Source organism: Nicotiana sylvestris, chromosome 3, assembly GCF_000393655.2.
Source record: "Nicotiana sylvestris chromosome 3, ASM39365v2, whole genome shotgun sequence".
Lineage (NCBI taxonomy): Eukaryota > Viridiplantae > Streptophyta > Magnoliopsida > Solanales > Solanaceae > Nicotiana > Nicotiana sylvestris.
The window spans coordinates 109,445,966-109,590,144 of NC_091059.1; the positions used below are offsets into that span (position 1 = coordinate 109,445,966).

The 144,179-nt window shown below is 39.9% G+C and overlaps 4 protein-coding genes and 1 non-coding gene across 7 annotated transcripts; 3 read left to right on the forward strand and 2 right to left on the reverse strand.

Annotated features, from left to right (window-relative positions):
- Nucleotides 1-47,633: 47,633 nt before the first annotated feature.
- On the forward strand, nucleotides 47,634-52,991 carry LOC104244707 (glycerol-3-phosphate dehydrogenase [NAD(+)] 2, chloroplastic). Of its 2 annotated transcripts, none has more exons than XM_009800181.2 (9): nucleotides 47,634-47,995; nucleotides 49,339-49,475; nucleotides 49,726-49,831; nucleotides 50,016-50,217; nucleotides 50,293-50,380; nucleotides 51,516-51,663; nucleotides 51,967-52,116; nucleotides 52,192-52,341; nucleotides 52,462-52,991. In XM_009800181.2, the coding sequence occupies exons 1-9, from the start codon at nucleotides 47,705-47,707 to the stop codon at nucleotides 52,474-52,476; spliced, it is 1,287 nt and encodes a 428-aa protein (XP_009798483.1). In that variant the 5' UTR covers nucleotides 47,634-47,704; the 3' UTR covers nucleotides 52,477-52,991. The 2 variants fall into 2 exon arrangements, with proteins under 2 accessions (XP_009798483.1, XP_009798484.1); XM_009800182.2 differs by having other exon boundaries at nucleotides 47,867-47,995; nucleotides 49,343-49,475.
- Nucleotides 52,992-53,802: 811 nt separating this feature from the next.
- Nucleotides 53,803-57,195, forward strand: LOC104244709 (pentatricopeptide repeat-containing protein At2g40720). Its single transcript, XM_009800183.2, has one exon. The coding sequence runs from the start codon at nucleotides 54,080-54,082 to the stop codon at nucleotides 56,636-56,638; it is 2,559 nt and encodes an 852-aa protein (XP_009798485.2). The 5' UTR covers nucleotides 53,803-54,079; the 3' UTR covers nucleotides 56,639-57,195.
- A 9,587-nt stretch (nucleotides 57,196-66,782) lies between these two features.
- LOC104244706 (uncharacterized) lies at nucleotides 66,783-92,784 on the reverse strand. Of its 2 annotated transcripts, none has more exons than XM_009800180.2 (21): nucleotides 92,481-92,784; nucleotides 88,960-89,058; nucleotides 88,689-88,840; nucleotides 86,886-86,958; nucleotides 86,219-86,341; nucleotides 85,554-85,662; nucleotides 85,060-85,139; nucleotides 84,879-84,960; nucleotides 83,504-83,643; nucleotides 83,305-83,415; nucleotides 83,061-83,177; nucleotides 82,839-82,928; nucleotides 81,610-81,663; nucleotides 81,435-81,509; nucleotides 81,147-81,222; nucleotides 80,862-80,961; nucleotides 69,407-69,476; nucleotides 68,718-68,785; nucleotides 68,241-68,347; nucleotides 67,837-68,043; nucleotides 66,783-67,445 (listed from the first exon to the last, which is right to left on the reverse strand). In XM_009800180.2, exons 1-21 carry the CDS (start codon nucleotides 92,604-92,606, stop codon nucleotides 67,090-67,092), a joined length of 2,415 nt encoding a protein of 804 aa, XP_009798482.1. In that variant the 5' UTR covers nucleotides 92,607-92,784; the 3' UTR covers nucleotides 66,783-67,089. The 2 variants fall into 2 exon arrangements, with proteins under 2 accessions (XP_009798482.1, XP_009798481.1); XM_009800179.2 differs by having other exon boundaries at nucleotides 67,837-68,085.
- A 35,910-nt stretch (nucleotides 92,785-128,694) lies between these two features.
- Nucleotides 128,695-128,801, reverse strand: LOC138888833 (small nucleolar RNA R71). Its single transcript, XR_011406412.1, has one exon. It is a non-coding gene; the product is annotated as a small nucleolar RNA R71 (small nucleolar RNA).
- A 1,376-nt stretch (nucleotides 128,802-130,177) lies between these two features.
- Nucleotides 130,178-133,408, forward strand: LOC138887824 (uncharacterized). The gene is made up of 9 exons (XM_070169612.1): nucleotides 130,178-130,375; nucleotides 130,482-130,589; nucleotides 130,685-130,785; nucleotides 130,844-131,087; nucleotides 131,394-131,507; nucleotides 131,616-131,746; nucleotides 131,846-132,402; nucleotides 132,506-132,747; nucleotides 132,830-133,408. Exons 1-9 carry the CDS (start codon nucleotides 130,178-130,180, stop codon nucleotides 133,406-133,408), a joined length of 2,274 nt encoding a protein of 757 aa, XP_070025713.1.
- The last annotated feature ends 10,771 nt before the right edge of the window (nucleotides 133,409-144,179 follow it).

A 144,179-nucleotide genomic window follows, 5' to 3' on the forward strand; every position in this document is an offset into this window, starting at 1 on the left:
TGGGACTACCATGGGACTGCAATGTTACTGCTGTTGCATGCTGCTTTTACTGCTTGCTGACCTCCTTATTACACCCTGCTTAAAGAAAACAAGAAGCTAGACTAGACCATGGTATATGAATTACAAAATCTTATCTAGATCATGCTCTTGTGTCTCTTGTTGCTTTGATGTCTTGGTGACTCCTTTGGTATCTTTTTACTTCTGATTTGTCTTGTATTCTCCTTTGACTGCCGATCTCGAACTGCTTATTTCCTTTTTCACATTATTTTTCATCGAGTCTTGGACTTCCTTCCTCTGCTGGGGATTCTTGTTGTTTCCCACTGGAGATTCCGGTTGGATTCCTCTGCTTTACTGACTCTAAATGTATTCCTCTATTATATGGGCGGGCTCCCAACTTCAACCAACAATGTCAAAAAATAAATCGTCATTCTGTTCTTCAGGGGGCTCCTGACCTCGACAACATCTTTTTTGAAAATAAATCGTCTTTCCTTTCTTCAGGCGGGCTCCTGACCTCATCAATAACTTTGAAAATAAATTGTCATTCCTCTCTTCAAGCGGGCTCCTGACCTCAACCATACATTTTTTCTTAAAAATAAATCGCCATTCCTTTCTTCAGGCGGGCTCCTGACCTCAACCACACATTTTTTTTAAATAAATCGCCATTCCTTTCTTCAGGCGGGCTCCTGACCTCTCAAAATTTGAATTGTATTCCCTATGTTCTCCAGGTGGATGCATGATTGCTGATATTTCCCCTATTCTTCCTTGTTCTCCAGGTGGACGCCTGATTGCTGATACTTCGACTGTTCTTCCCTGTTCTCCAGATGGACGCCTGATTGCTGATACTCCAACTCTTCTTATTATTATCCAGGTGGACGCCTGATTGCTGATACTTCGACTGTTCTTCCTTGTTCTCCAGGTGGACGCCTGATTGCTGATACTTCAACTGTTCTTCCTTGTTCTCCAGGTAGACGCCTGATTGCTGATACTTCGACTGTTCTTCCTTGTTCTCCAGGTGGACGCCTGATTGTTGATACTCCAACTGTTCTTCCTTGTTCTCCAGGTGGACGCCTGATTGCTGATACTTCGACTGTTCTTCCTTGTTCTTCAGGTAGACGCCTGATTGCTGATACTTTAACTGTTCTTCATTGTTCTCCAGGTGGACGCCTGATTGCTGATACTTCAACTATTCTTCCTTGTTCTCCAGGTGGACGCCTGATTGCTGATACTTCAACTGTTCTTCCTTGTTCTCCAGGTGGACGCCTGATTGCTGATACTTCGAATGTTCTTCCTTGTTCTCCAGGTGGACGCCTGATTGTTGATACTTCGACTGTTCTTCCTTGTTCTCCAGGTGGACACCTGATTGCTGATACTTCGACTGTTCTTCCTTGTTCTCCAGGTGGACGCCTGATTGCTGATACTTCAACTTTTCTTCCTTGTTCTCCAGGTGGACGCCTGATTTCAACAAAATAGACAAAAAGCAAAGAAAAATTTCTGCCCCAGTTTGGTAGTTGGGGACAGCCACGATTGCAAAACTAAATCATATTACCAAATATTACTAAAATTTGAAAGTTGCGTCCCATTTTCCAGGAGGTCCTGACAACTCTTTAACTAAACGACAATTTTAAATACGAGCTATATCTTTTAAAGGCATGACTTCTAATAAATCTTGTTATCTAAACCAATTTTAAACTATGTCCCATTATCCAGGAGGGTCTTGACAACTTTTACGCAAACTTTGACGCCAACCTACATTCCCTTTGGTGCTTATTTGTCCTACATTTATTACTTATGATTGTTTTAAGGTTTAACCTAGGTCCCATTTTCCAGGAGGGTCCTGAAAATTTATACGATCAAACCTGCATGGTACTTGTTTCCCTCACCGGGTGCTTCCTGAAACAAATGTTGTCTTTGCCCCTGTTTCAAATCAAAGAAAAATCTTGTCAGTTTAAAACGTGATGGTTAGTTGTGGCATTCTTGCTGGGGGTGGTTTTCTCTTCTCCATGCTTTGCTTCGTCCGACTGCCTTGAACTGGCCAAAAAGACTGTTTTGACCTTCAGCCCGATCCCTGACTGCGAGGTCCCCCAACTGTTATTTTTCACTTCTGACCCTTTTTTATTCGTAGTCATACATCTCTCATGACATTACTGAACCATTTCACCGATTTAACCTTTGCTTACACCCTAGGTCCCACTTTTCATCATACTATCTCCAGCATGTCCTGGCCGTATTTTGCTTTGTGCAATTTTGAATCTGGCAGTACACTTTGACATTCCTTCTTATTTGTTGGAACCAGGCTAACCTTGGAATAGCTTTAGAGGAGTAAAAATTAACAGCAACGAAATACGACGATTTTGAGAATTAAGAATAAAGAAGAAAATCCAAATTTGGATAACTGTTGGAGATAGGAACAAGGAACTTATCTGATTAGAGTCACTGGCACCAATGATCATGGTATGCATTTTGGATTAATCAGCCCAGTCTATTTAACCAATCTTCTTTCCAATTGTTTTACTTTGTTCTCCAAAATTTCCACAACCCAATTTTACTTTTTGTCAACTTACGGACCTTGTTCGACTTGTAGTGCCCTGAAGGGTTTTCACCGATAAACCTCTCTCATTTGTTTATTCCTCAATTCCTTATCGCCTTATGGTGCCCGCGAAGGTTTTCACCGATAAGACTCTCTCATTTTTACTTTCTCTCAGCTTTCGTCGCCTCATGGTGCCCGTGAGGGTTTTCACCCATAAGACTCTCATTTTCATTACTTTTCCTGCTTGGACCAGAGTGTTATCCTGATATGAATCACCTCTATTTGCTCAAATTGGCATCTCTCAAAGACTGATCAAAAGGTCTTTCTTTGGACCGTAATGTGGGCTTTTGGATGGGGTTAGAAATAAAAGGGTATCAAAGGCTCGAAACAATTTGATATGGGTTTAAAATTACAACTCTTGGAATCACATTTCTTATTACAAATACAACTTCTACCCCAATTTCATGCTTGGGGATCTTTTGATATTTTATTTTACTATGACCGAGCCGTGAGGCTGCCTACGTATCCTTAACAGGAATCAGGTCAAACGTAGTTCACACCTGAATTTCCTTGTTGTTATACTTTTTTCTTTTCTTTTTTTCTTTCTTTTCCTTTTCTTTTTGTTATTGATTCCAAAAGAGGGGTATGAAAGAAACAAATGTGGCTCAAAAAAAGGGGAACAAAGGGTACAGTGTTTAGATAGCAGAATAAATTGCCTTTGTCATTCCAATCTTCGAAACAATGCCAAATACAAACAATCAATAATTATATCAAAGAAAAAAATCATGCATAATATCTCTTTACTGCATCAGAATTGATAGCCATGTCTATGCATTTACCTTCAATATCTGTTAAACATAAGGCACCATTGGACAATACTCTGGTCACAATGAACGACCCTTGCCAATTCGGGGCAAACTTGCCCTTTGCTTCAACTTGATGTGGAAGAATACGTTTCAGCACTTGCTGACCCACTTCAAACTTTCGGGGACACACCCTTTTGTTGTATGTTCTTGCTATTCTTCTTTGATATAACTGGTCATGACATACTGCTGCCAATCGTTTTTCATCAGTCAAGCTTAACTGCTCCAAACGGGTTTTGACCCATTCATTATCATCAATCTTAGCTTCAGCGACAATCCGAAGGGAAGGGATTTCAACTTCTGCAGGTATTACCGCTTCAGTTCCATATACCAACAAATAAGGAGTTGCACCTACCGAAGTGCGAACAGTAGTGCGATATCCCAACAACGCAAATGGTAATTTTTCGTGCCATTGTCTTGAACCTTCTACCATTTTCCGCAGTATCTTCTTTATATTTTTGTTGGCTGCCTCGACTGCTCCATTCGCCTTGGGCCGATATGGGGTAGAATTGCGATGTGTAATCTTAAACTTTTGACATACCTCTTCCATTAATTTACTATTAAGATTAGCACCATTATCTGTGATGATCACCTTTGGGATTCTGAATCGACAGATGATATTTGAGTGAACAAAATCGACCACGGCTTTCTTGGTCATTGATTTGAATATTTTGGCCTCAACCCACTTGGTGAAATAATCAATGGCTACCAGAATGAACCTGTGCCCGTTAGATGTTGCCGGCTCAATTGGTCCAATAATATCCATGCCCCAAGCGACGAAGGGCCATGGTACCGACATTGTGTGCAATTCCGATGGTGGAGAATGAATCAAATCTCCGTGTATCTGGCACTGATGACATTTGCGCACAAAACTGATACAATCTCGCTCCATGGTAAGCCAATAGTAGCCCGCTAGGAGAATTTTCTTTGCCAACACATATCCGCTCATATGGGGTCCACAGAATCCCGAATGTACTTCAGACATGACAGTCGTAGCTTGTCTAGCATCTATGCATCTTAATAATCCAAGGTCTGGTGTTCTTTTATACAAAACTCCTCCACTTAAGAAGAATCCATTTGCCAACCATCTAATGGTTCTCTTTTGATCCCTTGTGGCTTGTACTGGATATATCCCCATTTTGATATACTCCTTGATGTCGTGGAACCATGGTTCACCATCAAGTTCTTCTTCAATCATGTTGCAGTAAGCGTGCTGATCGAGGACTTGAATATGCAGTGGATCCACATAAGCTTTGTCCGGATGGTGCAACATTGATGCCAGGGTAGCCAATGCATCGGCGACCTCATTATGGACCCTTGGAGTATGCCTGAATTCCACTGATCGAAACCGTTGACAAAGATCATGTAAACATTGTCGGTATGGTATGAGCTTCAAGTCTCGTGTTTCCCATTCTCCTTGAATTTGATGTACCAGAAGATCCGAGTCTCCCAAGACCAAGATTTCCTGGATATCCATGTCTGCAGCTAGCCTTAACCCCAAAATACAAGCTTCATACTCAGCCATATTGTTGGTGCAATAAAACCGAAGTTGAGCCGTAACAGGATAGTGATGCCCGGTTTCAGAAATAATCACAGCTCCTATCCCGACTCCTTTCATGTTGGCAGCCCCATCAAAGAAAAGTTTCCAGCCTGGTTTTTCAATTTGCTCTAGTTCACCGATATGCATCACTTCTTCATCGGTAAAATAAGTTCTCAATGGCTCGTAATCTTCGTCGACCGGGTTTCCGGCTAAATGATCGGCCAATGCTTGGGCTTTCATTGCAGTCCGAGTCACATAGATGATGTCAAATTCTATGAGCAATATCTGCCACTTTGCCAGTCTCCCTGTCGGCATAGGCTTTTGAAAAATATACTTCAACGGATCCAAACGCGAAATGAGGTAAGTAGTGTAGGATGACAAATAATGTTTCAATTTCTGAGCTACCCAAGTTAGGGCGCAACATGTCCTTTCCAGATGAGTGTACTTAACCTCATAAGCCGTGAACTTCTTGCTAAGATAATAGATGGCCTGTTCCTTTTTGCCGGTGATGTCATGTTGCCCCAGTACACAACCAAATGAATTTTCCAAGACTGTTAAGTAAAGAATCAAAGGTCTTCTTGATTCTGGCGGGACCAGCACGGGTGGGTTTGAAAAGTATCCTTTTATCTTTTCAAACGCTTCTTGACACTCATTAGTCCATTAGACCGCAACACCCTTCTTCAACAATTTAAAAATAGGCTCACAAGTTGTCGTGAGCTGAGCAATAAACCTGCTGAAGTAGTTCAACCTCCCTAACAGACTCATTACTTCAGTCTTGTTCCTCGAAAGTGGCAATTCTTGAATGGCCTTGATCTTTGATGGGTCCAACTCGATGCTCGCCGGCTGACTATAAATCCCAACAGCTTTCCGGATGGAACACCAAATGCGCACTTGGTAGGGTTAAGCTTGAGATTGTATCTGCGAAGTCTCAGGAAGAATTTCCTCAAATACCTAACATGGTCGGCCTGATGCTTTGACTTTATGATCACATCATCCACGTATACCTCAATCTCCTTATGTATCATATCATGAAACACCGCAGTCATTACTCTCAGGTAAGTTGCTCCGGCGTTCTTCAAACCAAATGGCATTACCCGGTAGTAATAAGTTTCCCATGGTGTGATGAATGTCGTCTTTTCTACATCTTCTTCATCCATTAGAATCTGATGATACCCGGCATAGCAATCCACAAAAGATCCTATCTCATGCTTGGCACAATTATCGATCAAAATATGGATATTGGGTAATGGGAAGTTATCCTTTGGACTTGCTTTGTTGAGATTGCGATAATCGACGCATACTCTGATCTTGCCGTCTTTCTTTGGCACCGGAACGACATTAGCCAACCAAACAGGGTATTGAGTGACCCGAATGACCTTTGCATCCAACTGTTTGGTGATTTCTTCTTTAATTTTCACACTCATATCAATTTTGAATTTTCTCAGCTTTTGCTTGACGGGAGGAACCATTGGATCAGTGGGCAATTTGTGGACCACTAAATCAGTGCTCAAACCCGGCGTGTCATCATATGACCATGTAAAAACATCTTTGAATTCAATAAGTATTTTAATTAACTCTTCCCGGATCTTTGGCTCGAGGTGGACACTTATTTTAGTCTCTCAGATATTATTCGTGTCTCCTAAATTGACGGCTTCTGTATCACTCAGGTTGGGTTTGGGTTTTTCTTCAAAGTGAATTAACTCTTTATTAATCTCTTCGAAGGCCTCATCCTCATCATATTCTGATTCGTAATCTCAATCTACTTCTTGAATTATTATTTCGGAATCCGATTGATTTTTAAGACTGGGCTGAGGATTCCTTATTCATGCCATATCACTAGAGCCAACGTAAAAAGGACTGTATAGAAAAAAGAAGAAAAACAAAAGAAAAACTATCAGGAATGATAATGAAAGGGAAACTGTATTTCATTGAATGATGAAAGATAACAAGGTTTGCACACTTCAAACAGACTGCAAGATAAAAATCTGGATTACAACCCTGGAATAACCCAAACAAACTGAAGGAAAATCAAAATAAACTACCAAGACTCCTTTCGAATGGGGAGAGGAGTGACTTTCCAATTATTAAGCTTTGTCTATGGCCCAACGAATTGAACTTCTACGTTGCTAGGACCTTCACCACTTTCCACCATGTTCACATCGTCAAACAATTTTTCAAATCTTTCAATTAACTCATCGTCAGGATTAATCATAGATTTAGGAATTGTTGTTATTGGGTGATTTCTGGTACCGGACTTGACAAAAGATTTTGAAAGATGTGGGACTGGCTTTGGGAGGGCCCATGCCTTCTGTTTTAGCTTTTTGGCCTTTCTCACGTCTGCGACAGTGGGTATGAATCCCAAACCAAATGTTCCCAAGTTCTCGGGAAGAGATACTGGTTGTATGATGCCTTGCAAAGATGAGCCCAAACCTTTACCGAGTACAAAACCATTCTTCAACATCTCATAGGCTACCATGACTGATGCGGCGGTTATTTTTGGATTTGGAATGTATTTCCCCTCCAGAATTTCGGCGGGGGAATTCGGGACCCAGAGTTCTGTTCTCCCCCGGTTGCAAGTCCATTTCAAATTCAAAAGCCCTAAGCCCATACTTTACTTTCCTGTCCAGAACTAGAACAGCTACCTCGGCCTCACACCGAACAACACTCGACTTGATCCTTCTTTCTTTTCTCCTTCCACTCTTGCCTTGCCGCTGTTGTTGGTGAGTGAATAGCTATTAGTGCCTTTCTTAGTGGATTTACTGCTTTACCGCTTGACTTGCCTATCAACTGTTAACCCTTTGCGCGAGCCTCCCCTTCATGTCTACGTGAGGACTGAAGAACGAGTGAATCTTGTTTTAGGGTTTATGCCCATTGCCGATCATGTGGTCAGTTTCCCCGCTTTCGATTCCGACCAAGATTTACTTATTATTCCTCCTCGTCCATTAGTTCAGTTCCTTAGTTCAATCAGTCCCTTCCTCAAAACCTATTTCCGCAAATGCCACTGCTCTTATTCCACAATATGGGATTGCTGGTTTCACTACCAACATTGTGTCAGAAACCTGGTAAACCCATGGTCCCTGGTCATTTTTTATTTCCATGACCGGTACAATGGCATTGTTGTGAGCACATAAGCTGTCTTCCCCATGCACAACTATTTCTTGTCTATCCCATTCAAACTTGACTACCTGGTGTAGTGTTGATGGGACTGCTTTAGCAGCATGGATCCATGGTCGACCCAATAGTAAATTATAGGAAACAGCTATATCCAACACCTGAAACTCCATTGTGAATTCAACTGGACCTATTGTTAGCTCCATCAGTATGTCCCCAACTGAATCTCTTCCTCCACCGTCAAATCCCCGCACGTAAATACTGTTCTTATGGATCCTCCCCTCTTCTATTTTCAACTTGCTTAGAGTGGAAAGAGGGCAGATGTTTGCGCTTGACCCGTTGTCAACCAATACCCGGGTCACCACGGAGTTTTCACATTTTAATGTGAGGTAAAGAGCTCTGTTGTGCTCAGTACCTTCTACAGGCAATTCATCATCAGAAAATGTGACACTGTTTGCATCAAAGATTTTGTTGGGTATTTTTTCCAAGTGATTCACGGAGATCTTATCGGGAACGTGTGCCTCATTCAAGATCTTCATTAAATCTTGACGGTGCTCGTCCGAATGGATCAGTAATGACAATAGTGAAATTTGAGCGGGCGTCTTTCTTAATTGTTCCACGATAGAATAGTCATGCAGCTTCATCTTCCTCAAGAATTCTTCTGCTTCTTCTTCAGTCACGGCTTTCTTCATTGGTGTTGGATTATTTTTAGCTCTTCTTAATTCCTCGGGAGTAAAACACCTTCCCGAGCGAGTCAAACCCTGTACTTCACATATTTCTTCCTTGACTTCTTTTCCTTTGTACATTACCGCTACCCGTTCGTAGTTCCATGGAATAGCCTTGCTGTTGATTACTGGTAACTGAGTTACTGGCTTGATAACAACCCGATCTGTGCGTGCTCCCTCCATGACTATGATGGGTTTGTTGGACACTCCTGGTACAATCACCTTTACCCCTTCCCGTTTCGTTGCAACTTTGATCAAAGATCCCTTCTAAATTGCCATAGATGGCTCAACACTGTTTTTGCTCTGCTTGAGCACCGACTTCTCATCTGCTAATTGTTCATCTGTCTTGGCTTCATTAGACCAAATCATCATGACGGTCTGTGATGGCTTCTTGGTTTCCCCCTCTGCATGCACTATTTCTATCATATTTGCCTCTTGATGGGCTGGCATCGGATTTCTGCTGATATTGGGTGCTTCGGGAGCTTGAACTTCAATTTTATTGGTATCAATCAGCTCCTGTATTGCATTTTTTAAGTGTTAGCACTTTTCTGTATCATGACCTGGGGTACCAGAACAATACCCACAGCTAACAGTGTAGTCCAGATTCTTTGGAGGAGGATTTGGCAGCTTGGATTGTATCGGCCTTAGCATATCTAGCTGTTTTAGCCTGTGGAACAGACTAGTGTAGGATTCTCCCAACGGAGTAAAGGTTTTCTTTTTCTGCAATCTTTCACCCTTGAGTGCTTGACTAGGCCTGAAACCTGGTCCGGGAGCATTTTGATAGGTTTGTGAATATGGATAAGTATTTGGTAAGACAGGAGCACGCCAATGAGCGTGGGCAGGTGGTTGGTTGTATGCTTGTGCATGGTGGACGGAAAAATGAGGCTCCGACGGGTGATAGTAGTGTTGGGGTAAATTGTGGTGATAAGTTGGTTGGTGGGATCGAGGTTGATTGTAGTAGTGAGGTGAACTTCTGGGTCCGGACCAAGTTCCCGAATCAACCATTGCCACTTCCTCTCTTTTCTTCTTTCCAATCCCTCCTACGCCGCCTTGAATAGCCTGAGTAGTCGTTTTGATAGCCGAATAGCTCATGATTTTATTCGACTTGAGGCCTTCCTCTACCATGCCCCCCATCTTTACTACTTCGTTGAATGATTTTCCCACAGCTGAGACGAAATGGCCATAGTAAGTAGGTTCCAAGGCCTGTAGGAAGTAATCTACCATCTCACTTTCCTTTATTGGGGGATCCACCCTTGCTGCTTGTTCCCTCCACCGGAACCCATATTCTCTAAATCTTTCACTATGTTTTTTCTCAAATTTAGTCAAGGATAGTCGATCTAGAATGATCTCAAGATTGTATTGGAAGTGACAAGCAAATGCCTGTGCCAGATCATCCCACGTGTACCATCTCCCATGGTCTTGGCGGGTATACCATTCCAATGCTGATCCGCTCAAACTCTGACTGAAGTAAGCCATTAATAATTCGTCTTTTCCTCTAGCTCCCCTCATCTTGCTGCAAAACCCCCTCAAGTGGGCTACTAGATCACCGTGCCCGTTGTATAGATCGAACTTGGGCATCTTGAAACCGACCGGTATTGCACATTTGGGAACAGACATAGGTCCTTGTAGGCCACACTGACCTGCCCTCCTAACCCGCGCATGTCTCGGAATGATTGTTCTAAGCTTTTAACTTTCCTGAACATCTCTTCTTGTTCGGTATTTTTGACTGGCTTATCAATTTCTGTCGGGAGGTCAAAGCGGGGAGTATATGAATGGATTTCTGAAGCTTTGAAAGTTGGCTCCGGGGGGTAGTATTGGTTGTCCTGGGCCTGGAATATAGGCTCACTAGGAGACTTGTGGAGTGTAGCTGGGGGAGGTGCTACGAAGACAGGAGTTACTGGTGGAGGAGGGTATGGAATTGGTTTAGGGGGTGGATATTGTGGTGTATGAGAAGTGGTGCCTCGGTAGTGCTGGTAAATGGGAAAACTCGGGGATAGATCAGTGGCAGGATGATCCTGAGTTTGATCCGGTGGTGGGGTGGAAGCAGGGTTAGCAGGGTAAGCTGGGGGTGATTGTCCTGTACACCAAGCCCGATACATCTCGGCCATCTGTTGCTTAAGTTTAAGCATCTCTTCTTTCATTTTATTGACGTTCAGCTCCTCTATCTCAACACCTGTGTCGACATCCGGGATAGACATGATTTCGGGTATTGGTCCTTTTGATCTGGTTTGATAATGATAATGTGCTAGTATACTCTAGATAAACTAACTACTTGAATTCTGGAAAACAACAAACTTGTTAGTTTTTAGAGTTTAACACATATGCAATTACACGTTGGGATGCAATGTACCTAGGCAATTAACCATTTTCTATCATGTATTTGCTCGGTTGCTTGTGTCATCCCAGCTTTTCTTGATCTTTCTTTTTATTGTCACTCACTCCTATCTTTATTTCCCTCCCTTTTCATTTTATTCTTTTCTTTTGGTTGTGGTCGAATCTTATAGAGATTTGCCTACGTATCATGTTCCCGCATGAATCAGACCGTGCGTAGTTCTGGCGAAAGCAATTATTAATACTCTTATTTATTCTTTAACCAACGAAACAGTACAAAGATGGAAATGGCATTACATTTGGACAACATTTTAAGAAAATGGTTTAAAAGACTTGACACAGACTCAAACTAAAACATGACTTATTATATAAAAAGCTCCAACAACTATGACTACGCTCCACTCCCCACTCTTTTGTTTTAAATCATTGGAACATCTGCTCACGGTGGGGCTTGACCCAGCTGACCTCCTAGTGTACGGTACATTCTTTCTAACTCCATTGCAAGATGACGGGAAAAAGTAGGTGCATCCTTTCATAATCCATCCCTTGGCAGTTCACATAACTTTGAGAGGTGTAAACAGCCAAATCATGGATTTGTGCTCTGAAATCTTGGAAACTTTGGTCTTGGTTTTGCAATTGTTGTTGGTGAGTGGTGGCTATATCTCTTATGCGGTCTTCGCGATCTAAAGCCGACTCCAATTGAGCTCGAAGTCTGGCCTGATCGAGTCTTGCCTGTGCACTTTCTCTATCAATATCTGCGTGCTGATATTCTCTATTGTACCTTCTCATTTCTTCCAATTGTGCATGGAGTTGAGCTTCTGAATGTATCCAAATGTCCTTCTCTTTCTTGAATTGAGCCATGTCTTCTTCGAATCTTATTACTTGGCGTTCCTTATTAGATTTGGCCTCCTCATTTAATTGTATGATTTTTCCCTTAGTTTTGCCTAACGCCTTTTCAGTCTTTGTCAAGATGGAGTCATAATCTTGCATTTTTTCCATCAGATTGGCAATGATTTTCTGATCTTTCCAACTTCTCACTGGCGCTTCAGAGGCTTTCTTCATCTGTTGAAACTGAGCGCGGAGAGTTTTATTCTCGCTAATCAGACTCTTCTTTTCACCTTCTGCTTCTTGTGCTTGTAAGTCTTTCTCCAAATTGAGGTTCCTCAGGCTTTCTTCTAAGGCATGAATAGTTGCTTTGTACCCCTTTTCCTTTTCACCCCAAGCCAACCGTTCTTGGATTTTGTCATCAAAGGCTTGAACATGCGGTCTTTTTATGGGCCTTCTAGGATCAGGTTCTGGTGCATCATCCACACGGGATCTTTTCTCAAACCACCTAGCATAACCCGGATTTATCTCACCTTTCGCAGGATCTGGAACTCGAGTATCATCTTTCAAGTATCGACAACCATTCCAAATTTGCTGGATTAAAGCCTCGGGGAGAGTGGCTTCGGGGTGTAGCTCGATCACTTGCATACTCAAATCTTCATCATCAGGCAACACTTGGTTTCTCCCTAGTTGTCTCAGAACTCTCTGTGGCGCATACGGCTGGACGCTTCTTAAACCCAACAGCAGCAAATAACTCTTCAAGGTTGACATATGTATCACTTCTCTTACCGGGAGCCATCCCAAGGTCCACTCAATTTGACTTGCCATTAAAGATCTTAAATATGATATCCAGGCTTCCACCCCTTCTGGAGATTTATAATCTTTTATTCTTTCTTCATAACTCTCGATGAAATTGTCCTTGCTTGGACCATACTGCATGAACTTGGGGTGATGTCGGAGATGTTCAGTCAACCACATTTGCAATAAAATATTGCACCCTTCGAAGACTTTTGCCCCTGATTTACATAAAGTCAACGCCCGATAAATGTCTGAGAGAATGATCGGGGCAAGGGTGTGACGTTCCTTGGTGGTGAGGACTTGTACGACTCTGGCTATGCGAACATCAATCGTTCGCTCTTTGTTTGGGAAGACCATGATTCCCAGAAAAGCCACCATGAAAGCGAAGCGACGGTGAATCTGCTAGGTGTCCTTGTTTTGTTTGTTAGTAAGGCCCTTTTCATGAATTTCAAATCCATCCGGCTTTCCGAATCTTTAATATAGGAAGTTGAAAGAACAACACCCTTTGACAACGTTGCTTTTTCTGATTTGATTACTGATGTTCAGAAGACCAAAGAATCGATGTACTGAAGGAGCCTTTGGGAATATAAGATTCCGGTTTCTCAAATCTCCGTCAAAACTGAAATATCCAGCTATCTCTTCTAATGTGGGAGTAAGCTCGAAATCAGAGAAGCAAAAGACATTGTGAACAGGGTCCCAAAAAGTCACTAGTGTCGTAATCAAATCGTCGCGTGGTTTAACTTTCATAATATCTGTGAGAGCTCTCAAATACTTAATGACCCATTTCTGACCATCTCTTCCTAACTCATGCCACCACATCTGAAGCCGAAATAGAAACTCATCTATATCTGTGAATGGTGGGTTTTGGATGGTGCTCATTTTGTATCTGCGATCGATTTTAACAAAAATCAAGACTCATTTTGAAAACAAACATTCAGATTTTTTTTACAGTTCGTAAAAACCATTTTTTTAAAAAAAAATAAATAAAATAAAAAACGACATTTCCTTTCCTTTTCAGAATTTTAAACTATTTTGGAAATTTTCTAAAGCAACCCATTTTCTTTCTCGGTTCTCACAATGATTTTCTATCCTTTCTCATAAGTTGGTCAACATGCAAATCCGAGGCAAATGAATGCACAAGTACCAAGTAAGATACATCAGGGTGGTCTTTTCATTTCGGGTGCACCTGTCCTAGATAGACCCAACCCCTGTGTTGAGTCTCCAAAGTCAAATGCACATGATGCAAACAAACGTTCCTACTAGGGATCCGGCATGAATCTGAGTTATTCTAAGTGAAAAACCTGAGGCATACTGTTCTAGACCTAACTTACCCAAGCGGACAGCTTGAGCCGAAGTGGGGGCAACGTACCGGGAGCACGAAAGTCTACCCGGCCTAGTTACTTGTCCCAACTTCGTTCTATTTGGTATGACTTCTAACAGAAAGGTGGGTCATGCGCACATGTGCACCATAAATTCAGAAGACTCAGAAAGAAGAAGGGTTTCGTAGCAGTTTTATATACACAATTCAGATAATATTAAAGCGGTAAAAAGCAATATTTAGCACATTAAGCATAAACATGTAAAAATCAGATAATAAATAAAGCCAACTACAACAGTTATTCTAAGCTCGAATTCTTGAACCCTGAACCAGAGATTCTGGGCTCTAAATCCCTAGCAGAGTCGCCAGAGCTATCACACCTCCTTTTTACCTTACACCCCCGGAGAAGGGCATATGTAAAGAGAGTTTTTCCAATCAAAGGACAATCGAAACGGGATTCTTTACTTATTTCAGAGTCGCCACTTGGGAGATTTATGGTGTCCCAAGTCACCGGTTTTAATCCCGAATCGAGGAAAATATGACTTTGTTTAACATTCTGCGAACCAGAAATTCGAGTAAGGAATTCTATTAATCCGGGAGAAGGTGTTAGGCACTCCCGAATTCCGTGGTTCTAGCACGGTCGCTTAACAATTTATATTTGGCCTAATTATCTGACTTACTATATATTTTTCGAACTTTTTGCATAGTTTTAACTTTTATTACCGCTTTTAGCTAGACTGTTTGTAATTATAGAATTGTCTTGAAACGAATCACGCGTACGTATATTAATTTTTTTATGTAAAGAGTCATGTCACGCGTACGTGTACACAATGAGGTTAATAACATTTTTTTTTAAAAAAAAAAATGAATTTGGCCGAAGTTGCGCGTGCTTAAAACAAAACTACGAACATTTGTCATTCTTGTATGATTAAATGGTGAGTTGTGCACCTCGGACTATATGAGATAAATTAATTTAATAACCTCCAAAAACCCCTTTTTATTAAGAAGATTTGCTCGAAGTTGCGCGAACGCATACTCCGAATTGTCTTTAGAAATATAATCATGTCACGCGAACGTGTCCACAACTACACTTATAATATTTTAAACGGTCCTAAGATTTTCTACGAATGTTTGTTATTTGTATGTCTATATTAAATATGAAAGCCGTGGGAATTTACTGAATGGTGTGCCTTGATTTTCAGAGAATCAGATTTATTAAGTGTTGGCCATAGGTTATAGGATTTAAATGTGTGAACGACATGCCTCAAAACTATTCTCCTAGAAACATTAATGAGATAATAAAAATATTAATTTGAAACTAAAATTACAACCTTACCGTGCACACAGTATCCGTAATTCACTTAGGTGCCTTAGAGCTTGATAACCATTCACAAGTTGTTTATTCCCTTCCTATGCTTGGGACCAAGTGTATGTGTTTTAAAGCTTGCCAAATGGTTTACGTGTAAAGTTAGGAGAAAATTAGCTGATAAGCAAACCATTTGTTTCATAAAATAACCATTACTCTACTTGGAGCAAACTCCACTTTGTATATCTTTTACTTAAAATACCGAAATCAGTATTCATAAGTCTCATTCTCTTGTACACAACTATTTTTAGTCCAAAGTCCTAATTATTCTGTTAATTCGCTTATGACGATTGAGTTTTAGACGGACAAAATCAAACCAATCATTATCTAGACTTATGCAAACTATTTATAAATACTAAATCTATACCTTGTAATGATATTGACATTATTTTTATATTATTTTTTATAAGAAATGGGCTAATTGCACTCCTAAAGTAAAATAGGTCATTTTTCGTTAAGAAAGAAAACTGATTTATAAATTGATTTAATAGATAAATATATACTACATATGCCGCAAATACACATCTGAATCTTTCGGAATGCTCCAATACCTTAAGCATATCGGATTATATCAATTTATCTCTCACTTATGGTTATCCCCATAGCTGTTATCATACCATATTACATACAAACAAGAACACTTATATCAACTAGAATTAAACAAAAATCTGATGCTTGACGAAATATACTAGTGTGGTTTCTTGATATTTCCATACTACCCTGCACTTAGCTAACAAGGTTTAAACACAAAATTTAATTAATGGTCAACTTTCTACCAAGTTCCCCATCTCGACAATTCGAAGATAAATATTACCACTGAGCTTCAGAAATAAATAAAATTACTGCAGAGCTTATACTAACTTCAAAAGAGGCCAGTTGGCTAATAGCTCACATGTCAAGTATAAGACTACATTAGCTTAACTAAAGAAACTGAAACTTAAACTAACAGATTTACATGGGTAGAGGACATATTTGGAATTCCGGATTTCATTTCCTTGCAATATCAAAACTTTGTATGATATAAGTCTAAAACATATACCTGGAAATGAAAGTCAAAAGGAGGTAAGATCAACAAGAATAACAACAGCTATCACCAGCAGCAACAAACAGCCCCAGTCAAACGATATCTCGCAAAACTTTAAACCAGATTTGAAGACCAATTCTAAACCTTTCTCCCTCAGGTGAGTTAAAATTATTTCAGAAGTTTAAAACAATTCTCAGTCAGTAAAACTTTAGTGGAACAGCAGAATTGTCTTCCTGTGTGGGTATATCCGTGTATGTCCTAGCCCTCAATTTTCAGAATCTTTTGGGCTTTAAATCTCTTTCTCCTAATAAATTTCTTCAACTCCCTCTTTCTTTTTCAGAATCTGTCCTCCCTTTTTTTTTCTTTTGTTCCCCTCAACTCCCCTTTTATACAAATTGGCTCCCCCATTTTCCCCTACTGCCCTACTGCCCGACCCCCCTATTTTATTTTAAAAACAGATTTTGCACTAAAATCTGATTTCTTTCAACTTTTAATCCCACTAAGGCCAACTTTCTAATTATCAGCACTCCCAATTCCTTTTGTTCCCATTAGTGCATTAATTAATACCCCCATTAACAAAGCACTAACAATAAAGTATTATCCTAACTATTTTATTCCCAAATCACCCCTGAAATTCCCTTAATATTACTGCCCTAAACCAATCTGTTCAAACTTAACAATTATCTTAAAACTAATCTGATTAACAGCTACAACCAACTCCTAAGTTTTTAAGGCAGAAAATACATTAGATACAAAGATTCCCATGATTCAGAACAATGTTTACAATCAAACAGAATTTTAACTAATCGGACAACTAACAATCATAAACTATAACCAAACAGAATGCCAAAAATGATTCAAACTTATACGAACAAACTAATCATTGAAACTTAATTAAACGATTACATATACACAATTTGGCAATACAAACAGAATCAATCATACCAACAGGGTAATTCATGGTTTTGTTCAACACAGGGGATTTATGAAGCTAACTATTCGACGACATTAATCAAATCGAATACGTAGTTTATAACATGTACAACTTAATCACAAAAGAGAAATCGACCAAACAAAAGGTCACTGGGGATGAGAAGATGAATTGAAAAAGCATGGAAAATTAATAAAACTAAACTAAACAAATACATAGATAAACAAAATCATAAATACAGAATAAAGGAAAAAGGAAAATACCTCAAACCTTTAGAACTATTCGGACCCAGGCTCGAACTAGGATTTGGACACTTTGAGGTCGAACAGACTTTAGTCGAAGTATTCTCAATTGAGAATACCTCGATTAAGGTCTATTAGACCCCAATCTTTCATTTAATTTTGACAGATTCCACGATTTGGAATTTTAGGGTTCCGTTTTTCTTCGGATTTAGAGTTCGAACATTTATGGGCAGATTCGAAGGGAACCAATGGTGGTTTAGGGGTAAGGGAGTCCTGGGGGTCACCTGGGATGAATTTGGAACGGATCTGGGTAAGTTCATGTTTGGCTCGAATCTTCAAATGAAGATTCGAGAATCTCTGAGATGATTCAAGCCAAACGGTTTGAGGATTTGTGTTGGGGGTGGCTGGAAGGTCACAGGGTGTTAGTTTGGTGATCGTCGGAGATGGTTGGGTTTTCAGGCCAACCTTCGATTTAAGATTTGAAGAGTTGGGGCCTGATTCGAGGGGAGTTATGGTGATGGTTGGAAAGAGGAGGTCGAGGTGATTCAGGGGTGTTAAGGTGGTGACCGGCGGCGTCGTTGCCTCCGGATTTCAGGCGAAAGGGAACTAAGGCGGCTAGGGTTTTGGGGGGGCATCGTCTTCAGAAACGATGATGAACAGGAAGACGGGGGGGTGTTTGGTTAGGGGGCTGGGTTATGAATTCAGTTTATATAGGGGAGGGGTGGTCTGATCTTGACCGTTAGATCAGGCAAGATCTATGGCCTGGATCAACTCATTTAACTGAACGGTGTCATTTGGTTTAGGTTGGGGAATGGGTTGGCCCGGGGGTGAAGTGGATCGGGTCGTGGGGGAAACTTGGGACCGTTGGATCAATGGAGATGAACGGTTTAGATTCACATGCCTGAAACGGCGTCGTTTTAACGATGCAGGGGCTGAACTGGATCGTTCGATCAAGTTTGATCAACGACTCAAATTTGAGACGCCAAGACGACGTCGTTTGGGATTATCTGAAACCAGGCAATGGGTTGGGCCATGCATTGGTATTGATTTGGGCCCAATTTTATTTCAAATTTTGTGGCCCAATCCGAGTTTATTTATTTTTGAACTCTTTGCCTTTTCTTTCTTTAATTCCTAATTTTAACACAATTCCTAATTAAATTGTAAAATATAAATACAACTACAAATATTAATTAACACTTACAACAATTAACACACAAATTAAAACATTTATTAAAAATAAAATCACACAATGGCATATTTAAATGACAAAATTACAACAATTACATATTTTTGTGATTTTCCTTCTTTTAAAACCCAATTATGGTTTAATTAATTCCTATTTGTAAGAAATAAGAATACTAAGTGCACATGCCACATATTTTTTATTATTTCAATTAATTATAACAGGATAACCATTTACTGACAAAACACAAATAATTATCAAAAATGCCACGCAAATCCTAAAAATTGTACACTAAGAAAATGGAGGTTTTATTTTTTGATTTCTTTTGGAGTAGTTTTTGTGAAGCAAAAATCACGTGCTCACATTACCCATCAAAATTATTTTGAACTTTTGATACCCCTTTTCCTTTTTAACCATACACAAAAAAACCCATATTGATGTCCAAAAAAGACCTCCCGATCAGTATCTGAGAAGTGCCAAGTCAATGCAAATGGAATTCGGGAATAACACTCTGATCCCCAACAAAGAAGAAGATCATAAGCCGGAAATGAATTGATAGCCGAAAGAATCCCCAGCAAAGAGAGTCATGTCGACAACACTCCAATCCCCAGCTGAAAAATAAAATAAAATGAGAGAGTCTCATCGGTGAAAATCTTCACAGGCACCATGAGGTGACGAGAGTTGAGAGAAATGAGAGAGTCTTATTAGTGAAAACCCCTCGAAGGGTACTATGAGGCGACAAGGCAAGATTGGCGGAAAGGGTCCACATTTGGCAAAGAGTTGAGTGTTTATTTATCCCCAGCAAGACAAGGCCATCTGAAAGATTGATTGATACGAATAGACTGGGTTGATCAATCTGGAATGCACTACATGATCGTTGGGATTGGTTATATCATTCAGATAAGTTCTTTTCTTTCCTTTTTCCCAGCATTTGTTCAGAAAGACTTCTTCTTTTTCTATCTTTTGAAAGTATCACTTTTTCATTTCTTGGTTTAAAAGACTTTACCTCCCCAGCAGTTTGTTTTTGAAAAGGATCTTCAGAGCTTACTACCAGTTGCCAAAATGGTACGAAGCAAAATGCGAATAGGACAGGACAAAGATAAGGCGACAAAGCAAAAAGAAGTTGGTCGCAAGACCAAATGATGAATGGGTCTAGATCCCAAGAGGACCAAATTTCTAGGGGAAGTTGGAGAAAAACGGAAAAGCAACAGTTAAAAGATTATGAGGATCCCCAGCAGATTTGCGAGATACAGGAACAACTCTGACAGATTCTCGACCAAGTTCCGCAATGGTTGGACAATACAGAGCGGGGAAGGAAGAGAAAAAAAAACCATCCCCAGTAGGTGTATCATCCCCAACAAATAATATCATCCCCAGCAAGTTTTGTAGCAAAGCAGAAAAAGGGAAAAGGGAAAAACCATCCCCAGCAGAAGTGGCACGACCACTCACCACGTTTTAAACTAACAAATTTTTTTTTGATTTGAAGCAGGGAAAGGAAATATTATTAACAGTATGAAGACATGGTCACAAGGAAGATTATCAAATTGGGGCAGAAAATTTTCTCTCATTACAAAATTTTTCTTGAAATCGGATAGCCATTTGGGAAATAGAGAAGATAACACAAGTTTTGAAGGAAGTAAAATCCCCAGCAGTATACAAAAAGGGAGATACAAGTTTTAAAAGAAAAGCAATCTTGGAAGAAGCAAGATAACCCAAAGTTTTAAAAGTAATGGCCTTTGAATCAATATCATCCCCACCATTGTTAAAGGGAGGAAGTTAATTCCCCAGCAGTGTTATTCCCGGCAGGTTTCAGGGAAGTGAAAGCACCAGTTTTGAAGGAAGCAGTTGAAGAAATCAGGAGCCCGCCTGGAGAATGAAGGTGTTACATTTAAAAAATTAGAGAAGTCAGGAGCCCGCCTGGAGAATGGAGGTGTTATTGTTCGAAGTTGTTGTTGAGGTCAGGAGCCCGCCTGGAGAATGGAGGCTGAATTATTTTTGAATTAATATTGAAGTCAGGAGCCCGCCTGGAGAATGGAGGCTGAATTATTTTTAAAGTTGTTGAAGTCAGGAGCCCGCCTGGAGAATGGAGGCCGAATTATTTTTAAGTTATTGTTGAAGTCAGGATCCCGCCAGGAGAATAGAGGCTGAATTATTTTGAAAACATTGATTGAAGTTAGGAGCCCGCCTGGAGAATGGAGGCTGAATTATTTTGAAGAAGTTATTGAAGTCAGAAGCCCGCCTGGAGAATGGAGGCCGAATTATTTTTAAGTTATTGTTGAAGTTAGGAGCCCGCCTAGAGAATGGAGGCCGAATTATTTTGAAAAAGTTGATTGAAGTCAGGAGCCCGCTTGGAGAATGGAGGCTGAATTATTTTGAAGAAGTTATTGAAGTCAAGAGCCCGCCTAGAGAATGGAGGCTGAAATGTTTAAGAAATTGTTGAAGTCAGGAGCCCGCCTGGAGAATGGAGGCTGAATTATTTTGAAGAAGTTATTGAAGTCAGAAGCCCGCCTGGAGAATGGAGGCTGAGTTATTTTGAAGAAGTTATTGAAGTCAGGAGTCCGCCTGGAGAACGGAGGCTAAAATTTTTGAGAAATTGTTGAAGTCAGGAGCCCGCCTGAGAATGGAGGTTGAATTATTTTGAAGAAGTTATTGAAGTCAGGAGCCCGCCTGGAGAACGGAGGCTGAAATTTTAAGAAGTTATTGAAGTCAGGAGCCCGCCTGGAGAATGGAAGCTGAATTATTTTGAAGAAGTTATTGAAGTCAGGAGCCCGCCTGGAGAACGGAGGCTGAAATTTTTAAGAAATTGTTGAAGACAGGAGACCGCCTGGAGAATGGAGGCTGAATTATTTTGAAAAGTTGTTGAAGTCTGGAGCCCGCCTGGAGAATGGAGGCTGATTTATTTTCAAAATTGTTGTGGAAGTCAGGAGCTCGCCTGGAGAACGGAGGCTGAAATTTTTAAGAAATTGTTGAAGTCAGGAGCCCGCCTGGAGAATGTTGGTTGAATTATTTTGAAAAGTTGTTGAAGTCAGGAGCCCGCCTGGAGAATGGAGGCTGATTTATTTTGAAAGTTGTTGTGGAAGTCAAGAGCCCGCCTGGAGAACGGAGGCTGAAATTTTTAAGAAATTGTTGAAGTCAGGAGCCCGCCTGGAGAACGGAGGCTGAAATTTTAAGAAATTGTTGAAGTCAGGAGCCCGCCTGGAGAACGGAGGTGTTACATTTAAGAAGTTGGTGAAGTCAGGAACCTGCCTGTAGAACGGAGGTTGTTTATTTTAAGTTGGAGAAATCAGGAGCCCGCCTGCAGAATGGAGGTTGTTAAAATTTTAAGCTTGGAGTCAGGAGCCCGCCTGCAAAACAGAGGAATACATTTCAAGATCAAATAAGAAGTCAGTAATGAGGAGGGTTACAACAAAAAAATCCCCAGCATAACAAGCTTTAATGTAGGAAGCAGCGTCCCCAGCAGACAGAGCAGAATGATAAAACTTGTGTTCAGAAAAGCAAAAGGTCTGTGTCATCCCCAGCAGTTTTCGAAAAAAAGCACCAAAGGAAACACAAGCCGACAAGAAAGCAAGGCAACCAGAGCAAGTGGAAGATAGATAAGATTTTGTAATTCTTAGTTTAGTCTAGCTTCTTGTTTTCTTTTGGCACGGTGTAATAAGGAGATCGAAAAGCAGTAGCAACAGCATGCAGCAGCAATAACGGCAAAATTGTAGTTCCATGGTAGTTCCAGCTACCAAAACTTCCCGAACTACATTAACCTGATTCCCTTTTAGCCAGGGATATGTAGGAAACCTTTGAAGCAAAGGTTCGGTTAAATCTTTTTCAAAAAAATGCTTCACACGGAGTATTCCAACGGGCAAAAATCGCTCGTATCCGCTCACTTTATCTTTGCACGATAAACCTTCGTGTTTTCGGACAAAGAGGGGCAGCTGTGAGCGCGTGATTTTTGCTTCACGAAAACTACTCCAAAAGAAATCAAAAATAAAACAAAATTCTCTTGGTGTACAATTTTTGGGATTTGGGTGACATTTTTGGATAATTATTTGTGTTTTTGTCCGTAAATGTTTACCTTGTTGTAGTTAATTGAAAAATACAAAAAAATACATATTGCATGCATATTTAGTATTTAATTATGCATTTAGGAATTAATTAAACCATCATTTGACTCTAAAAAGAAAATCACAAAAATATGCGTTTTATTCTATTTGTTGTCATTGTGTGATTTTATTTTAAGGTTTTAATTTGTGTGTTAATTGTTGTAAGTGTTAATTAATATTTGTGTAGTTTTATTTTTGATTTTACAATTTAATTAGGAATTGTGTGTAAATTAGAAATTAAAGAAGGAAAAGGAAAAGAGTTCAAAAAATGAAGAAAACTCGGATTGGGCCGAAAGTTTAAATTGAAATTGGGCCCAAATCAATACCAATTTTGACCCAGTCTGGTTAGCTGGTCTCTCAGACGAAGGAAACGACGTCGTATTGGCATGTTCCATCTGGACCGTTGATCAAACAGATCTAACGGTTCAGTGCAGTTCTTTCATTAAACCAAACGACGCCGTATGGTTGTATTTGATCGGGACCGTTCATTGCTTTTGATCTAATGGCTCCCAGGCTTTCCCTCATGACCCGACCCACTCCCATCTGAGACCGACCCAATCCCCACTCAATCAAAATGGCACCGTTCCTTTAAGTGGAGAAATCCTGGCCATCAATCTCACTTGATCCAACGGCCAGGATCCATCCCTCCCCTCCGTATATAAGGCCAATTCTCACCCCACGCCCCCATAACCAAACACCCCCTCTCATCCCTGTTCATCTTCTCTTTCAGAGATGAACCCCAAACCCTAGCCGCCCTGAAATCCCTCCGTTTGAAAGCCGGCGGCAACAACGCCGGTGACCACTACCTTAACACCCTAAGACCATCTGACCATCCCCGTTCCAAATATATTACTCGTGTAGTTCGAATATTCCCCCACCTACACCAACCAACCCCAAACTCACCCCAAGGCACCCCCTAACCACCCTTGTTACGGATCTGTTGGTTGTTCACCTCGACTTCTCGAATCTTCAATCGAAGATTCGAGCAGGACTTAGATCTACCCCATTCACTCCAAATTCATACCAGGAAACCCCCGGACCTCCCTCATACCCTAAATAACTTTGGTTCCGTTCAAATCTGTCTAGAAACAGTCGAACCCTAAATCGAAAACCAGGAACCCTAGAAATTCAAATCATGGAATCCGTCCAAATTAAGTGAGGATTTGGGGTCTAATCGACCTTAATCGAAGTGTTCTCAGTTGAGAACACTTCGACTAAGGTCTGTTCGACCTCAAAGTGTCCGAATCCGAAATCGAGCCTAGGTCCGTGTAGTTCTGGTATTTTGAGGTATCTTCCTTTTTCACTTGTTCTGTGTTCATTTTTTTATCTATGTATCTGTTTAGTTTAGTTTGATTGGTTTTTCCATTCTTTATCAATTCATTTTCTCATCCCCAGTGACCTTTTTATTTGGTCGATTTTTCTTTTGTTGATTAAATTGTACCTGTTATAAACTACACATTCGATTTGATTAATGTCGTCGAATGATTAGTTTCATAAGTCCCCTGTGTTGTACAAAGCCATGAATCATCTTATTTCTATGATTGATTCTGTTTGTTGTTACCAATTGTGTATGAATAATCGATTAATAAGTTGCGTCGATTAATTAGTTTCCTGTTAGTCCCTGTTTCTATCAATACCACTGAAATTACCCGTGAATTGCCTGATTTTCTGTGCCTGATTGTTTAGTGTCAATTGTTGTAGGCAATCGGTTAATTAGTTTTTGTCAATTAATTCGTTCTTATTTGTAGACCAGTAAGTTCGTCAAATGGTTGTTGTGTGTGCTGATTTGTGGACACTTAGTTTCAGGGCATTGTCAATAGGCTGACAATGATCCTGCATTCATGTTGATTCTGATTTTATTATTCAGTTTCAGCTTTGAGGATTCTGTTGAGTTCTATGTTGTGTTAAGTCTGGTTTTGATTTAATTTCAGTTCACTTGTTCCAATTGAATTCTAACCTCAGTCATTCGGTTATCAGAAATAAGTTTGGTTATAGTTGTTAGTCAGGTTTAATTTTCAAATCTTTGTTAGTTGAAAACAGATTTGAGAATTAAAAGTTTTAATACAGTTGAATAATTGTATTAGGGGGCAGTAATATTAAGGGATTTCAGGGGTGATTTGGGAATGAAACAGTTAGGATAATATTTTAATGTTAGTGTGTTGTTAGTGGGATATTAATGTCTTTAAATTAATACACTAATGGGGAACAAATGGGAATGGGGGGCTGAAAATAAGGAAAAATTTTCCTTAGTGGGATTTAAAGTGGAATGATTCAGATTTTAGTGGGTAAGGGGGTAAGGCAGTAAGAAAAGGGTCGGGCAGTAGGTTTAAGAGGGCAGACTTGTATAAAAGGGTGTGGAGGCTGGATTTTGAAGGGAGAGAGAATTTAAGTTAAAAATTGACTGACTTTTAATCTTGGAGAGTCAGAATTTGAGAGAAAAAGGACTAGATTTTAACGTTAAGAATTCAGTTTTTTTTAGAGTCAGTAGTTTGAGTGTGTTCTATTTTGAGTGTTGAAAGAACAAAAAATCAGAACGGTTCCATTGCATCTTTTGCTTCTGGTTCACTATGCATTCTGCCTATGATTGTTTGGTATTGCTGGGTTCCGAGTTGGGTTTTTATGGGTTGCTCTTTGGTTATTTGCTACTGTTTCATTGGGTGTTGCTGGATTTATGCTCGATTTTAAAAATCTGTTGCTGGGTGTTGTTGTTGTTGCATGCTACTTCTGCTGATCCTCCTCTTCTTTTGCTTTCCAATATCAGGTACACAACTGATATACTGATTATTGTAAGCTGAAAATATGAAAGCATGTACATTATGAAAGAATGGAAGTTTGAAGTCCTGATATAGCTTTTTCTTTTCTTTTCATTAATTGTAATTAGAACATGCTATATACTATTCTTATGTAATTTGATGTCCCTTGGTATAACTGAGCAGTTTTGTAGTAATGTAGTCAATGATATTCTGTTCATTTTAGTTTGGTTATCATTTACTATATGTTCAAATGCATGTCAAATGAAATCAGGTCCAGTAAACCATTTTAATTACCGTGGCAGTCTAGTTTCAACATTCAACGGTTTGAAGTTAGAATTAAAATTAGACCTCTAAGTTACCTCACTCCAACTGATTGATTCTTTAAAACTTGGGTAATTTGTTTAATTAGATATCATCATTTTTACCTTTTCAGCATTACAAATTTTGAATATATGTAGAATAGTTTAACTAGGCCTCAATATTGGAACAAAATGGCCCAGGTCCAGTTTAATACTACCTACGTTGGACCTGGGCCCATGCTTGGCAAACGGACTGCCCATATGCACCTTTATATTCCGCTTTAACAAACTGTGTCTGGAACTCGGCTATAACATGTAATTTAATTAGGATCTTTTCTTCTTTCATTTTAGAGACGAACGAAAAATAGAAGAATGCAGTCACTTTAGGACGATCCTTTTAAAATAAACGAGATGAGCCTCGTCGAATAGAATGCACAAGCTGCGGGGCCCTCTGTACGTGTTTATAAAGTTACTTAGATTTCGAGAAGGGCCGTTTAGCAAATTTCACGGCCTTGCCCAAAATAATGATATGCTAGTCGCTTTAGGCGCATTTTTTTAATAAATTACTTTTTTAAATTCGGGTGTACATTTATGTGACCCAAATCCAAATCTCAACGGAGTTGAAATGTGTCGATAACCACGGGTACATTGATTGTGACATGGTTAGAAATACGTTTTCACGACGTTGCAATTCTCTTTAAAAATAATGATAATAATAAAAGTGGTTAAAAGTTAAAAAGTACATTAGTTACAATATGTATAAAATCAGATAATCAAGCCGAATATAACAGTTGAGCGACCGTGCTAGAACCATGGAACTCGGGAATGCCTAACACCTTCTCCCGGGTTAACAGAATTCCTTACTCGGATTTCTGGTTCGCAGACTGTTAAACAAAGTCATTCTTTTCTTCGATTCGGGATAAAAACCGGTGACTTGGGACACCATAAATCTCCCAAGTGGTGAATCTGATTCTTTAATAATAATCCCGTTTCGATTGTCCTTTAATTGGAAAAACTCCCTCTGCGTCCCTTTGCGCTGGCGCGGGTAAAAAGGAGGTGTGACAGCTCCGGCGACTCTGCTGGGAACCGAACCCAGAATCTCTAGTTCAGGGTTCAGAATTCGAGCTTAGATGAATTGTTATATTTGGCTTTATTTATTATTTGATCTTATTACATGTTTTGGCCTAAATGTGCAAAATGATATTTTTTTATCGCTTTGATATTATTTGAACTGTACATATAAATTGTGCCGAAACCTTCTCTTCTCACCTCCGGGGATGTGCTTACTGGTTGAGACTCCCTATTCTGTTAGTGTCATACCCTGAAATAAAAGAGGCTCGGAAAGTTTCTAAGCCGATTGGCCTTTTGGTTCCCGGAAAGGAGCTCCTTCCTCAACTCGAGTTGTCCGCTCGGGTACACTGTCTAGAACATATACCCAGGTTGAACCTAGAATAAATTGACTTCATGCCGGATCCCTAGTAGGAACGTTTATTTGCATCATGTTACATTTGACTTTGGGGACTCAACACAGGGGTTGGGTCCGTCTAGGACAAGCAACCTGAAATGAAAAAAGACCATCCTGCTGCATCTTGTTTGTTTTGCACGTTTATCTGCGTGCTGACCGGCTTCTAAAATCGGAAATTTTTGAAAAAATTGTGAAAAAAAAAAGAAAAAATATAGCAGTGTGAGGAGATAACTACTTATTTTTTAGAAAAATAAAACCAATGTCCAAGTAGTGTCAAAACCCTACCAAAATTTTGAAAAAAAAAATTAGTTTGATTTATTGGAAAAGAAAGGAGTCTTGTTTACAAAGTTTAGTTTATGTTGGGCGAACTACGCCGGTTTGATTCTCACAGGGCGTGAGATACGTAGGCAACCCTCGTCGGGTCCAACCTCCCATTTTGCAAAAATAGACAAAAAATGTCAAAAATTTTAATTTTTCGTCGTAGAGTTGGGTGATGCTGTTTTTGACAAAAATAGCCAAATGTTCCCAAAAGGGACGCCGGAAGGTTGACTTTGCATAAACGACCACTTCTGTCATTTTTTTTTATTTTTGATCAATTGACTCACACAACCTTAAAATCTTCGTCCCTGAAGTGCTGAAAGGTCGTGTTCGGAAAATCGGGTCTTTCTTTTATGAAAAATAATCAAATCATTTTGAGTCAAATAAATTTTCTTTTGTTTAATCACATTAATAAATGTGCAGAATGAGCACGACTCAAAATGAACCTTTTTTCAATCGTGAATAAAATCCCCCTCCAGTTGTGACTATGGTGGAATGATTTAGGCAAAGAAGGGCGAGACGAAGTCAACAAACATCTGAAAGGTCTCACGGGTTTGTTGGGTATCAGGCCTCGAGGGGATATTATAAGGGCACTGGTCACTTACTGGGACCCGGCACACAATGTCTTCCACTTCTCGACTTTGAACTCACCCCGACTTTAGAGGAAATAGCAGGGTACATCGGCAGTGCTGAGGTTCCGTTGAGGCATAAATACCTGGTTGCTCCAAGAGCCGTAGCGGTGCACCGATTTTTGGACTCGTTAAAGATAGTCAAAACGATCCATAACCCAAACTTGGCGAAAGGTTTTTGCACTCTGAGCTTCATATACCAAAGATATGGCCACATAGGAGGATTCAACAAGCCAGAAAACAAGTTGTGCAGCAAAAGTAACCGTCGAAAGTGGGATGAACATAGACGGGTTGCTTTCATGATAACCTTCTTAGGGCTTTTAGTGTTCCCAAGAAAAGACGGGAATATTGACATAAAGATAGCTGGGGTAGTCAGTACTTTTCTCACTCAAGATGACAGCACGCTTGCGCCCATGATTGTATCTGATATCTTTCGAGCTCTCACGGCCTGCAAAGCCGGAGGAACTTTTTCGAAGGGTGTAACTTGTTATTGCAAATGTGGATGACCGAACACCTATGTCACCGAGCCCAGTTCCTGAGCCATGGATCTTCTGATAAAAACTGCATAGAGGAGTTCTACACCAGAATTAATGAGGTCCGCTTACCTGAAGGAGTCTCGGCATGGACCTCATACTTCCGGACCCTCAACGCTAGTCAAATACAGTGGACACTGGGATGGTTACCGATCAATGAAGTCATATATATGCCAGCAGCTAGGCCCCATTTTCTCTTGATGGGACTTAAGAGCATTCAACCTTATGCGTCGTATCGGGTTTTGAGGCAACTTGAGAGGTGTCAGATAGTGCCGAAAGATGAGGACCTGAGCACCCAAGTGATTGAGATCAGTTCCGATGGCCAATTTCCTGAAGCAAGGGTCCGCCAGATTTGGAGCCAATGTCAATACTTGGAGGCAAATACTTGTGTACTGAATCGGGCAAGAGGGGAAGTTTCACCCGGATATCAGGCTTGGTACAAAGGGGAAGTGTCGTCTGGAAGGCCGTCTAAAAGACCTCACCTTCAAGAATTTACCAAGTCCTCACAAGAGCATTGAGACTGGTTGGCAAAGGAAAAAGAATACAGGGCCACAATAGGCAAGTTAAAGCAGCAGGTCACAGATCTTCAGTTTGAAAGAGAAATTCAGACCGCAGCCGATGAAGGGGATAAAAAGAAATCAGCCCAAGAAAATGACTCCCTTAGAGCTCAAAACCGACAAGTCATAATGGATGCCGACAACCAACGGAGAAGCCGGTCCGATAAAAGGCTGATAGCAGGGTTAAGGAATCAGGTCATTGAAAGCCGAAAAGACTTGGAAAGATCCGAGGCTAGCATAGCAAGAATGCGGGCCAGATGGGCAAAAGGCGTTGCAGCGCGGAAAAAGCACCTATGGAAAGTGAGAAGGGATTATGAATGGAGCATTGCAATATTAAGAGAAACAAATTCCACTCTCAGAGATCGGGTCTTTAAACAAGCCCGAGATGCTAGAACGGATAGGGAGCGCTGCTATGATTCAATAGCCCTAATGGAAGAACAAATGGAGAGATTCCAAGATCAGCTCATTGACAACACTCAAGTATTGGGATTAAAGAATCAACGAATAGAACAACTGTGTATGGAAAGGGATAAAATCAGGGGTAGGATCAATGAGATTGGGCGCTACATCACCACGAAGTGCCTAACATATGAGGAAATTCCCCGTGATACCCTTTTTGCCTCAGTCATGGGTTATGTCCACCGGATCATGGAGGAATTTAAAAGCTTGCAAAGAGGCCTGGCGCCAAAGCCTGCAGAAAGGTCGAACGATGCCTCGCGGGCACCAAAATTCAAGGCCTTAATGTATACCTAATTCGAGTCTGCACTTGTTTGTTTTTAAGAGTCTGTTGTCTACCCTTCTGTTCTCTTTTCATATCAAACAATGTTAATAGTGTGGAGTCTGTATTTTGTTTGTCTTTTTTTTTCAAATGGGTAGCTTGTAATAGCATATTTTGGTAATAAAAAGGAGAGAAAAATGAAAAATTGTGTCTTTATTTTTACTTGTGGCAGAACTACGCCCGGTCTGATTCATGCGGGGACATGATACGTAGGTAATCCACATAAGATTCGACCATCACTAAAAAGAAAAAAAGGGGAAAAGAATAGAGAAAGGACATAAGCCGGAATGACGCATGCAGTCAAAGCAAAAACATGTTAGAAATAGTTAAACTGCCAAGGAACATTGCATTCCCCAATATGAAATTGCAATATGTGTTAAATTCTAACGCTAACAAGTTTGTTGTTTATATCAGAGAAAGAGATTTCAAAACAGTTAGCTCGTTAGAACGTTCTGGCAGATTACCATTACCACACAAGATCAAAAGGGCCCATTCCGGAAAGTATGTCTGGTTCGGACAAAAGTGTTGAGGAGGAAAAGACGGAGATTCAAATGATGAAGGAGGAAGTAGACAGGTTGAGACAAGAGATAGCTGGGATGAACCTAGCCTGGGCTAAGGGACAAACACCACCAATACTTCCCCCTACTCCTACCCTTTCACCAGCTCGGACTCTGAAACACCCTTCCACTGGTCCATCAACGAGCTTCCCCATTGCCCAATACTATCAAGGGGAAACTTCCTATAATCCCCAAGCTTCACCACTTAAACAAAACCCTCCTCCACCAGTTGTTCCTATTTTTGTGGCACCTCTACCCGCCACATTGCAAAAATCATCTGATGAACCAGTGTTTCAGGTTCACGACAATCAATACTATCCTCCTGAACTCACCTTCAAAGCACCCGAGCCATACACTTACACCCCTCACCTTCAGCCCCCAACAGAAATTGAGAGGCCAGCTAAGAATCCGGAGCAGGACGAAGTGCTCCGTAAAGTGAAAAAACTGGAGCAATCCTTCAGGAATATGCATGGATTGGGCAGCCAAGTCAGTGTGTCCTATAAAGATCTGTGTCCCTTCCCCGATGTTCAATTGCCGGCAGGTTTTAAGATGCCAAAGTTTGATCTATATGAGGGACATGGTGATCCCATGGCACATCTACGAGGATTCTGTAGTAAGATGAGAGGGGCAGGTGGAAAGGATGAGCTGTTAATAGCCTATTTCGGTCAAAGTTTAAGCGGGTCCGCATTAGAGTGGTACACGAGGCAGGATCCTAGCAGGTGGTATACCTGGGACGATCTAGCACAAGCATTTGCAGGTCATTTTCTTTATAACCTTGAGATCGTCCCTGACCGTCTCACACTGTTAAAGCTTGAGAAAAAGCCTGGAGAGAGCTTCAGGGAATTCGGATTCCGTTGGAGAGAACAAGCAGCAAGAGTCGATCCACCAATGAGGGAAGGTGAAATGGTGGACTACTTCTTACAAACGTTGGAGCCAACTTACTTTGGTCACCTGGTGACATCAGTTGGTAAATCTTTCAATGAAGTAGTAAAAATGGGCGGTATGGTTGAAGAAGGACTCAGGTCCAACAAGATAATGAGTTATTCAGCAAGCAAGGCTACAACTCAGGCTATCCAAAGCGGCACAGGAGGTGCGCTCGGGAAAAAGAAGAGAGAGGAGGTCGCAACAGTCGAAGCAGGTACTTGGTCCAGATCAAGAGGACCTTCCCCTCGCTACCAACCCAGACCCCATTACCCAAACTATCCACACACTCCATACAACCCTCCATAACCCTATTATCCACCACAAGAGCCACATTTCTCCGTCCTTCACGCCCAAACTTACACCCAGCCTCCGGCTCGCCCGAAATGGCAAGTGCCGGCTCCCCAATATACAATACACCTCCACAAAACACATATCCACCACCAAGGGCCTACAGGAATCCTTCAAGGCCAAGCTTCCGCGGAAATCAGGCTTTCAGGAACGAAAGGATGCAAAAGCCGAGAACATTCACTCCGTTGGGAGAAACCTATACTACTTTGTTCCACAAGTTTAGGCAGATAGGCCTATTAAGTCCTGTTGAACCCAAATTGCCAAATCCCCTTCCCAAAAATCTGGACCACTCAGTAAGCTATGAATATTGTTCGGGGGCTCCCGGGCATGATACTGAGAAGTGTTGGAAGTTGAAGACGGCCATACAAGATCTTATTGACACAAATAAGATCGAGGTTTAGGCACCAGAGGCACCCAACATCAATGAAAACCCGTTACCAGTGCACCATGAGGCCCACATGATCGAACTAGTGCACGAAGGAGGGAAACTTAAAACACCCTCACAAATGGTAATGATGATTCGTGCCAGTCCAAACGAAAAGTCGACCAGTGGAAAGGCAGTGGTACAGTTGGGAAAGGTAGATGACAAGCCATTTGTGGTAGTGGGGAAAGGTTCATCTGTTGCTGCAAAAAAGCCAGAGTCAGTCAGGACAGTGCTGCAGGGAGTATCAAGCACACCATTGTTAGTGGTGAAGGGGGTCCACGTAGAACTAGTTGTTATCAGGCCAGTCATGCAATTGCTGATAACAAGTGAGAAAGCTGTGCCGTGGAGCTACAGTCAAGTGACAGTGATGCATAAGGGGAAGGAGGTTGTGGAAGAAGTATGCGAGGCTCAGGGGTTAACTCGTTCGGGAAGGTGTTTTGTTCCCGCAGAATTGAGAAGGGTCAATCCTGTAACAATAAAGAATCCAGTGACAGAGGAAGAAGCAGAGAATTTTTTGAAGAAGATGAAGGCACAGGACTACTCAATTATAGAGCGGTTGAGGAAGACCCCATCCCAGATTTCGTTGTTATCCTTGTTGATCCATTCAAGCGATCATTGTTAGGCCTTAATAAAGATTCTGAACGAAGCACATGTCTCGGACAAGCTCTTAGTGAGCCATTTGGAGAAAATAGTGCACAAGATCTTCGAGGTAAACCGAGTGACATTCTCTGATGATGAGTTACCGGTAGAGGGTACAAAACACAACAGAGCACTCTACCTGACAGTGAAATGCGAAGACTCGGTGGTCACTCGTGTACTAATTGATAATGGATCAAGTGCCAATATCTGTCTGTTGGCCACTCTGAACAAACTAAAGGTTGCTGATGATAGGATCCACAAGAACAGCGTCTGCGTCCAAGGTTTTGATGGGGGCGGTACTGACATAGTGGGTGATATCGTACTGGAATTAACCATTGGTCCAGTCGAGTTCACCATGGAATTTCAAGTAATAGATGTGGCGGTGTCGTATAATCTTTTGTTGGGACGACCCTGGATCCACACAGCCAAAGCAGTGCCTTCTACACTGCATCAGATGGTCAAATTTGAATGGGACATACAAGAGATTGTGGTACACGGGGATGACGGTACACATGCCGTTAGCGATGCCATTGTGCCCTTCATAGAAACCGACGAAGACAAGGGCCCATGGGTTTATCAGGTTTTTGATGTAGTCTCAGTAGACAAAATTCCTGAGGGTGGGGGCCTTCCACTTCCCAGAATCACAGCTGCAACTTTCATGATAGCCTCAGAGATGTTGAACAGCGGGTTTGTACCAGGAAAAGGACTGGGGATTGATCTGCAGGGAATGGTCCAGCCAGTTTCTTTGGCCAAGAACTTGGATACTTTTGGGTTGGGATTCAAGCCTACCGTAGCGGATGTAAAGCGGGCCTGCAAGTTGAAGAAAAGAGTCTGGGTCCTTCCTAAGACAATCCCACGCCTGTACAGATCATTTGTCAAAGCAGGGTGCAGAAAGTTGCCAGTCCCGGAAGTTCTCGGACCCCTGATCGGGCCAGATGGAGATTTGAATGAGGGCTTTGAAAGGATGTTCGCTGATGTCAACATAATAGAAGCTGGAGAGGGTTCCAGTAAGGCAGGCATACAGTTTGTGGGTCCTAAGGCCAAGGTCAACAATTGGACATCTACTCCTCTTCCTACCAAGAGGGAGTCCTGGTAGTTGGCTCTGATTTTCCTTCTTGTTTTCTGGATTATTCCAGGGTTGTAATCCAGATTCCTTTTATTTTTATTATTGCTCAACAAAGTGTGAAACCTTGTTATCCCATAATTCAATAAAATGAAAAGTTTCTTCTTCATTCCTTATTTTTATTTTTTATTTTTGTTTCTTTCTTTTCTTTTTCTGAACAGTTCTTTTCAGATTGGTCTTAACGACATGGCATGCACAATGGATCTTCAACCTAGTCTAAAAGATCAATCTGATTCCGAACTAACTATACAAGAGGTCGATTATGATAATGAATCGGAATACGATGAGGATGAAGCCTTCGAAGAAATAAACAGAGAGTTAAGCCAGTTTGAAGAAAAATCCAGGCCCAACTTAAATGACACAGAAGCCATCAATTTAGGGGATGCAGTCGATATCAGGGAAACTAAAATAAGCATCCACATTGCACCAAATATCAGGGAAGAATTAATCAAAACACTTATTGAGTTCAAAGATGTTTTTGCATGGTCGTATGATGACATGCTGGGGTTAAGCACGGATTTACTGGTTCACAAATTGCCCACTGACCCGGCATGCCCTCCTGTCAAGCAGAAATTGAGGAAGTTCAAGACGGATATGAGTATGAAGATTAAAGAGGAAGTAACCAAGCAGCTGCAAGCAAAGGTTATTCGTGTCACTCGATATCCTGATTGGTTGGCTAATGTGGTGCCGGTGCCGAAGAAAGATGGGAAGATCAGGGTGTGTGTTGATTACCGTAATCTGAACAGGGCAAGCCCAAAGGACAATTTTCCTTTACCCAACATCCATATCTTGATCGACAATTGTGCCGGACGTGAGATCAGATCTTTTGTAGATTGCTATGTTTGGTATCATCAGATTCTGATGGATGAAGAAGATGCGGAAAAGACGGCATTTATTACTTCGTGGGGGACTTATTGCTACCGGGTAATGCCATTTGGTTTGAAGAATGCTGGGGCAACGTATATGAGAGCAATGACCACTGTGTTTCATGACATGATCCACAAAGAAATTGAGGTGTACGTGGACGATGTGATCATAAAATCCAAGCATCAGGAAAACCACGCAGCAGACTTAAGGAAGTTTTTCCAAAGGCTTCGAAGGTACGATATTAAGCTCAACCCGGCCAAATGTGCATTTGGTGTTCCATCTGGGAAGTTGTTGGGATTCATCGTCAGTCGGCGAGGTATTGAACTAGACCCGTCAAAGATCAAATCTATCCAAGATTTGCCACCGCCGAAGAACAAGACAGAAGTAATGAGTCTGTTGGGAAGGTTGAATTACATCAGCAGGTTTATTGCACAACTCACAGCAACCTGTGAACCCATTTTTCGGCTACTGAATAAAGATGCTGCGATAGAATGGACGGCAGAATGTCAGGGGGCATTTGACCAGATCAAGGGATATTTATCAAATCCACCTGTGTTGGTTCCACCTGAGCCGGGGAGACCGTTAATTCTTTATCTAACGGTCCTGGAGAATTCGTTTGATTGCGTGTTGGGCAACACGACATTACAGGAAGGAAGGAGCAAGCCATCTATTATCTCAGCAAGAAGTTCACAGTATATGAGGTTAAGTACACTCAACTCGAGAAGACATGTTGCGCCCTAACTTGGGTGGCCCAGAAATTGAAGCATTATTTGTCCTCATATACTACTTATCTCATTTCTCGCTTGGATCCACTAAAGTATATTTTCCAGAAGCCTATGCCCACAGGGAGGTTGGCAAAATGGCAAATATTACTCACGGAGTTTGACAGCGTCTATGTGACGAGGACGGCCATGAAAGCCCAAGCACTGGCCGATCACTTGGCAGAGAATCCTGTTGATGAAGAATACGAGCCGTTAAGGACGTATTTTCATGACGAGGAAGTAATGCATATAGATGAGTTGGAATTACCTGAGGAACCAGGTTGGAAGCTTTTCTTTGATGGAGTCGCAAATGCGAAGGGAGTTGGAATAGGAGCGGTACTTATTTCTGAAACGGGTCGTCATTATCCTGTTACAGCTCAGCTGCGTTTCTATTGTACCAACAATATGGTTGAGTATGAGGCATGCATTTTGGGTTTGCGACTAGCTGCAGACATGGATGTCCAGGACGTTTTGGTCTTGGGAGACTCGGACCTCCTGGTGCATCAGATTTAGGGTGAATGGGAAACACGGGATTTGAAGCTCATACCATATCGACAATGTTTGCACGATCTGAGCAAGCGATTTCGATCAGTGGAGTTCAGACACATCCCAAGAGTTCACAATGAGGTTGCCGATGCATTGGCCACTTTAGCATCGATGTTGCACCACCCAGACAAAATTCATGTTGACCCATTGCAAATCCAGGTTCGTGATCAGCATGCTTATTGCAACATGATAGAGGAAGAAGTGGATGGCGAGCCATGGTTTTATGACGTCAAGGAGTACCTTAGTGGAGGAGTGTTGTACAAAAGAACCCCAGATTTCAGATTGCTGAGATGTATGGATGCCAGTCAAGCCACGACAGTTATGACAGAGGTACATGCTGGAGTTTGTGGGCCGCATATGAGCGGATATATATTGGCGAAGAAGATTCTTCGAGCAGGGTACTATTGGCTCACTATGGAGCGTGATTGTATCAATTTCGTGCAGAAGTGCCATCAATGTCAGATACACGGAGATTTGATTCATTCTCCACCGACAGAATTGCATACAATGTTAGCGCCATGGCCATTTGTTGTCTGGGGCATGGATGTCATTGGACCTATTGAGCCGGCAGCTACCAACGGTCATAGGTTCATTCTGGTAGCCATTGACTATTTCACTAAGTGGGTTGAAGCTAAAACTTTCAAGTCGGTAACCAAGAAGGCAGTGGTGGATTTTGTTCACTCCCATATCATCTATAGATTTGGGGTCCCAAAAGTGATAATCACGGATAATGGTGCTAATCTTAACAGCAATTTGATGAAAGAGGTATGTCAACAGTTTAAGATTACACACCGTAATTCCACCCCATATCGTCCCAAGGCGAATGGAGCAGTTGAGGCGACCAACAAAAACATAAAGAAGATACTGAGGAAGATGATAGAAGGGTCCATACAATGGCATGAGAAATTACCATTTGCATTATTGGGTTATCGCACTATCGTTCGGACTTCAGTAGGTGCAACTCCTTATTTGTTGGTATATGGAACTGAAGCAGTAATACCGGCGGAAGTTGAAATTTCATCCCTTCGGATTGTCGCTGAGGCTGAGATTGATGATGACGAGTGGGTCAAAACCCGTTTGGAGTAATTGAACTTGATTGATGAAAAGAGATTGACAGTTGTATGTCATGGCCAGTTATATCAAAAGAGAATGGCGAGAGCCTACAACAAGAGGGTGCGCCCCAGAAAATTTGAAGTGGGGCAGCAGGTGTTGAAACGAATCCTGCCACATCAGGCCGGAGCAAAGGGCAAGTTTGCCCCGAATTAGCAAGGACCGTTCATTATAACAAGAGTGTTGTCCAATGGCGCTTTATGTTTAACAGATATCGACGGGAAATGCGTCGACATGGCTATCAATTCTGACGCAGTTAAAAGATATTATGTATGATTTCTTTTGATTGTAATTGTTGTTTGTTTGTGGTTGGCATTTATCGGAGAATGAAATGACGGAGGCAATTCTTTCTTCTATCCAAACACTTCAACCTTTGCTTCCCCTTTTGAGCCTTATTTATTCTTTCATATCCCTCTTTTGGAATCAGTAATTAAAATGAAAGAAAAAAAAGAGAAAAATAATGATAATAAAGACAAAAGAAAAGTCACAAGAAAAATAAAGGACTTGGGAACTACGTTTGACCTGATTCCTCAAAGAAGGATACGTAGGCGCCTCACGGCTCGGTCATAGGGTAACATAGTGTGCATAATGTAACATAGTGTAACAAAATAAAAATCTCCAAGCAAGAAAAACTGGGGCAGAAGTTTGCGTTTGTAATTTTGGTAAGAAAGTTTGATTCTAAGAGTTGTACTGTTTTACCCATCAAAATTATTTTGAACTTTTGATACCCCTTTTCCTTTTTAACCATACACAAAAAAAACCCATATTGATGTCCAAAAAAGACCTCCCGATCAGTATCTGAGAAGTGCCAAGTCAATGCAAATGGAATTCGGGAATAACACTTTGATCCCCAACAAAGAAGAAGATCATAAGCCGGAAATGAATTGATAGCCGAAAGAATCCCCAGCAAAGAGAGTCATGTCGACAACACTCCAATCCCCAGCTGAAAAATAAAATAAAATGAGAGAGTCTCATCGGTGAAAACCTTCACAAGCACCATGAGGCGACGGGAGTTGAGAGAAATGAGAGAGTCTTATTAGTGAAAACCCCTCGAAGGGCACTATGAGGCGACAAGGCAAGATTGGCGGAAAGGGTCCACATTTGGCAAAGAGTTGAGTGTTTATTATCCCCAGGAAGACAAGGTCATCCGAAAGATTGATTGATACGAATAGACTAGGTTGATCAATCCGGAATGCACGACATGATCATTGGGATTGGTTATATCATTTAGATAAGTTCTTTTCTTTCCTTTTTTCCAGCATTTGTTCAGAAAGACTTCTTCTTTTTCTATCTTTTGAAAGTATCACTTTTTCATTTCTTGGTTTAAAAGACTTTACCTCCCCAACAGTTTGTTTTTGAAAAGGATCTTCAGAGCTTACTACCAGTTGCCAAAATGGTGCGAAGAAAAATGCGAATGGGATAGGACAAAGATAAGGCGACAAAGCAAAAAGAAGTTGGTCGCAAAACCAAATGATGAATGGGTCTAGATCCCAAGAGGACCAAATTTCCAGGGGAAGTTGGAGAAAAACGGAAAAGCAACAGTTAAAAGATTATGAGGATCCCCAGCAGATTTGCGAGATACAGGAACAACTCTGACAGATTCTCGACCAAGTTCCGCAATGGTTGGACAACACAGAGCGGGGAAGGAAGAGAAAAGAAAAACCATCCCCAGCAGGAGTATCATCCCCAGCAAATAATATCATCCTCAGCAAGTTTTGTAGCAAAGCAGGAAAAGGGAAAAGGGAAAAACCATCCCTAGCAGAAGTGGCACGACCACTCACCACGTTTTAAACTAACAAATTTTTCTTTGATTTGAAGCAGGGAAAGGAAATATTATTGACAGTAGAAATACATGGTCATAAGGAAGATTATCAAACTGGGGCAGAAAATTTTCTCTCATTACAAAAATTTTCTTGAAATCAGATAGCCATTTGGGAAATAGAGAAGATAACATAAGTTTTGAAGGAAGTAAAATCCCCAGCAGTATATGAAAAGGGAGATACAAGTTTTAAAAGAAAAGCAATCTTGGAAGAAGCAAGATAACCCAAAGTTTTAAAAGTAATGGCATTTGAATCAATATCTTCCCCGCCATTGTTAAAGGGAGGAAGTTAATTCCCCAGCAGTGTTATTCCCGGCAGGTTTCAGGGAAGTGAAAGCACCAGTTTTGAAGGAAGCAGTTGAAGAAGTCAGGAGCCCGCCTGGAGAATGGAGGTGTTACATTTAAAAAATTGGAGAAGTCAGGAGCCCGCCTGGAGAATGGGGGTGTTATTGTTCGAAGTTTTTGTTGAGGTCAGGAGCCCGCCTGGACAATGGAGGCTGAATTATTTTTGAATTAATATTGAAGTCAGGAGCACGCCTGGAGAATGGAGGCCGAATTATTTTTAAAGTTGTTGAAGTCAGGAGCCCGCCTGGAGAATGGAGGCCGAATTATTTTGAAAAAGTTAATTGAAGTCAGGAGCCCGCCTGGAGAATGGAGGCTGAATTATTTTGAAGAAGTTATTGAAGTCAGGAGCCCGCCTGGAGAATGGAGGCCGAATTATTTTTAAGTTATTGTTGAAGTTAGGAGCCCGCCTGGAGTCAGGAGCCCGCCTGGAGAATGGAGGCCAAATTATTTTGAAAAAGTTGATTGAAGTCAGGAGCCCGCCTGGAGAATGGAGGCTGAATTATTTTGAAGAAGTTATTGAAGTCAGGAGCCCGCCTAGAGAACGGAGGCTGAAATGTTTAAGAAATTGTTGAAGTCAGGAGCCCGCCTGGAGAATGAAGGCTGAATTATTTTGAAGAAGTTATTGAAGTCAGAAGCCCGCCTGTAGAATGGAGGCTGAATTATTTTGAAGAAGTTATTGAAGTCAGGAGCCCGCCTGGAGAACTGAGGCTGAAATTTTTAAGAAATTGTTGAAGTCAGGAGCCCGCCTGAGAATGGAGGATGAATTATTTTGAAGAAGTTATTGAAGTCAGGAGCCCACATGGAGAACGAAGGCTGAAATTTTTAAGAAGTTATTGAAGTCAGGATCCCGCCTAGAGAATGGAGGCTGAATTATTTTGAAGAAGTTATTGAAGTCAGGAGCCCGCCTGGAGAACGAAGGCTGAAATTTTTAAGAAATTGTTGAAGTCAGGAGTCTGCCTGGAGAATGGAGGCTGAATTATTTTGAAGAAGTTATTGAAGTCAGGAGCCCGCCTGGAGAACGGAGGCTGAAATTTTTAAGAAGTTATTGAAGTCAAGAGCCCGCCTGGAGAATGGAGGCTGAATTATTTTGAAAAGTAGTTGAAGTCAGGAGCCCGCCTGGAGAATGGAGGCTGATTTATTTTCAAAATTGCTGTGGTAGTCAGGAGCCCGCCTGGAGAACGGAGGCTGAAATTTTTAAGAAATTGTTGAAGTCAGGAACCTGCCTGGAGAATGGAGGCTGAATTATTTTGAAAAGTTGTTGAAGTCAGGAGCCCGCCTGGAGAATGGAGGCTGATTTATTTTCAAAGTTGCTGTGGAAGTCAGGAGCCCGCCTGGAGAACGGAGGCTGAAATTTTTAAGAAATTGTTGAAGTCAGGAGCCCGCCTGGAGAACGGAGGCTGAAATTTTAAGAAATTGTTGAAGTCAGGAGCCCGCCTGGAGAACGGAGGTGTTACATTTAAGAAGTTGGTGAAGTCAGGAAGCCGCCTGTAGAACGGAGGTTGTTTATTTTAAGTTGGAGAAATCAGGAGCCCGCCTGCAGAATGGAGGTTGTTAAAATTTTAAGCTTGGAGTCAGGAGCCCGCCTGCAAAACAGAGGAATACATTTCAAGATCAAATCAGAAGTCAGTAATGAGGAGGGTTTCAACAAAAAAATCCCCAGCATAACAAGCTTTAATGTAGGAAGCAGCGTCCCCAGCAGACAGAGCAGAATGATAAAACTTGTGTTCAGAAAAGCAAAAGGCCAGTGTCATCCCCAGCAGTTTTCGAAAAAAGCACCAAAGGAAACACAAGCCGACAAGAAAGCAAGGCAACCAGAGCAAGTGGAAGATAGATAAGATTTTGTAATTCTTAGTTTAGTCTAGCTTCTTGTTTTCTTTTGGCACGGTGTAATAAGGAGATCGAAAAGCAGTAGCAACAACATGCAGCAGCAATAACGGCAAAATTGTAATTCCATGGTAGTTCCAGCTACCAAAACTTCCCGAACTACATTAACCTGATTCCCTTTTAGCCAGGGATATGTAGGAAACCTTTGAAGCAAAGGTTCGGTTAAATCTTTTTCAAAAAAAAATGCTTCACACGGAGTATTCCAACAGGCAAAAATCGCTCGTATCCGCTCACTTGATCTTTGCACGAAAAACCTTCGTGTTTTCGGACAAAGAGGGGCAGCTGTGAACACGTGATTTTTGCTTCACGAAAACTACTCCAAAAGAAATTAAAAATAAAATAAAATTCTCTTGGTGTACAATTTTTAGGATTTGCGTGACATTTTTGGATAATTATTTGTGTTTTTGTCCGTAAATATTTACCTTGTTGTAGTTAATTGAAAAATACATAAAAATACATATTGCATGCATATTTAGGATTTAATTATGCATTTAGGAATTAATTAAACCATCATTTGGCTCTAAAAAGAAAATCACAAAAATATGCATTTTATTCTATTTGTTGTCATTGTGTGATTTTATTTTAAGGTTTTAATTTGTATGTTAATTGTTGTAAGTGTTAATTAATATTTGTGTAGTTTTATTTTTGATTTTACAATTTAATTAGGAATTGTGTGTAAATTAGAAGTTAAAGAAGGAAAAGGAAAAGAGTTCAAAAAATGAAGAAAACTCGGATTGGGCCGAAAGTTTAAATTGAAATTGGGCCCAAATCAATACCAATTTTGACCCAGTCCGGTTAGCTGGTCTCTCAGATGAAGGAAACGACGCCGTATTGGCATGTTCCATCTGAACTGTTGATCAAACAGATCTAACGGTCCAGTGCAGTTCTTTCATTAAACCAAACGATGCCGTATGGTTGTATTTGATCTGGACCGTTCATTGCTTTTGATCTAATGGCTCCCAGGCTTTCCCTCATGACCCGACCCACTCCCATCTGAGACCGACCCAATCCCCACTCAATCAAAACGGCACCGTTCCTTTAAGTGGAGAAATCCTGGCCATCAATCTCACTTGATCCAACGGCCAGGATCCATCCCTCCCCTCTGTATATAAGGCTAATTCTCACCCCACGCCCCCATAACCAAACACCCACCCCCCATCCATGTTCATCGTCTCTTTCAGAGATGGACCCCAAACCCTAGCCGCCCTAAAATCCCTCCGTTTGAAAGTCGGCGGCAACAACGCCGGTGACCACCACCTTAACACCCTAAGACCATCTGACCACCCCCGTTCCAAATATGTTACTCGTGTAGTTCGAATCTTCCCCCATATTCTCGAATCTTCATTTGAAGATTCGAGCCAAACGGAAACCTACACCAACCAACCCCAAACTCACCCCAAGGCACCCCCTAACCACCCTCGTTACGGATCTGTTGGTTGCTCACCTCGAATCAACTTCCAACTTCTCGAATCTTCAATCGAAGATTCGAGCAGGACTTAGATCTACCCCATTCACTCCAAATTCATACCAGGCAACCCCCAGACTCCCTCATACCCTAAATAACTTTGGTTCCGTTCAAATCTGTCTAGAAACGGTCGAACCCTAAATCGAAAACCAGGAACCCTAGAAATTCAAATCATGGAATCCGTCAAAATTAAGTGAGGATTTGGGGTCTAATCGACCTTAATCGAAGTGTTCTCAGTTGAGAACACTTCGACTAAGGTCTGTTCGACCTCAAAGTGTCCGAGTCCGAAGATCGAGCCTGGGTCCGTGTAGTTCTGGTATTTTGAGGTATCTTCCTTTTTCACTTGTTTTGTGTTCATTTTTTTTATCTATGTATCTGTTTAGTTTAGTTTGATTGGTTTTTCCATTCTTTAAACAATTCATTTTCTCATCCCCAGTGACCTTTTTATTTGGTCGATTTTTCTTTTGTTGATTAAATTGTACCTGTTATAAACTACACATTCGATTTGATTAATGTCGACGAATAATTAGTTTCATAAGTCCCCTGTGTTGTACAAAGCCATGAATCATCTTGTTTGTATGATTGATTTTGTTTGTTGTTACCAATTGTGTATGAATAATCGATTAATAAGTTGCATCGATTAATTAGTTTCCTATTAGTCCCTGTTTCTATCAATACCACTGAAATTACCCGTGAATTGCCTGATTTTCTGTGTCTGATTGTTTAGTGTCAATTGTTGTAGGCAATTGGTTAATTAGTTTTCGTCGATTAATTCGTTCTTATTTATAGACCAGTAAGTTCGTCAAATGGTTGTTGTGTGTGCTGATCTGTGGACACTTAGTTTTAGGGCATTGTCAATAGGCTGACAATGATCCTGCATTCATGTTGATTCTAATTTTATTATTCAGTTTCAGCTTTAAGGATTCTGTTGAGTTCTATGTTGTGTTAAGTCTGGTTTTGATTTAATTTCAGTTCACTTATTCCAATTGAATTCTAACCTCAGTCATTCGGTTATCAGAAATAAGTTTGGTTATAGTTGTTAGTCAGGTTTAATTTTCAAATCTTTGTTAGTTGAAAACAGATTTCAGAATTAAAAGTTTTAATACAGTTGAATAATTGTATTAGGGGGCAGTAATATTAAGGGGTTTCAGGGGTGATTTGGGAATGAAACAGTTAGGATAATATTTTAATGTTAGTGTGTTGTTAGTGGGATATTAATATCTTTAAATTAATACACTAATGGGGAACAAAAGGGAATGGGGGGCTGAAAATAAGGAAAAATTTTCCTTAGTGGGATTTAAAGTGGAATGATTCAGATTTTAGTGGGAAAGGGGGGTAAGGCAGTAAGAAAAGGGTCGGGCAGTAGGTTTAAGAGGGAAGACTTGTATAAAAGGGTGTGGAGGCTGGATTTTGAAGGGAGGGAGAATTTAAGTTAAAAATTGACTGACTTTTAATCTTGGAGAGTCAGAATTTGAGAGAAAAAGGACTAGATTTTAACGTTAAGAATTTAGTTTTTTTTAGAGTCAGTAGTTTGAGTGTGTTCTATTTTGAGTGTTGAAAGAACAAAAAAATCAGAACGGTTCCATTGCATCTTTTGCTTCTGGTTCACTCTGCATTCTGCCTATGATTGTTTGGTATTGCTGGGTTCCGAGTTGGGTTTTTCTGGGTTGCTCTTTGGTTATTTGCTACTGTTTCATTGGGTGTTGCTGGATTTCTGCTCGATTTTTAAAATCTGTTGTTGGGTGTTGTTGTTGTTGCATGCTACTTCTGCTGATCCTCCTCTTCTTTTGCTCTCCAATATCAGGTACACAACTGATACACTGATTATTGTAAGCTAAAAATATGGAAGCATGTACATTATGAAAGAATGGAAGTTTGAAGTCTTGATATAGCTTTTTCTTTTCTTTTCATTAATTATAATTAGAACATGCTATATACTATTCTTATGTAATTTGATGCCCCTTGGTATAACTGAGTAGTTTTGTAGTAATGTAGTCAATGATATTCTGTTCATTTTAGTTTGGTTATCATTTACTATATGTTCAAATGCATGTCAAATGAAATCAGGTCCAGTAAACCATTTTAATTACCGTGGCAGTCTAGTTTCAACATTCAATGGTTTGAAGTTAGAATTAAAATTAGACCTCTAAGTTACCTCACTCCAACTGATTGATTCTTTAAAACTTGGGTAATTTGTTTAATTAGATATCATCATTTTTACCTTTTTAGCATTACAAATTTTGAATATATGTAGAATAGTTTAACTAGGCCTCAATATTGGAACAAAATGGCCCAGGTCCAGTTTAATACTACCTACGTTGGACCTAGGCCCATGCTTGGCAAACGGACTGCCCATATGCACCTTTATATTCTGCTTTAACAAACTGCGTCTGGAACTCGGCTATAACATGTAATTTAATTAGGATCTTTTCTTCTTTCATTTTAGAGACGAACGAAAAATAGAAGAATGCAGTCACTTTAGGACGATCCTTTTAAAATAAACGAGATGAGCCTCGTCGAATAGAACGCACAAGCTGTGGGGCCCTCTGTACGTGTTTATAAAGTTACTTAGATTTCGAGAAGGGCCGTTTAGCAAATTTCACGGCCTTGCCCAAAATAATGATATGCTAGTCGCTTTAGGCGCATTTTTTTAATAAATTACTTTCTTAAATTCGGGTGCACATTTATGTGACCCAAATCCAAATCTCAACGGAGTTGAAATGTGTCGATAACCACGGGTACATTGATTGTGACATGGTTAGAAATACGTTTTCACGACGTTGCAATTCTCTTTAAAAATAATGATAATAATAAAAGCGGTTAAAAGTTAAAAAGTACATTAGTTACAATATGTATAAAATCAGATAATCAAACTGAATATAACAGTTGAGCGACCGTGCTAGAACCACGGAATTCGGGAATGCCTAACACCTTCTCCCGGGTTAACAGAATTCCTTACTCGGATTTCTGGTTCGCGGACTGTTAAAAAGAGTCATTCTTTTCTTCGATTCGGGATAAAAACCGGTGACTTAGGACACCATAAATCTCCCAAGTGGTGACTCTGATTCTTTAATAATAATCCTGTTTCGATTGTCCTTTAATTGGAAAAACTCCCTCTGCGTCCCTTTGCGATGGCGCGGGTAAAAAGGAGGTGTGACACCATGAGCTCCCATCCTTAATGTGAATATCTACTTAGGAAAGCCATAGTTATTACACATCAATCTTCTCTAAAGGAACCTTGAGTAATGTTCCTTTAACCTGTCATATAATTACTTTATAGAGAAATAGTTGAGTCATAACATCAGAGAATATACTTATAATTAATAAATATACAACAACAATCCAGTATAATCTCACAAGTGGGATCTACGAAAGATAGTGTGTACGCAGACCTTACCCCTATTATGAAGTAGAGAGACTGTTTCTGATATCCCCTCGGCACAAGAAGATGAAAAGCGACAATAGAACAATAACAACAACAAAACCAGAAAGATAATACTAGCGAGCTAGGAATTAGAAAATATACCTGGAAAAATAATATCAATAATCAGTGCAGTGACAAGGTCCTAGAAAATAGTACGAGCACAACATGTACCATTAGCATACTAAATTGTGACACTGACCAACTAGAGTTACATACAGAACGAAGCAGAAAAACGTTCACTACCTGCTAACCTACAACCCTAATGCTCTCCCTCCATATCTTCATATTAAGGGTCATGTCATCACTGAGCTGGAGTCGCATTATGTCTTGCCTGATCACCTCTCCCCAATACTTCTTTGGCTGCCCTCTACCTCTCCTCGTACCCGTCAGAGCCAACCGCTCGCACCTCCTAACCGGGGCATCTAGGCTTCTCTTCTGCACGTGCCGGAACCATCTAAGCCCCACTTCCCGCATTTTATCTTCGGGAGCCATGCCCACCCTCGCCCGAATATTTTCATTCTTAATCTTTTCCAACCTCGTGTGCCCGCACATCCATCTCAACATCCTCATTTCTATTACTTTCATCTTCTGGATATGGGAAATCTTGACTGGCCAACATTCTGCTCCATACAACATGGCCGGTCTAACCAGCGCTCTGTAGAACCTGCCTTTAAGTTTCGGGGCACTTTTTGTCGCACAAAACGCCAGATGTTAATTAACCTCCATTTCATCCAACCTGCCCCTATACGGTGCGTAACATCCTCGTCAATCTCCCTGATCCCCTGGATAATATACCCAAAGTACTTAAAACTTCCTTATCAAGCCTCACGTCGCTGTCCACTCCCCCATAAAATCGCTGAACTTGCACTCCAAGTATTCAGTCTTAGTTTCTCCTGTGTTCACCTTACGTTAAGTATTAGTCCTCAAGTTCAAGACTCATACACTACTAGTATACAATTATTTTACATTATAAGATTAAATTAACCTAAAATGGGAGGTATTAATAAAAAAAAAATGTAAGAGCATGCTATAAATTGTACTATTATAATTAATAGTGTAAATATATTTATTTTATGTGCCTATACAGATTTAAATGTTGTGACACCTAATTTGTGCAAGAGGACTGGACCAAAAAAAAAAAAGGACGCCACGTGAAAAGCAAAGATTGGATAGAACGCTGAAAAGGAAACTCTGTAAGACGGAAACACCAAATGCTGAAATAAGAAGCACATTGTGATGAGCAAAAGCAGCAGCAAAAATGACTTGGCTATTAGAGCCGCCTTTTGTTAATTCTTCAATCCCTTTTCACTCTCATCCCCACAATCTCTATATCCGAAACAACTCTTTTTTCAAACCCATTTCTGCCGCCCCCGGAGCTGTAGAGCCTCTCTCGCCGGAGCCGGAGCCGGAGCCGGAAAGCCTTGCATTATCGCTTGATGGCCCAAGAGAACGCCGGAGAGTTGTCCGGTTGGCTTGGGAAAAGCTGGTTCGTTGGTCTCGCTCTTTGCGTTCTAAGGCCAAAACTGACGTCATTGAACGTACTAATAAGGTACTTACCTCTTTTACTTTCCTAATTTCTCTGCATTTTTTACTCCAAGTGTATTGTATGAAACACGGTTTTCAAAATTTTCCATATTTTATGAATCTTCTAATTTTATTTTGTTGTAACTTTAAGATACTGGTGCATGATTATTTCTGTGTGAACTATGAACTTTTCTTGGTAGAAATCGGGGAAACCAGATTGACCTGGAACTTATTGCTTTTTAGGTTCTAGTCTATAACCTAGTATAATTTCTGAAGTTTGTGATTGTGAGGGATAATCATTTTTGCTGTTAATCATTTCGATTTTATTTTTCTGCTTCATTGCCTTTTATTATTATTTTCTTCAATGGGAAGATGAGAAGAGAAACTAGTTAGTTAGCAAATTTCCAGTAGTAAAAGATTTCCATATATCGGAAGTGAGAATGACAAAATGAGAGAGTAAGTATCTCTCTCCACTGCCTATGATGAGCAAGAAATAGAAATTCTTTTTCCTGGTAGTATTTCCTTGAGAATGATTTTCATTTTTACTTTCTTATCCATTTTCCTTCTTTTATTCTTTTCCCCTCTGAAAGCAGAAACAATTTATTAATCCTACAAAGAAAAGCAACATACAAACAAAGGTCTCCGGCTCTCCATTAAGAGCACTGCTGTCTCAGCATTGATATTAGAGCCACGAAAAGGTGGCAGTAAAATAGCTTAGACTGACTTCTAATCGACCTAAGAGAATCACCACAAGCTAAATTGTAAATACTTGTTTGGCTTAGTTCTCGTATCTTGTTACAGAAATTGTATTCATTCTAATACTGTGTGTTCTTGAAGCATTGGCATCTTTGCTTCTTATTGTGTTTAAACATGGCAGTGTTCCTCCCCCCCCCCTTTAAGTGCCCTATTACTGTTTGACTTCTTTATGTTATACTTCAGCATTGTACTAATTTCCTTTCCCATTTTATTAAAATGCTTAATCTAGAACACTAACGTTTTTCTACTTTTTTTCACTGGAGGGTAGAACTACTTTTGAATATTTTCTGCTTAGATATGAAAGAAAGTTTAAAAACCAGAAAGGTTCCCTCTAGCCGTTCACTTATGGTTTCTAATTCAATAATACCCCTGAGAATCCACGACGAAAAGGGGGTATCCTTCTTTCAACTTCAATTAATCCCTAGAACATCAAGTAATTAGAAATGAAATGCCTCCCACCCCTGCTGCAGAAAGAAAGAAGTTGAAAAACTGTGTTCTTATGTTTACTGGCTTCTTTCTTTTCTTCCATTTCCCCCTTGTTGCTGGTTCTTGGGTTGGGTGAATTTAATGTTAGTGCTGAATGATACAATTTTTAATATCCTTTGGTCCTAGATAGTGGTTCTTGGAGGTGGATCTTTTGGAACAGCAATGGCTGCTCATGTTGCAACAAGAAAGTCCCAGTTGGAAGTGAATATGCTTGTAAGAGATCCTCAAGTTTGTCGATCAATAAACGAGGAACACTATAACTGGTGAGCTTTTGACTTTAATTCTGGTTTTGTTTATACTTTAGGGTTTTAACATAACCAAAAGCATAGCCGTCACCTGGACCCAACCTCCGAGCCAATTCCACTCAGTCCATCCGATAAAAAAGGGTGGCGAGTGCAGATAGAGAGATTTTGATCTGCTGGGTTTTCATGTTAATAGGCAAAGCTTGCCAGTTTAGGTATTTCTTATCATTTTTTTTTGCTTCGTAACCTTTTCCTTTCTCTTTTGCTACAGTAAATATTTTCCACAGCACAAGCTACCAGAAAATGTCATTGCAACTACAGATGCAAAAGCTGCTCTGCTAGGTGCAGATTTTTGCTTCCATGCTGTACCTGTTCAGGTATATTTTATGTTTTCTTAATTCATCGTTTGTTTATTGTGCAATGAATTCTGCTGGAACCATGGAAGCAAAATTATTATCTCATGTACTAGTTCTTATTTCCTTGGATTTGCAGGTGAAGTTTGTCCATTTATTTTGCAACTAGTTTGACCGAGATGCATTTACCAATTATATCGTACTGCAGTTCAGCTCATCATTCCTTGAGGAAATTGCCAACCATGTTGATCCAGGCTTGCCGTTCATATCTCTCAGCAAGGGTTTGGAGCTAAACACATTAAGAACAATGTCTCAGATAATTCCCAAAGCACTGAAAAATCCTCGCCAACCCTATGTTGCTCTATCTGGTCCTTCCTTTGCACTAGAGCTGATGAATGAACTACCAACAGGTTGTTTGGACTGTTTTGAGAATCTATTTTGTCATTGCTTGAAGTTCAAAAATAACCCTTGCTTTGCTTGTGCAGCAATGGTAGTAGCTTCAAAAGACAAAAAGATGGCAAATTCCGTTCAGCAACTTATGGCTTGTAGAAACCTGAGAATCAACACATCAAGGTATTTCACTAAGTTGCTCGAACTCGGGTGCGGGTATCTGATACGGGGACGGATCCGAGTATCGGACTTGGCAAAATTTAAATTTTAAGATTCGGGGGTGCAGATCTGGATATGGATACGAGTGTAGGGATTCGGCTAATAAAAAATAGAGCTATAAAAATATTGTAAATTTTGAGAGATATTCTGAGAAAAACTTACATGAATATTGTAGAATTCGATCTTTCATTCTCCAAGATGGACATTATTTTTTCATTCTCCTAAATCTGTTTGATTTTTGATTTTGAGAAATCAAAATCTCAATTTTTCTCCCAAATTTGTCGATGGACTCCGGTCAAAGTGTCCGAAGTCAGTTGACTGAATCTGGGACGTATCCCGCTCCCGCTCCGGTCCCCGTCTCGTATCGGGACGGGGACGGCACCAAAATCGAAGAGTCCGCGCAACTTAGGTATTTCAATCAGTGGTCAGAGCTATAACATTTTGATTGCAAGTCTATCATAGAATTTTACCACTACAACTAGGGAACTTTCTGACACCCCCTTTCTGTCTTCTCATATCTTCAAGAGAAACACAACATTGTAGAGCTCTAATAGGATATGTTTGATGCTTATCCTACCTTGGATATTTTGGGTGGATTTCTTGAACCTTGAAGGATCATCAGCTGGAAATAAGAATTCTTTTGTTCTATAAGCAACATTATGAAATGTTATAAAATATTAAAGTTTGATTTTAAAAAAAAAAACAAGGAACTTGTCGAAGTTTTAATTTTTTTCTTATAAAGCTTTAAGTTGTAAAGCCCTGATGTCTTTTGTCTGATTTGATCTCATCTGTTTAGGAGGAGCATATATTTCAAACTATTATGGATTGTATTGAAGTTCTGCTGATAAATGAAAAAAAAAAGGAAGACTGCTTTCTTCAGCACACAATGGTTGTGCAGAGGGTTCTCCTCTGTACAGAATTAGATACACTGTAATTAATGCAATTTCTGCTGTTGGATTCCAGGGGGGATAAATGGTCTGGTTGCACCTAGTCCTGGTAACCTACTATGTGTAGAAGTGTCTGGAGTACGTTCGAACAAAGTTAACATTTGTAAAGGTTTTGCACTCCAAATGCTTGCTTGTAACTCCTGATGTTACAGTGATGTTACAGGGGTTGAAATTGCAGGTGCATTGAAAAATGTGTTGGCAATTGCAGCTGGCATTGTGGAAGGACTAAATCTTGGCAACAATTCCATGGCTGCTCTTGTTTCACAAGGTTGCTCTGAAATTCGATGGTTGGCAACAAAGGTTAGTTGGCTTTAATCACATCTTAGAAGTTTCTGCATTTTCCTTCTATTAATCTTCCACATGACTTTCAAGCAGCTATTTGACTGATTATTATAATTCAAGCATCAATTTCATGTATGAGATATTAGGCACTGCTATAAAGGTTTCATGTTCTGTTCCCAAGTATTTTTGCTGCTATCGATTCAAGCATCAAGTCGACGTGTTCATATTTTCTAAACAAGCTGTGATTTAGAACTATCAGCTTGAATGCTTGATTATCTTTATCCTAAAATACTGGTTGACACTGATCTCTTTCCATTAAAGATGGGTGCAAAGTCAACAACATTAACTGGTCTATCAGGAACTGGAGATATTATGCTCACATGCTTTGTGAGCCTTTCAAGAAACAGAACAGTTGGAGTTCGTCTGGGATCGGGCGAAAAACTTGACGATATACTTAGTTCAATGAATCAGGTATAAGAAATGGAGCTGCTGTGTCATTTTGTGGTTTTGTCTGTTCTCTCTCCTTTACAACTACTACATTTTTAGGTAGCTGAAGGGGTTACAACAGCTGGAGCTGTAATTGCTTTAGCGCAAAAGTACAAGGTTAAAATGCCAGTTTTAACAGCAGTTGCAAGGATTATCGACAACGAACTAACGCCCACAAAAGCTGTTTTTGAGTTGATGAATCTCCCTCAGGTTGCTCCCATGCTTAATAATCAATTTCTAAAAGGGACTTTTTCATGTCAATATGACTCTAGAAACACTTTTATACAACCTGTATTACTGACTGCCAATTGTTTTGATTCTAATATGCAGGTTGAAGAAGTTTAAACAAGGCAGTGGAGTTAGAAGATGTTAGCTGCTGGGTGAAACTTTAACACAAATACAACCCGTGAATGGCGTAGTTGCTCCCTGAGGCTCAAAATCAACATGTTATCATAAGGATCTTTGCCTGTTTAGTGGCTGCACAGTGAGGAGAGTCAGAGGCGGATATAGAGCGGGTTCCATGGGTTCAACTTAAGTCTGAATCCATTGCTTTCGGCTCGCCATATGTACCTATGCAAAAAATTTGAAGTTTGTGGGAGTATTAGATTCATTCTAAACCATCTGACTATAAATCTTAGATGCGTCTCGGCTGACAGTCTCCAAGTTTTATGGTGACCAAATCTGTCTTTGAGTTCTTTCACCACGTTATTAGTTATACATGCCCAAGTATGATTTATGAATTCGAGTCAAGCTGGAGCTTGTAATTAGTCATCAATAACACTGTTTGAATGAATATATTTGAAGGAACTTACAATTCTAGATTTGTAAACTCAAAATTCTTGCATAAGAATGTTCTGTCAGCTGATCTTTTTTTTTTCTTTTTGTAACCTGATAGTACGCTAATGTTAGTGTAAAACCTTAGGACAATGCTTTCACATATTGAAGGCAAATATAACTTGTATTCGTTTCCTTACCCAAATCATGTAGATTTACCTTTTGGTGGTTATGTTTTCTCCTTTGTAATAATCATTTTGAACATTAGTAGTTGTCATTCAAATTAGTTTAGTGAATCATTTTGAGTAGTAGCAGCTGTCATTTAAATGGGAGGCCATTATGTATCTTTTCTTATAATAAACCAACTCACTTTAGAATTATCTAGACATATTATTCTGTGTTAAGTAATTTAACAACTTCGTTCTCTTTGAAGGCTGTAATGCGTTGTATTCTTCAGAAAGGTTGAGTTCTCTCTATGCAATATATGATTTCCTGTCCGAAAGAAAGAGCATTTCTATCAAAATTTAATTGGCCAAAAGAAAAAGATTTTCTATATTTCCTGATCTATCTAACACTATACTACCAGATATAAAAGTGCTATAATGGTGGATTCTCTTAGTTTCCTTATTACATTAAAAAAAATTATCACAATATTTTATTTAATTATATTGGTTCATGAATTATTTTTAAAGTCATTGATGGAAATCTGAAATATAACAAACCTTTTTTTAAAAATGTTCAAATCACCTAGTGTTCTATCTGTAACAGAGATGTAAAAGTCGCTAAATTGAAAGTCTTACTTGATACATACTATTCTCACACTATATGTATAGTGAAAATAGCATGGATTAGCCAGTTTTCGGATTGGTAATTGAAAAATAGCCAGCTTTTGCAAAATCGTTAAAAAATAGCCACTATTTTAGCTTAAGTTCCTATGCTGGATTATGGAGCTCCTGCATATAAACTTCCAGCATATTATGTTAGAAACTCCAACATATTATGAAATTCCAGCAAATTACTGGAATCTCATAGGTAAAAAAACTCAAACGCATATTATGCTTTTTAGCATGTTTATTTCCTAGCGTCAATAATTTCAAAAAAAAAAATCATTTCACACAGGGGCACCGGTTTGTCAGTGACATTTGCTTTGCAGAACTTAGGAGGATGAGATGCTATGCGTTTCCTTTGCTTCAAATCCCGTGAATTTTCCACTCTAAATCCAGTCCAATCTCTTGTTTTGCTTAATTCCAAAATCAAAACATTTATCCAACAAGGAAACCATTTTGAAGCTCTCTTAGCCTACTCTAAAGAACCTCATTTTCCTCTCAACACCTCCAAATTCACTTTTCCTGCTCTCCTAAAAGCTTGCGCCTTTCTTCCAAATCTTCATACTGGGAAAACAATCCATGGCACAAGCATCAAAACGGGTCTTCAATATGACCCTTTTATCATCACTTCGCTCATCAACATGTACGCGAAATGCCGGTCACTTTGTAGTGCAGTCCAAGTGTTTGATTTTATTTCTGAATGTAAAGATTTGGTTCAAGATGTAACTATATGGAATGCTATGCTAGATGGGTATATCAGAAATGGGCTTACTGAGGAGTGTATGGGTTTGTTTAGAAGAATGCAAGAGCTTGATGTCAAGTCTGATGAGTACTCTCTTAGTATTCTTTTGGGGTTGTTTAATGGTCGTGTCGATTTTGTCAAAGCAAAGGAACTTCATGCTTATGTTGTTAGAAACGCTTTCGGTCATGATCCTTTTGTGGTTACTGCATTGATTGATATGTACTCTAATTGTGGTAGGCCAAGAGATGCTTGGTGCGTTTTTGAGAGTGTAGAAGACAAGGACAATATTGTCATGTGGAATGCATTAATTGGTGGGTTATGTGAGAATGGATTATGGGGAAAAAGCTTGGAACTATATACTTTAGCTAAGAACAGGGGCTGCAAACTTATGTCAACGACTTATTCTAGTACTTTGAAGGCTTGTTCTGAGGGTGAAGATATAGATTTCGGCAGGCAGGTTCATTCGGATGTTGTCAAGATGGGTTTTGAGGATGATCCTTATGTCTGTACATCGGTGTTGTCCATGTATGCAAGGGTTGGAATGTTGGAAGATGCAGACAAGGCTTTTGATTCTGTATTAAATAAAGAGGTTGAAGTGTGGAATTCTATGATTTCAGCTTATGTAGGCAATGTCAGAGGCGATGATGCTCTGCGTGTGTATAATGAGATGCGATCAAGAGGCATTCCTTCTGATTCTTTCACCCTGTCAAATATTCTTATATCATGCAGCACGAACGAATCTTATGATTTAGGTAGGGCAATTCATGGCGAACTGATAAAGAAACCAATACAGAATAACATCGCGTTGCAAAGTGCTCTAGTGACTATGTACTCAAAATGTGGAATGTTAAATGACGCTCTTGAAGTTTTCAGTAGAATGGAGGAGAAGGATGTGGTTGCATGGGGCTCAATGATCTCAGGTCTTTGTCAAAATAAGAAATTCAAGGAGGCATTGGAAATATATAAACAGATGGAGACTGATAATGTTAATCCAGATGCTGATATAATGGCAATGATGATAAATGCAAGTGCAGGACTAGAAAGCTTACAGTTAGGTTGCTCTATCCATGGAATCACAGTCAAGATTGGAGTAGAATTAGATTGTTCAGTAAGCAGTTCTCTTGTAGATATGTATTCTAATTGTGGTCAGCCGGAGATAGCTGGAAAGGTTTTCACTGGTGTTCCTAATAAGAGTTTGGTGCTTTGGAACTCTCTGATCACTTGCTATACGAAAAATGACTTACCTGAGCTCTCTTTAAATCTTCTTCCTCAACTTGTGCAGCAAGGATTGTATCCGGACTGTGTTACACTTACTAGTGCCCTTGCTGCTGTTTCATCTTTAGCGATACTGATTCAAGGAAAGGCAATTCATTGTTACCAAATAAGGCATCAAATTCTAGAAGACAATCAAGTGGAAAATGCACTAATTGATATGTATATAAAAAGTGGATGCTTAAGGTATGCAGAGCGTATATTCCAGTACGTATCCACAAGAAACTTAGTAACATGGAATACGATGATTGCAGGGTATGGATCTCACAGTGAGTGCAGTAAAGCTATTAACTTGTTCAATGAAACGAGGAAATACGGAGTCAAGCCTGATGGCATAACTTTCCTTTCCTTAATTTCCTCTTGCAACCATGCTGGTTTAGTGGATGAAGGCTTTAAACTATTTCACTTAATAGAAGAGTATGGAATAAAACCTCAAATGGACCACTACATAAATGTGGTGGACCTTCTAGGTCGTGCTGGACGCTTGAATGATGCATATAATTTCATACAAAATATTGTGGTGGAGCCTGACCGGGGCGTGTGGCTTTGCCTTTTGTCAGCCTCTCGAGTCCATAAAAACGTAGAGCTTGGAGAAATAGCTGCCAATAACCTTCTGAAGATGGAACCTAACAGAGGTAGCAATTACGTTCAACTTTTAAATCTCTATGTGGAAGCTGGGCGGAGGGAAGAAGCAGCAAGTTTGAGGGCTTTGATGAGGCAGAAAGGTTTGAAGAAGAACCCTGGATGTAGTTGGATTGAGGTGAAAAATAAACTTGATGTTTTCTTCTCAAGTGATTCATCATCGCCAAGGTCAATTGAGATCTATGAGACACTGCAAAGTCTCAGAAGTATCATGAAAAACGAAGGAGATTATGAGATTGAGGCAATATGAGATTTTGAAAATGCACAGGAAATAGTTTTCTTTACCTAGTTAACGGACATGTGCGTTAACTAGGTTGTAAGAGGGAAACCTGCATTTTCAAAATCGAGGTGGACTCGGGTGTCACCCTATTGGAGCATTGATTTGCCATGTTGAATGGTTAAGGCTGCTGATCAATCTTACATTTCGCGATACATTAATATTATTGACAGACGATGCACCCCGGGAAAGTGGAAGTCAGAACTTCCTAAGATCGGGTATTGCTGTGGTTTCTCCAGCTCTATTTCCATGGGCAATTCATTTAACAAGAGTCACTGTCACAGGCAGAGGCTGATTCAAGGGTGTGAATCCGGTTGGTTCAATCAGTTTTTGGCCAGTTCGATTCAGGTTACTAGATTTTTGGATCGTAGGGAGACAAACTTTTGCTGAACCGAAATACGTTCAATATAGTTTGATTTCTATCTCTTGGTTCATGTTGATACAAGGTAATAGGTATGAAACTGTCGAGCCGGGCACTGGCATTATTAAAAATAGGGAAAAGGTCCAAATTTACCCCTTTGCTTTCGAATATTGTCTACATTTAAATTCGGTTATACTATTCAATCAGACTTACCCCTACCGTTATACTATCTGGTCAAATTTACCCCTATCATCAGCAAGCTTTTAAAAGTTACCCCTCAGTCCGTCAAGTGACCTAGAATCTCCCAAATCATTTTAATTAAGTCATTTATTCTTCTTGATCCACATTTTCGAAATAGTTGGTATTTACCTGCTTTTTTAATTGGAAAAATAAATAAGAGAAATTAAAATAATACAACGGTTAGTAAATAAAGTATACTAAATTGAAGAATCTAAATTAGGTAGCTTGTCTAAATTCCTGAAGTACTTATAATACCCCAACTTTAATGAATTCGTTGTACCAAAGGTATGGAGACTTTGCAAGTAATAGTGATAAAAGTTGAAGTTCCTTGGAAACTTTACATTGTCAAATTCAACTTTGCTTCAAAATCATTTACCCACGCGTTGTGCACTCTTAAGTTAGTCGATTGAACTCTATTCTAATCAGACAATAACAAAACATATTCGAATATACATGTACATATTCGAATAGACCCACTGAATTCTACTGTGTGTATATGGTTGATAAATAAAATAGAGAAGTGAGTGCACTGGTAATTAAAAAAATCCACGAATAATTTGTATAGTCTAGTACCTTTAGCATTCACATCAATAGTAATTTCTGAAAATAGTGAAGCAAGAAGAACAACAAGTGATTTAAATAAAAGAAAATTGGGATTGGATTACCTAGAAGATCAAGCGGTAATTTTTAAAAGTTTACCGATGGCAGGGATACGTTAGGGATAAATTTTGCCGGATAATATAACAGATGTTAAATGTAGACAATATCCGAAAGTAAAAGGATATATTTGGCCATTTTCCCTTTAAAATATTAGAAGACAAATGATAAAGAAATGCTAACAACCCAGGAAACCATGCTTCTCAATCAGATAATTTGGTGGAAGAGTAACTTTATTTCGAATATATTCTTTGTTTACCGAAATTGTTATATTAAATTTCTTGAGATATTTTTCCATGTTAAATCTCAAAATTCTACGTAGATGCCGTTTGTTTTACTGAACTCTTTTTTTCTTCGGAAGATTGAGAAGCCCGCTAAAATAACAAAAAGGGGAAAACTACCCTATATACCTACTTAATCAAAAGTAATTACCCGTAATACCCATTTTAAAAGTAATTACATCAATATCTATTCTATTACAACTAATTACCCGCCCAACCCAATTCTCGCGTGCGATGGACATATCTAATTTAAGCAGCAAAAGTGTGAATCCAAAAAAGAAGCCAAAGAATATTTAGCTTTTCGCAATAGTGGGCAGTGTTGTTAGTATTGTACTTTTTTCTGCTATCATCACCCCTTTTTTTTGTGCTCCATAATTTATTTTATCTTTTAAAAGTTTTTTAAAAAAATGTACTATCTAACTAAAATTTGAATTTTCATGTGTGTTGAAGTATTTGGTGTTGGAATTTATTGGGTATTGTTCTTTGATTATGATGTTAATGCTATTTTTCAAAGATTTTATTGTGAGAAAATTAAATCCATCATTGAAGGATCTTGAAACTTGAAACTCATAACTTGGTTTGTTTGAGTTTTTAATTGTTTTGATCCGATCCTGCATGAGTTTGTTTGGAAAGTTGATTGAAGGTTGTAGCTAAAGTTTTAGTCAATTTGATGGAGATTTTGTAGTAGATTTTACAAAATTTGGGTTGAAATATAGTTGAACTAGAGAAGATGACGAATTTGTATTGTATACCCAAATAGTATACAAATATACCATTTTGGTATACAATTCATTCCAACTATATGCCCTATTAGTATAGTTATATACTATATTGGTATCATATGCTAGTTGAATTATTTTTTGGTTGTATTAGCTGCATTTAATTGATACAATATTTGATTTTCTTTTAATAATAGTAATATAGTACAATTTCTTGAAATACTTTATTATATTAATATGTGGTACACTATTTTTTTATTTTTCTCTTTATGCATGTGTGTTATGTAATAGTAGTATAGTCATATAGTTGTCGGGAATTAACCAGTAAAGATGTATACCATGCTGGTATAGTTATATGTCATATTGGTATCATATGGTAGTTTGTTTTGATTGTTTTAGCTGCATTTTAAGTGAATTCTATTATGAAATTGTTTATATGAACATGATTTGCAGTGCTGGAATTTTTATGACAATGGACATAAATTATGTGTATTATGTAATAGTTTTATAATTATCGGCAATTGTTGGAACGACCCCATACAACTATATACCATGTTAGTATATGGAGTGAGCAAGTTGTTTTGCGAATATTTAGCTTGCAACATGAGTATGTAATTTTCTCATACTTTTATTGCGTCCTTTAATGTTTTGGTACAGTAGTATAGTTGCAGGTAGTTGTAGCAATATTCTAGAGCAATCATATGCTCTGTTGGTATACATATATACTATACTGGTATCATATGTTAGTTAATATTTTTTTTGATTGTATTAGCTACATTTAATTGGTACACAATTTGATTTTTCTTTAGTAATAATATATAAAAAAAATAGTGAAAACAGTAAATGAAATTAGATTATGAAGAGAAAAAGAATATAAAAAAGAAGTTAAATGAAATTAGAAAAGGAAAAAAAAGGGAAAAAGAAAAAAATAAGAAGAAAACGAGAAAAAAGAAAAGGAGAAAAGAAAAAAAAAAAGAAAAAAGAAAAGAAAAGAAGCATAGAAATAAAAAAGAGTTGGAGAATAAAGAAAAAACTCTCCACAAAACCTACATGGGTAGGAAATATAATTAGTTTATGGGTAGGAAAACAAATGTGTAGACAAGGGTAAATAGTTTTATTTTTGTGGGTAACTGTGTCAAAACCCCTAATTTTTTGTCACATTAAAATAACAAAATTTACCCGCTAAAACTTAACCTTATAATAGTAGAATTAGCTTGATGGGTAGGTTTTATCGATATAATAAGTAAAATTTGTGATTTTATTGTTATAGTAAATAGAAGTTCAATTAGTTTAATGTGAAAATATTTTGTGAATTTACTATTATAGGGTAAAATTTAGTGACCTTACTATTATACTAGGTAAAATTTGCTTAATTGACCTTACTGGTATACTAGGTAAATTTTGTTACTTTAATTTGACAAATAATAATTTCGTGACTTTACTGTCACATTGACAAATTAGAAGCAAAATTCAAGTGTTGCAGCTAGGGGTGTTAATGGTCCGGTTTGGATCGGTTTTTCCCTAAAAAGAAATCAAATCAAATAAGTCAGCTTTTTAAATATTGGAACCAAACCAAACCAAACCAACTAAGTTGACTTTTATGGATTCAGTTTATGGCGGGTTTTGTTGGTTTTTCGATTTTTTCTTAAATATGAGACCTTCACTACCAAACACATATTCCGGCAACTACATTTTTAACGTAACACTATCAAACCAATTACTCTTTTAGAAATCTATCCTTTACCAAGATACGTTGATAATAATTGAATCAAATAGTGATGAATAATGAAAGCATTCAATTAAAAATAGATTATTTTTGTGGTCGACCAAGGGCAAAATTGACATTTTGCTCATTCATAAAAATGCTTTCCTCAATGCTCAGTCACGTGGCTTCTCTCATATTTTAGAATCAGCTTTTATCTCTTTTGTTTCAAGGATGGAGAAACATAGTCGCTCTTCCCCACTTCAGGAAAATGAGAGGGAAGAGTGGCAACGTGATCCTAAAAATAGACCTAGAGAAGGCCTTTGACAGGCTGGAATGGTCCTTTATTAGAGACACCCTAGCTGCTTTCAACTTCCCCCAGGTCCTATCCAAACTCATCATGTCATGCATCAGTACATCATCCATTTTCATTCTTGTCAATGGGGGAAAAACAGAGCCTTTCAAACCCTCAAGAGGCATTAGGCAGCGCGACCCCATGTCTCCTTACCTATTCATTATGTGTATGAAAATACTATCTAGATCTATTGATAAGGCTGTACTACATAACCAATGGCACCCCATAAGTATAAGTAGGTCTGGACCAAAAATATCCCACTTATTCTTTGCGGATGACCTCACCCTCTTTGCCAAAGCCAATGATAGGAACTGCAATACCATTCTTTCAATATTGCAGAATTTCAAGAGTCCTGTTTATTATTGATAACAACAATACCATTCTTTCATGCATCAGTCCTGTTTTCTTCAAATATCACCCAAGATGTCATACAGCATCTCACCAATTATTTGTCCATCAGGCACATAACATCCTTTGAAAAATACCTTGGATTCCCCATTCTCCACAAAAAAAAATCAGCTGCAGACTTTCAATTTATTATTGATAACATGCAAACCAAGATGGCTGGTTGGAAAACTAAATACCTCAACATGGCTGGGAGAACAGTCCTAGCCAAAACTTCTTTGAACAACATCTCAAGTCATGTTATGCAATACATAAATCTACCCACCAAAATCACCAATCAGATTGATAGAATTCAGAGAAACTTCCTTTGGGGCACCACCCTTAAAAGGAAGAAGCTACATCTGATCAAGTGGGAGGTAGTCACTAAGACCAAGGCTGAGGGCGGGCTAGGGCTCCAAAAGGCTAGTACCAAGAACAAAGCTTCACTCACAAATCTGGCATGGAGGACCTATAAGAATACCAATAGTCTATGGGCTAGAGTTCTCATTCACAAACATTGCAACATGTCTAGACTAGTTAGAGCATTTAGACACCCTAAACACCTAAAATCTCCAACATGGAAGGGCATTCTAAAGGGCTGGGAGATATGCAGCAAAGCAAGCAGATGGGTAGTCCACAAAGAAAATATGGTCAGTTTCTTGAATGACACTTGGATCGCTAATCAGCCAGCTATCAGACAGATGATTAGAGGCTCATTGACCCAAAATGACCTTGAGGCCAAGGTTAGCTCAATCCACAAACTGGACAATTGGGACATATCAGCCTTGTCCATTAACATCCCCCCAAGTATTCCGAACTTAGTGAACTCTGTGTTCACCCCCCACCCCCCTCCGTTACAACTAAGGATGATAATCTTATATGGGATTTGGCTCCTAATGGCTAGTTCTCAAATAGTTCTGCTTACTCCTTCCTAAGCAGGACTACAACCAGTCTCCATTCTGGGGAGGAAGACTCCTTCAAATGGATTTGGAAGCTTCAAGCCCCCAACAAAATCAAATACTTCATTTGGCTCCTAACCCATAACAGACTTCCAACTAGGAGCTTCCTCCACTCTATTGGAATCAACTGTGTCCCTCAATGCTACTACTGTAATAATAAACAGGAAAACATTGCCCATATTTTCTTTGAATTTCCTAATGTTGTCCATTTCTGGAATGACATACTATCCAAATCTACAGGAAATAGTTCAAATAATCACCCAGTCTTCAATAGGTGGTGGCAATCAACATGGAACACTCTAAAAAATGTCCTTTTCAATAACTACATCTGTTGGGACAACCTCATTCCTTTTTGTCTGTGGAACATCTGGTTAACCAGAAACATCAATGTATTCAATAACAAGAAAGAGCACATCAATGCCAATAACACAATCTCAAAAGCAACCGAGTACCTTATGCTTACAAAGAATGACTCAACAAAGGTAACTCACCAGATCATGTTAAAATGGGAACCTCCTTCCAGAGGTTCCTACAAACTGAATACAGATGGAGCAGCAAAGGGGAACCTAGGAATAGGAGGTTCAGGGAGAATATTCAGAAACCACAATGGGGACTGGATATTGGGATACATGGACAATATCCCCCAAACAACAAATACAAGGGCAGAAGTTAAGGCCCTCATACGGGGTCTACAATTGGCAGAGCAAAACCATTTAGTACCACTGGAAATAAACACTGATTCAGCTGAAACAATCAATATGCTTTTGAATGGAAGTCTGATTTTTGACCCTCTAATTTGCGAATGCAGGTCAATCATCCAAAGGATGGGCAGCGTGGTAGTGAGGCATACCTACCGGGAACAAAACAGAGTAGCTGATGCATTGGCCAAGGAAGCAGCAAAGGAGATGTTTTTGAACAAATCTATGACATTATCAGTTCCTCCGATGTTTGTCAATGATGTATTTTGGGCATACATCCTAGGAACTGAACTAGTTAGGTCTTTTGTGGATTGTAACCTAAATACAATTATGCTAAACCTTACAACTATGGGGTCTCTGCGATATTCCAGTAATGTCCCTAATGTGGTTCCTTTTGTTAACTAGTATATAAATACAACATCCCTTTTAACTAAAAAAAACTCTTCCGCTACTCTGAAGTGCTTTTTGTGAGTTCTATTCATTTCAGGTCAGGTTTATTCTCAATTTTTTCCCCAATTTCTTTTCTTCCCTAATTTCTTTCAGTGTTCTTCAGACTTCTGAATCCACGATTGAAAATTATGGATGATGTCTTTATTAATCTTTCTAATTCTCTCTCCAATTTCATGGTTGATGTGAAGGTTTTTCAATTTTCATCCTCACATAACTGCAATATTTTATTTATAGTTGCAGATTTATTCTTCAAAAAGGAAACAAATTTGTGCCCTTCTCTCGGTTAGCTTCGCCCTTGTAACCGGTGAGTTTTTCATTATTTTTTCCTCTTTGTTCATTTCATTGTTCCGGTATAATTTTTTTATAATTTTTAGTGACTATTTGTTATTATTATCTTAGATGGGTCATTTATGTGAAACAAGGTTGTTTTATGGCATCTCAAAGCTTTGAAAAGATTTATTCTCGACAAAAATTCTTCGTCTGTGTTTAATTTTCTTAAAAAATATATTTTTTTAATGAGCATTTGCTCTTGTAATTCTATGTAGCTCCACTTATGTTAAACAAAATTGTTTTGGCAGCTCAGAAATTGAGGAAATTCAGTTCTTGAAGAGTCAAAATTCCTTTTATTTTATTTTATATTTTGAATTATGAAAGTTATGTGGAATGATTTACGTGAAAGAAGAGTATTCTGGTAGCTCGGGTGGTGGGAAGATTCCGTTCTTTAAGAATAAAATGTTTATCTAGCTTGTGCTCTTAGTTGCCGCGTGCACATTGGCTACTATGTTCGATCGTATGCAATTTTACTATGTTTTGTAGTTGTGTGACTACATGCATAGAATCAAAGAGTTCTATGTTTTGTAGCTGTGTGACTACATGCAGTAGAATCAAAGAGTTTCTTTTCTTTAGCATTGGATGTTTTCAAATTCTAATTTCATGTCCAGATGAAAAAGAAAAAGAATTGTTGTTTCTGGTTTGACATTCAGAGCAGAATATCGAATAAATAAATGAAGTCGCAAATGACTTATGCTTGGTTTCACACACTAAATGATTATTATCTTGAATAATATATGTATATTACCGTGGTGTATTCGTAATTTTTAAATATGTTGTTGAAAAAATTGATGCGCTTTTTTCATGTTATTAATTTGTTTAGACCTAAAGTCTCAAATTCTATAGTTTAATGCTAAGATAGAGTTTTCGAATTTATAACTTTTAGGTTTCATCTATTTTATTACGTGTTGCTTTAAAAACGCTTGATTACTGATTTGCAACTTTAGTAAGTATTTCTGTAATTTCAGCTGATTTGAAATAAACTTTTTATTTCTCTAATAACACACATGTCCTTCTTCATGTTTTTCCATCTAGAATTCTCTATAGCTAAGTTCTCTACCTAGCTTTCTTTCACTACTATTTTGTTAATTGTCTACTGTTACAAATGAGTTCTAGCACCAATTATCTACAATTAGTATTTTACCTTTCTTGCTAATATTTCTTTATCCTTCATATTCTTCTTTAGGGATCTGCACTTCCCTTTATCTAATCAGAATCTATATTTCACAATTTGGGAGAAAACTGTGTGCTACTGCTTGCTGAATATCTGTGCTGATTAAAAAAATACTTCCATTGACTCATGCAGGATGGAACACATTGGAAAAGTAAGACTAGCATCACTATTTGTAGTTATAAGACATTTTAATAAGTCCTATAAATATGCTTTTTTGCCTATGCTTTTAATAAGCCTTCGATTCACCGAAGTGTAGATCGAAGAAGGAAGAGTAATGCGATACCTAGAAAGATACCACTTGGATATTTTTGTGTCTATTTTGTGAAGGATAGACTTTGGAACACATGCATCCAGGCCCCAAGCAGGACTGTGACACTATATTTTCAGAACAGTGTCAAAGAGCTTTTGGAGACGTCAAGCGCATAGTAAAAAAGAATGCACCTACTTGCCAGTTTTCAGATGTTGTAAGACTCAAAAGAAGTTCAAAAAATACATCCGCAAAAGATAATATCTGTAGGGAAGAACACTAATTAGCATTTTGAATCATTTTAGATAGTGAAGTTCCAAATAGTTTCATCTTCATCTAAGTTGAATTATTGCTTGAGCGTGGGTATCAATGTAATAAAGCTCTAATGAGGAATAGGTGCACCACAATTATAATTACTCTTTCACTGATCTCTAAGCATTGTCTTCAACAATTGTGTTGGAGTGAAAATTAGGTTGTGTAAAGGGAAAATTAACTAGCTCTGTATCATTAAAATCATAGTTCTACTTTCTAGCACTGAAATCGATGTTTTAGCATGAAGGATTGCAGAAATTTAGTTTTGTCCAGGTGTAATTTTCCTATACACCTGACGCAATCATTTTTATTCAATGGATGGCATATTCATGGTCAATGCTTTTTCTTTCTTTCAGAAAATTATTATTATAAGTTTTAGTCGTTTTCTCAAAGCACCTTTTAGGTGAGGTTTTTACTATTATCAAATTAGTTTGGAGGTGTAGTGTTTAGTTATCTTCACAAAATATCTACAAATCTGATCTGAATCACTTTAGCCAATTTAATTTGTCAGTTTATCTATAGCATGTGCAAACTAATAGCCCGAATGTATCTTTTTCAATTTCATTGCTTTGAAGCTAATATGTTAGTAAAAAACATATCGGATCACATATTGAGCCCGTGCTCAGCACGGGCAACCCATATCTAGTTTAACATGAAATGAATTCTTGTACTTACCAAGAGAAAGCTACCAATCAAACTAGAATGTAAAGGCAACGAGCTAGATTATTATAATAGCAAAGAACTAGACTAAAAATGCAAACGATTAACATATACCATTAAATTTTAGAAATTTGTATAAAAATATACATATATCGGTAAAATAATAAATTTTAAATAGCTAGGTTTCAATTTTTTTCGTTTATTTTTTGATTAAAACCAAAACTAAACTAAATTATCGGTTTTTAAAATTCAAATTCAAAATCAAACCAAACCCAAAAAGTATTGCTTTTTTTAGTTGGTTTGGTTCGATTTTCGGTTTGATTCAATTTTTTATGAACACCACTAGTCGGAGGAAAAATGTCCGCCATCAATTACAAATTGCCTTAACTTAGAAATTGGAAGTAATGTGTTCAACATTCCAACCAAGGGTCACCATAATGTGACTCTTTTGGAGCGACTGGTAAAATTGAAAAATAAAGCTTACAGGAAAAAGAACAGACAACAAAACAAACAACCCCCCCCCCCCACCCCCTCCCCAAAAAAAAAAAAAAAAGGAAGGGGGGAGAGAGGAACGATACTGCAGAGAAATGACGAACAAGCGATATAGATTTAGTCGCCATCGGCGAAAGAAAATCACCAATCTTTCAACATTAATGCCGAAAAGTAATGACATCTATCTACAAAGAATTGATTACTTCTCTTACAAGAAGAAATTCAGTGTTTTGACCAGGGGCAAATTAGTACTAATCCCGTTGTCCTTGAGGAATCTAATGATACAACACATCTATAGAACTTTCAATCATATATTTCAGTCAGAAATTTAGCCGCCTGGGGGCAAAAAAAATTTACAGGATTACCTCAAATATGCTGCTGAGCCTAGTTTTACTTTTGTAACTTACATTCCAGATGATGTTCGGTTTACTCTTTGCGCACCCAATCTAGGAGCCGCAGGTTTGGTACCTCGGCCTCGCCCAATTGAGGGTCTTGCTGTGGCAGTTGGTACAGGAGCTGCAATAGCAGCCCAGGGGTCATTGTCATCAAGTGCTCCACTTCTTTTCACATTCAAAGGTTTTGCCGAAGGAGCTGGGGCTGCTATGGCAGCCCAAGGGTCGTCATCATCAACTGTTCTGTTTGCCCTCGAGTTTGATGGCTGAGAAGTTGCTCTTGGAGCAGGAGCAGCTACAGAACCCCACAAATCTTCATCATCATCTTTACTCATCTTAGAAGTGGTTTTACCCCTCAAACCAGTAACTGAAACAAACATTAAAGAAACGAAATTAGTTGATCTGACGATCAAATGACATGCTTCCAATTTCTTGTCTTTTATTTCCTTTTCTAGTTCCATCATTGTGGTTCTCTTCCTCCCTTTCCTTTTTATTTGGCAGGGGGAGGGGGTGATGGGTTCCCAGAATCAGTCAAAATTAAGTTTCCTGCGAGCAATCAGACAGAACCTACAATTAAAAATTGCAGCAGTCAAAATCCTCCCAGTCATACCCCCAGGGATTTTCGATTCTCACTCTATGTGGATACGCATGCGATTGCCTTTAGTTATACACGAACCAAGGAATTGAATCTTTCTAGAGATGTATATATTAGATGTAAGCTTTTGTTTGCACTCAAATTTACCAGGCATTATTACTACCTTGTGGTTTTGGTTGAGAGACAGGACGTCTTTGAGCAGCTTGAATATTTGCCAGAGAAGGAGATGGCTTTGGCTCTTCTTGTGGCTCAATGTCATCCCAACCATCTTTGTCACTGCCATTACCCTCATGAATTCCATTTTCAAGTTCTCCCCATCCATCAGTTGACGTTGGGGATACAGGTACAGGATGATCTGCCACATCTGCTCCTGCTCTTATATGGACTGGTGTTATACTCGAACTATATGCAACTATGTGATTTGTAGAATCAATATCAATAGCAATTCCAGAGACAAAGGCATCATCATAAGCATAAAACTCATTTTTGAAATAAGCAATGTGACAATAATCTCGGTTATCCACTAAGGGCAGTAGCATTATTAAAAGAAATTGGCAAGAGGCATACTTGAGCTAGCATCGGAAACTGCAGAAGCAACAAGCACACTAGCTGGAGCATTGGAACTCTGTTCTGAGGTTTTGCCACCTTTATGGGTCAGAGAGCTCATAGCCCAACTGCAGCAAAGCAATGAAGGCATACTATTGAAGAAGACAGGAAAGAAAAATGCAAACTGCATAATGGAAAAGGAAAACTGTACAGCTTATGTAACCATCACATTGAAATTCCACAATATTTCATTACATCGTCATTTCTAGTAGTAATTCTCGCTAAAAATTCACCAATGCACAATCAATGGCCTTCAAATTGCCATAATCACACAAAACGCTGGAATTACAAGTTAACATATTCTTTTGCCATAATTATATCCAAATTCAGGTGAATAAGCTTTAACATTTGATTGTTTCAGCTTGTGTATCCAAATCAGAGCTATGGTGGTCAAATGTTGAAATAGCAGCAAAATAACACATAAGAACAGAAGCATACCCAAGCAAACCTGCATTTCCAGGAATTGATGAAGTTCCCATGCTTGTGCTGGTATCTCCGGTGCTTGTCTGTATATGCCCAAAACAAAAATATTATACATGGTCAGGGGAAGGGAGGAGAAAGAGATTCACATATAAGTGAAAATGCAACAAAGAATCAGTGATGGGGCACTGATGGGAGGAGATATTGACTCCCATGAAAAGAACGAAATTCATACATATAGAAAACTCATGCAAGCCAGTAATATAGTTCTGGAATAGTCATAATAGCAGAAACATATGTTGATTTTACCCAGAAAGCCCACCAATGTGGTAAAAGGTTAGAGTTCAAGAGAAATAAACAAACATGAGTAAGTTGAACGTAAAAAAATATTTCTGAACAAACGAGAAAATTTTCACGCAGCTGAAGGCAGCCTAATGTCAAGGTTTATCCAGGTAAACTGCGAAAAGCTCCCCCACAAAAGGCAGAACGACACAGCCCGCTGAGCAGTTTATGACCACATGGATTAACAAGAAGAAGAAACTGTTGTTCTTCTGGATAAGAACAAGGGCAGTCTATGCCTGCTGAACAGTTCATGACTTCAAAGGGGAAATCTCTCACCATAACTTCATAGAAAGAAAGCTTTTAAACACAAGACTATAGTTAGAAAACATTATGTCCACAAAACAAAAATCAAGAAGAATATATACCTTATCATGGTGCTGCTTGACTATTTGCAAAAATTGGTCAACCGCTTGGAATGCTTTTGATCGGACATCGCTGTTTCATCAAAAAGGGAGCAGTGAAACCAGGAGTGTATGTGACAGATACACAGAACGAGTTGCAGAAATATTCAGAATGAGTCATTCGCTCAAACACAATAAAGGTTCAGAAAGTAAGATCAAGCAAATAAACATCAAATAATCTTCAATGCCATCTGGGCAGGGGAAAATAAATATTCCACGCAAATACTCCCTCCTCCCAATTTCTAGACACTTTCCAGTTTGCGACATTCCAAAAATGTTTGACAGCATTCCATCGATATTATTTGATCCAACTTTTAAGAATTCACATTAATAAGTGCATTAAAATACAACCCAACGGTGAAGGAACAGAACAGTTCAAGAAAAGTAGAGACTAACAGAAACGATAACAGAGAAGAAGGAAAATACGAAGAAGGAGAAGAGAAAGAGAAAAGGGAAGAAGATAATGAAGAAGGAGAGTTCCAAATCATCCCTATGCAAGAGAACGTCAGTGCAGCTTCTACAGAGGAAGATAAGGAGGACAACATCTCAGAAGACAACAACAAAATAATTCTGCATGTAGCAGATAACATCGGAACCATGGATTGGGCGATAGAAGATGCTGAACCACTCAATCAACAGAGTTTAGAGGAAGAAACAGACCTGGACTTCGAGGTATCCATCTGGGTTCGTCAGAATATTATTAAATTGAGCAAGGAATTTGGGGTAGATTTCAGTGGGTGTGAACGAGAAGCAATGGAGCTATTTATGAAAATAGATAGCAGGAGACAGTCCAGTAGAGGGAAAACAGCAACACAGTCCTACCAGACACCAAAGAGAAAGGGAGTCAAGGAATTAAAGGCCTTGGAACTAGGGAGTAACTTCAAAAGTAATGGTACTAGAAGCAGAGGGGGGTCCATATAGATGTCTAATTAATGATTGTAAATATCTTGTCATGGAATGTGAGGGGGTTGAATAGGGTGAGAAAAAGGAGTTTGATTAAAAGTTTGTTACTTGATTGGAAGGCAGGAATAGTGTGTCTACAAGAATCAAAAATAGAGGGGCATATCAGGGAATTAGTGAGGGAGTTATGGAGCAATAGATGGGTGAGATATGCTCAATTAGAAGCTAGTGGGACAAGAGGGGGAATTATAGTTATGTAGGATGGTAGAGAGTGGGAGGGGGAGGTGGTAAGAATTGGAGCTCATTCCATCACTTGTAAACTGTCAGGAATAACTCAGGAGTATACATTCCACATATCAGGAGTGTATGCCCCAAATGATAGAATAAAGAGGGAGGAAATCTGGTGGGAGTTGGCAGGGGTTAGAGGTCTATTCGAGGGACCTTGGGTGGTTTGCGGGGATTTCAATACAGTGAGGTTCCCTTCAGGGAAGAGAAACTGTTCCAGAATATCGAGAGCAATGATGGACTTTTCTAGCTTTATTGAAGATATGGAGCTGGTGGATATCCAATTAGCAGGTGGAGAACACACATGGAGGAAGGGAGATAGACATGTAACAGCAGCCAGATTGGACAGGTTTCTATTCTCAGCTGACTGGAATGAAAACTTCACCAACATAAAGCAACAACTGATGCAGAGTGTGTGTTCAGATCACAATCCTATAATGCTTCAATCAGGCTCCTGGGAACCAGTCAAGGCATATTTCAAGTTCGAGAATTGGTGGCTTCAAACTGATGGGTTCATGTGCGAAGTTGAAGAGTGGTGGAAGTCTTTCTCCTGTCGAGGAAGACCAGACTTTATTTTGGCTTATAAACTCAAAGCTTTAAAAGCAAAACTCAAAGAGTGGAGCAAATCAGTTGAGGGCAACCTAGCTGGGCAGAAAGCAAACATTCTTACTCAATTGGCAGATTTGGAGAAGGTACATGAACAAAGAGGTCTGAATGATGAGGAAATTCTATCTAAAACAACACTGTCCATGGAACTTAAGGAGATTGCAAATCGAGAGGAAGTAGCTTGGAGGCAGAGATCCCGGGCCTTGTGGTTGAAAGAGGGAGATAGAAACACAAAATTCTTCCACATAACAGCAAATGCACACAGGAGATACAATCATATTGACAAGCTGATGGTGGAAGGGGAAACTATGCAAGATCCAGAAGATATTAAGAGGGAGATCATCAGATTCTATAAGAATTTATAATTTATAGACTGAAGAAGAACAATGGAGGCCTTCAATAACTAGCAGGAACCAGCCAATGATCTCAACAGAAGACAATTCAATGCTACAGAGCCCATCTGAAGAACAGAAAATCTAGGACAGTGTGAGGGCATGTGCTGGTGACAAAGCACCTGGACCTGATGGATTCTCTATGGCATTTTTCAACAAGTGCTGGGAGGTAGTCAAGGATGATGTGATAGCAGCAGTACAGAATTTTCATAGCCAAGGTGTTTTTGAAAAAAGCATGAATGCCACTTTTGTGGCATTAATTCCAAAGAAGGTGGGGGCCAAAGAACTAAGAGACTTCAGGCCTATCAGTTTGATAGCAAGTATTTACAAGATAATCTCAAAGCTGCTAACGGAGAGACTTAAAAAGGTGATAAACAAACTGGTGGATTCACAACAAATGGCATTCATCAGGGGCAGACAGATCATGGATGCAGTCCTAATAGCTAAGGAATGCATTGACACAAGGAAAACAACCAAAGAGCCGGGGATGATATGCAAGCTGGATATCGAGAAAGCATATGATCGTCTGAATTGGGAATACCTTCTTAATACTCCAGGAAGGATGGACTTTGGAGGAAGATGGATTGGTTGGATAAGATATTGTATTTCAACAGTAAGCTTTTCAATTCTGATCAATAGGGCCCCAGTTGGTTTTTTTCAATCTCAAAGGGGGCTAAGACAAGGGGATCCTCTCTCTCCCTTTCTGTTCATTATTGCTATTGAAGGTCTAAATGACCTTTTAAAGGTAGCTCAAACAAATGAATGGATTAGAGGATTTAAAGTGAGTAGCAGAGCTAATAGCAATATGAGGATTTCACACTTGCAGTATGCTGATGATACATTAGTGTTGTGTGAAGCTGATAGGGAACAGGTAAAGATTCTGAGGGTGATTTTCATTCTTTTTGAAGCAATCTCTGGGCTTCACATTAACTGGCAGAAGAGCTTCATATATTCAGTTAATGAGGTGTCAGAAATCCAAGACTTCGCCAACATTCTGGGAGGGGCAGTAAGGGAGCTCCCAACTATTTATCTGGGGATGCCTCTGGGTGCAAAAAGCAAGGCAAAAGGCATATGGAATAATGTACTAGAGAAATGTGAGAAGAAATTAGCAAATTGGAAAAATCAATACCTGTCCATTGGGGGAAGACTGACTCTGATCAATTTTGTACTCGATGCCATGCCTACTTACATGATGTCCTTATTCCCAGCTCCAGTTTATGTAGTAAACAGAATTGATGCTATGAGAAGAAAATTTATGTGGGAAGGCAACAGTGAAAACAAGAAGTTCCATCCGGTGAAGTGGGAAGATCTGATCTCCAACAAAAGGGCAAGGGGTTTAGGAATAAAGAATTTAAGAGTGCAGAACCAATGCTTAATGATGAAGTGGCTATGGAAACTGGCGGCAGAGGATCAAACTTTGTGGATAGAGGTCATTAGGGAGAAATATGGAAATGAAGGCAATTGGACAACCAAATCAGTCAGAAGCCCATATGGTGTCAGCTTGTGGAGATCAATTAGAAACCTTTGGCCAAAAGTGATTAACAAATCAAAGTTCAAAGTAGGAAGTGGAAGTAAAATGTCTTTATGGAATGACAACTGGTTAGGACAAGGAACCCTGAAGGGTCTCTTCCCTGACATTCATGAAATAAATCAGCAACAACAAGCAGTTTTAGCAGAGGTTTGGACTGCCCAGGGATGGAATCTCACTTTTAGGAGAATGCTAAACGACTGGGAGATTGACAGATTGACCGAGTTCTATAGGGTCTTGGAACAATTCTCTGGAATCAATACAAACCAAGACCTTATCATGTGGCAAGGGAATGGGCAAGGAAAGTTCTCAGTTAGGAGTGCGTACAAAGAATACAACCTTGCAAACAATCAAATCGGATGTTGGCCATGGAAGATGATATGGAAAGTCAAAACTCCATACAAGGTCGCTTGCTTCACATGGTTATTGGCGAAAGGTGCAGTCCTAACACAAGATAACTTACAAAAAGAGGATTTCAACTGTGCTCTAGGTGTTACTTATGTGGGGAGCAGGCAGAGACAATCAACCATCTTTTTTTGCATTGCAAGTTCACTATTCAGATATGGAGGATCTTCGTTAGTCTAAGGGGAATCCCATGGGCAATGCCAGGAAGAATCCTTGATATTCTAACTAGCTGGAATAAAGAGGGATTTCTTTCGAGAGATAAAGAGAGATGGAGAATTGTCTTGGTCAGTATGGGAAGAGAGAAATCAAAGATGCTTTGAAGGACAGTGCAACAGCATCCAAAAGATAAAGATGAAATGTGTAGTTCTGTTTTATTTTTGGTGTAAAGGAAAACTTTTGGAAGATCATGAATCCATCTTAGATGCCCTAGGTTCATTGTAAGAAGAACTAGGAGGAATAGTGTCATTTTTTGTGTGTAGTTTTGTATGGACACTCAACTCTGTAATTATGGGTGACTTCACATTTTCAGTGAAGTCTTTATATTAATATACAAATTGTTACCTTCTCAAAAAAAAAATTATCTATTTAACTAATTACCTTTATATGTGATGTTTTCTTTATCAAATTAACTTTTCAATCATTATCCTAATAGCCTTAAACTAAGGAGAACTTCATTTATAGCCTATCGGGCAAAACAAATAGCATCCGGTAGCCCAAAATTTCAATATGCATTTTATAGCCCAAAAATAATTCTAGTGGCTAGCCAACAAACTATATATCTGCACCACATGCCTTCAAAGCTCTTCATCAATGGCCCTAGGTTTGTCCCTAGCCTACAACTCCAATGGGAAACCCTTTTCTCCAACAAATTCCAGCTCCGGTTTGTCAGCTTACAGGAAGCAGCAATCAAATCTTTTCTTTCCTTTGAGAAAAGTAGCTTCCTTTTCACAGCTCCAATTCTTACTTTCTCAATTTTCAATTAATCATAATGTGGATTTTCCTCTCTTTTCTTGTAGAAATGTAGGTGGCAGAGTCGGGCCCTATTTATCGTTAGTGGGTTAGATTCCGGCAAAAGTAATATTCAAGGTATCCCATAATCTCCGGCATAACAAGTTCATAGTAACAACAGTACACAAACAAACACAGGTTCACTGGAGAAATAATTTCCGGCCTGAAATGGTTTAGCCGGAAAACTTCACGGTCGTTGAAAAAGTTATATACCGGCCAGATCTGCCGAAATTCAAATTAGCAAGCAAACCATCTTTCAGATCTAGATTTTTATAATATCAAAATCCCCAAAACAGTAACTAAAACGAGAAGAAAGAGTCGCCAGATTTAATGGAGGGTCGCCGGTGTTTGAGTTTCCGTCCAGATCTAAAGCCAACGAGATCGAGCACAATGGGTTAGATTGACTGGGTTTTGATTTCAATTTCACGATAAAGTTCGGTTCTTCCATCCAAGATAAAGCGTCCCTTTTTATGTTTTTACAAAGGTGCAAGTCGTTGGGTTTCTACTTGGGTTCAATCTGATGGCTTTCCTTCTCTCCTTCTTCCTATTTATTTACCTTTTTATGTTTTTGAATCCACTAATAGAAAATCATTCTCAATTGTGTTATTTTGTCCAATGTAGAGATAGACCATGTATTACATTTTTAGACTGGAGAGCAAATTTTTTTTTTTGAATATTGGAAAGAAAATCTGTCACTATAAAAATACATACAAAATCTGTCACTATACAAAATACAAAAAATATACAAAATAGACTATCACTATACAAAAAATATACAAAATAGACTGTCACTATACAAAAAATATACAAAATAGACTATCACTATATAAAAAATATACAAATAGACTGTCACTATACAAAAAATATACAAAATAGATTGTCACTATACAAAAAATATATAAAATAAACCGTCACTATACAAAAAATATACAAAACAAATGTAACTATACAAAATAGATGAAACTATACAAAACATATACAAAAAAGACTGTCACTATACAAAAATACATGATACACTCCAAATACACAGTGTGCACACATTACACATACAAAATTGTATATAATTTATATACACTATGTTTACATATTAGAAAATACACATTATATACAATTTTGATACATTGTTCAGACAGATTATACATTCACGATACAAAATACATTTGGGGTACACAATATATACACTCTAAATACACAAGCACACTCGAGATAGGCTCAATATACACCAAGGATACACTGTCATACTAGGATACAATATTTATACATTGCAAAATAAATATTTATATATTGCGCCAGGCAGGGGTCGAACCCACGACCTTCAGCTTAGGAAACAGGCGCTCTATCCACTAAGCTACAGGTGCTTATGTTGTCATACTCATTCCTTTCGGCTACTATATGCAATACTTTTGGGCCGAAGGGCCATTTTTTGTAAGTAGGACAAAACATGGGCTATTAAAATTTTGAGGGGCTATAGAGGGTAGTTTTCCCTAAACTACCAGAATAATACAAAAGTCAAACTAATGGAACAGACGGAGTAGAAGAAATGGAAGAAGTTTTGAAGTCCCATCTGTAGATTCAGTTTGGCTTTGGCACTAGCACAGTAGCACAAGCTAGAGGCTTCACAAGGTAAACACAAGCTAAACTTTATTTTTGATAACCAATAAATCCATATTGTTCCAGGCTTCCAGCTTCAGAACTTGGTGGATAGTAAAACGGTCCTCTACTGCAAATGTCTTGTTTTCTTAAAGTTTTACCAATACGGCAATGTCTATAAGCATCACGACAGCCAAAGAACACATAATTGTGTCACCAATTTAGATTGGAGAACTGACTCAACCAGTCTAAACATGAATGTATCCACAAAGGATACAAGCAAAAGCAGCAATCCAATACCAATAACCTAAACCAAGGACTCCCATGAGTAAACATCCAAACTGAATACAAACTACAGAAACACATCCATGGAGTTCAAGCATATAGGCGTTCAAAGTAGTTCCTGGCATCAAAATCACTAATTCATAGCAAGCAAGACCAACAGAGAAGACAGCCAGGGACCATTGACATTTTAAACTGCTAGCTCGCTTACATTCCTAAATTTTAAGCATTAACCAAATTATTCTTTAACAACATCACAGAGTAAAAGGTTAACTTTTTTACTGCTTTGGAATCTTTTTTGATTGCCTTTTTCTGGTTTATGATATTTCTGACTGCGTATGCAGATGATACATGAATATAGTGTATGTGTGTGTGTAGATATAGTGTATGTGTCTCCTTTCTTGGTACATTTTATATTGTTGGGGCTATACCAGTGGTAGCGGTGATAGCTCCTTCTGGTTTTTGGGTCGTGATATTTTCTGTGTTTTCAGGAATTCTCGGAGTATTGGAGACAAGTTGGGCGCACGAGCACTGGCAAAGGAGAGCAACCTGGGCGAGTGTCAGCAAGGGTGGTAGGAAGTGGTGCGTGAGCGTACAACTACATCGAGCACAACAAATCAGCCACAGGTTTTGTTATCGGGAGTTGGTACCTCCTGTTTTACTGTTTCCCTTTTGGTGTTAGCTAAATTACTGTTACTTTACTTCGCAATAGTTAAACCTTTCAACTAGGATACTAGTTACCACGTGTTTCCTTCTAGTTTGATTTGTGTACGTTGTGCACTAGCGAGTCTTCTCTAGATTGTTGTAGGTGTAGTGGCTGCAGTCTGGGATGATAGAATAAGGGCATGTCCTCGGGTGGGGCAGAGTGTGGGGCTGGGTTCAGGGGGTGGGTCGGGTAGCAGGGGAGGTAGAGGGGGCAAGGGAGCCTATAGGTTGAGAATCGGGTCATGGAACATAGGTTCACTAACGAGTAAATCCATAGAGTTGGCGAAAATCCTGCAGAAGAGGAAGATTAATATAGCGTGTGTCCAGGAGACTAGGTGGGTCGGATCGAGGGCGAAAAACGTGGATGGGTATAAGTTGTGGTACTCTGGTGTCTTGAGGGGTAAGAATGGAGTGGGTATCCTGGTAGATAGCCATCTTAGGGAGTCCGTGGTAGAGGTCAGGCGGGTGAATGATAGGCTAATGACTATTAAGTTGGTGGTGGGTGAGGGTACTTTAAATGTCGTTAGCGCGTACGCACCACAAGCAGGCTTGGATGAGGATATTAAAAGGCACTTTTGGGAGGGGTTGGATGAGATTGTTCGTAGTATACCGCCTTCTGAGAGGTTATTCATAGGAGGAGATTTCAATGGCCATATTGGGTTATCTGCAGGTGGGTACACTGAGGTGCATGGCGGATTTGGTTTCGGAGAGCGGAACGGAGGGGGCATTGCGCTGTTGGACTTTGCCAAGGCTTTCGATCTAGTCATTGCAAACTCGAGTTTTACGAAGCGGGATGAACATTTGGTTACTTACCAAAGTTCGGTGGCGAAGACTCAGATTGACTATCTCCTCCTCAGGAGATGCGACAGAAGGTTGTGCGAGGACTGCAAGGTTATCCCAGGTGAGACCCTCTCAACGCAGCATAGGCTTTTGGTGATGGACATTTGTATTAGGATAAGGAGGAAGAAGAGGTCAGTACAAGGACGCCCCAGGATTAGGTGGGGCGCCTTAACTAAGGATAAAGCTAAAGAGTTGGAAGGAAGGTTATCGGCAATGGGAGCTTGGAGAAGTAGTGGGGACGCAAACACAATGTGGTCGACGACGGCAGACTGTATAAGAAAGGCGGCGAGAGAGGTGTTAGGGATATCTACGGGCCACAATGGTGGCCACAAAGGAGATTGGTGGTGGAATGCAGTTGTCCAAGGTAAAGTGGAAGCAAAGAAGGCGGCTTACCTGCGGTTAGTAGGGAGCACTGACGAGGAGGAGAAGAGAGAGAACAGTCAAAGGTATAAGGTAGCTAGGAAGGAGGCGAAGATGGCAGTGACGGAGGCTAAGACGACAGCTTTTGCTCGTCTGTATGAGGAACTAAGGAACAAAGGTGGGGAGAAGAAGTTATTCCGACTCGCTAAGGCGAGAGAGAGGACAACTCGGGATCTGGACCAAGTGAGGTGCATAAAAGATGATGACGGCAAAGTTTTGATGGGAGATGACCAGATTAAGAGGAGGTGGCAGACCTACTTTCATAAACTTCTAAGTGAAAAAGGGGATCAGGATATTATACTTGGGGAATCGAGGAATGCCGACAGTCACCATGAATTAAGTAATTGTAGGGACATTGAGATCGATGAAGTCATGGAGGCAATGCGTAAGATGAGAAGGGGCAGAGCTACCGGGCCAGACGAAATTCCGGTTGAACTGTGGAGGTGTGTGGGTAGAGCAGGCTTGGAATGGCTTACTGCATTGTTTAGTGTTATATTCAAGACTAATAGAATGCCTGAAGAGTGGAGGTGGAGTACAATGGTCCCGTTGTATAAGAACAAAGGTGATGTCCAGAGCTGTAACAACTATAGGGGCATCAAATTACTAAGTCATACCATGAAAGTTTGGGAGAGAGTGGTAGAAATGAGAGTGCGAAGGACGGTGTCTATTTCAGACAACCAGTTCGGGTTCATGCCGGGACGATCTACCACAGAAGCTATCCACCTTATTAGGAGGATGGTGGAACAGTACAGAGATAAGAAGAAGGATCTCCACATGGTGTTTATTGATCTGGAGAAAGCGTACGATAAGGTTCCTAGGAAGGTCTTATGGAGCTGCTTAGAGGATAAAGGGGTCCCGAGTAACTATATTAGGGTGATTAAAGACATGTATGATGGAGCTAAGACTCGGGTTAGGACAGTAGGAGGCGACTCTGAACACTTTCCAGTTATTACGGGGTTGCACCAAGGGTCTGCGCTCAGCCCATTCCTATTTGCCCTGGTGATGGATGCACTGACTCATCATATTCAAGGGGAGGTTCCATGGTGCATGCTATTTGCTGATGACATTATTCTAATTGACGAGACAAGAGGCGGCGTCAACGAGAGGCTAGAGATTTGGAGACATGCTCTTGAGTCTAAAGGTTTCAAGTTGAGTAGGACGAAGACGGAATACCTCGAGTGCAAATTTGGAGTTGAGCCGACGGAAGCGGGAGTTGAAGTGAGGCTTGACTCTCAAGTCATTCCCAAGAGAGGTAGTTTCAAGTACCTTGGACCAGTTATTCAGGGGATCGGGGAGATTGACGAGGATGTCACACACCGTATAGGGGTGGGGTGGATGAAGTGGAGGTTAGCGTCGGGAGTCTTGTGTGACAAGAAAGTGCCACCGTTACTAAAAGGTAAGTTTTATAGAGCAGTGGTTAGGCCTGCCATGTTATATGGAACTGAATGTTGGCCGGTAAAGAACTCACACATCCAGAAGATGAAAGTAGCAGAGATGAGGATGTTGAGGTGGATGTGCGGGCATACAAGGATGGATAAGATTAGGAATGAAGATATTCGAGAGAAGGTGGGTGTGGCCCCCATGGAGGACAAGATGCGGGAAGTAAGACTCAGATGGTTCGGGCACATTCAGAGGAGGAGCACTGATGCACCGGTGAGGAGGTGTGAGCGACTGGCTGTAGTGGGCACGCGGAGAGGTAGAGGAAGACCTAAGAAGTATTGGGGAGAGGTGATCAGACAGGACATGGCGCGACTTAGGATTACTGAGGACATGGCCCTTGATAGGGAATTATGGAGGTCGAGCATTAAGGTTGTAGGTTAGGGGAGAGTGTGAATATTTCTACAGCACAATAGAGTGAGACTATCCAGTTAGGAGTTAGACTAGGAATGTCATTGGTCGTCTATTGATGCAGGGCTTTACCTTCTAGTTGTACTATACCAGCCATCTATTTCGTATTTCGTATTTCGTATTCTGTATTTCATATCTCTTATATATTGTTGTTATTTTTATTATGCATTTTTATGGTACTAATATATCATCTCCTATTGCTTTTTTTGAGCCGAGGGTCTCCTGGAAACAGCCTCTCTACCCTTCGGGGTAGGGGTAAGGTCTGCGTACATATTACCCTCCCCAGACCCCACTTGTGGGATTATACTGGGTCGTTGTTGTTGTTGTTGTATTTAACTACTTTTAAGCATAGTTACATTTTGATATATGAGAGCAATTTCTGACATCTTTTGATATATGAAAGCAACCTCTGACATCTCAAGAAAGTAAGAATAATTCATATTTAGACCCAGCAAAATAACTCCATTGTCAGGAAAAGGGAAGAGTTTCATAAATATTTTTCCTTAACAGTACGTGCTAAAATAATCTGGAAGAGAAGTGCTAAAGTAATGTAGTATAAACATAAGGATTAAGAAAACAGCAAATGTAAACTACTAATACAGAAGGATACCTGTCTGGATCAATGGTAAGTACGACAATATTAGGTAAAATTCTAGTTGCAATCTCAATCACGTCATAATAAGAACTAGTAGCACTCAACGCCATGACACCTGCCACAGAATATTTACATTCATTAATGTGAATAGAGGAAAGGAGGAATACAAATGGCAATCAAAGTTAAAGAAGTTCGTCGCAAGACCAACAAAAGTTCTCACTGAAAAATATCAACTCAAGAAGATTCATTCAGCTAATCAATATGAAGGCAAATGCAAAAAAAAAAAATGTATGTTCCTACCTGCTCCTCGAGCAGGTGAAAATGTATCACGCAAGGCACGAACGGTGAACGCATTTATTAGAACTCTTTTCCTCGTCTACACACAAAAGAACAATCAATTGCCATCACAACGGAAAAGAGGCCTTGGAAAAGTATTAAAATGGAACTGTAATAGAATCTGCCCATTAATGTTTTCTTTACACATAACAAGAATTATCAATACAAAGCAAACCCCTTAGACATTTGAAAAAATCTATTCACTTATATGAATTCTGCACTTGTATGAGAATCAAACAAGCAGCTTCTTACCCCCTCATTGAGGTAACTGGCTATGTTTCCAAGCAATATGGTAGTGTTTGTTCTAATTGCTGGTTCTTCATCAACCTAAATGAACAACAAATAGAAGAACAAGAAACTATGAGGCAAAGAAATTAAACTAGCACAAAAAAAAAATACGTAGTAGTTTTGCACCTAAGATGCATACCTGCAGCTTGGAAAGATACTTCAACAAAGACCCAGATATAGTGCGATGTGACAGCTGCAATGAAAATTGAAAGGAACAACATTAGTTTGAAAGATCCTAGGAAATAACACAAGATGCAGTTGCTTATAACTGGTAAAGCATGAAGATTTTAAAAACAACAACATATCCGTGTCAGATACCATCTGGTAGATCAAGTGTTGGACATGTGCTAGAAACACATTGACCAACTTCTGAGTTGTTTTTGTTGTAACTACAATTAACATGTTTTAAAAATGACCTTTTTCCTTCAATGCAAGGACGACATAACATATGATCATTTTAGGTTTGTAAAGGATGGATACAAATTTAGAGAAGAAAGAAGCATAGGTTAACAGATGGAAGAAGTGTGTCATGCAATATTGATTGTTTATTATGCAACATGCATGTTATATGCCGATATCACATCTTCTTTTACCCGAATTCACATTTTTTAATCCAGAACTAATTGTAGTACACAGTCCAATAACCATTCTAAAGATCATCAACATCTTACTTCTTTTGTGGCACTCCACAAAGGCGGATCTAGGATTTAAGTTATATCATGTATGGGTTCAACCTTTAAGATTTTTAGCATTGAACCCATTGTATAATTAAAGTTACGTGTCCATATTACTATTTAATGCATTATTAGTGAATTTTTATATATAAATATGCTCCGCCTCAAAAGTACTAGGTTCAGTTGAACTCGGTGCCGATATATTGCATCCCCCTCTGGCACTCCATATAGGTAGTGCTTTTCTTTCATTTTTCTTTATAATGGAGAGATCCCCGTAGCTAGTGGTGCAAGGTTCGAAACTCAGTGGATAATTGACCCCTGCCTCTACCTTCTCCACTATAATACCAGGTTTTTGTCTGTAGGTTCGAACCCGTGACAGGCGCCTACCCAGACATCACGCCCTGCGCTCTAGACCAAAGACCTGGGGCATAGGTAGTGCTGGTAGATGACCAATTACTGTATAGATATTTAGAGTGGCATGTGGATGCTTAGAATCAAGAAATACTGATTGCCCAGACGAAAACTACCTTGAGGAAAGTGTCAAGTTATCAAGCAAATAAATGCTTCAGTTCAGGTACCCAGTTATGTGTTAACATTTAGTTCTGACCCATTTGTAAAACTTATCCCAAAAGTTGAAAAGTTACCAGCAATTTGAAATAACAAAAAAAGGACATATATTAGAGAACACACATACCTTAGGAGCTAACACAAGCATAGATTTAAGCGTCAACTCCCGAAGAAATGAAGATGTGTCAGAGAACCCAGTAGCCACATGAGCATACACCTGATCAAAAGTATTATCAGCCATGCCCACGATGTAAGTGCAAGAGGTTTTTTGCCTCTTGGACATGTGCTTCAAAAAGGGTAATTGTGTGCTCGAAATGTATCAACAAAAATGCATTCACTAGTCCCATACCTGCTCATCAACGATTTGTGAAGATAATGACTCCCCGTACTGATCAATGTGCTGCAGTAGACTGACTCGGATAGCGCGATCATTGGCAGCAAAGAGTTTTACAATAGTTGGCAGCACCTATATTAGAGGCATAGCATTGATATGTAAGTCAAAAGAAAACCCGCGAGAGAAGATGTGATCATTTTGCTGGATGAAGAAAATACTTAATATCAGGAAGGAATGGGAGAGAAGGAAAGTGTTCAACCTTGATAGTAAACTCTTCATTCGAAAGCCAAGAACCCATTTTTAACAATGCCGTTAAAGCAGGTGCAGCAGCTGAACCAAATTCTAATGCAGAAGCTAGCAAAGGAAGCAACTGCAACAAGACATTGTTTGATTTGCTTTCATTTCACACACGTCACATTGAACCAAAATGTATCGTGCTAGAAAAAAATTGGGAATACCTTCTTCAGCACAATTTCACGCGGAAGTTGCTCTGCAAGATTCGGAAGCTTACGGAAGAAAGTGTCTTTTTCAACACTGTCTTTGAGATTAAGAATTTCCATGAACTGTATGGTCTCCAATAACTTATTTTGGAAATATTCTGCCGATGTATGATTAGCAACATTAGAAGAGATCCAGCATGTGAATGATACATTAGAGAGAGCAGAGTAATGATAAGACTTCCAGGAAGATACATATAAGAAAGAAACAAGACTTGGGATAAACCCAGAGGGATAACTACAAAAGCATACCAGATGAGCAAAAGCAAATTTTGTTCACATGCTGAATGAACAATTGTATTGAAAAACCAGCAAATTAAGAGGATCATAGGCATAGAAAATATTGTTCACATGATGAATGAATAGTGGAAGCACCAGCTGATTAAGAGGTATAACACAGGCATAAGAAGCTGAACTTCAGTAAAACAACTCAAATAAAACTAATCTGATTCAGCTAGACTAAAGTCCAAAAGAAAATACAATAGAGTTCAGAGACTTATCTAAAAAGAGGAAACAGAATAGGGTTCAGAGAAGAAATTAAAACTCGAGGAATAGACAAAACATGGAAGATAAGATACAACACACACAGACCAGGAGAGATATATACATTTAAGCAAATGTGTAAGCAGAAATTCCACGTTCATTTAGCTATCTCCACTGGCTATAAAGATTTACAACAAAAAGTCTCTGTCAGAAGGTCAGTAGGCTAAACCAAAATTGACGCGAAATTAAAAAGGAATAGGTGACATGATCAACTTTGTCAATGATAGATATTAATTAAAGGTTAAGACCATACCATGACTACCACGTAATAAAATCTCCACATTACTCTTTAAGCATGAAAACAACACAACAAATACAGCTGCTGTTTCATGTGAGCTATGCAGAATAAGTTGACCTTTTCTTCATACGTAGTGGAGGGTAGGGAGTTAGAAAAAATCACAACAGACTGCAAATACTACATTCTACCTCCTGACAACTTTGATTGACAGATTAACCAAAAGTGATCGCTAGCCATTTCCTGATTTCTAGAATGATAAACCCACTTCAATGTGAGTCTCTGATGGGAAGCATTAACTCAGAAGCAAGTCAAAGCAAAGTATCAGACGTATCTAGAGCTAACATCCGCAGTTAGAAAAACTTAACCCAGACCAGCACAGCAATTATATTGCATGTAACATATATTGATGCAAATAGAGCAATCATCACATCCATTGGTAAAAATAATAATTAACAATACAGCAAGTTAGAGTTAATAGTGATACCATGTAAGCAGTTCAGAGAGTTAAAGAAGGAAATTTAAACACCAAACTCAAATCAAAACAAGGATAATTACCACCATTCTCCAGAAGTTTTGATGAATTCAATCTGCGAGCAGGCATAGAACTTAAGAGACGTTGATAATCTGGAAGTAGAGACTGTGAGACAGGAACATAAGCCAATTGTGACCGGATACAAGAATATAACAAGAAGAGTTAAGAGAATACAAATGAAAACCAGAAACTTAGCAGCAATACCTTTGGAATGGACGCAGTATTCCGCAGCTCCTCTGTTTTGCTCAACTTTGTACAAGAGAAGAGTTCATAGATAAGACAGCCTAACAATACCCCCGGAGCAAAAGATTAGTTCATGGTGGAAGAAAAAAATTTAAGAACCTATGCAGCATTTCAAAAACTAGCCAAAAAGCTGACATCCATTTGCATCGAAAAATTGTGACCCCCCCCCCCCCCGAAAAATAAAAAGTAAACAAAAACTCAAAACGCATCGCAACAACGATCTGAAAAAGGGTATGGAATTTAGTCATTAACCAAGAAAAGGTTGATAGTCTGAGTGCTTTCTAGTTTTAAATGAAAAGGCCAGTAAAATGAACAGGCCACTGGCCACCACAACAATGTTTAAAATTTAAATGCCCATATGTGAAACCTAAGTGTAGAAATATAAACTAATGACTTGTCCAATTAAAGAAGATATCTAGCTTGCACGATCTGAAACCAAAGATACAGAGACTAACCCAAACCCCAAGAATCTATAGCCCAAGGAGGAGATTTTCTGATAGACGTCCAATCAGACTTGAGCATCTCCATGGGTTTGTACTGTGCATCAATAAGCCAATCATATTGCTGAAAACAAAAACAAAAGGTAAAAAAATAAATGAATAAATAAATAAAGGCCAATCACTGAGCTGCATTGGCAAAGAGGAGAGGAAATAGCAATAACTCATCAGGCACTGCAGAACAGATGATGCTGTGACAAATTGTATAAGATAGTCTAGTTCACCCAGCAAAAACGAAACAATAAAAGAAGAAGAAAGAACAACCCAGTTATATTTTAAGCACTAAATATAGCATAACACAAAATTTTCAACATAACAGCACAATTTTTTTTAAGTCATAAATGTTACAGCACAACTTGGTCAATAAGAATCAATGCAACTGAAGAAAACTGCAAAGTAAAATAAACTACTATTCTTCAGCTAAGAGGAAACTAGAAAAGGATATTCATATTTAAGGATAATTAGTTCATTATGTACTTCGCTTGAACAGAAGAAAGTAAGTAGCCAACAAGTAGCAGGGTCTAGAAAGAACACTTGTTATTCTGTTCAGAATTTAAATTGAGATAATATGATATGAAAACTTAAAAAGAACTCCACTAATTAAATCCTGAATCAGAGTTTACCAGCATTGGTCCAACAGAAGACTCATTATTCCCATCAAACTCAGAAAGAACGTCAAAGGCATGCAACTTCCAGTCTAGAGTTTGAGTAACGACGACACTAGCCACGCAAACATTGCCATGAACCTGCAAGAGTAAAGCACACGTTGAAACAATCCATCAAACACAAGAGTAATCAGGTAGAGTTTGCTTTTATTTGGGGGGGAGGGGTTGACAGGCTCTGGGAGACTGGGAGACACCAAGGACCAAGGGTGGAGATTGAGGCATGGCTTACCCCAGCTTTTCAATTTTTTTAACATTTGGTCTCTAAAAGTCTAAGTCTTTTGATAATATTCCTTGAGAAAATACCCTAGCACCAAAAAATAATTGAAAATTTTCCTGTAAAGTTTCCCTTCCTCCAATTACAGTACAAGCTGGCCCCTCTTCCAATATCCAGGTTCTGCCATGTCCAAGGACTAAATTATAAAGCTTAAGGATACATCTAAACATCTAATGTACAGAGCCTCTGCAGTTCACCCATTTCAATATTCAGATGCATCAATAAACAAACCTATGGAGCAATATCATATTCAGCCAAATAGTCAAAACTTCCAAATCACTTCCAGAGAACATTGGTACATGTGATCCTTCAACAGGGAAAGCAAATCAATTCCATTAGATATTGACTTACAAGTTTACAGTCATTATTCAAGAAGCTAACAGCTTTGGCTATTCGATGCAATCCCCATGCGTAATACTCATCTCTGTCACATCAAATGAGATGCATTAAACAGACGTCAAAAGTAAATAGCATGTTGAAGAGATATGGGGATTACAGTGGTATCCTAGACGCCAATGTATCTACAAGATCAAAATCTGAAGGCATAACAACACACAAGCACACAACTAAACAGCCAACCAATCAGCAGTCTGTCTCAGTTACAGCTAATCACAAAAAGTGCCGCAATACCATGGTAATTAATAATATCAATTGAGATGAACCCTTCAAAAGTTGATTTGTTTAACATCATTTGACCTCAATTCACCAAAATTAAAATAACTCAAACCAAAATCAGATTAAAAAGATAGTAACATGTCCAAAGATTTTTTTTTTCTTCTGATAACTGAGAAATCTCGAGCCAATCGCGCAAGGTTCTGGGCAGTGGATAATGGGCCTGCCCCTCCACCCTTCTCCACTTTAATATCAGGCTTTTTATCTATGGCAGGGTTTGAACCCGTGACGTGTGCCTAACCGACACATCACATGTTGCGCCCTTACCACTAGACTAAGCCCCCGTGGCAGATACCCCTTTTTTAGTCTGAATACCTAATTCACTTAAAATAATTTTTCAAGTTTAAAGAAAATGACAAACTACTTCTTCCCCTTTCCTTTTGGCTTTCCCATAAATGAGTAAAGTTTGTGGACCCCATAACTTCCCCAATCTAACAATAAAGAGTATGTATTTTTAAGTATTGACTCGATAATCTTAGCGCTAGATCTCTGATTTTAATATAAATACTATCTTACCAGTTCCAAAAATAAGATTAAAGAACGGATAGAGCAGGTAATATTTTTTGTAAATGTTAAAACAAATCTATTTTGCAAATACTATTGTAATTGTTAATACAAATCTCTTTTGTGACTCATTGGGTCTTGCATCTCTCGGTATAATTATTTTGCACGCCTCTTTTTTTTTGGAGGAAGTAATGTAACCACAAAAGAACAAAATACAAGAGTGCATTGTATGCCCCAATACAATGTCTCAATCTAGAACAAGAGAGCTAACAAATTCCAAAAAATGGTCGGTACTAATTACTGGGGATAACCTTGTTGCATGCTCAGGTTGAATCACCTCCTTCTATGCCATAGAGTTCACAACATTCATGAATCATGAGCAAAACGTACAACCAACATGCACAACCACAAAAACAAGAAGCCACTTCAACTTTTCATGATATTTTGATTTCCAGGGCCATAAGAAGAAGAATGATAAAACTATATAAAAACACATGGGTGAGCTAATATGATAACCGCAAGTTGCAAAAAAACTTCCACTCCCTAGCATCCTTGCATAAATCGAATAAAATCCAGTACAATATTTTAACCAAAACAAAGGGAACTTCACAACAACAAAAAAGGGAACTTTTAGCACTTCTTAAAACCGCCTGACAAACAATTTTGTGGGTCAACATCTCAACCATTCTTTTACATAGAAAATGTAACCTTGGTCAAAGAGGAGAAGCAACAACTTCTCAGAAAAATACCACTAGATACATGATTTTCAGTCTAAAACCACATTCATTCCTCATGAATCTGGGTTAGATGCCAAATAAAAGAATATAGATTCCAGTTATAGGCAATAAGCACATAACATCATATATTCTGATAAGTTGCTGTCACGGAACTACCATATTTCCCCATTATTAGAACACAGAGTCAGGCAATCAAGCATCGGAATCGTAGAGTGGAAAAGAGGCCAAAGTACATTCATACCTCTGGGTACCTTTTAATCCTAATTCCTTTAGCTTCTCCGAGAGTGGCATGACAGGTTCAGTAACAATATAGATGGTAACCTTGGTAGTAGAACCATCAAAATTTTCTGCTTCGGTGCTGTGAAGAAATGACAAAATATTTGGATGCCTAACCTGAAAAGAAGAACAACTGGCATTTAGAAGAACTCTGATGAAAGGGAAGAGAGTACTCCAAATACAAGAGAATGCAAAGTCTAATTGTACTCCCAATATACAACCAATAATTAGCTTACAGTGCGAAGTCGCTTGACTCCATTTCGGCCAGCAGCTAAATGTCCATCGTTTGCATTACTCCCCGTAAGTGCAAATATTGAGACAGGAGTGCCATCATCCTGTTATAAGAGCAAAGATCAACTTCCCTATTTGCATGCAGAAGAGGATGACATTCATTTTTTTCTTTTTTGGGATAAGCATAAAAGCATTTTATATGCTACCATTTCATTAAGGCATTTAGGCAGAAGGAATCTCACGGGTCACAATTCCATCACATAAGGATTTATCATTCATGGCCAAGCAACATGTATTGATCCATACAGACTTAGTCGAAATAGAACATATTGGAAGTAACTTTTCAAGAAAATAAAATAAAATAGAACACATTAGAAGCAAAAGATTCATATAGGCGATATCAACTAATTGAGATAAGGCTTAATCATGGTACACCTACTTTCGGTCCAGTTTTTGCTAGGAATTTTTAGTCTGTTTAGAGAAGGTATGCCAATAGAAATCTAAGAGAAACTCTTGAAATAGAGAAACCTAAACTATTGCAGATTGAAATGAAGCGGGTACAAATGGGAGTGGAATGGATAGTGAGGATTCGTATATCCAATTCCAACTAGCTTGGGGTTGAGGCACAGTTATTGTTGATGTTATAAAGCATCAAGGATTATGTTGCGTAAACACCCTTTCTTATGGAGCTCACTCACTAAGCTGTTATCCTTCGGCTCCTCCTCTCTTTCTTTTTTTACCTTTACTTCTGAATGGAACAGGGAAAGAGACTGACGTGTTTATTCCAGAGAATTTCATAAGAATAATCAAAATAATATCATCCAATCTTCCATTAAAAAATTGTAATATGGTAGAGAAGTATTGTTTATGATTAAAGTGAAAACCTTTTTTTTTATTGTTCCTCGATATGATCCATTTAACAAAGGATCATACACTTTAGGTACGTATTCTTTTTTAGTACCATCATTACACAATCTAGTTCCTGAGATATTATAAAATGAAATTGTGATCTGTTTCTAGTGGGGTACATGAAAGAAATAGATTAATTAGTAGATTGTGTCTCACGCATATATCTTTAATAATTCATATCATATTAAAAAAAAGGCCATAAACAAAAGAAAAAATTGAAAATTATTGTAGTAAGAAGTGATACCCACCCAGCATCAGCATAGATTCTTTCTAAAAACTATGAGAATTCACTTCTGAAAATTTCATTTCCAGATAAGAGGCTTTATTCGTGGACCATTTTGAGAGAAATAATTTTCCTGTGGATTATGTATCGTTGCAGTAATGAAACATCTATTAGCTGGATCCTAGTATTGGATAAAATCAAGAAAAAGAAAATACAGGCGGACCAAATGATTAAGAATTATTTTTCCCTGCACACCTTTGTTTCATGCATAAAACTGCAGAATGAACATATTTGGAGATTTTAAAGGCCACGTTATAAAGCCTCTCTTGTGTCGTCCTATAACTGTTAAAAAAAACTACACGCAAGAATATTTCAAGCCCATGATGACAGTAATTAGTAACTAAATCAGTAATCATCCAAAATTCACTTATGTCTCATTGAATTTATCAGAGCACCAAACTTCAAGAAAAGTTGGGGAGATGAGATTACCGAATAAGAAACAAAACGTCATCTTTTTAACTGTATGCGTGAGTTTCATGTAATTTGGAAGAAATGTTACTCTGAAAAGTAAGAAATGGATAAGGAACAGGTAATGTGCCATCTCACTAGATACAGACCCGATGCATCACTTTCCTTTGACCTCCAAGGACTTCAACAAACCATCTTAGAAGACATGTTCAGATCAAAATGGCAGCGAAATAATTTAATCATTGATGAGAAAGTTAAAATATCCCCAATGGTTAGGCATCAATACATCCACCAAAGGCTCCATAAAGAAAACGGCCAACATCGCAGCAACGACTAATGGACAGTGTACCAGTAAGAGTGTACAATCTAGCCTAATGTAGAAGAGAAGCTACTCATTTTGCCCTGTCTTAAGACATTTATCGTCACATCTCTCAAAATTTTCAGTTGAAGAACTTTAATGCCTTAACAATAAAAACGTTTCTTTCTCAAGATAGGCAGGCAAGGAAGGCCAATTCTCTCGTGGTCTCTGGTTGGTCCTAAGTGATCTAAAAGGAGTTCACCAACGGCCATGAAAGCTTCCTATCAAATATGCGCGAATGAGGAATATCGATCGAGATTTTTTTTTTAATGGCTTAGAAATCTATCTAGGGCCAACGCTTAGGACCAATCAGCAGCCTTCAAAACTCGAGGACAATGGGCCACCCCTCCTTTTCCACTTAAATACCAGGCTTAGTTCGCATTGCGCAGGGCTCGAATTTGACCTAAGTCACAAGTCCCTCAACCTTTGCCACTTGAACTATCGATCTAGATATTATCTTCAAATAGTTACTATATAATCAAGGTTAAACCAAAATTTTCTATATTTTCTTTTTTCTTAAGCCTGTGACATGAGATGACAGGGTGTGCCAAAAACATTATTCGTACCTAAATTTGGAAAAAAATATGAAAATTGACTAGAAATCTCAAATTCAATTCCAAGGCTGGAGTTCCCAAGTGGAGCCATTTTTCGTACAAATTCTTTATTTCAATTTTTTTGGGGGGGGATAAATAGGTTGAAGAAATTCTTATGCATTAGGAAGCTAAAAGGAACCCTCAACATTTCCTAGAGTACATACCATGCTAGCAGAGAAAACAGCAGAAGATCTAGAACTGAGTCAATTTCACAAGTCATAAGTGTACCATTTGGAATGGTAATCATTCCATCACTTGAGTTACATGGATGAATATGATCTTCAAAAAGAGCAAGCACCGGAAACTATCCCCAAAAACTGTCTACACAAATAGAATTGGGCATCTAATGATGCATGAGACCACATAAGTGGCTTGAAGATACTATCAAGTGCTTTGCAATATGATCATGTGTTTTTTCTTCATAAAACAGCTTAAAGAAGATCTCTCAGTCAGACTTGTTTATCACAAGTGTAAGACAGTTTTCAGCAATCAGATAATGCACTTGAGCAAAATGCAATTCAAGAGATGTCCAAGTGAAAACCAGAATAGATCTACCCAACTAGCTGTGCCACCCTGAGTATAGTGGGATAGTGCCTTTTTAATTTTTTATCATGAATCAATCCAGCAGCTAAGCTGTAACTCCTAAGAACTAGCAAAGTGACAGCAATAGATCATAAGTATACTCCTAAATTCTGCCTCAAAGATCTCCTACATTGCATAATTTAAAATTCCTATGCATTCGTAGTCTTCATCATACGATCCATTATGTAAAACAAAATTAATCTTTTCTTAAGCATGTTCAGAAGTAGACGTGATAAATTCCACAATTAAAACTCTAACACTTGCGGAAGGGCAACGCACTGATAATAGGAAACTGATAATAAAACATCAAACCAAAGCAATTTTCAGCTCGGATAAATGAAAATGAGATAAGATAACTGCATAATTGAGTAGAGGAAAACGGAGAGAACTAACCTTGGAGGTGCCACGGTAGTGAACCCAAGATCCCCAAGCAGAGGAATAAGGTTTGCCGATGTTGTAAGGCAGATCCTTGAGTCCCGTTCCAGATCCGCCGACGACGCCTTTCAAAAACTTGAACATCCTCTTAACTTCCGATGAAACGCACCGATCTCCGATCGAGGAAAGAGGGAGACGGGGCCGGTAAACAAGCGAGGATTGATATGCTGGTTTTTGGAGAGATTTTGTGCAGCGAAGGAACTGAAAAAGTGAAAATTGATATGCTTGATTCCGTGCTCCGTGGGTCTATGGCAGCCTGTGGTCGCTCGGATCCTGCACCGTTAACGTTGTCGAGGAAAAAAAATTACAATAAAGAAAATAAGAAAAACCAAATAAAATAAACTAAGTGAAATAAAACGATAAATAAAAGAAGAATATCGCAAAGAAAAATAAAGAGAATTATATTGATTTTGAGATCAATTACAATGGGATAAAATCCCTCTATTTATATGGGTAAAATGATTTAGCCACAAAGCAAATAAACATTCACCTAAAATACAATTCAATTTATGACACTCCCCCTTGAATGTCTACTCAACAAATAATATGATTCGTTAAAACTTTAACTAGAATAAAACTCATTGAAAAAAAAATTAGTGAAGGAAAAAGAGTACACATGTTTAGAAATACTCCTTTAAGTTGTCTCGTTAAAAACCTTGCAAGAAAAACCCACCGGGACAAAACCTTGTAAGGAAAAAAGAATACAACGCGTATTAACTCCCCCTGATGAGAGCATCAATTCACATCTTTGAGCTTTCGCATCCCAATCTTGTACAGTAGCTTCTTGAAGGCCGACATCGGTAGAGATTTGGTAAACAAATTAGTCATATTTTCACTTGAACGAATGTATTGCACATTGATATAACCATTTTTTGAAGATCGCGTGCGAAAAATAACTTTGATAAAGTGTACTTTGTCCTATTTCCTTTGATGAATCCTCCCTTCAGTTGGGCTATGCATGTTGTATTGTCTGCATACAAAAACGTGGATAGTTTGTCACACTTCAAACCATATTTTTCTCAAATAAGATGTATTATAGACCTCAACCACACACATTCTCGACTTGCTTCATGAATAGAAATTGTCTTAGTGTGATTAGATGAAGTAGCCACGATTGATTGCTTAGTCGATCGCCAAGATATGGCAGTACCTCCGCATGTAAACACATAGCCTATTTGAGATCGAGCCTTGTGTGGGTCAGATAAATACCCAGCATCGGTATAACCAACAAGATCGGAACTACCTTTATTTCCATAATATAAGCCCATATAGGTAGTCCCTTTTAGATACCGCAATATGTGTTTGATTCCATTCCAATGTCTCCTTGTAGGAGCAGAGCTATATCTTGCTAAGACAATAACTGAAAAAGTTATGTCATGCCTTGTAGTATTAGTAAGATACATTAGTGCATCAATTGCACTACGATATGGTACTTCAGGACCAAGAAGCTTTTCATTATTTTCTTGAGGTCAGAACGAATCCTTATTCACATCAAGTGATCCAACAACCATCGGAATGCTTAAGGGATGTGTTCCATCCATGTAAAACCGTTTTAATACCTTTTCTGTATAGGCAGATTGATGAACAAAAATCTCATTTGCCAAATGTTCAATTTGCAAACCGAGACTTAATTTTATCTTTCCGAGATCTTTCACCTTGAATTCCTTTTTTAAATAATCAATTGCCTTTTGGAGTTCCAATAAGGTTTATGTCATCAACATATACGGCAAGTACAATAAATTTCGATGTTGTTTTCTTTATAAAAATACATGGACAAGTGACATCATTTATATAACATTTCTTTAATATACTCACTAACGCGGTTATACTACATTTGTCCTGATTGTTTAGACCATACAAAAATCTTTGCAATTTGATTGAAAATATTTTTCGGGACTTTAAATTATGTACGTCAGGCAGTTTAAATCTTTTGGGAATTTTCATGTATATCTCATTATCAAGTGAGCCATAAAGGTAGGTTGTAACTACATCCATTAAATGCATGTCAAGCTTTTCATGAACAACAAACTAATGAGATAACAAAATGTTATTGCATCCATAACAGGAGAATATGTCTCTTCATAATCGACACCAGGCCTTTGCGAAAATCCTTGTGCAATAAGGCGTGCCTTATATATTTGTACCTCATTTTTCTCATTCCTTTTACGTACAAAGACACATTTATAGCCAACATGCTTAACACCACTAGGTGTTTGGACTACAGGCCCAGAAACTTCACGTTATGCAAGTGAATCCAACTCGGATTGGATTGTTTCTTGCCATTTTGGCCAATCACATCTTTGTCGACATTCTCCAACAGATTAAGGTTCAAGATCCTCACTATCTTATATAATGCTGGATGCAATATTATATGCAAAGACATAATCCACAATTATATCCAATCAATTCAAATTCGTCTCAATATCGATTGGATTTATTGATAATTCCTTATTTTCTTGAATCTCAGGCTCAGTAACAACAAGTAGATCTACGCCAGGAAAATTAGTAATGTGTTAGGAGAAATTAGTACAAGAAGCCATAGATACACTTCTTGATAATGGAATCTGGGGGATAACCAATGAGGGACGGTCATAATAAGGTTTACAAGTCATTTTCTGATGTAATTGAAGGCAAAGAGGGAAGATTTTGTGAGGCTCTGCTTGGCAAACGAGTCGATTATTCAGGACTTTCTGTCATTTGATTTCCACATGAATCTAAGAGTTGGTTAAATCATGGATTCTTTTGTGAGACTTTCGTAGTGTCATCTTGATCATTTATTTATTTTTTCTATGATTTCGATCCTTAAAACCCAATAGTCTGCGTTCATTTGACTCATTAACTAAGACACTAGAAGATTGTCCATGTGATGACCTTATCCTGTTTTTAAAATGAATTCTGCATTTCAAAGCCTTAAGAACCTCTTTCGGTATCACCTCGATTTGCATGCACAGTTCGGGCGCGTAGCCGGAAAGCTATTATGTGAAAATCTGTGAAAATATTGAATTTTTGACTTAAAATGCATTTAAGTTGACTTCGGTCAAAATTTTGGGTAAATGGACCCGGACCCGTGATTTGACAGTCTCGGAGGGTCCGTAAAAAAATATGGGACTTGGGCGTATGCCCGGAATCGAATTCCGAGGTCCCAAGCCCGAGAAATGAATTTTTAAAGAAAATTATTTTCTAAAAATTTCTCTGAGTTTTGGAAATGAAATGCATTTAGAATTTGATGGTATCGGGCCCGTATTCTTGTTCCAAAGCCCGGTACATGTCTTATATGTGAAACAAGATGAGCGTGTAAAATTTGGTAAGAAACGAAAGTCGTTTGAAGTGATTCGGACCCGTAGTTGTGAAAATTCATACTTTGAAGGTTTTGAGATTTTTCTTAGATTTCTATGCTAAATTCGTTGTTTAAGAGGTTATTTTGGCAATTTGATATCACGGATGAGTTCATATGATGTTTTTGAGTTAGTACATATGTTTGGTTTGGAGCCCTGAGGGATCGGGTGAGTTTCGGATGGGTTTCGGGAAGTTTTGAACTCATAAAAAGTTGCAGGTTTTTGGTTGTTCAGTGCCCAGGGATTTTGTTCTTCACGTCCGCGTGGTCCCACTCGCGAATGCGTAAGGCAAATCTCCCAGGTGCCAGATTTCTTCTTCGCGAGCGCGAAGCCTGAGACGCGAACGCGAGGCTGAGGGGTGAGTACCCTTCGCGAACGCGTCCAGGTACTAGCGAACGCGTAAGGCAATTGGCCTGGGAGGAGGGATTCTCACTTGTTCTACGCGAACGCGGCCACTGGCCCGCGAACGCGAAGGCAGTGGGTGAATGGGTGATCGGGTTTTGGTCTGAACCTCGTATTTTGACCAAGTGGGTCCGGGGTCAATTGTTGACTTTTTGGGAAGAATGATGGGAACACTATAATTAAGCATTGGAATTGGATTGTTTAGCGTTTATTGATGTTATTAAGTCGATTATGTCTAGATACAATTGATTTGAAGCTAAATTCAAAAGGAAAAGCGGTGTTTGAGACTTGAGTTGGCCGTGAAAGTTCGAGGTAAGTGTTTGGTCTAACCTTAGCTTGAGGGATTAGGAGTTGTGTCCTATTTGCTACTTGTTTCTTGTTGAGTACGACGTATTGGCATGGTGATGAGTATCTATACGTTGGTGTCGAGTATGACCATGAGTCTTAAATTGAAATTTATTGTGTTCTTAAATAATACTATGGATGTTTAAGTTGATGATTCTCTATATTGAGCAAGGATTATGATTATTCTCGTGGAAATTACTTATGATTGAGTATTGGTGTTAGTTGAGGTAGTTAGATGTTGGAACAAGTTTGGTTATAGCTGTTTCTCCCTTGCATGGATGTATTTACTTATATTGTCGATTCCATTGCCGGGATAGCGTTGTTTCTTTATTGATCCCTTGTCGGGACTCTATTTGTGAATTGGTATTGAACTATATATGTGGATCGGGTTGCACGCCGCAATAATAATATAATTGGATTGGGTTGCACACCGCAATAGTGATAAATGATATGGATTGGGTTGCACGCCGCAACAGTGATAAATGATATGGATCGGGTTGCACGTCACAACAGTGATAAATAATATGGATCGGGTTGTACGCCGCAATAGTGATAAATGATATGGATCGGGTTGCACGCCGCAACAGTGATAAATGACATGGATCGGGTTGCACGCCGCAACAGGGTTATTATATTTTGGATCGGGTTGCGCGCCGCAACAATAGAAAATACGAATTATTTATAGATTGGCTGCGAATTCTTCATTGATTTGTTGTAGATTCTAAATTGTTCCTTATGTTTTTTTCTTAATTTATTATTGGTATTGATATTCCCCCGCAACATGTACCCCTTCCCATCTTTACTTATTTATGCCTGTTTTATTTTCCGTTGTATATTATATAACCGCACAGGTTTATTTGGTAGTCTGGTCCTAGCCTCGTCACTACTTCGCCGAGGTTAGGCTAGGCACTTACCAGCACATGGGGTCGGTTGTGCTGATGCTACACTCTGCACTATGTGCAGATCCCGGAGCAACTTTTGGACAGTAGCATTTGGGGTGGCTGCCTTCAGTCAAGCTAGAGATCCCGAGGTAGTCCTGTTGGCATCCGCAGGCCCGACGTCCTCTTTTATCCTATTATGTATTATGTTTTCATTTGTTTCTGAGACAGATTGTACTTTCTTTTCAGACATTTGTTACAGTATTCATAGACAGTTCGTGATATTCTGACATCGAATTCTAGGTAGAGATGTATGTTGACGTAGTCGTATTGGTTATGGTTACTTATATCAGATTAAGTCTTCCGCTTGTTTTTACTTAACGTTAATATTTTATTGTTGATCACATGTTAGTTTAAGTTGTTAAAAAGGACTAATAAATGAGTTGGAAATTTTACAATACACGGCTTGCCTAGCTTCCATGAGTAGGCGTCATTACGACTCCCAAGGGTGGAAAATCTGGGTCGTGACAGTCCAATAGGGACATAAGCACGGATTGGAACATTCTCTGCAGGGATATGTGATTTTGTTATTCTTTTCAGATCTGTAAATGCGTCTGGCACTTGATTTGCTATTTTCTGCAAATAGATAATCTTTTGCACCTTTTTTAACAAATAAAGAAACGTGGATCAAATATGAGACAATGATTAATTTTTTCATAAAAATTTTCATTTGGTCTCACCATTTTCTCCCCCTAAATTTGGGGAAAAAATCTCATCGAATTGACAATCTACAAATCGAGCAGTGAATAAATCTGTCGTTAATGTTTTGAGGTAGCGCATAATGGAGGGCGATTCAAACCCAACATATGTGCTTAACCTTCTTTAGGCACCCATCTTGGTGCGATGTGGCTATGATACAGGCATTTATATCACTTGTGTTGCAACGAAATTCTATGTTTCGAGGCCTTAAAAACCTCCCTTAGCACCACCTCGATTTGTGTGCGCAATCCGGGCGCGTAGCCGGAAAACTTAAATGTGAAAATTTGTGAAAAATGATAAGTTTTGACTGTAAAATGAATAAATTTGACTTCGGTCAACGTTTTGGGTAAACGGACCCGGACCCATGATTTGACGGTCCTGAAGGATCCGTAGGAAAATATGGGACTTAGGCGTATGCCCGGAATCGAATTTCGAGGTCCCAAGCCCGAGAAATGAATTTGTAAAGGAAATTGTTTTCTGAAATTGTTTAAAGAAATTTGAAATGAAATTTGCTTAGAACATGATGGTATCGGGCCCGTATTTTTAGTTCCGGCGCCCGGTACGGGTCTTATATATGATTTAAGATGTTTCTATGGAATTTGGTGAAAAATGGATGTCATTTGACGTGATTCGGACTTAAATTGCAAAAATTGATGTTTAAAGAAGTTTTGAGAAATTTCATTGATCTCGAGGTTTAATTTGATGTTCATGATGTTATTTTGGTGATTTGATTACACGAATAAGTCCATAGGATATTTTTGAGGTTTTGTGTGCACTTGGTTTGGAGTTCTGAGGGCTCGGGTGAGTTTCGGGTAGGTTCGGAATGTTTTAGACTTAAAACCAGAAGTTGCAGGTCTCTGAACCCGCCAGTGTGGTCCGCACAAAAACGTATGCAACCGCGGAAGCGGGCCAGTGCGGTCCGTGGTCGGTTTCATGCGGTGTGCGGTGGAGGCTTGTGTGGCCGCAGTCCATTTTGTGCGGTCCGCACAGGGCACTGGACCGCAGTACCCTCAGGAAGGCATGTGCGGCCGCAGTCCATTTTGTGTGGTCCGTATAGGGGGTCTAAGAAGGGTATAAATAGACGGAATTTTCAGTCATTAATCATTTTTCAAAACCCCAAAAACATAAGAGGCGATTTTTTAAACAACCTTCCTTCTCTAAATCAATTGTGAGTCGTTTTTAACTAATTTTCTTCAATCATTAACATCTTTTAACATGATTTCAACTTCAAATCAATGATTTTCATGGGGGAAATTGGGTGTTTGGGTAGAACCTAGGTTTTTCAAAAATTAGGGATTTGGACCTCAATTTGAGGTCTGATTTCAAAACAAATTACATATTTGAGCTCGTGGGGTAATGGGTAATCGGGTTTTGGTTCGAACCTCGGGTTTTGACCATGTGGGACCGGGGGCGATTTTTGGCTTTTTGGTAAAGCTTTAGAAAACTCATTTTCATGCATTCAAATTGATTCATTTAGCGTTTATTGATGTAATTAAGTAATTTGTGACTAGATACGAGCGAATTGGCGGTGAAATTAAGGGGTAAAGCTATAATTGAAACTTGAGTTGTGTTCGAAGCATCGAGGTAAGTGTTCGATCTAACCTTAGCTTGAGGGATTAAGAGTTGAGTTTTATTTGCTAATTGCTTCTCTTTAAGTACGACGTATAGGCATGGTGACGAGTATCTATACGTTGATGTCGAGCATGACCGTGAGTCCTAAATTAATACTTGTTGTATTCTTAAATGATACAATGAATGCTATGGTGGGTGAATTCTTGATAATGAGTAAAAACTTAAGTTTGTTTTCGTGGGAGATATTTATGATTGAGAAATGGTGATAATTGAGATGAGTAGGAGTTGAGTTAAGATTGGTTATAGCTGATTCACCCTTGCCGGAACGTATACACTTGTACTGTTGAATTCCCTTGCCGGGATAGTGTAGTTTATTGTTAACCCCTTGTCGGGACTGTTGTTATGATCACTATTGACGGTATATTTGGGACGGGTTGCGCGCCGCAACACTTCTATTATATATGGATCGGGTTGCACGCCGCAATATTATTATATATATTATGGATCGGGTTGCACGCCGCAACAGATATTATATTAGATCGGGTTGCATGCCGCAACAGATATTATATTGGATCGGGTTGCACACCGCAACAGTTATATATGTGGATCGGGTTGCACACCGCAACAATGTTAAATGATAAGGGATCGGGTTGCGCGCCGCAACAATATTGTTATTGTATTGGCTGTAGACATCGAGTGTTCTTTCATACTTTATTAAGTTTCTGATAGAATTGATATGTTTCCCCGAAGCATGTTTCCCCCTCCCTTTTAAACTGTTATTACCTGTTTATATTTCCGATGTATATTATATAACTGCACAGGTTTATCTGGAGTCTGGTCTTAGCCTCGTCATTACCTCGCCGGGATTAGGCCAAACACTTACCAATACATGGGGTCGGTAATGTTGATGCTACACTCTGCACTTATGTGCAAATACAGAAGCAATGCTTGGTCAACAGCATTAGGGGAGCCAGCCTTCAGTCCGCCGAGATACCGAGGTAGCCTTGCAAGCGTCCACAGGCCCGGCGTCTCCTCTATCTTTTATTATGTTCTGTTATCTCTTGTATCCGAAACAGACAGTGCTTCTTTCTTTCAAACAGTTGTGTGTAGTGATCTTAGTAGTCCGTGGATATTGTTACACTAGTTTCTGGGTAGAGGCATGTGCTAACTTTCAAAACATTTTGGTTTTTATATTTATTTAAGACTTCCGCTTAAATCTCGTAATCCGCTGTCATTTAGATGTTTATCACTTGTTAATATAAGTTGTAAAAAGGATTAAAACAGAAGAGTTAAAGATTTCTAAGTTCGTGGCTTGCCCAGCTTCTAAGAGTAGGCGCCATCACGACTCCCGAGGGTGAGAATTCCCGGTCGTGACAAGTTGGTATTAGAGCTCTAGGTTACATAGGTCTTACAATTCACGGACAAGCTTAGTAGAGTCTGAGGGATCGGTATGAATACGTCTGTATTTATCTCTCAGAGGCTATAGAGTTAGGAAAAACTTCACATTTGTTCTTTCTCGTCGTGCGATTTTGTTTCTCAATGCTAATTGAACTTCTACTCTGTTCTTTCGCAGATGGTGAGAACACGCGCTTTCTCATCTACCGCTAAGCAGCCCGAGCCCCAGCAGTAGATCCCACGAGGGGCAGAGGGCGAGGCCGAGGCCGTGCTAGAGGCCGAGGTAGGGGTAGAGCTCAGCCCCGAGCAGCAGCCCCAGTAGCGGAGCCTCAAGTTGACTTTGATGATGAGGTTCCAGCCCCAGCAGCTCCGGTGGGCCCAACTCAGGTGCCAGAGGGGTTTATTGCTACCCCAGTCCTTCATGATGCTCTTGTCCGATTATTGGGCCTCATGGAGAGTGTCACCCGAGTAGGCTTGCTTCCTGTAGCACCAGCCTCCTCTAGGCCCAGACTCCTGCTACTTACACTCCGAAGCAGGTAGCTCCTCAAATTCAGACTCTAGCGGTTCAGCCAATTGGAGCAGTTCAGCCAGGTGTGGTAGCTCAGACCGGTGATAGAGCGGCTATGTCTGCCGATACTTTGTGGAGGCTGGATAGGTTCACCAAGCTCTTCACTTCCACTTTCAGCGGTGCATCTACTGAGGATCCCCAGGATTATCTAGACAACTGTCACTAGGTTCTCAGGAACATGGGTATTGTTGAGACCAATGGGATTGATTTTGCTACATTTCGCTTGTTTGGATCCGCCAAGACTTGGTGGAGAGATTATTGCTTAGCTAGACCAGTCAGATCGCCAGCCTTGACTTGGGAGCAGTTCACACAGCTATTTCTGGAGAAGTTTCTCCCCATTACTCAGCGAGAGGCTTATCGAAGGCAGTTTGAGCGCCTTCAATAGTGTTCCATGACGGTTACCTAGTATGAGACCAGGTTCATCGATTTAGCTCGCCATGCTCTTGTCATACTTCCTACAGAGAGAGAGAGGGTGAGGAGGTTTATTGATGGTCTTATTCAGCCGATTCGCCTTCAAATGGCTAGGGAGGCTGGGAGTGAGATCACTTTTAAAGATGCGGCCAATGTGGCCTGTAGAGTGGAGATGGTCCTGTCGCAGGGAGGTGGTCATGGGTCGGATAAGAGGCCCCGTCATTTAGGTAGATTCAATAGTGCCTCGTCTGGAGGCAGAAATTCATATGGTAGAGGCCATCCTCCTAGGCCCTTTCAGTCAGCTCTTCAGGTCTCTCACGACACTTCAGGTAGTCGTGGTCCGTAGATGCAGTATTTCGATCAGCAGTCCTACAGTGCACCACCAGCTCCTATCAGTGCACCGCCGCTCCAGAGTTTTCGGGGTGGTCATTCGGGTCACCAGGGTCAGTCTCAGTCTCAGTTTCCTCAGCCACAACACTCAGGTGGATGTTTTGAGTGTGGTGAGTATGGTCATATCAGGAGGACTTGTCCGGGGTTGGTAGGTACTCAGTCGCAGCAGCAAGGTTCCCGTGCTATGGTCCAGGCACCAGGTGTTCCACAGACTGCCCGGCCAGCTAGAGATGGGGGTAGAGGTGCTAGAGGTAGAGGTAGAGGATTTAGAGGTGGAGCTCAGGCCGCTAGAGGTGGAGGCCAGCCAGCTGCAGGCCGTCCTAGAGATGGAGCCCAGGGTGGTGGGGCCCAGCCCCTATGTTATGCTCTTCCAGCCAGGCCCGAGGCTGAGGCTTCAGATGCGGTTATCACAAGTACTATTCTGGTTTGTGATAGAGATTCTTCAGTGTTATTTGATCTAGGGTCCACCTACTCATACGTATCATCTTATTTTGCACCGTATCTGGTTATGCCTAGTGATTCATTGAGTGTTCCCGTTTATGTGTCTACACCGGTGGGTGATTCTATTATAGTTGATCGAGTCCATCGTTTTTGTATTGTGGTGATTGGGGGTCTTGAGACTCGTGTAGATTTGTTGCTTTTAAACATAGTCGATTTCAATATTATATTGGGGATGGACTGGTTATCGCCTTACCACGCTATCTTGGACTGTCATGCCAAGACTGTGACCTTAGATTTATCGGGTATGCCTCGTTTAGAGTGGATAGGGACTCCTAGTCATTCTACCCGTAGTGTTATCTCTTATGTGAAGGCTCGGCGCATGGTCGAGAAGGGGTGTTTGGCCTATTTGGCATATGTTCGTGATTCTAGTGCTGAGGTTCCCTCTATTGATTCTGTGCCCGTTGTTCGTGAGTTTCCTAAGGTATTCCCTTCAGACTTGCCGGGTATGCCACCCGATAGGGATATTGATTTTTGCATTGATTTGGCTCCGGGCACTCAGCCTATTTCTATCCCGCCGTATTATATGGCCCCGCCTGAGTTGAAAGAGTTGAAGGAATAGTTGTAAGACTTGCTTGAGAAGGGCTTTATTAGGCCCAGTGTTTTACCTTGGGGTGCGCCAGTATTGTTTGTTAAGAAGAAAGATGGGTCGATGAGAATGTGTATTGATTACCAGTAGTTGAACAAGGTTACAATCAAGAATAAATATCCATTGTCGAGGATTGATGATTTGTTTGATCAGCTTCAGGGTGCCAAGGTATTTTCAAAGATTGATTTGAGATCTGGCTACCATCAGTTGAGGATTAGGGCATCCGATGTCCCTAAGACAGCATTCCACACTCAGTACGAACATTATGAGTTCTTGGTTATGTCGTTCGGGTTGACAAATGCCCCAACAGCTTTTATGGATATGATGAACCGAGTGTTCAGGCCTTATTTGGACTCGTTCGTGATAGTCTTCATTGATGATATTTTGATATATTCCCACAGTCGGGACGAGCACGAGCTGCATCTTAGAGTGGTTCTTCAGACCTTGAGGGATAGTCAGTTATATGCTAAGTTCTCGAAGTATGAGTTCTAATTGAGTTTAGTTGCGTTTCTGGGTCATGTCGTATCAGCAGAGGGTATTCAGGTTGATCCGAAGAAAATTGAGGCAGTTAAGAACTGTCCTAGACCAGCATCAGCTATAGAAATTCGGAGTTTCTTGGGATTGGCAGGCTACTACCGTCGGTTCGTGGAGGGGTTCTCATCTATCGCAACCCCGATGAACAGGTTGACCCAGAAGGGTGCCTAGTTCAAATGGTCGGACGAGTGTGAGGCGAGCTTTCAGAAGCTCAAGACAGCTCTGACTACGGCACTGGTGTTGGTTTTGCCCACAGGTTTAGGGCCTTATACAGTTTATTGTGATGTTTCTCGTATTGGGCTTGGTGTAGTGTTGATGCAGGATGGCAAGGTCATTGCCTATGCTTCACGGCAGTTGAAGATTCATGAGAAGAACTATCCAGTTCATGATTTAGAATTGGCAGCCATAGTTCACGCATTGAAGATTTGGAGGCATTATCTGTATGGCGGGGCATGTGAGGTGTTCACGGATCACAAGAGTCTTCAGTATTTGTTCAAGCAAAAGGAGTTGAATTTGAGGCAGAGGAGGTGGTTGGAGTTGTTGAAAGATTATGATATCACCATCTTATATCATCCGGGAAAGGCCAATGTGGTGGCCGATGCGTTGAGTAGGAAGTAAGCCAGTATGCGCAGTCTTGCTTATATTCCGGTCGGTAAGAGACCGCTTGCTTTGGACGTTTAGGATTTGGCCAATCCATTTGTGAGGTTGGATATTTCTGAGCCTAGTCGTGTATTGGCCTGCACGGTCGCTCGTTCTTCTTTATTAGAGCGTATCCGTGATCGGCAGTATGATGATCCCCATTTGTGTATCCTTAGAGACACGGTGCAGCGTGGAGGTGTCAAACAGGTTACCTTAGATGATGATGGAGTTTTGAGATTGCAGGGTCAAGTTTGTGTGCCTCATGTGGATGGGCTCCGAGAGTTGATCTTAGAAGAGGCCTATAGTTCCCGGTACTCTATTTATCCGGGCGCCGCGAAGATGTATCAGGATTTGCAGCAGCATTATTGGTGGCGTAGAATGAAGAAGGACATCGTTGCATATGTGGCTCGGTGTTTGAATTGTCAACAGGTTAAGTATGAGCATCAGAGGCCTGGTGGTTTATTTCAGAGGATTGAGCTTCCCGAGTGGAAGTGGGAGCGGATCACTATGGACTTTGTTGTTGGACTCACGCAGACTCGGAGGAAGTTCGACGCAGTATGGGTCATTGTTGATAGGCTGACCAAGTCAGCGCATTTCATTCCTATGGTAGTCTCCTATTCATCCGAGATGTTAGCTGAGATCTATATCCGGGAGATTATTCATCTTCATGGTGTGCCTGTGTCTATCATTTCGGACCGAGGTACACAGTTTACCTCGCGTTTCTGGAGAGCAGTGCAACGAGAGTTGGGCACTCAGGTTGAGTTGAGTACATCATTTCATCCTCAAACAGACGGGCAGTCCGAGCGGGCTATTTAGATTTTGGAGGATATGCTTTGAGCCTATGTCATTGACTTTGGAGGCTTGTGGGATCAGTTCTTGCCTTTAGCAGAGTTTGCCTACAACAACAGCTACCAGTCGAGTATCCAGATGACTCCTTATGTGGCTTTATATGGTAGGCAGTGTCGATCTCCGGTTGGATGGTTTGAGCCGGGAGAGGCTCGGTTGTTGGGTATGGATCTGGTTCAGGAGGCCTTGGACAAGGTCAGGATTATTCAGGATAGGCTTCGTACAGCTCAGTCCAGGCAAAAGAGTTATACAGACCGCAAGGTTCGAGATGTGGCGGGTATTGCTTTGATTGTCGCCTATGAAGGGCGTGATGAGATTTGGGAAGAAGGGCAAGCTTAGCCCTAGGTTCATTGGCCCGTTTGAGATTCTTGATCGAGTGGGAGAGGTGGCTTATAGACTAGCTTTGTTGTCGAGTTTATCAGTCGTGCATCCAGTGTTTCATGTGTCCATGCTTCGCAAGTATCACAGCGATCCATCCCACGTGTTAGATTTCAGCACTGTCTAGTTGGACAAGGACTTATCTTATGAGGAGGAGCCGGTGGCTATTCTAGACCGACAGGTTCGTCAATTCAGATCGAAGAGATTTCCTTCTGTTCATGTTTAGTGGAGAGATCAGCCTCTTGAGGCATCGACCTAGGAGTCCGAGTCCGATATGCGGGGCCATTATCCCCATCTTTTCCCCGACTCAAGTACTTCCTTCTTCTGTCCGTTCTAGGACGAATGATTGTTTTAGTGGAGAATGTGATGACCCAAAAGGTCATCACTTGTGTTGCAATGAAATTCTACGTTCCGAGGCCTTTAAAACCTCCCTTAGCACCACCTCGATTTGCATGCGCAGTCTGGGCGCGTAGCTGGAAAGCTTAAATATGAAAATCTGTGAAAAATGATAAGTTTTGACTGTAAAATGAATAAATTTGACTTCGGCCAACGTTTTAGGTAAACGAACCCGGACCCATGATTTGACGATCCTGGAGGATCCGTAGGAAAATATGGGACTTGGGCGTATGCCCGAAATCGAATTTCGAGGTCCCAAGCCCGAGAAATGAATTTTTAAAGGAAATTGTTTTCTGAAATTATTTAAAGAAATTTGAAATGAAATTTGCTTAGAACATGATGGTATCGGGCCCGTATTTTTTGTTCTGGCGCCCGGTACAGGACTTATATATGATTTAAGATGTTTCTGTGGAATTTGGTGAAAAACGAATGTCATTTGACGTGATTCGGACTTAAATTGCAAAAATTGAGGTTTAAAGAAGTTTTGAGAAATTTCATTGATCTCGATGTTTAATTTGATGTTCATGATGTTATTTTGGTGATTTGATTACGCGAATAAGTCCGTAGGTTTTGTGTGCACTTGGTTTGGAGTTCTGAGGGCTCGGGTGAGTTTCGGGTAGGTTCGGGATGTTTTAGACTTAAAACCAGAAGTTGCAGGTCTCTGAACCCGCCAGTGCGGTCCGCACAAAAACGTGTGCAACCGCGGAAGCGGGCCAGTGCGGTCCGTGGTCGGTTTCATGCGGTGTGCGGTGGAGGCTTGTGCGGCCGCAGTCCATTTTGTGCGGTCCGCACAGGGCACTGAACCGCAGTACCCTCAGGAAGGCCTGTGCGGCCGCAGTCCATTTTGTGCTGTCCGTATAGGGGGTCTAAGACGGGTATAAATAGACGGGATTTTCAGTCATTATTCATTTTTCAAAACCCCAAAAACATAAGAGGCAATTTTTCAAACAATCGTCCTTCTCCAAATCAATTGTGAGTCATTTTTAACTAGTTTTCTTCAATCATGAACATCTTTTAACATGATTTCAACTTCAAATCAATGATTTTCATTGGGAAAATTGGGTGTTTTGGGTAGAACCTAGGTTTTTCAAAAATTAGGGATTTGGACCTCGATTTGAGGTCCGATTTCAAAACAAATTATAAAATGAGCTCGTGGGGTAATGGGTAATCGCGTTTTAGTTTGAACCTCAGGTTTTGACCATGTGGGCCTGGGGGCGATTTTTGGCTTTTCGGGTAAAGCTTTAGAAAACTCATTTTCATGCATTCAAATTGATTCATTTAACATTTATTGATGTAATTAAATAATTTGTGACTAGATATGAGCGAATTGGCGATGGAATCAAGGAGTAAAGCTATAATTGAAACTTGAGTTGTGTTCGAGGCATCGAGATAAGTGTTCGGTCTAACCTTAATTGAGGGATTAAGAGTTGAGTCCTATTTGCTAATTGCTTCTCTTTGAGTACGACATATAGGCATGGTGACGAGTATCTATACGTTGGTGTCGAGCATGACCGCGAGTCCTAAATTGATACTTGTTGTATTCTTAAATGATACTACGAATGCTATGGTGGGTGAATTTTTGATAATGAGTAAAGACTTAAGTTTATTTTCGTGGAAGATACTTATGATTGAGAAATGGTGATAATTGAGATGAGTAGGAGTTGAGTTAAGATTGGTTATAGCAGATTCACCCTTGCCGGGACGTATACACTTGTACTATTGAATTCCCTTGCCGGGATAGTGTAGTTTATTGTTGACCCCTTGCTGGGACTATTGTTATGATCACTGTTGACGGTATATTTGGGACGGGTTGCGCACCGCAACACTTCTATTATATATGGAACGGGTTGTGTGCTGCAACATTATTATATATATTTATGGATCGGGTTGCACGCCACAACAGATATTATATTGGATCGGGTTGCACGCCGCAACAGATATTATACAGGATCGAGTTGCACGCCGCAATAGATATTATATTGGATCGGGTTGCGCGCCGCAACTGTATTGTTATTGTATTGTTGTACCCCCTCCCATTTTAAACTGCTTATTCATGTTTATTTTCCGTTATATATTATATAACTGTACAGGTTTATTTGGAGTCTGGTCCTAGCCTTGTCACTACCTCGCTGGGGTTAGGCCAGACACTTACCAGCACATGTGGTCGCTTGTGCTGATACTACACTCTGCACTCCGCGCAGATACTGGAGCGGCACTTGATCAGTAGCAATAGGGGAGCCAGCCTTCAGTCCACCGAGACACTGAGGTAGTCTTGCAGGCGTCCGCAGGGCCGGCTGTCACACCTCCTTTTTCACTACACCCCCGAGAAGGAGTGAATAGGGAGTTTTTTCCAACTTAAAGTGACAATCGAAACGAGATTATTTATTAAAAGATTCAGAGTCACCACTTGGGATAATTTACGGTGTCCTAAGTCACCGGTCCAAATCCCGAGTTGAGGAAAAGGTTGACTCTGTATTATAGTCCGCGAACCAGAAATCCGAGTAAGGAATTTTGTTAACCCGGGAGAAGGTGTTAGGCATTCCCGAGTTCCGTGGTTCTAGCACGGTCTCTCAACTGTTATATTCGGCTTAATTATCTGATTTAAACAATTATGAACCTATGTGCAAATTTTAGTTTTAACCGCTTTTATTCATTCTTAAAGAAAATTGCAACATTATTAAAATACGTTTCGAACCACGTCACATAAATGCACCCGTGGTTTTTGACATATATTAACATCGTTGAGATTTGGATTCGGGTCACATAAATGCGCAACCGAGTTTAGGAAGGTAAGTTATTAAAATAACGCGCCTAAAGCAACTATGCGTTTGCAACCTTGTGAGGGCCATGAAAATTCGCTAAATGGCACACCTCGATTTCCAAGGATAAACAGGATTAATTAAATGAGGGCCATGCAATTTAAGATTTTATTTGGCACGGCACACCTCGATTCCGAATTTTAAAGGGAGTTCAAAACTAATCTCTTGAGGGCCAAAAACTATTTTATTATTTCGGATGACGCACCTCAACTAATTAAAGATCTAATCAATTAATTAAGGAAAGCTTATGGGAATTCTAATTACTTTGAACTAAAAGTTCGACCACACTAATTAACTGAAGCTCGTCGCATTAGAAAACCAATTGCATAAGGGAAACTACTTTGACAAAACAGCTTAACAGGCCCCTTTTGAAAAATGCCTTCAAGCTTAGGCTCGAAATGAGCCCAGTTCATGATGAGGAAGGTGCCTGAGTTCGATTATCCTTCCGCTGGGCCTATGCTAAGCCCGATTTTTAGGCTCCAAATTATTATGCTAATCCAGAATGCCAATCAACTAATACCAATCATGGAACATGAAGTCGAATTAGCAGGTTAATCCATCGTTTAAAACAATTGGCACAAATTAATTAAACTAAAGTGCTGATTTTATTTTTAGCAAGCAATTGAATCAGGTCTGCTATATGAAATGAACAACAATACAAGCTATTGGGCTCGGCAGACAAGCCCAATGCATCCAACGTGCCATCTTCTCCTGTAAATGGCCCAGAAGTCTAAGGCTTCATGAACCAAAGACTTGCAGAACCAAAATCGGAAATCAGGACTCAATCTCGAGTCCTATCCAACACAAAAAGCCTCCACAAGCTATTAGCTCACCAAACACTTCTATCATCAAGTGCACTGATAACAAGCAACAGAGGTTCATGCTCGTATTTAATCTCCAAACTAATTCCACAAACGAACATAGGAAATTTAAACTCTCCTAGACCATTTAAAAGGCAGTTTTAACTAAGTACAATACTGTAATGCCTTCCAAATCGCAAAGCAGGACCCTGGACAACACTTCAATTTGACAAATTCTAATTTCAGACTATAAGAACACTAAACTGACACCCTCAAGTAATCTTCCACTACAACAAGTCTAACAGTTCACTTATACAACAGAATTCAAACATTATTACAATGCCAATATTCCGAACTTTAAACACCTATCCTAAATAACTAACACCGCCTTAAGCCACTAACATGAACAAGCAAACCAACATATGCAAGAGAACTAAATTACCACAAAATTGGGAATTTAATAACATAAGATAGCAGAAACTAACAGTAGTTACAGCAAGAACTAGTGTTTCCATTTAAATTCCAATTCAAGTTCCCATATCTTTACACAGATTCAGTCATGTTTCAATTCCATGATAGTTCCAAAGGCATACCTGGAATTTGCAAAGGAAAAAGAAATGAAGGATCAGCAATAAATAGTAGCAGAATACAACCCCAGATTCAATCAATCGAACAATGAAATTAACCCAGGGAAACCAATGGAACAGTGACCAGCCAACAGAACTTAAACTAAAAACTCTTTTCAAGACCCAAATTCAATCGATTTCAAATCCCAGAATGAGAAGCTATGATTTTTCAGAAGTTTTGTGCACCAAATGAAATCAGAAGACTCTTAAATGAGCATAGTTTGAGCAGTTTTCTAAATAAATAATGTAATGGAATTCAGAATTTTCCAAAGGGACTCAGCCGTTTGTTTCTTTTTTGTTTAGAATTTTTATTTCTTCCAAAAAATCCCCTTTTCAATGCAAGAAAGCATGCCTTTATAGGCCAGGAAGTAGGGCGGCTTTCAGATTTTAATATTCACCCCCTTAGTCCCTTTCCAATTCTCATTTTTGCTGCTTAATCCCTAAACTTCTGACTTGCTTGCCAAGTAAGGCCTTTTTTCAGCTTCTAGGAAGCTTCCTGGATAGTTATCAAAAGATTCCATACCCAGGTTTCCCAATTTACCCTCAAGACCCCTACTATTTACCCCTTCAATTGTTAACTTGGGTTAATTTAACCCAAAGTCCAACTAAACCAGCCCCTTTAACTAGGTCAGTGGTGACCATAGTTACTTATGAGGGCTTGAGTACTCAGAACTGACCAAACGAAACCAGAGAAAGAACAAATCCAAAACTTGAGGGTAAACATAAGTACTTCTGATTTTAGGCATGAGTTAATTTTAACTAATCAAACTCAGAATTGACTACTATAAATCATCAATTAAACAAAGAAAATGAAACAAATAAAATTAAACAAATAAAACAGAAAATACTACGTTGCAAAAGATCAGTGAGAAAAAGGAGGGGAAAATCAGAAATTTAAACCTTAGAACCTAAGCAAAAATGAGCAGACAAAATCGGGGCACAGATATTAGCAATTTGCGAAGGAAAACCAAACATGAAGGGAAGCAAGTATGAAGAAACAAATCAACCTAAAAGGGAATAAGCTGGGTTCAAACTAGTTTTAGTAGGAAGAAAGTTTAACTACACGGAGAGGAAACGACGAAGAAGAACAGGAGGTGAAATATCAAGAACAAACAAATGACTAAGAGAAACGCACCGATTCAGGGCTCAAACTTGACTGGTCTTCCAATTTAAACCGCAAAATAATGTCAGTCACCTGTTTTTTGTCAAGAACAGGCAAATAACATTGTTTCGTGATAAAATTGGCACTGATCACCCATTAACCTTGCATGCACTGGTCAGGATTTGGCTTCTAGGGCTTGAGCTCAGATTCAATATTCGAAGAGTTTCAATTATATTCGAGGAGAATGGAGTACGGATTTGGGAAGAGGGGGTCTTGGTGGTCATGGGGTGTTATTTTGGGGCCAATTGGAGGAGTAAGGGTTTTGGTCGTTCTCTTTGATTCAAGATTCGAGAGGTTGGGCTAGGATTCAAGGGAGGGGGTTTGGAGATTTGGAAAGAGGAGAAGGAGAGGAACCTATGGTGTAAAATGGGGTCGATTGGAGCAACGCCGCCGGCGGAGACGATTTCCGGTAGGCCGCTCATGGCGGAGGCGGTGAGGGGTTCTCTGAGGGTGTGTGGGGACGATGAGAGGGGGTAGGGGGTGAGTTAGGATAGTAATATACTTAGGGACCCCGTGTTCTTGTCCGTTGGATTGAAAGAGATCAACGACTCAGATCTGGGGATATCAAAACGGCGTCGTTTGGTTAGGCGGTGGGGTTGGACCAGATATTGGGGCGGGTTCCGGGGTAAAACGTTTGGTCTTGGATATAATTTAATTAATTTTGGCCCAAGTTCCTTTTCTTCATTTCCATTCCTTGTCTTTTATTTAATTGTTTTTCTTTTCCCCCTTTTTAATCAATTAAACCTAAATTAAAACTCCTACAAATAATTAATTTACTAAATTAAGCTAAAAACCTAATGTAATGTTTACAAGAATTAATTACTTCTAGATTAAAAGGGAAATTATTGATTTATAATTAAAATGCTAGAAATGCAGAATTAAACCAATTTTGTGATTTTCATTTTTAATAAAACACCTAATTTAATAATTAACCTTAAAATGTGAAAATAAATCCTAAACGCAAATGCAGTGTATTTTTGTATTTTCATGAATTAAATAAAATAAACATGCAGAGACAAATGCAAACAATAACAAAATGCTACGAAAATCTACGAGATTGCGAATAATGAAGAAAAATTATTTTGTTGAATCTATGGGAATAATTCATATAGGGCAAAAATCACGTGCTCACAGCTGCCCCTCTTTTCCCGGAAACACGAAGTGTTTTCGTATAAAGATAAAGTGAGCGGATACGAGCGATTTTTGCCCATTTGAATACTCCGTGGGAAGCATTTTTGAAAGATTTGGCCGCACCCTGCTTCCGAGGTTGCCTACATATCCTTGGCTATAAAGGAATCAGGTCAGTATAGTTGGGGAAGTTTTGGTAGTTGGGACTACCATGAAGCTGTGGTTTCACTGTTGCTGCTGCTGCTGCCTATTGAACCCCTTATTACACTATGATAAAATAAAAAGAAGCTAGACTAGACTATAATCTATGCATTACAAAATTCTATCTACATCTTCCAACTTGCTCTTGTGGTTCTTGTTGCCTTGTTGACTGGTATTCTCCTGGTGGAGTCCCCTTACTGCCGCCTTGAATTGTAATATGAGATGTTTCCCTTTCTCCAGGCGGGCACCTGATTGCTGAACTTCAAATGTAATCCCTTGTTCTCCAGGTGGGCGCCTGATTGCTGAACTTGAAAAATGTATTCCCTTGTTCTCCAGGTGGGTGCCTGATTGCTGAACTTGAAAATGTATTCCCTTATTATCAAGGTGGGCGCCTGATTGCTGAACTTGAAAATGTATTCCCTTGTTATCCAGGTGGGCGCCTGATTTCCAAAGCTTGAATTATATTCCCTTGTTCTTCAGGTGGGCGCCTGATTGTTGAACTTGAAAATGTATTCCCTTGTTATCCAGGTGGGCGCCTGATTTCCAGAGCTTGAACTGTATTCCCTTGTTCTTCAGGTGGGCGCCTAATTGCTGAACTTGAAATATATTCCTTTGTTATCCAGGTGGGCGCCTGATTTCTGAACTTGAAATGTATTCCCTTGTTCTTCAAGTGGGCGCCTGATTGCTAAACTTGAAATGTATTCCCTTGTTATCCAGGTGGGCGCCTGATTACCACATCTTGAAATGTATTCCCTTGTTATTCAAGTGGGCGCCTGATTACCAAAACTTGAAATGTATTCCATTGTTCTTCAGGTGGGCGCCTGATTACAAAATGTATTCCCTTGTTCTTCAGGTAGCGCCTGATTACCAAAACTTGAAATGTATTCCCTTGTTCTCCAGGTGGGCGCCTGATTACCAAATCTTGAAATATATTCCCTTGTTCTTCAGGTGGGCGCCTGATTACTGAATTTGAAAAATGTATTCCCTTGTTCTCCAGGTGGGCGCCTGATTATCGAAACTTGAAATGTATTCCCTTGTTCTTCAGATGGACGCCTGATTACCAAAAAATAGACAAAACAAAGAAAATTTTCTACCCCAGTTTGATGTTGGGCACATCTGTGAGTGTTAATTGACATGTTACCAAATATCTCTATGAATCTGAAAGCTAAATCTCATTATCCAGGAGGGTCCTGAAACTCCTATTTAAATGATGGCTTTAAAAATCTAAATTATATCTTCTAAAGGTGTGAATCCTGCTACATCTTGTTATCTTAAGAAAGTCTTAAACTACATCCTCTTATCCAGGAGGGTCTTGACAACAAAATATTAAATCTCATTATCCAGGAGGGTCCTGAACACTTAAAACTAAAATCCATTATCCAGGAGGGTCCTAAAATTTCAAATTGAATCTTATCCTAAACATGAAAATTTCAAAGCCAAACTTATATTTCCTCAAGGTAGAGCCTAGCTAGATCTTGTTACTCATGAACATTTTGAATTTTAACTAAGTCCCATTGTCCAGGTGGGCCCTGAATTTTTTTAAGATTAAACCCCATTATCCAGGAGGGTCCTGAAATTTAAAAACTAAATCCCATTATCTAGAAGAGTCCTAAAAATTTAAAAACTAAATCCCATTATCCAGGAGGGTCCTGAAACTCCTACTTGAATCCTATCTCAAACATGCAAACTTGAAACCATCATGCATTCATTGGGGTACATTTATGCTAGATTTTACTACTCATGATTGTTTTGATTTTTAAGCTAGGTCCCATTTTTTAGGAGGGTCCTGAAATTTTGAAATTAAATCCTATTATCCGGGAGGATCCTGAAAATTTAAAAACTAAATCCCATTATCCAGGAGGGTCCTGAAAACTTAAAACTAAATTCCATTATCCAGGAGGGTCCTGAAAACTTAAAACTAAATCCCATTATCCAAGAGGTTCCTGAAAACTTAAAAACTAAACCCCATTATCCAGGAGGGTCCTGAAACTCCTAAAATTAAATCCCATTATTTAGGCGGGACCTGAGATTTTGAAATTAAATCCCATTATCCAGGAGGGTTCTGAAACTCCTAAAATTAAATCTCATTATTCAGGCGGGACCTGAGATTTTGAAATTAAACCCCATTATCCAGGAGGGTCTTGAAAATTTAAAAACTAAACCCCATTATCCAGGAGGGTCCTAAAAACTTAAAACTAAACCCCATTATCCAGGAGGGTCCTGAAAACTTAAAACTAAATCCCATTATCTAGGAGGGTCCTGAGAACTTTTAAAATTAAATCCCATTATTCAGGCGGGACCTGAGAGTTTACCGTAAAACCTGTTTGGTGCTCGCCTTTCTTTGCGGAGGATTTCCCCGAAACAAATGAAACTTTCTGTCCCTGTTTCAATCAAAGAAAAATCTTGTTAGTTTAAAATGTGGTGGTTAGTTGACGGTATTCTTTGTTGAAGACCTCTTCGCTGCCATGCTTTGTTTTGATTGGCTTCCTCTGCACTGGCTACGAACCGCTTGACTTCCCGGCTGACTTTGGATGACCCGAGTGTTCTAAACCCGAACCGTTGTTTCACACCTCTAACCCCTTTAACTGAACCTCTGCATCTCCCATGAAATTACTAAATCATTCTACCGATGGAACTTTTGCTGGTACTTCATCCCATTTTACATCATGCTAGATTTAGTAGGCTCTGGTCGCATGGTGCTTTGCAATTTTGAAGCTGGTAGTGAGCTTTGAAATTCCTTCTTATTTGCTTAAATAGAACTTGACATTGGAAACATCTTAGAAAATAAACCCGAAAGAAATAAAATGTAATGACTTTCAAAGTTAAGGATAAGAAAATCCAAAACTGGAAGACTATCTAAAGAGATAAAGAAAAGAGACTTATCTGAGTGGAGCGGCTGACACCAATGATCATGACATTCATTTCGGATTAATCGGCCCAATTTGTCCAACCAAACAACTTTTAGTTTCCATACTTGTTGCCCCTGACTTTCCATAACCTGATTTCTTCACCAAAACCTTGACCTTGTTCGGTTTGTGGTGCCCTGAAGGATTTCACCAACAAGCCTCTCTCATTTGTTTATCTCTCAACTTACTTTCGCCTCAAGGTGCCCGTGAGGGTTTTCACCAATAAGACTCTCTCATTTTCAATATTTTCTGCTTGGACCAGAGTGTTGTTTTTTATATGAATCACCTCCACTTGCTTGACTTGGCATCTCTCGAAGACTGATTGAAAGGTCTTTCTTTGGACCGTAACATTGGCTTTTGGATAGGGTTAGAAAGAAAGGATATAAAAGGCTCAAAACAATTCGAATGAGTTCAAAATTACAACTTTGGGAATCAGATTTCTGACAACAACCACAACTTCTGCTCCAGTTTCTTATTTGGGGACTTTTTGGATTTTTATTTTGATGGGACCGAACCGTGAGGCTGTCTACGTATCCTTAAAAGGAATCAGGTCGGACGTAGTTCATGTCATAAAAATTGCTTTGTTGTTGTGATTTTCTCTTCTCTTTCTTTTTTTTTCTTTTTTTGCTCTCTTTTTCTCTTTTTGTTGTTTTTATTCTTCTTTTTCTTTTTTTTCTTCTCTTTTCATTCTTTCCTTTCTCTCCTTTCTCTTTCCTTTCTCTTTTCTTTCTCTTTTTTTCTTCTTCCTTTATTTATCTTTCATGCTTGTGTTTCTTATGTTTGCTACTGATTCCGAAAGAGAGGTATGAAAGAAAACAAATAAGTCTCAAAGGGGGTAACAAAGGATAAAGTGTTTAGATAGCAGAACAAAATGCCTTCATCATTCCAAATCTTCAAAAATATGACAAGTACAAACAAATATAAATTAACCCAAAGAAAATCATACATAGTATCTCTTGACCGCATCGGAATTGATGTCCATCTCTACATATTTGTCTTCTATATCCGTTAAATACAAAGCGCCATTTGACAATAATCTAGTTACGATGAATGACCCCTGCCAATTTGGGGCGAACTTGCCTTTTGCTTTGGCCTGATGAGGAAGGATACGCTTCAATACTAACTGACTCACTTCAAACTTCCGTGGACGCACCTTCTTGTTATATGCTCTTGCCATTCTCTGTTGATATAACTAGCCATGACAAACTGCTGCCAATCTTTTCTCGTCGATTAAACTCAATTGTTCCAAGCGGGTTTTGACCCACTCATCGTCATCGATTTCTGCCTCTGTGACAATTCGAAGGGATGGGAATTCCACTTCTGCGGGTATCACTACTTCGGTGCCATATACCAACAAATAAGGAGTCGCCCCTACTGAAGTACGGACAGCAGTGCAATAACCCAGCAATGCAAAAGGTAATTTCTCATGCCATTGCCTGTAACCTTCCACCATTTTTTGAAGTATCTTCTTTATGTTTTTGTTGGCCGCCTCAACTGCTCCGCTTGCCTTAGGGCGGTATGGAGTAGAATTGTGATGTGTAATCTTGAACTGCTGACATACCTCTTTCATCAAATGACTATTGAGATTAGCCCCATTGTCTGTAATGATCACCTTTGGTATCCCAAACTGGCAAATAATATTTAAGTGCACAAAATCAACCACTACCTTCTTGGTTACAGACTTGAATGTTTTAGCCTCTACCCACTTGGTGAAATAGTCTATGGCCACCAGAATAAACCTGTGCCCATTGGACGCTACTGGCTCGATTGGTCTAATGACATCCATGCCCCAAGCAACAAAGGGCCACGGTGCAGACATCGTATGTAATTCAAATGGTGGAGAATGAATCAAATCTCTGTGCACCTGACATTGATGACACTTGCGCACAAAACTGATACAATCTCGCTCCATGGTGAGCCAATAATAACCTGCTTGAAGGATCTTCTTTGCCAGAACATACCCACTCATGTGTGGTCCCCAGACTCCAGAATGTACTTCGGTCATAATAGTTGTAGCTTGCCTAGCATCTATGCATCTCAGCAGCCCAAGGTCTGGAGTCCTTTTGTACAGAACCCCTCCGCTGAAGAAAAAACCGCTTACCAACCGCCTAATTGTTCTCTTTTGATCACCTATGGCTTGTACTGGATACACCCCCAGCCTGATGTATTCCTTGATATCGTGAAACCAAGGTTCCCCATCGAGCTCTTCTTCCATCACATTATAGTAAGCATGCTGATCATGGATCTGAATCTGCAAAGGATCCATATAAGCCTTATCTGGATGATGTAACATTGACGCCAGAGTAGCCAAAGCATCAACGACCTCATTGTGAATCCTCGGAATATGCCCGAACTCTATTGATTGGAACCGCTGACAAAGATCATGTAAACATTGTCGATACGGTATAAGTTTTAGATCCCTAGTTTCCCATTCTCCTTGAATCTGGTGCACCAGAAGGTCCGAATCACCCAAAACCAAAACTTCTTGGACACCCATATCCATAGCCATTCTCAAACCCAAGATGCATGCCTCGCACTCGGCCATGTTGTTAGTACAGTAGAACTGAAGCTGAGCTGTAACAGGGTAGTGATGCCCTGTTTCAGAAACAAGTATCGCTCCTATCCCAACGCCTTTCATGTTAGCAGCCCCATCAAAGAAAAGTTTCCATCATGGCTTTGCAATCTGTTCCAATTCATCAATGTGCATTACCTCTTCATCAAGGAAATAAGTTTTCAAAGGTTCGTATTTTTCATCCGCGGGATTCTCAGCCAAATGGTCAGCCAATGCTTGTTCTTTCATCGCAGTCCGGGTCACGTAGAGAATGTCAAATTTTGTGAGCAAAATCTGCCACTTTGCGAGCCTCCTTGTAGGCATAGGCTTCTGAAAGATATACTTTAACGGATCCAAACGAGACATGAGGTAAGTAGTGTAAGATAACAAATAGTGCTTCAACTTATGTGCCACCCAAGTGAGGGCACAACACGTCATCTCAAGATGAGTGTACTTAACCTCGTAAGATGTGAACTTCTTGCTGAGATAATAGATGACCTGCTCCTTCCTGCCGGTAACGTCATGCTGACCCAACACACAACCAAATAAATTGTCCAAGACCGTCAAATACAGAATCAAAGGTCTCCCTAGTTCTGGCGGGACCAACACAGGTAGGTTTGACAAGTACCCCTTTATCTTACCAAATGCTTCCTAACATTCATCTGTCCACTTGACCGCAACATCTTTCTTTAACAATTTGAAGATAGGCTCACAAGTTGTCGTGAGCTGAGCAATAAACCTGCTGATGTAATTCAATCTCCCCAACAGACTCATCACCTCAGTCTTGTTCTTTGGGGGTGGCAATTCCTGGATAGCTTTGATCTTTGACGGGTCTAATTCAATACCGCAGCGGCTGACTATGCATCCCAACAACTTTCCAGACGGAACACCGAACACGCATTTTGCAGGATTGAGCTTGAGATTGTACCTGTGAAGCCTTTGGAAGAGCTTTCTCAGATCTCTAACATGGTCAGACTGCTTTCTAGACTTTACAATCACATCATCCACATAAACCTCGATCTCCCTGTGTATCATGTCATGGAATATGGTTGTCATTGCCCTTATGTAGGTTGCCCCAACATTTTTCAAACCAAATGGCATGACTCGATAGTAGTACGTTCCCTAGGGCATGATGAATGTCGTCTTTTCTGCGTCCTCCTCATCCATTAAGATTTGGTGGTAGCCCGCATAACAATCCACAAAAGAACCAATCTCACGTTTGGCACAATTATCGATCAATATGTGGATGTTCGGCAATGGGAAGTTATCCTTGGGACTTGCCTTGTTGAGATCTCGATAATCAACACACACCCTGGTCTTACCATCCTTCTTCGGCACAGGCACAACATTGGCTAACCAGGTGGGATACCGGGTGACTCGAATGACCTTGGCCTCAAACTGTTTGGTGACCTCTTCCTTAATCTTCACACTCATATTAGTTTTAAATTTCCTCAGCTTCTGCTTGACAGGGGGAATGTCGGGTCGGTGGGCAATTTGTGAACCACCAAGTCTGTGCTTAGACCCGGCATGTCGTCATAGGACCATGAAAAAACATCTTTATACTCGAACAGTGCTTTAATTATCTCCTCTCTGGGTTGTGGTTCAAGATGGACACTTATTTTAGTTTTCCGGACATTATCTTGGTCCCCTAAATTGATTGCTTCCGTATCACTCAGGTTAGACTTGGGTTTTTCTTCAAAATGGCTTAATTCTTTACTAATCTCTTCAAAGGTTTCATCCTAGTCATATTCCGATTCACCATCACACTCTATTTCTTGAATTACTATTTCAGAATTAGATTGGCTTTTAAGACTGGGCCGGAGATTCTTCATGCATGTCATATCATTGAAGCCAACATAAAAAGAACTGTACAAGGAAGAAAAGAAAAACAAAAACTATCATGAAGGAAGAAAAAGGGAAATTGCATTTCATTGAAATTAAAGATAGCAAGGTTTATACATCCAAACGGACGGAACATAGCATCTGAATTACAACCCTGGAGTAATCCAGATAAACTGAAAGAAAATCAAAGCAAACTACCAAAACTCCTTCCTGGTGGGGAGAGGAGTAGCTTCCCAATTGTTAATCTTTGCACTGGGCCCAACAAATTGCACATCCGCCTTACTCGAACCTTCTCCAGCCTCTAACACGTTCACATCGGCGAATAACCTCTCGAACTTTTCAATCACATCTCCATACATATCAACCACTGAACTGGGAACCATTATTACTGGGCGCTTTCTAGTACCAGGCCTGACAAATGATCTAGAAAGATGCGGGACCGGCTTTGGAAGGGCCCATGCCTTCTGTTTCATTTTTCTGTCTCTTCTTACGTCTGCGACTGTGGGCTTGAATCCCAAACCAAATGTATACAAGTTTTTAGGAAGAGAAACTGGTTGTACGATACCTTGCAAAGATGCACCCAAACCCTTGCCCAATACAAAACCAATTTTCAACATTTTGGTAGCTACCATGACTGATGCGGCAGCTACCCTCGGGGTTGGAACGCACTTCCCTTCTAGAATTTTCTCTACCGATACTGTGTCAAAAACATGATAAACCCATGGCCCCTTGTCATCCTCGAACTCTATGAACGGAACAATGGCATCGCTGGGAACACTCCAATTATCTTTGCCGTGCACAATGATTTCCTGTCTATCCCATTCAAACTTGACCATTTGATGCAGAGTAGACGGGACCGCTTTGGCAGCATGAATCCAGGGTCGACCTAACATTAGATTGTAAGAAACAGGCACATCGAGCACCTGAAATTCCATGGTAAATTCAACTGGCCCTATTATAAGCTCAAGCACTATGTCTCCGACTGAATCTTTCCCTCCACCGTCGAATCCCCAAACGCAGATACTGTTCTTGTAAATTCTTTCATCATCCACCTTTAACTTGTTCAAAGTGGAGAGAGGGCAAATGTTTGTGCTGGAACCATTGTCTACCAGCACCCGAGTAACCATGGAGTCTTCGCATTTCACTATCAGATAGAGGGCTTTATTGTGCTCGGTACCCTCCATTGGCAACTCATCATCAGAAAAAGTGACTCTGTTCACTTCAAATATCTTGTTAGCTATCTTTTCCAAGTGGTTTACTGAGATTTTTTCAGGAACATGGGCCTCATTCAGGATTTTCATCAAAGCCCGACGGTGCTCGTCTGAATGGATCAATAATGACAATAATGAAATCTTGGCCGGTGTCTTTCTCAACTGCTCCACAATGGAATAATCCTGCGCTTTCATTTTTCTCAAGAACTCCTCTGCTTCTTCCTCAGTCACAACTTTCTTCGCCAATACTGGGTTGTCTTTGGAGCTTTTAGCTTTTCTCAACTCTTCGGGGGCAAACCATCTCCCCGATTGAGTCAAACCATGGGTCTCACATACTTCTTCTTTAACTTCTTTCCCCTTGTAAGTCACTGTCACTCGTTCATAATTCCACGGGACTGCCCTGCTGTTGACTATTGGTAATTGAGTTACCGGCTTGATAATGATAGGGTATATGCGGGCACCTTCCACAATTACAACAGGTTTGTTCGCCATTCCCGGCACAACCACTTTCGCTCTTTCATGTTTCCCTGCGGCGTCACTTGAGGACCCCTTCTTGAACACCACAGATGGTTCACTATTTGCCCCATTCAACTTGATCGCAGACTTCTCACTTGTTGATTTTTCGAACGGCCTGGCATCACTGGACCGAATCATCATGACAGTTTGTGAAGGCTTCTTAGGCTCCCCTTTCTTATGCACTATCTCAATCATATTCATCTCTTGATAAGCTGGCAATGGGTTCTAGTTGATATTAGGTGCCTCCGGAGTTTGGACCTCAATCCGATTAGTATCAATGAGCTCTTGAATAGCTGTTTTCAATTGCCAACACTTCTCTGTGTCGTGCCCCGGGGCACCAGAACAATATTCGCAACTCACGGAGTGATCAAGATTCCTCGGGGGAGGATTTGACAATTTTGGTTCAATCGGACTCAGCATACCCAATTGTCTCAACCTGCGGAACAAATTGGTATAGCATTCTCCCAATGGAGTGAAAGTCTTCTTCTTCTACAACCTCTCATTCTTGGTGGCCTGATTGGGTCGGAAACCTGTTCCAGGGGGATTTCGGTAGGCTTTTGGGGGTGGATAGGCATTTTGTGGAGCTGGGTATGTATTTTGTGGGACTGGCGCACGCCATTGTGCATGCGCGGGAGGTTGAGTGTATGTTTGTGCGTGATGGACAGAAAAATGGGGATCTGGCGGTGGGTAGTAGTGTCGTGGTGGGCTATATGGAGTGTGGTGGTAAATTTGGTGATAGGGTCGGAGCTGGTTGTAGTAATGTGAAGGGCCCCTGGATCCGACCCAAGCTCCCGACTCAATTATCGCAACATCCTCTTTCTTCTTCTTCCCGAGTACACCCCCAGTACCATTTTTGGATGGCCTGGGTGGTTGCTTTAATTGCTGAGTAGCTCATGATTTTATTAGACTTGAGTTCTTCTTCTACCATGCCTCCCATTTTTACAACCTCATTAAAGGACTTGCCCACTGCTGACACCAAATGACCAAAATAAGTGGGCTCCAAGGCCTGCAAGAAATAATCAACCATCTCGCTTTCTTTCATCGGAGGGTCAACCCTCGCTACTTGCTCCCTCCAACGGAATCTATATTCCCTGAAACTCTCACCAGGCTTTTTCTCAATCTTTGTCAATGACAGACGGTCTGGGATAATTTCAAGATTGTACTGAAAATGACAGGCGAAGGCTTGGGCCAAATCGTCCCATGTGTACCATCTATTGTGATATTGTCTGGTATACCATTCCAATGCCGATCCGCTCAGACTTTGGCTGAAATATGCCATCAATAATTCATCTCTTCCGCCTGCCCCTCTCATCTTGCTGCAAAATCCTCTTAAATGTGCTACTGGGTCACTATGCCCATCGTACAGATCAAACTTAGGCATCTTGAACCCTGCTAGTAACTGAACATCTGGGAACAGACATAAATCCTTATAGGCCACGCTTACTTGACCTCCCAAACCCCTCATATATTTGAATGATTGTTCCAAGCTTTTGACCTTTCTGATCATCTCCTCATGTTCGGGATTTTTGGGTGGCTTCTCGGTCTCTGCCAGGAGATCAAGATGAGGGGTGTAAGAATACGGTTCTGGAACTTTGAAGGTGGGATCAGGGGGATAATACCGGTTGTCGTGGGTCTGGAACAGAGGCTCACTGGAAGACCAATGTAATGCAGCAGGTGGAGGTGCCACAAGACGGGCGTGACTGGTGGAGGAGGGTATGTGACTTGTTTGGGTGGTGGAGCTTGTGATGTATGGGAAGTGGTGCCATAGCACTGTTGGTAGAGAGGAAAGGCCGGAGACGAGTTCACAGTGGGAGGTTCCTGAGGTTGAGCCAATAGTGGGATATAAGCAGAGTTGGCGGGATAGACCGGTGGTGGATGCCCCTTTTCCCAGGCCTGGTACATTTTAGCCATTTGCTGCTTTAACTTATACATCTCTTCCTTCATAGCATTAACATCCAATTCTTCCACCTTTTTTGACGGATCAACAATACTTGCCTCTGGTTCTTGGTTGGCCATATTCAGCTTGTCTTTTGATCGGGTGTTGTAGGGGTGAGTTGCCAGAATGCCAATCAACTAACCACCTGCCTGAACTCAGTACATCAACAACAACCTTGTTAGTGATTAGGGCTTTAACAAATTGGTAACCGCACATTTTGGGGAATGAATGCACCTAAGCAGTTAACCGTTTCTATTATGCATTTAATCGGCTGCTTGCGTCATCCCGGCCTTTCCTTATTTCCATTTGCAATTTCTCTTTTCCTCCTTTTCTCTCTTTTCATTCTGGCCTTTGCTTTTCTTTGTTTTTATCCTCTCATTTCCCTCTTGTTTTGCCATTGTTTTTTCTCTTGGTTTTCTTATTTTTCTCTCTTTTCTTTTCTTTTTCTCTCTTGTTTTTCCTCTTTTTTTTTCTTTTTCTTCTCTCTTGGTTATGGTCGAATCCTATGGAGATTGCCTACGTATCATGACCCCGCTTGAATCAGGCCGAGCGTAGTTCTGGGAGATAAGTGTGAAAATAAATAATAAAACATTTTTTGGGATTTTCAATTTTCATAAAAGCAAATGCTTTGATTACAAAGGCTCAAAACTAACAGACTCTAAAAGAAACTAACAGACTCTGATGCAAGGACGAAATACAGATTTCGAATATAGACTATCATACTCCCACAAAAGAAAATACAGACTCGAAAACAATTGACAAACTCCAGCAGAAAGAAAATACAGACTCAAGACAACTGACAGACTCTAACGAAGAAGGAAATACAGACTCAAATGAAAAATCATGAATACATTAAAGCTCCTGGTACCCGCAGGACATCATTCGGTCTCACCGCGGGCCTATATGCAAGATCCCTTTGAAGTCTATCCAAGTCACTCATTATCTATTTAACAAATATCTTTACTGCCGCGAAGAAGGTGGTGCGAGTCATATCCTCATAGGCTTGGCACTTCACAACAATGTAATCGGCTATGGTTCTAATTCTTTCTCCTATGACTCCTTTTTCTTGCAACAAACGCCCGATCTGATGGGCCCTGGTTTCCAAAGTTTGCTCGGTTGCATGATTCTGCTCCTGAAGTTGTTGCAAATCTATTTCTAATTGTGTCAATGTTGTATAACAATGTTCCCTTTCAACCTTGAAATCTTTCGCCTGTTTGGTCATTTTGTTTTTCGTGGCGATGACCCTTTTCTTTAATCATGCGACCTCATTGTCGTATTTTTCTTTCAACTGCTTAACCAGGCGTGCTCGTTCATCCACGTTTTTAGCCAACTGCTTTCGAATCCTGGTTAGTTCACTTTCTACTTTATTCAAATCAAAACTATAGTCACTCACTTTCTGCCTCAGGCTACCTATAAGTTTTTCATCTTTGGCACTTTGGGCGGGGTTTTCTGCCTCTACTTTCATTTTCTTAATTTGGGCTCGGAGGGCCTCGTTTTCTTTGGCTAGCTTTTTCTTTTCACCTTTGTCCACCGCGGCTTGTAAGCTATTCTCGAATTGAAGTTCTTTGACTTGTTTCTCCAACTTTCCTATTGTGGCCCTGTTCTCATTCTCCTTGGCCAACCAAGCCCACTGTTCTTGCGACACCTCAATGAATTCTTGAATGTGAGGCCTTTTGGCTGGTCTTTCTGGTTCGGCCCTTGCAGTGTTCTTCTTTCTATACCAGGCAAGATAGGCGGGTGAGACTTCGCCTCTAGATAGGTCACGCCCTCGAGTGTTCACCATCAAATACTGGCATTCGTTCCAAATAGAACGAACTGTTTCTTCATGAAACTGGCCGTCGGAACTAACCTCGATCGCATAATTACTAAGATCTTCATCTGGGTGCATCACCTGATACCTTCCCAACTGTCTCATTACCCGGTAAGGAGCATAGGGTTGAATACCTCGCAGACCCATTAGGAGGAAGTAAGGACCAGTGGCGGGCATATACACAATTTCTTCAACAGGAAGCCAATCTAGTGTCCATTGTATTTGTCCCGCAGTGATGGAACGAAGGCGGGATACCCAATCTCCAAACCCCTCAGGCAGCTTGAACCCTGAAATCCTTATGTCAAACTCTTCAATGCAACTTTTCTCTGTGGATCCGTAACTCATATACTGAGGGCGATGACACAGGTGCTCGATCATCCACATCTGTAATAGCAAATTGCATCCCTCGAAGAAATCCGCCCCAGCTTTACAAGCTGTGAGAGCTCGGTATATCTCAGACACTATCATAGGGGCAAAAGTGCTCTTGGCGTTGGTAATCAAGAACTTGATGACTCCAGCCACCTGCAAATCGATATTCCCGTATTTTCGGGGAAACACCACAAGGCCTAGGAAAGCTACCATGAAGGCGAAACGCCTATGCTCATCCCATTTTGTTCGGTTCCCTTTACTACAAACCCCATTTTTCGGATCGTTGAACCCTCCTACATGCCCGTACCTCTGGTATATAAAACGTAGAGTGGAAAAACCACCCTCCAACTCGGAGTACGGGAATCCCTTGCTTATCTTTAGCAAATCCATGAATTTGTGAGAGTTAACGGCTCTTGGAGCGATCAGATACTTATGCCTCAGTGATAGTAGGCTATATAGTTGATATTTACACCTTAATATGACCATACTTTGTTGTTGTTTTATAGATATATTGCCAACAAAATGCTCTAAATAGTGTTCTTTTGTTTAGCAGGGAATATTATATGAGAGGAAGCAACATGGAGTGTTTTTGGGGCAATAATGTGAAGAAAAACGCCCACTCGAGAAATACCCGAACATCAAGAAGCATAAATGGTCCGGGCAAGAAGGCCACCGCGGTGAACTGTTCAATCGCTGGAAGTTGTGGACCAAAGTGTAATTTCGGGGAAACTTTTGTAAAACCCTTATAAGCTTTAGACATTCGCCCAACTGAAAAAAGGCTAATTTTAGACTACTTTTGGAGGAAGAACAAGTGTGAGAAGATCAACCAAACATTAGAGTTCTTCTATCTCTTTTTGATTCTTGCAATTTTACATTATGAACAATTTAGTAGTTCTTCCTTATTTTGTTATGAGTAGCTAAACAATTATCTAGGGTTGATGGAACCAATTGTTGGTTGAAGTTTTGATTCAAATTGTTATAATCGAGCCGGATTTATGATATGATTGTTCAACTATATTTTGTATGGTGATTAATTGAATGGGCCCTTGATTAATCGTGTCTAATCACCTTATATTGCTTGAGAAAGAATATTGGGTTAGATAGCTATTGAACAACACCACTTTTGGGTAATTGAAGAGATTCTTTACTTGAACTTAAAAGTGGGTTTAGAGATAACAAAACTTTGGTGGGATAATCTAGAGTTGTATACCCATAGTCAGCTAAAGTAGTTCGAGAGAATGCTCTAGTAAATTATCGTAGTTGATTGAGAGATAATTACGATAGCCCATAACTCTTAATCCTCATAGAGTATTACAGCGAAATTATAGCGGACGAGTCAAGACTTAAACTAGCAATTGGGGAAATCACTGCCCTAGACCTTTTTACCATTGAATTATCTTTGTTTTAGCTTATTGTTGTTTTTAGTAAGTAGTTGAAGTCGTTAAACAAAAACCCAATCTTTATTGATAAAAAATCTTGCATCTAGAGATTGATTGAGTTGATAATAACATTGCTGGAAAGTGTAATAGGTAGGTTAGTTCCCTGAGGATTCGATTCCGGACTTAAAACCGGATTATATTTGCAGCGACCGCTTTGTCTTTTAAAAGGCATAGTTGGGCGTTATCAAATTTTGGCGCCGTTACCGGGAAACTAACAGTGTTATTTATTACAACTTAGAAGTAGTGTTAAAATTATTAGTTCAAATCAAATTTCAAAGGTGCTAAACAAATTTTCATTGAAATTCTAACGTTTGAACTCTTGTGGAATTCAGGTGTATGCCTAGAAATTCATTGAGGACTGGAGAACTGCTTGAAGGACTTTCAAACCCCGAGAAAACATTCAGAGCATTTAATCGTGCCAACAGGAGGATCCAACAATCACAACAACCACCTCAGCTTGACCTTGACATGGGTGACGTAGAGAACGTCAACGGAAACATCAGAGACAAGCAAGCTGACCCAAATGTCAGAGTGGTGGCACCTCTTATGCCCGAAGCTGCACTTTATGACTGGGCTCAACCTACAGTTGACAACCTAGCAACTGCCATAGCTGTACCTGCAATACAAGCGGAGACATTCCAGATCACCAACAACATGTTGCATCTACTGCAGAATAAGGGATTGTTCTTCGGGTCACACATTGAAGACCCTCAACAACATTTGAAAAAATTTCTGTCAATTTGTGTGACTCAAAGATAGCCAAATGTGACCCCAGAAGCTATCAAACTATTACTGTTCCCGTTCTCTGTGACTGGGGAAGCTCAGACTTGGCTGAATTCGCTCCCAATCAATTCCATTGTCACCTGGGAGGAATTAGTAAAACAGTTTTTGAATAAATTCTACCCACCCAACAAGACTGCAAGGCAGATTGATGAAATATTGTAGTACAAACAGCAGCTGATGGAGACCTTGCAAGAAACTTGGGAAAGATTTAAAGGGATGCTAGTGAAGTGTCCTCACCATGGCATTCCAGACTAGATGCTTGGCCAGAGATTCTACATGGGATTAGCTGTCAATCTAAAGGCCAATGTGGATGCTTCAGCTGGAGGTGCATTTTTTAGTAAGACATTCACTGAGTGCAAGGTCCTTCTGGACAAGATGTCCCAGAACTCAGGGTGGATGACTAGAGGTACAACACTGGCACCCATAGTGCATTCAGTGCCTCTTGACCCAAATAATTCGCAGGCATAGAACATGGCCACACTTCTAACGCAGATGAGTATTTTGACAAAGAAGATAGATGAGATGGGTACCAGATAGGTGCATATTGTTGACACGACAAATGGAGGACTGTGTACACCCTGTGTTAATAAGTCCTACGTGTGTTCATGGAGCGGAGAAGGCGAAAATCAAGGGGCAAGGGAAGATATGAATTATGTTAACAACTTTGAGGGTCAGAGACAAGGAGGACAACAATGGAGACCTGCACCAAATCAGCAATACATACCCAACATGCCTCAGCCTGGGAGCATGCAAGCTCAAGGCCAATTGGTGCCATAGTACCAAAGACAACCAGGCTACCCACAACAGAACCAACAATAGTTGACATATCAGCCACCTCCTCAGCAGCAAGATAACAACATGGTAGAGATCAGGGGGATGCTCCAGCAACTCATTGGGACAAACGGTAAGATGCAAGAAAACTTGGCAGTACATGATTCAGCTATAAAGAACATTGAAACTCAGTTGGGGCAGTTATCTATGGCTTTGAATAATCGCCCCCAGGGAACATTGCCAGCGGATACAAACATTAACTCTAAGGAGCAAAACCCGAATCAGCTAATGGCAGTAAGTCTTCGGAATGGGAGAGATTTAGACAAGGAGAAGGAGGTTGCACAAGCCAACAAGGAGACTACACCAGCCACTCCAACTCCACTAGAGGTAGAAGAACCAACAAATCTGACTGAAGTGGTAGTTGAACAGGGTCAAGATGAAAAGGGTAAGGCTAAGGTAAACGAACAAGCTGCAGAATAGGTGGTGCCTCTTGTGCTACGAACCCCAACAGAGAGAAGTCAACAAGCAGTGCACAAAGGGTGATACCTGCACCATTCCCTCAAAGATTGGTAAAACAAAAGAAGGAAGATCAATACAAGAAATTCATGGAGATGCTGCGTCAAATTCAGTTGAATATTCCTTTGATGGATGTCTTGAGGGAGATGCCAAGTTATGCAAAGATGACGAAAGACCTAATGTCACTGAAGTTTGATTTTCAGGATCTATCCACAGTGACTCTAACGCAGACGTGTAGCGCAGTAGTGACCAGACCAATGGCTCAAAAGATGTCCGACCCAGGTAGCTTCACTATTCGTTGCACAATTGGGAGTTACACCTTTGCAAAGGCATTATGTCATTTGGGAGCCAGCATAAATTTGATGTCGTTGGCTGTATACACAAACTGGGCATTGGCAGAGCTAGACCGACTTCGATGTTACTGCAACTGGCCGACCGCACAGTAAAAAGACCTACTGGGATTCTTGATGATGTATTGGTGCAAGTGGAGAAGTTCGTGTTCCCCACAGACTTTGTTATTCTGGATTGTCAGGTAGATGAGGAGATACCTATCATTCTAGGTAGGCCATTTTTGGCCACTAGGAGAGCCCTGATTGATTGTGAGACTGAACGATGAAGAAGTCATATTCAATGTTCAGCACTCCATGAGGAGACCCAGTGAGTATGCGAATTGCTCTCTAGTGGAGGCAGTGGATGTGATCCTGCAAGAAGATGATGTGACCCTAACTGCTAAGGATCCATTGGAGGCATGTCTAATAAATTTAGAAGAAATGGATGGTGAAGGGTTGGCGAGTGGGTTATGGCATAGGAAGGACAATGATTTTGGAAAAGGGAACCTCAGTTCGAGTCCCTTGAGTTAGAGAAAAGAGCTACACCCCCAGCAAAGCCATCGGTAGAGGAACCACCCAAGTTGGAGCTGAAGCTACTCCCAGCTCACCTCAGGTACGTTTTTTAGGTCCCTATTCTACATTGCCTGTGATTATATCATCCGGTTTGTTAGATGTGCGGTAGAACAGCTCTTACAGGTACTGCAGGAAAGCAAGACTGCCATTGGCTGGACTATGGTAGATATAAAAGGTATCATCCCAGCCTTCTGTATGCACAAGATTCTCTTGGAAGAAGGGCACAAACCTTCCAAAGAACATCAACGAAGGCTGAACCCGAACATGAAGGAGGTAGTAAAGAAGGAAGTGATCAAATGGTTAGATGCGGGAATCATCTTCCCCATCTCAGATAGCAATTGGGTCAGCCCTGTCCAATGTGTACCGAAAAAGGGGGGAATAAATGTTGTGCAAAACGAGAACAATGAGTTGATCTCAACTCGTACAGTCACGGGATGGCGGATTTGCATGGATTACCGAAAATTGAACACAGCCACCCGGAAGGACCACTTTTCCTTACCTTTCATTGACCAAATGTTGGATAGGCTGGCCGGGCACTCGCACTTCTATTTCTTGGATGGTTATTCGGGGTACAATCATACATCCATAGCCCCCGAAGATAGAGAGAAAACATCCTTCACTTGTCCATATGGCATCTTCGCCTTTCAGAGAATGCTTTTTGGGCTTTGTAATGCACCGACAACATTTCAACGGTGCATGTTAGCCATTTTCACAGACATGGTGGAGGATATTATGGAGGTCTTTATGGATGATTTTTCTATGGTGGGAGATTCATTCGAGGACTGTCTTCACAACTTAAGAAGAGTTCTCAAAAGATGTGTGGAGACAAATTTAGTGTTGAATTGGGAAAAATGCCATTTTATGGTACAGGAAGGGATAGTCCTGGGACACCGAGTGTCTAGTAAGGGAATTGAGGTCGACCATGCCAAGATGGACGTGATTGAAAAACTACCACCGCCCACTTCGGTCAAGGCAGTGAGAAGTTTCCTTGGACACACCGGGTTCTACAGGCGATTCATCAAAGATTTCTCCAAAATTGCTAACCCATTGTGCAAACTCCTTGAAAAGGATCACCCTTTTGTGTTTTCTAATGAATGCAGGTTGGCATTTGAGGAGCTGAAGAAGAGATTGGTGACTACACCCATCATTGTTGCACCCAACTGGGAGCAACCGTTTGAGCTCATATGCGATGCCAGTGACTACGCCATAGGAGCAGTCTTGGGGCAGCGACAGGGTAAACTGATGCACCCGATTTATTATGCAAGCAGAACGCTGAGCGGTGCACAACTCAATTACACTGTGATGGAAAAGAAGATGATGGTTGTTGTTTTTGCATTCGACAAATTCAGGTCATACTTGATTGGCTTTAAAGTTATTGTTTACACTGACCATGCAGCAATTAGGTACCTTATAGAAAAGAAAGAGTCAAAACCACGCTTGATTCACTGGGTTCTTCTGTTACAAGAATTTGATCTGGAAATACGTGACCGAAAAGGGACAAAGAACCAAGTAGCTGACCACCTCTCAAGGTTGGAAGGAGCTGAAAAGAAGCTAGAGGTTGAGGATATAACAGAGACATTCCCGGATGAACAATTACTGGCAATGACAATGGAGGAGACACCTTGGTATACTGATATTGCTAATTATTTAGCAAGTGGTATTGTACCTTATGAACTCTCCTCAATTCAAAAGCAAAAAGTTCTTCTGTGATTGTCGATATTATTATTGGGATGAACCTCTATTGTTCAAAATATGTGTAGATAACATGATCCAGCGGTGTATCCCCGAGAAAGATCAACATTCTGTTTTGCAGGCTTGCCATGCTTCACCATATGGTGGGCACTTTGGAGGAATTCAGACAGCAGCGAAGGTGTTGGAGTCAGGCTTATACTGGCCTACTCTGTTCAATGATGCTCATGCCTGGGTCAAAAGCTGCGATGAATGCCAAAGAACTGGCAACATATCTCGTAGACACGAGATGCCAATGACCACAATTCAAGAGGTGGAGATTTTTGACTTATGGGGGATTGACTTCATGGGGCCATTCGTTATCTCGCATGGTAATAAGTACATATTTGTAGTAGTTGACTATGTCTCCAACAAGGACTGACTGGGCAAAGAAATTGGATGATGCATTGTGGGCATACCGCACAGCCTTCAAAACCCCTATTGGGATGTCACCGTACAAGTTGGTGTTTGGTAAGGCATGCCACTTCCCAGTTGAGCTAGAGCATAAAGTGCTTTGGGCATTGCGACAGTTGAACTTAGACATAGAGACAACATGCACTAACAGAGTCACGGGACTACATGAGCTCGAGGAATTCAGGTTCCAGACCTTTGAGAGTGCTAGATTATACAAAGAAAGAATGAAGTTAATGCATGATAAGCACATCTTGGATCGAAACTTCAAACCCGGAGATCGAGTGTTGTTATACAACTCGAGATTGAGATTGTTCCCAGGTAAGTTAAAATCCCGATGGTCAGGACCCTTCAGAGTGGTGAAATTGTTCTTAAGTGGAGCTGTAGAGATTAAATCAGAATATGGGACAAACAAGTTCACAGTAAATGGGCAAAGGTTGAAACATTACCTTGGCATGTCCGATGAAAAAGGGGATAGAGTGGTAATCACTTTGGGAGAGCCCCAGTACGCGGATGAGGAGTGATGATCAAATGCTGGCGTCGTGTCGCGACGTTAAATCAGGCGCTGCGTGGGAGGCAACCCACGGGTGTGTTAATTAGGTGATTAAAAAAAATGCACCCAGCACCGCGACCGCGGCAAACCGCGGTGGGAGGCAAACATTCTGCCTCGGATTTTTAATCCCACCGCGACCGCGGTGAGGCGTAAACTTTCTGCCTCAGATTTTCCAACTCACTGTGGCCGCGGTGGACCGCGGTCGGTCCAGGTAAGTCTAATTTTTTTTTCCGTTTTCTCTTAATTCTTTTCTTCTTTTTTTTTCCAACCCAAAACCCCCCTTTTAACCCCAAAACCCACGACCCCCTCCCCTATATTCCCACTTTTTCTCTCTCTCTAATCCTTAACCTCCCCAACTCCTCTCTTCTTCTTCTTCTTCTTCTTCTTCTCCTTCACCACACCACCCTCATCTTCCATTCCTCTCCTCCTTTACCCCTTAAGGTAAGATTCTAACTCTTCTCTCTCTTTTCTTTGGCATTGTGTTGCTATTATGTGATTTTATATGGTGTTGGGATATAATTGTTGGTCTATATTTTTTTTTCTATCTTCTTATTTTTGTTTTGCAATTTTGTCTTTGAGCTGATTGGTGAAGGGGCTGTAAATTGCATATTTGAATGGTGTTATTGGTGGGTGATTGAATGAAGTAAGTGTGGGGTGAATTGGTGTGGTAGTATACTTATTTGGGGAGGAGCTTGGATGTACCCATGAGGGCTAGATGTGTCTGGACGGCAATTTGCTTGCAAGGTGTTTGGGAAATTGCCCCAATAGCGTGTGACATGGATATGGTAAAGTCTGAGTAACCATCCATAGTCACATATTTTGCATACTCACTAATAAGCGTTTCATTATATGACAGGTACAATGAGCTCCTACAGGAAAAGACGAAACACCGGACCTTCCATCAGTGGACCGAGCAGCTCCTCATGATCTAGGAGCCACACCAGTGCATCTTAGTTCGACAGCACTCGGTTTGTCTCCAACGCAGTGGAGAATAGGTACAACCAGAAAATAGCTAAGAAGTTACAACCAGAGGTACACATTGATCGAATGGCTTTGGAGGTGGAATGCCCCAATATGTTGAATGAGCTGCAGAGGTGTCAGCTGGACATTTTCTTCGAAGTACCGGAAGAAGCTAATGTTCAATTAGTAAGGGAGTTCTATGCAAACCTGCCAGAACATGAGAATGGGGTTGTGATGGTGCGCAATACCCCGATAAATACATCCCTTAACGCCATACGCAGGGTATACAGGCTGCTTGTGTTTCGGGGTGACTTTGATCCTTATCGTACTTTTAGCGGAACAAGGGCCTTGTGGGGCACTCTTCTGGATACTATTTGTGGGCCGGATGGAGAGCACCTATGGATCAAGCACATGATTACTCTCAACTCGCACTGTCTGAATTGGGAGGCCAAATGTTGGCTCACCATTGTCAACAGTCGTTTGTTGCCATCCAGCAACACGACAGATGTTAATCTACCACAGGCGTCCGCAATCCACTATTTCATGTCCCATACTGATTTTGATGTGGCCCGGCTGATTCATGAAGAGATGTTCATTCGATCACCTGAGCTTATCAAGGGTCACTACTTCCCTTCGCTAATCACCCGGTTGTGCCGTATTGCTCGAGTCCCTGAAGACCCTCGGATTGATGTGAAATTGCCACTAAAAGCCCCATTCCGGGCGAGAAAAATTGGAATTGGACGAGAACCGGTGGTGAATGTTGATGACTCTGATGCTGATTCGGCTGAGAATGATGATGATGATGCTGAGGTAGCTGAGGTTCCCCCTCCTCCGAGAGTTGATGTGGCAGGCCCGTCCCAGCCACGCCGGAGCACCCGTATGACAGCTTTAGAGTAGGATATGGCTGGGTTGCATACCTCAGTCACTGATTTGGGTGCCCGTGTTGATGCGGTGGCCGAGAGGCAAGTGAAATCGGAGAAGAAATTCTTGGGCTGGTTGAGAGCACTGGGACGTGCATGCAACGTGAACCCAGACATTGTCTCCAATCAGGAGTGAGCTTTCAGGGAAGTTCCTTAACCTCACTGTTCTTTAAATTTTGAGCTATGGGGACATGTCTTTATTTTAAGTGTGGGGTGGGGATACTTCATTGTATGTTGTAATTGTAATAATTGACTGTTAATTTTGCTCGTTTTGCTTTAAGTGTTTTGATGAAGAGTAATAGTTCATTAGGAAAGCTTAAATAGTAAATGACTTGTCCCGACGACGGATCTCTTTCGGCGGAGTTCTTGAGGGACTAAGTCGAAAGAAAAAAAAATTGGAATACGGAGACTCTTCCTGATGACGGATCTGTTAGACAATTTTCTTGAGGGAAGTAGTCTAGAGAAAAGACTAAAAAGATTTTTAATTTTATTTTTAGGTAGTGTAGTAACTCCCCCTTGGTTTTTCTTTTGGCCACGGTTCTTTTCCAAGGGTTTAGCTTGAACCGGGTATAGGTAGTTTTTATCTTTGATCCTTTTTAGTTTAGGTTAGGATTAATGGGCCACGAGCGAAAAACGATTTTGCTACACCTGAACACAATAGACACTAGAGTTCAACACCTAGCTTCATTTGTTAAATCCTATTAGAGTGCCTTAAATTTGTACGTTTGCATCTAACTTGAACACTCAAAAGAGAATGTCTTGATAACCCAATCCGGAGTGAGTCATGTGCCATGTGTGTGTGAGTTTTACTGTGTTCCATGTTTCATATTTGATGCCTAGAACTTTCCCTGTGTGTTTGCAAAGCGAAATGGTAGTCTCTTTCAGTTTTAGAAGTGATATAGGCATTTGTTGTTGAGCCAGATATATAAGGTGACCCACCTGAATGCAATACATTGTAGTTAACCCCGTTGAGCCTATAAGCCTAATTCTTTGGCAACCACATTGCGAACCTTACCAATTGTTTGAATAGCTGACTGTTTGAACCCTTTTACCCCCAATAAGCACTTGAACGGTAATGGAAATATGCAAAAGTAAAAGTGTGGGGTGGTGGTTTGGTTTTTGAGTGGAACCATTGAAAGAGAGAAAAGAGGTAGAATTGGATGCATAAAAGAAAAAGCACCACGAAAATAATAATAATAATAATAATAATAATAATAATAATAATAATAATAATAATAATAATAATAATAATAATAATAATAATAATAATAATAATAATATTCTGAATGAGGGAGAAGTGGTGGCTTGTACAAATTGTACTTATTGGAAGGGGATGTGTTAAACAAATGAGGTGGAGTGCTGGTTGGCACAATTATGATCTTTAAGTTGATGTGATTGTATTAAAAAGTGCTTAGGGAGGTTAGTCACTATACCTAAATATATCCTACCCGTCCTTTAGCCTACATTACAACCAAGTAAAGTCCTATTGATCTTATACTGAATGAGCTCAATTAGCGAAGTAGTACACTACGGGCAAGCCTATGGTGCATCTTTGTGGCATGTGAACTTTCTTTCTGAGAGTGAGCGAATTCTGTCTATCTCAGTTCCTACTTGTTTTAGTTATATTTATATGTGTAACTACTCTCTTGTGTAATGTGAGGGCATGTGATTCGTAAAGGAAAGGTAAGTCTTGACTCTTGTATAGAGTAGTTTGAGTAAGTGCGGATGTGCATGGTACAAAAGATTTGACTCTTGGAGCAAAGGTTGTTCACTACTAGGTGCAAATTTTTATAAAATGTTCATGGTGTTAGTTGTTAAAGGAGAAGCTTAGGGAAGAAATCTTGATGGAGTGTGGTGGATTGCTCGAGGACTAGCAATTATTTAAGTGTGGGGTGTTGATAGTAGGCTATATAGTTGATATTTACACCTTAATATAACCATACTTTGTTGTTTTATAGATATATTGCCAACAAAATGCTCTAAATAGTGTTCTTTTTTTTAGCAGAGAATATTATATGAGAGGAAGCAACATGGAGTGTTTTGGGGGAGATAATGTGAAGAAAAATGCCCACTCGAGAAGTACCCGAACATCAAGAAGCATAAATGGTCCGGGCAAGAAGGCCACCGCGACCGCGGTGAACTGTGGCAGATTAATTCAAGGAGGCAGAAAGCTCAGCGTTCACCGCGGTCGACCGCGGTGAACTGTTCAGTCGCTGGAAGTTGTGGACCAAAGTGTAATTTCGGGGAAACTTTTGTAAAACCCTTATAAGCTTTAGACATTCGCCCAACTGAAAAAAGACTAATTTTAGACTATTTTTGGAGGAAGAACAAGTGTGAGAAGATCAACCAAACATTAGAGTTCTTCTATCTCTTTTTGATTCTTGCAATTTTACATTATGAACAATTTAGTAGTTCTTCCTTATTTTGTTATGAGTAGCTAAACAATTATCTAGGGTTGATGGAACCAATTGTTGGTTGAAGTTTTGACTCAAGTTGTTATAATCGAGCCGAATTTATGATATGATTGTTCAACTATGTTTTGTATGGTGATTAATTGAATGGGCCCTTGATTAATCGTGTCTAATCACTTTATATTTCTTGAGAAAGAATATTGGTTTAGATAGCTGTTGAACAACACCACTTTTGGGTAATTGAAGAGATTCTTTACTTGAATTTAAAAGTGGGTTTAGAGATAACAAAACTTTGGTGGGATAATCTAGAGTTGTATACCCATAGTCAGCTAGAGTAGTTCGAGAGAATGCTCTAGTATTATCGTAGTTGATCGAGAGATAATTACGATAGCCCATAACTCTTAATCCTCATAGAGTATTACAGCGAGATTATAGGGGACGAGTCAAGACTTAAACTAGCAATTGGAGAAATCACTGCCCTAGACCTTTTTACCATTGAATTATCTTTGTTTTAGCTTATTGTTGTTTTTAATAAGTAGTTGAAGTCGTTAAACAAAAACCCAATCTTTATTGATCAAAAATCTTGCATCTAGAGATTGATTGAGTTGATAATAACATTGCTGGAAAGTGTAATAGATAGGTTAGTTCCCTGAGGATTCGATTCCGGACTTAAAATCGGATTATATTTGCAGCGACCGCTTTGTCTTTTAAAAGGCATAATTGGGCGTTATCACTCAGCCCTTCAGTACTTCCCATATAACCTGTTATCTTTTCCAAAGTTGGGGTGAGTTCAAAATCCGAGAAGTGAAATACGTTATGGGCCGGGCCCCAAAACGTAACCAAAGCCTTTATGATATCTCCTCTAGGTATGATTTTTAACAACACGGTGAGACCTCCCAAATGTAGATTGATCTTATCTTGCTCCGATTTTCCCAGATCCTCTCACCACATATGCAACTCCAAAGGGATCTTGTTCCTGACTGTTATCGGCAAACTTAGACTCGTGCTCATTCTGCATATTTATTAGGGTGATCAAGCAAAAATCAAGAATCATTTGACTCAAAGACAAAGTTGACACTTTTTTTCAATTTAAAAATAAAATCCGATTTTGCAAATACGGCCTTTCAGCACCTCGAAGACGAAGATTTTAAGGCTGTGTTGGCTAGCCGGTGAAAACCTTAAAAAATGACCACAGACGACTGTTCTTACCAAAGCAGCCTTCCGGCGCCCTTTTAGGGACATTCGGCTATTTCTGGCAAGAATGACATCACCCTAATTATTTTCAAATAAAAGTAACATTTTTGTTCTTTTGGGCTATTTTTGCAAAAAGAAAGTTGGACTCGATGGGGGTTGCCTACGTATCCCACCCCCTGTGAGAATCAAACTGGCGTAGCTCGGGTAATTTTAAAACAAAAACCAACTTTTTTTCCTCTTCTCTTTTTTTCAAAATAAGACATTTTTTTCTTTTCAAAATTTCGGCAGAGTTTCAGTACATTGGTTTTTTCAAAACAGGTGATTATCTTACTTAGCCCTCACACTGTTGTTCTCTTTTTGTCAACTTCCTCCTATTATTCAAAAGCCGGTCAGCATGCGACTCCGAAGCAAATAAATGCACAAGTAGCAAGTAAGATGCATCAGGATGGTCTTTTCATTTCAGGTACACCTGTCCTAGACAGACCCAACCCCTGTGTTGAGTCTCCAAAGTCAAAATGCACATGATGCAAACAAACATTCCTACTAGGGATCCGGCATGAGGTATTATTATACTAAGTTTTTAAAAAAACCTGGGTTTATTTGTTCTATACCTGGCTTACCCGAGCGGACGACTCGAGCCGGGGGGGGGGGCTGCGTACCGGTAACTAAAAGATCATCCGGCTTTGCAACTTGTCCGAACCTCGTTCTATTTGGGATATGACACTAACACAAAGAAGTCACGACCAGCGTGCACTCCTCGGGAGAGAGAAGAGAGGGGTTTCGTAGCAGTTTATATATACAGTTCAGATAATATCAAAGCGGTAAAAAGCAACATTTAGCACATTAGGCTCAAACATGTAATAAAATCAGGTAACAGATAAAACCAAATATAACAATTCATCTAAGCTCGAATTCTTGAACCCTGAACCAGAGATTCTGGGTTCGATCCCCAGCAGTGTCGCCTGAGCTGTCACACCTCCTTTTTCACTACACCCCCGAGAAGGAGTGTATAGGGAAGTTTTTTCCAACTCAAAGTGACAATCGAAACGGGATTATTTATTAAAAGATTTAGAGTCGCCACTTGGGATAATTTACGGTGTCCCAAGTCACTGGTTCAAATCCCGAGTCGAGGAAAAGGTTGACTCTGTATTATAGTCCGCGAACCAGAAATCCGAGTAAGGAATTTTGTAAACCCGGGAGAAGGTGTTATGCATTCTCGAGTTCCGTGGTTCTAGCACGGTCGCTCAACTGTTATATTCGGCTTAATTATCTAATTTAAACAATTATGAACCTATGTGCAAATTTTAGTTTTAACCGCTTTTATTCATTCTTAAAGAAAATTGCAACGTTATTAAAATACGTTTTGAACCACATCACATAAATGCACCCGTGGTTTTTGACATATTTTAACATCGTTGAGATTTGGATTTGGGTCACATAAATGCACACCCGAGTTTAGGAAGGTAAGTTATTAAAATAACGCGCCTAAAGTAACTACGCGTTTGCAACTTTGCGAGAGCCATGAAAATTCGCTAAATGGCACACCTCGATTTCCAAGGATAAACAGGATTAATTAAATGAGGGCCATGCAATTTAAGATTTTATTTGGCACGACACACCTCGATTCCGAATTTTAAAGGGAGTTCAAAACTAATCTCTTGAGGGCTAAAAACTATTTTATTATTTCGGATGACGCACCTCAACTAATTAAAGATCTAATCAATTAATTAAGGAAAGCTTATGGGAATTCTAATTACTTTGAACTAAAAGTTCGACCACACTAATTAACTGAAGCTCGTCGCATTAGAAAACCAATTTCATAAGGGAAACTACTTTGACAAAACAGCTGAACAGGCCCCTTTCGAAAAATGCCTTCAAGCTTAGGCTCGAAATGAGCCCAGTTCATGATGAGGAAGGTGCCTGAGTTCGATTATCCTTCCGCTAGGCCTGTGCTAAGCCCGGTTTTTAGGCTCCAAATTATTATGCTAATCCAGAATGCCAATCAACTAATACCAATCATGGAACATGAAGTCGAATTAGCAGGTTAATCCATGGTTTAAAACAATTGGCACAAATTAATTAAACTAAAGTGCTGATTTTATTTTTAGCAAGCAATTGAATCAGGTCTGCTATATGAAATGAACAACAATACAAGCTATTGGGCTCGGCAGACAAGCCCAACGCATCCAACGTGCCATCTTCTCCTGTAAATGGCCCAGAAGTCTAAGGCTTCATGAACCAAAGACTTGCAGAACCAAAATCGGAAATCAGGACTCAATGTCGAGTCCTATCCAACACAAAAAGCCTCCACAAGCTATTAGCTCACCAAACACTTCTATCATCAAGTGCACTGATAACAAGCAACAGAGGTTCATGCTCGTATTTAATCTCCAAACTAATTTCACAAACGAACATAGGAAATTTAAACTCTCTTAGACCATTTAAAAGGCAGTTTTAACTAAGTACAATACTGCAATGCCTTCCAAATCGCAATGCAGGACCCTGGACAACACTTCAATTTGACAAATTCTGATTTCAGACTATAAGAACACTAAACTGACACCCTCAAGTAATCTTCCACTACAACAAGTCTAACAGTTCACTTATACAACAGAATTCAAACATTATTACAATGCCAATATTCCGAACTTTAAACACCTATCCTAAATAACTAACACCGCCTTAAGCCACTAACATGAACAAGCAAACCAACACATGCAAGAGAACTAAATTACCACAAAACTGGGAATTTATTAACATAAGATAGTAGAAACTAGCAGTAATTACAGCAAGAACTAGTGTTTCCATTTAAATTCCAATTCAAGTTCTCATATCTTTACACAGATTCAGTCATGCTTCAATTCCATGATAGTTCCAAAGGCATACCTGGAACTTGCAAAGGAAAAAGAAATGATGGATCAACAGTAAACAGTAGCAGAATACAACCCCAGATTCAATCAATCAAACAATGAAATTAGCCCAGGGAAACCAATGGAACAGTGACTAGCCGGCGGAACTTAAACCAAAAACTCTTTTCAGGACCCAAATTCAATCCATTTCAAATCCCAGAATGAGAAGCTATGATTTTTCAGAAGTTTTGTGCACCAAATGAAATCAGAAGACTCCTAAACGAGCATAGTTTGAGCAGTTTTCTAAACAAATAATGTAATGGAATTCAGAATTTTCCAAAGGGACTCAGCCGTTTGTTTTTTTTTCCAGAATTTTTATTTCTTCCAAAAATAATTCTCGGATCGTGACAATATACAACGCTTCCAAAAAATTTTATTTCCAAAAACGAGGGTGAGAAATCTCGGATCGTGACAATATACAACGCATCCAAAAATTCCTAAATGGGATATATTAGGTTCATGACCCAAAATTAATTGCACCGGAGAATATTTATGATAATCTATCGGTCTGAGATGAACTATTATTACTGCATGCAAAATGGCGTGACCCCAAACAGAAGTGGACAACCACGTTTTCATGAGTAATGGTCTTGCTATCAATTGCACATTTAATTAAATATTCTGCAAGGCCATTTTGAGTGTGAACATGAGTTACATGATGTTTCATTTTTATCCCAATTGATAAGAAATAATCATTAAATGCTTGAGATAAAAACTCAGCAGCATTATCAAGTCGAATAAACCTAATTGGATTATCGAGAAACTATTCCCGTAATCGAATTATTTATGTCATTAATGTTGCAAACGCCAGGTTGCGAAATGACAATAGGCACACATGAGACCATCTAGAAGATGCATCTATTAAGATCATATATCTAAGCGACCCACTAGGTGGGTGAATCGGTCCATAAATATCCCTTGAATACGTTCCAAAAACACAGAGGATTCAATCCCAACCTTTGTTGGTTATGGTTTAATAATTAATTTGCTTTGATAATGAGAAGTGTAAAAAAAATTATCATTTAAAAGAATATTTAAATTCTTTAATAGATGCCCATTTGAGTTTTCTATAATTCGTCTCATCATAATTGATCCAAGATGCCTCAATCGATCATTTCTGGCTAGAGACATTCTTGGTGAAGATGACATATTCAAGATTATTCTCATCTATTGTCTCAATATGATATCCATTTTGGCGAATATCTTTAAAACTCAACAAGTTCCTCCTGGACTTGGAGGAGAATATTGCATTATCTATGATATCCCCTAGGCAGAGTTATAGTACATCTTCCACAACTTTAATTAAATTACTACTACAAGAAATTATAGTAACATTTGCCTTACACATATTTAAATAAGAGAAATATTTCTTCTCTTTGAATATTGTATGTGTCGTACATGAATCAACTAAACAAATATTCTTACAAATGAACTTTGATCCAAGTTTATATTGATTCCTATGGTTTGACATACAAAAAGAAATATACGAATAAACATTAGTATTTTCAGATAAAAAGAAAAAGAAACAAAGTTAATTCAATGATTCAATAATGACCTTTTAATGCAATTTCAAGCAAACTCTGATTATGTACAAATAATTATGTAGCTAAAAATAATGCACTTATATGTACAATATACATATCGCTAATACAACTACAATAAATTTATTTACATGTATAAGTTATTTACCTTTGTATTTATCACAAATTGTGTTTCACATGCATGGCCTGTTAGTTTAACATAACAAAATAAAACTGTACAATGTATAAATCATTAAAATCAAATACTTTCGATGCACATTATGAGTCATTAATTATACAAAGTTTATATCTTAGAAAGTTTTTTTTTCTAAATTCATAACAGCAACTCAAAAACTTTCCTTTTGTTTGAAAAATTAATTAATGAAATCACTTTATTCTAAGTTGAAAAAAATTGCTAATGTCCCTATCCGCGGGGGCGGATTTACGTACAAAAATTGGGTGCTCGAGCGCCCATTAACCTCGACTCAAAATATGTATAGTTATATAGAGAATTTAAGAAAAAAGATATAATAAAACAGCAAGCACCCAGGTAACAAAGAGCTTGGTGGGTGCTTTGGTTTATGATGGGTGTTGGAGTGCTAAAAAAGCTAAAGAGTAAGGGTTCGAATCTTAGTCATCTCAAGTATTTTTTTACTTAATTTTTCCATATATTATCTCGCATTTTCTTTTGCCCCAATTATGAGGTCCTCTTTTTGTTCTTTTTGGTTTTCACTAGCGACTTTTTTTAGCAAATACTACTTTTATTCTTTTGCTTATGACTTGTTTTTTTCTTTTTTCTTTTTGCTTTTCTTTTATTACTTTAGCTAA

Coding starts and splice junctions, on each gene's coding strand:
- LOC104244707 (XM_009800181.2), top strand. CDS start 47,705: ATGACTTGGCTATTAGAGCCGCCTTTTGTTAATTCTTCAATCCCTTTT. Junction 47,996..49,338: donor TCATTGAACGTACTAATAAG/GTACTTACCTCT, acceptor CTTTGGTCCTAG/ATAGTGGTTCTTGGAGGTGG. Junction 49,832..50,015: donor TCCATGCTGTACCTGTTCAG/GTATATTTTATG, acceptor ATCGTACTGCAG/TTCAGCTCATCATTCCTTGA.
- LOC104244709 (XM_009800183.2), top strand. CDS start 54,080: ATGCGTTTCCTTTGCTTCAAATCCCGTGAATTTTCCACTCTAAATCCA.
- LOC104244706 (XM_009800179.2), bottom strand. CDS start 92,606: ATGTTCAAGTTTTTGAAAGGCGTCGTCGGCGGATCTGGAACGGGACTC. Junction 86,342..86,885: donor TGAATAATGACTGTAAACTT/GTAAGTCAATAT, acceptor TTACTCTTGCAG/GTTCATGGCAATGTTTGCGT. Junction 84,961..85,059: donor ATACTGCGTCCATTCCAAAG/GTATTGCTGCTA, acceptor CCTGTCTCACAG/TCTCTACTTCCAGATTATCA.
- LOC138887824 (XM_070169612.1), top strand. CDS start 130,178: ATGTCATTTGGGAGCCAGCATAAATTTGATGTCGTTGGCTGTATACAC. Junction 131,088..131,393: donor CCATCTCAGATAGCAATTGG/GTCAGCCCTGTC, acceptor TTCGCCTTTCAG/AGAATGCTTTTTGGGCTTTG. Junction 132,748..132,829: donor CAATGACCACAATTCAAGAG/GTGGAGATTTTT, acceptor TATTTGTAGTAG/TTGACTATGTCTCCAACAAG.